Source organism: Macaca mulatta, chromosome 6 (genome assembly GCF_049350105.2).
Source record: "Macaca mulatta isolate MMU2019108-1 chromosome 6, T2T-MMU8v2.0, whole genome shotgun sequence".
In the NCBI taxonomy this organism is placed as follows: Eukaryota; Metazoa; Chordata; class Mammalia; order Primates; family Cercopithecidae; genus Macaca; species Macaca mulatta.
Genome location: NC_133411.1, coordinates 33,723,839 through 33,861,009, shown reverse-complemented (window position 1 = coordinate 33,861,009; position 137,171 = coordinate 33,723,839). Strand labels below are relative to the sequence as shown.

General features: G+C 40.5%; 1 protein-coding gene, 1 long non-coding RNA gene and 1 other non-coding gene across 8 annotated transcripts; 2 read left to right on the top strand and 1 right to left on the bottom strand.

The window, feature by feature from the left end:
- Positions 1 to 26,830: 26,830 nt before the first annotated feature.
- Positions 26,831 to 32,298, bottom strand: LOC114678764 (uncharacterized). The gene is made up of 2 exons (XR_003730273.2): positions 32,168 to 32,298; positions 26,831 to 26,964 (listed from the first exon to the last, which is right to left on the bottom strand). It is a non-coding gene; the product is annotated as an uncharacterized LOC114678764 (long non-coding RNA).
- A 5,925-nt stretch (positions 32,299 to 38,223) lies between these two features.
- Positions 38,224 to 125,815, top strand: ZFR (zinc finger RNA binding protein). 6 transcript variants are annotated; one of them, XM_078004641.1, is made up of 21 exons: positions 38,224 to 38,287; positions 38,579 to 38,678; positions 61,225 to 61,248; positions 62,744 to 63,026; positions 65,071 to 65,215; positions 67,269 to 67,487; positions 74,956 to 75,203; positions 77,887 to 78,078; positions 78,590 to 78,881; positions 81,829 to 82,025; positions 84,364 to 84,483; positions 86,369 to 86,514; positions 91,628 to 91,790; positions 93,380 to 93,585; positions 94,355 to 94,505; positions 96,385 to 96,526; positions 101,888 to 101,985; positions 102,845 to 102,940; positions 116,279 to 116,390; positions 116,508 to 116,605; positions 124,217 to 125,815. In XM_078004641.1, exons 1-21 carry the CDS (start codon positions 38,251 to 38,253, stop codon positions 124,394 to 124,396), a joined length of 3,249 nt encoding a protein of 1,082 aa, XP_077860767.1. In that variant the 5' UTR covers positions 38,224 to 38,250; the 3' UTR covers positions 124,397 to 125,815. The 6 variants fall into 6 exon arrangements, 4 of the variants coding, with proteins under 4 accessions (XP_077860767.1, XP_014995279.1, XP_077860768.1 ...); XR_013418292.1 differs by lacking the exon at positions 101,888 to 101,985; XM_015139793.3 differs by lacking the exon at positions 61,225 to 61,248.
- Positions 87,207 to 87,304, top strand: MIR579 (microRNA mir-579). The gene has a single exon (NR_032624.1). It is a non-coding gene; the product is annotated as a microRNA mir-579 (primary transcript).
- Positions 125,816 to 137,171: the final 11,356 nt, after the last annotated feature.

The following is a 137,171-nucleotide window of genomic DNA, read 5'->3' as shown; positions in this document are numbered from 1 at the left end:
GGCTCACTCCAGCCTCAACTCTCTGAACTCAGGTGATCCTCCCACTTCAGCCTCACGAGTAGCGGGGACTACCGGTGCACGCCACCATATTCAGCTAATTTTTTGTAGTTTTTATAGAGGCGTGTTTTTGCCATGTTCCCCAGGCTGGTCTCTAACTCCTGAGCTCAAGTGATCCACCCACTTTGGCCTCCCAAAGCGCTGGGATTACAGGCCTCAGTCACCATGTCTGGCCTTGTATGCACATGTGTATAGCAACATTATTTGCAATAGCCAAAAGGTGGAAACAATGCTAATGTTCATTGATAGATAATGAATAAACAAAATGAAGTTTATGCATACAATGGAATGCTTTTTTTTTTTTTTTTTTTTTGAGATGGAGTGTTGCTCTGTCGCCCAGGCTGGAGTGCAGTGGAGCGATCTTGGCTCACTGAAACCTCCGCCTCTTGGGTTCAAGCAATTCTCGTAGCTCAACCTTCTAAGTAGCTGGGATTACAGGCACACACCACCATGCCTGGCTAATTTTTGTATTTTTAGTAGAAACAGGGTTTCCTCATGTTGGCCAGGCTGGTCTCGAACTCCTGGCCTCAAGTGATCCGAACACCTCAGCCTCCCAAAGTGCTGGGATTACAGGCATGATCCACCACACCCAGCTGTTAGTATTCCTTAATCCAGTCAAGTTGACACCTCAAATTGAGCATCACAATGATACATGTCCTAAATAAATAAATACAAAATAAAATAAAGACTCCAAAGAATAAATAGGATTCACAAGATTGTCATAGTACCAGTCCCTTACCTACCATATTTGGAAACTCAGGCAATCCTAAATGCTACCCCCACACACACACCATGATGGTTCTATATATATATAACTTAATCTAGAAACATATGATTACCAAAGATCAAGACCGTGGCATCTGAAAGAAGGAGACTAGGTAGAGAAATCCTTTTATTTCCAGCCCTACAAGAAAGTTGGTTATTCCATGTCAGCTATCTGGAGATCATAACCTGAAAACAAACTACACTGGGAAGAACTCCCACCAACAGGTGAATTTGAGAACCAGACATGTGATATATCTAGAAGAAAAATGGCTTCTCCTTTGGAGGGTGGCATTTGAGACATTCCTGCCTTGTTGCAAAGTCACTGTTTATTTAGGTCAGGCACAGTAGGCTCACACCTGTAATCTCAGCACTTTGGGAGGCCAAGGTAGGCAGATCACTCGAGGTCAGAGGTTCAAGACCAACCTGGCCAACACGATGAAACCCTGTCTCTATTAAAAATACAAAACTTAGCTGGGCGTGGCGACATGTGCCTGTAGTCCCAGCTACTTGGGAAGCTGAGACAAGAGAAATCGCTTGAACCTGGGAAGTGGAGGTTGCAGTGAGCCGAAATTGTGCCACTGCACTCTAGCCTGGGTGACAGTGTGAGACACTGTCTCGAAAAAAAAAAAAAGTCGCTATGTTTATTTGATGTTCTGTTCTTCTCCATTCAGCTGATTTCAAACTCTTTTTTTTTTTTTTTTTTTTTTTTTTTGCTTTTTGAAACGGAGTCTCCCTCTGTCGTCCAGGCTGGAGAGCGGTGGTGCGCTCTCAGCTCACTGCAATCTCTGCCTCCTGGGTTGAAGTGATTCTCCTGCCTCAGCCTTCCCGGTATCTGTGATTATAGGCACCTGCCACCACGCCAAGCTAATTATTGTATTTTTAGTAGAGATGGGGTTTCACCACGTTGGTCAGCCTGATCTCGAACTCCTGACCTCAGGTGATCTGCCTGCCTCAGCCTCCCAAGGTGCTGGGATTACAGCTGTGAGCCACCACCCCTGGCCAAACTTCTAAATTTCACTTTCCCCTTGTGTTCCTGGCCACTCAGTTCTCTGCCTAGTGACATAGCCTCCACACTCTCTCCTAAGCAGACACTTTTAGCCCTGAGCTCCTCTTGCAGCGGAATTGTTTGGGCCTGCGCAAGGCTGAGATTTCACGGAATTGCCCCAAGAAAGCCATTTTCACCACCAATGTTCATTGGAAACCACCCCGGGCCTGTAAAAAATCTGCCTGTTTCCCCCCAATTTGTTTCAGCTGGAATCACTCCCAGCCGACTGTGAACTGAAGCATCTCTCGTGATCCTGGAGCCCCACGGAGGACATGCATCTCTGCCATCTGTTCTTCCTCAAATCCTAGGCTTTCTTCCATTTTTCACATTTTTCAGTCCCCATATTTGAATTTCAGGTCTTGAATTACTTTCTTCTGCCATGTATTTTTCTGCATAGTGGAATGATGTGCCTTTGGGGCTCCCAATTCTCCTGTGGCTCCCATGTCCCTCCGGGAAGATTTTAGGCAGTTTTGCCAGCTACTTATGTTGATTCACTCTCTTCTCTAACTGGTTCACCAGATCTGAGTGCTTTCACCTCCACCCACTTTTGCTTTCTGGCTCAGATGTTTATTTTTCTAAAATAATCCTCTGCGATTTATTTTGTGGGATCCCAGAGAGAGAGACATCAGTGAGTTCTGGTTTTCTGAAAGTGTCCATTTTCAAACAAACTACAAACAAATAAATTCTAACATGTTCCTGCATCAAGTAATTCCATTCTGGGGGTAGGTATTCTCAATTCAAAATATTTAACAAAGCCTAACATGACTTATTATTGCTCCCTCTGGCTCACCTTTAATGTCTCATCTTCCCTAGGCCTCCTCTAAATTCTGTGTATATTTCAGGCATGTTCCCTCAGGGCCAGACAATACCTGTTTTCCACCTATAGCCAACAATATTCCCCCAATAATGTTCTGGTTATGTGGAGGTTTATTTTTCTGATTTTTTTATTAGTGAAAAATACATATAAAAATTAATATTTTAACCATTTTTAAGTGTACAGTTCTGTGGCATTAAGTACATTCATATGGTTTTTGGTTTTTGAGAAAGGGTCTTGCTCTCTCCCCCAGGTTGGAGTGCAGGGCCACAATCACAGCTCATTGCAGCCTGGACCTCCTGAGCCCAAGCAATCCTCTCACCTAAGCCCTCCTGAGTAGCTTGTGCTACAGTCACACCAGCATGCTGGACTAAGTTTTGTATTTCTTTGTAGAAATAGGGTCTCACCATGTTGTCCGGGCTGGTCTCAAACTCCTGGGCTCAAGGAATCTTCCTTCTTGGTCTCCCAAAGTGCTGGGATTAGAGGTATGAGCTATCACGCCCGACCCATTCATATTGTTGTGCAACCGTCACCACCATCCATCTTCAAAACTTTTCAATCATCCCAAACAAACTCTGTACACATTAAACGACAACTCCTCATCTCCCCATCCCTCCGCTGCAGCCTCTGTCAACCACCATGTTACTCTCTGTCTTTTTTTTTTCTTTTTTTCTTGAGATGGAGTTTTTGCTCTCTTGCCCAGGCTAGAGTGCAGTGGCACGATCTCGGCTCACTGCAACCTCTGCCTCTTGGGTTCAAGCGATTCTCCTACCTCAGCCTCCCAAGTAGATGGGATTATAGGCACCCACCACCATACCTGGCTAGTTTTTGTATTTTTAGTAGAGACAGGGTTTCACCATGTTGGCCAGGCTGGTCTCAAACTCTTGACCTCAAGGGATCTGCTCGCCTCAGCCTCCCAAAGTGCTGGGATTACAGGCGTGAGCCACTGCACCTGGCCTACTCTCTGTCTCTATGACCTTGACTACTCTAGGTACCCCATATAAGTGAAATCATACAGTATCTGTCCTTTTGTGTCTGGCTTAATATATTTAGCATAATGTCTTCAAAGTTCATCTGTGTAGTAGCATGTGTCAGAATTTCCTTCCTTTTAAAGGCTTAATAATACTCCATCCTGGCTGGGGGTGGTGGCTCATGCCTGTAATCCCAGCATTTTGGGAGGCCAAGGCAGGAGGATTGCTTGAGCCCAGGAGTTCGAGACCAGCCTAAGCAACATAGTGAGACCCTGTTTCTAAAAAACAAAAAACAACAACAAAAAAAACACACACGGGCCAGGCACGGTGGCTCAAGCCTGTAATCCCAGCACTTTGGGAAGCCAAGACGGGCGGATCACGAGGTCAGGAGATCGAGACCATCCTGGCTAACACAGTGAAACCCTGTCTCTACTAAAAAAAATACAAAAAACTAGCCGGGCGAGGTGGCGGGCGCCTGTAGTCCCAGCTACTTGGGAGGCTGAGGCAGGAGAATGGCGTAAACCCGGGAGGCGGAGCTTGCAGTGAGCTGAAATCCGGCCACTGCACTCCAGCCTGGGCGACAGAGCAAGACTCCGTCTCAAAAAAAAAAAAAAAAAAAAAGACACGCGCACACAAATTATCTGGGTGTAGGGGCACAGGCCTATAGTCTTAGCTACTGGGGAGGCTGAGGCAGGAGGGTCACTTGAGCCCAGGAGTTTGAGGCTGCAGTGAGCTACGATTGTCCCAGTGCACTCCACCCTGGGCAACAGAGCCAGACAGACCCTGTCTCTCTAAAAAAAAGAAAAACAAATACTCCATCCTGATCTTCTAAATCTATCCCAGTGTTCATATGTGATTCCCCAGTTGTTCATTATGGAGTCTCTATCTAAAGATTAAAGACCACCATTCTCAATAGTTTCCCGGAACTGACTCCTTCTGGGGAATCCCTTTAATCTGCTGAGATTGTATCTTTCTAAATCTGATTAGATTTCCCTGAGTCCAGGGTAATCTTCCTGATCTGGTAATAACAAGATGATTCCCTTTTCTAATCTCTTCCTTAAAGACTCTTTTTAAAGGACTGATAGCAAAGAACACTCACAAACAGGAAAGGAGAAACTATTGTGTTGCATAAGAGTAGACATAGGTAAATATTCTGAGTCTTTTAGAAAAGATTAAATTACATCCAAGATTCTTTGATTTTTTTCCCCTCAAGGCAGAGTCTCTCTCTGTTACCCAGGCTGGAGTGTAGTAGCACAATCTCAGCTCACTACAACCTCTGCCCCTGAGGTTCAAGTGATTCTCCAGCCTCAGCCTCCCGAATAGCTGGGATTATAGGTGCTGGCCACCACACCCAGCTGTTTATCTACTTTTAGTAGAGATCAGGTTTCACCATGTTGGCCAGGCTGGTCTCGAACTCTTGACCTCAGGTGATCCGCCAGCCTTGACCTCCCAAAGTGCTGGGATTACAGGCATGAGCCACCATACTCAGTTGACCCTTTGATTTTGAAGACAGGTAATAAATTACATATTTTAGAACAATTTTGATTTTTTTTTTTTTTTTTTTTTGAGACAGAGTTTCGCTGTTGTTGCCCAGGCTGGAGTGGAATGGTGCAATCTCGGGTCACTGCAACCTCCGCCTCCTGGGTTCAAGCGATTCTCCTGCCTCAGCCTCCTGAGTAGCTGGGATTACAGGTGTGCACCACCCACCCAGATACTTTTGTATTTTTAGTGGACACCAGGTTTCACTATGTTGGTCAGGCTGGTCTCAAACTCCTGACCTCAAGTGATCCATCCGCCTCGGCCTCCCAAGTGCTGGGATTACAGGCATGAGCCACTGCACCCAGCCTAATTTTGATTTTTTTTTAAGTGGTTAAAATAAAAACACTGCTGTGCCACTCGAAGGGGCAAATTTCCATTCAGAGGAAGTATCAGTTATGTGTAATCCTCATTCCCCACAATGTTGGATAAACTAAGTGTTACCCAAATTCTTAGACAAGAAAAGAAGTCACCACAGAACCAAGCTCAAAAATGCAGAGCAAGGAAGATCTAATCTTATCTGCAATTTTAAAAAATAGACACGGGGTCTCACCTGTTGCCCAGGCTGGCCTGGAACTCTTGGGTTCAAGAGATCCTCCTGCCTTGGCCTCTCAGAAGTTCTGGGATTACAGGCATGACCCACCGTGTCAGGCCTTATCTGAAATTTTAAACAAACCCTAAAAAGACAAGTGCCTTGTCTTTTCATGCCAGGCCCAGGTGCTGCATTTCACTGTACAGGTGTGTGGCCCTACAGGTTACAAGCTCTCTGTGCTTGAGTTCTCAGCCTTGATGCTTCCTGCCAGGGAGAGATGTTCATCGTCCTGCAATTTGAGCTTCCAAAGGCTCAAATTTAGCCTGAAGGTAAAAATCAAGGAGGCTCAAATTTTAGCCTGGAAGGTACAAATCAAGGAATATGTATCAAAATAACAGGAACAAAGGAACAATCTTCTGCTTCTTGCCCTTACCATTGAGTTTCTCCCTTTTCATTCAAGATGTCGCCATGGTAACTCACATGTGCCTCCAAACAGCCGTGATGGGCCCGGTTGGAGACTGGATTATTACTCTCAATTTTTCACTCCCTCCCTGTAATAGAATTCAGCATCCACAGCCTTTGCCCCAGACTTTGCAGAGTCCCCCACTAGAGTCCACAGAGCACATTTTCATGACCCACTGATGCTGTTCTTGACTATGTGATTTGTTTGCCAATGGAATTTTGGTTTTTTGGCAAAGTCTCTGTCATCCAGGCTAGAGTACAGTGGAATGATCTCGGCTCACTGCAACCTCTGACTCCTGGGTTCAAGCAATTCTCTTGCCTCAGCATCCCAAGTAGCTGGGACTACAGGCACCCACAACCACACTCAGCTAATTTTTGTATCTTTTAGTAGAGATGGGTTTTCGCCATGTTGGCCAGGCTGGTCTTGAACTCGTGACCTCAGGTGATCTGCCCTCAGCCTCCCAAAGTGCTGGGATTACAGGTGTGAGCCGCTGCGCTGCACCTTGCCAATGGAATATTAAAGGATGTCACCTGAGCAGAGGTTTTCAATGCGTTTGCATGGTTTGGCTTGCCTTCTCAAACCTCTGCTAGCTGCCAAGAGAAGCTGCTGGTCCCAGCATGAGAGCCATGTGGGGCAGACATGATCTGGATCCACAACCTGAAGCAGAACCACCACAGCCGACCTGAACACCTATAGGTGAGATACATAAATGTGGTGTTGATGTTGTTGTAAGTCGCTGAAACTCAGTGTGTTTTTCAAGTAGAATCATTGCAGTAAAACCTGACTGATCCAACCTCCTTCTTTGGCGGGTCCCCAGTGCTTACCATGCAGCTCCATGTCACTCCAATGGTCACTCCTCACCAGACAGTAACTGTGACTCTTGCTGCCCAAGTTTCCACCCTCCTTGCTGTGGCCGGTGCCCTGTCGGTCACCCGTGTGACATGTCCCATTTCTCTGGAGTCAGAGGCAAGGTACAGCTCCCCTTTGTTGCTGCTGGAGTGACACGCCTTTTTCCAATCTGGGTTAAACTCTTTGAGGCCATAAAACAGCTCCCTGTGCTGTTATCTACAGCTCTCAAGCTTGACTGATTCGTTTTTCACTTCAGTAAATGATCCTTCTCCCCAGGAGACTGACATAAGACAATTGGGCCAAAGATTATTTGAGACACTCCTCAGGACTACATTCAAACCATATCCCCTACCGACCCAGGAGAGAAAGTACTCTTGCTGCAGTGAGTTGCTTTCCTTCTAGAATACCGTCAGGAGGGGTAAGGTAAATGTGGGTTATATTCCTCCAGGCCAGCTGACCAGCCTGTGCACCAGGCATCAGGCTCTTTTGAGAAAAGAATCCCAGGTGGCCCAAGTGGAAATTCACATGAGCTCCATGGCATAAGCCTACACTCTGGGACTCAACCTAAGGTAAGTGGCTGGTAAGTGACACGTTCACCTTTCCTTTCTCTAGAGAAGATAGGTCTGTATCAGGTGAGTCCCGGAATAGTCATTATCCACTCATCCAACAAATATTCAAATATGGTGCTAAGCACCAGAGACACAAAAGTGAAAGAGGCAAAGTCTTTGCCCTCATGAAGTTTATGTTCCTTGGAGGAGGGCAAGGAAACAGTACACAAAGAGACAGACATATAAAGACATCATTTTCAGTAGTGATAAGAGTTATTTTAAAATGAAAGGTAGCTGGGCGCAGTGGCTCACACCGGTAATCCCAGCACTTTGGGAGGCCTAGGCGGGAGGATCACGAGGTCAGGAGGTCAAGACCATGCTGGCCAACATGGTGAAACCCTGTCTCTACTAAAAATACAAGAATTAGCCAGGTGTGGTGGTGGGTGCCTGTAATCCCAGCTACTCAGGAGGCTGAGGCAGAAGAATCACTCGAAACCAGAAGACGGAGGTTGCAGTGACCCCAGATTGCACACTCCAGCCTGGATGAAAGAGCAAAACTCCATCTCAAAAAAAAAAAAAAAAAACAAGGAAAACAGTGGGGAAAAGGACTCTTTTACACACAGCAGGAGGAGAATGTTTCTGAGAACCTACGTAGAACCCTAAGTAGACACCTGAATCCAAGGACCCCCCATCCCCCCGATTAAGGGACGGAACACACCATAAGAAGTATGAAGGAAGAACAAACACAAGGATCCTGAGACTGGAGTAAAATTCACAGACTGTCATGAAGGCCAGTGACTAGAGGAGAAGGAGCCAAGAAGGAAGCAGTGGGTGGCCAGGGGCCAGTTCATGTAGGGGCCTGTCCACTATGTAAGGAATTTGAGTTTGTTTTGTTTTTATTTTATTTTATGAGACAGAGTGTCACTCTGTTACCCAGGCTGGAGTGCAGTGGTGTGATCTCGGCTCACTGCAACCTCCGCCTCCCAGCTTTAAACAACCCTCCCACCTCAGTCTCCCACATAGCTGGGATTACAGATGTGCGCCACCAAGCCTGGCTAATTTTTGTATTTTTAGTAAAGACAGGGTTTCACCATGTTGGCCAGGCTGGTCTTGAACTCCTGGCCTCAAGCAATCCGCCAGTCTCGACCTCCCAAAGTGCTGGGATTACGGCTGTGAGCTGCTGCTCCTGGACTTGTTTTGTTTTTCTTCTTTCTTTCTTTCTTTCTTTCTTTCTTTCTTTCTTTCTCTTGCTTGCTTGCTTTTTTTTTTTTTGAAATAGAGTCTCACTCTATCACACCCAGGCTAGAGTGCAGTGGTGCCGTCACAGCTCACTGCAGCCTCCAAATACTAAGCTCAAGTAATTCTCTCACCTTGGCCTCCCAAGTAGCTGGGATTACAGGTATGTGCCACCACAGCCAGATAATTTTTCTGTTGAGACAAGATCTCTTTTTTTTTTTTTTTCTGGAGACAAAGTCTCAGTCTGTCACCCAGGCTGGAGTACAGTGGCATGATCAAGCATCAAGGCTCACTGCAACCTCGACCTTCCAGGCTCAAGCAATCCTCCCATCTCAGCTTCTTGAGTAGCTGGGACTACAGTCACACACTGCCACACCTGGATAATTTTTGTTTTTTGTTTTTTTTGTTTTTTGTTTTTAGAGACAGGGTTTCATTATGTTGTCTAGGCTGGTCTTGAACTCCTGGCCTCAAGCAATCCTCCTACCTCATCCTCTCAAGTAGCTAAGATTACAGGCAGGAGCCACTGTGCCTGGCAGGAATTTGAGTTTTCTTAGGAGAGGCTTGTGATCTGATGAATATATTTAAAATCTAATTTACACTGATACAGGGGATGAAGGAGGAAGCAGCAAGACCAGTTAGAAGGTTACTGCAATAGCTCAGATGGGAGATACCAGTGGTTTGGATGAAGTGGTGGTGGTAGAGGTGGTAAGACATAGTCAGATTTGGGGTATAGTTTGAAGGTAGAGTCAACAGCACTTGCTGAGCAATTGGAGGTGATGAGTGAAGAAAAGAATCAAGAATAACTTCCTGGGATGGGCAGACTAAGGTGGGAGTGGCTCTGGCAATGATTCCCCCCCCTCCCAACCCAGCCTGTTTCACATGGTAACACAGATTCCCTACTGTCATTTATGTAAGAATGTTGTGAGGACAGCTGGATATGCCAATCAGTGGCAGTCAAGGGACAGTCCAGGCTGGCAGTATAAACCTGGGAATCATCAGCTTTTAGATCAATTTGAAGCTGTGAGCCAGGATGAATTCTCAAGGAAGAAAATGTAGCATGAGAAGAGGAGCTGAGAACAGAGTCTGAGGCATTCCGGTGTGTTTAGAATCCTCCATCTAGAAGATGCCTTCAGACATGTGGGTGCTTCTCCCTTTGAAAGTAACAGGGGACTCATGTTCTTGGGAACAGAGGCCTCCAGGGTCTTGGTGACCCCTCCAGTTTTTGCCTGGGCCCTGGGGTCTGGCCCCTGTTTCTGCAAAAAGGAGTCTCAACTGAGGCTTCAGCTCTAAAGGAACACAGCCAAGCCAAGGCTGAGTTACAGCCAGAGACTCCAAGTAAACTGACAATTTGCTTTGTGTTGTACACGGTTTCACACAAGTTCTGTGGCCAGGATGTCACTTCTGTTGTGTGGGAAGAGCAAAATTGGGATGAAGATTTGTTAGCATTTAAAGTTTTCAACTTATCTTTTCAGCGAACTACTAAGTTTTTAAATGAAGTCTTTCACAGTTGCTAGGGTAGAAATGGTCACTTGCAAATCAAATTGTGCTGCCATATCTTAATTTTTAAAATCTTTCCAATTATAGGGAATGTATAACTTACACAAAAGTAGACCAAATGGTGCAATAAGTCCCCCGCACCATATTCATTATCTAACCTGCAAGACCATCAATCCATCAATCCATCAATCCATGGGACAATCCTGCCCCAACCAAACCCTCACCCACTTCTTCTCCTCCCAAACTATTTTGAAGTAAATTTCAGACATGGCATCACTTCATCCATGAATATGTGAGTATGTTTCTCTAAAAGACTAGGTATTTTTGGTTTTATTCGTTTGTTTTTAGAAGACCTGGCTATATTGTCCTGGCAGGTCTTGAACTCCTGGGCTCAAACAATCCTCCTGCCTCAGCTCCCAAGTAGCTGGGACTACAGGCATGCGCCACCATGCCTGGCTAAGATTAGTTTTTAAAATGTAACCACATACAGGCCTCCCCTGGCCTCAATTCCACCACTTTTAACCCTTGTTTTGAACAGTAAAGAGTATATGCAGGCTGGGCATGGTGGCTCATGCCCATAATCCCAGCATCTTGGGAGGCTGAGACGGGTGGATCATTTGAGGTCAGGAGTTCAACACCAGCTTGACCTAAGTGGCAAAAACCCATCTCTACTAAAAATATAAAAATTAGCCAGGCATGGTGGTGCACACCTGTAATCTCAGCTGCTCAGGAGGCTGAGGCATGAGAATCGCTTGAACCTGGGGGCGGAGGCTGCAGGGAGCAGTGATCGTGCCACTGCAGTCCAGCCTGGGTGACAGAGTGAGACTCTGTCTCAAAAAACAAGCAAACAAACAAACATATAATGGATTATTATTTAGCCTTTAAAAAAAAGTATAAAATCCTACAACATGTTACAATATGAATGAAACTTGAGGATATTATGCTAAGTGAAATAAGTCAGTCAGAGAAGGACAAATACTGCATGATTCCACTGCAGTGGTATTTTTAAATAGTCAAATTCATAGAATCAAAGAGTGGAATGGTGGTTGCCAAGGGCTGGGAGAAGGGAAATAAGGAGTTGCTAATCAACGAACAGAAAGTTTCAGCTAAGCAAGGTAAATAAGTTCTACAGATCTGCTATACAATTTTTTCCTTATAGTTAATTGCACCGTACATTTAAATATTTGTTAAAGAGAGTAGATCTCATGTTGTGTTCTTACCACAATAAAATCAAATTTTTTAAGAAGGATTTGCTGGGCCAGGTGCGATGGCTCACGCCTGTAATCCCAGTACTTCAGGAGGCCAAGACGGGTGGATCACCTGAGGTCAGGAGTTTGAGACTAGCCTGGCCAACATGGTGAAACCACATCTCTACTAAAAATATAAAAATTAGCTAAGCATGGTGGCGGGAGGCTGTAATCCCAGCTACTTGGGAGGCTGAGGCAGGAGAATAGCTTGAACCCAGAAGATGGAGGTTGCAGTGTGCTGAGATCATGCCATTGCACTCCAGCCTGGGCAACAAGAGCAAGACTCCGTCTCAAAAAAAAAGAAGAAGAAGGATTTGTTTTTTTGTTTTTTTGTTTTTTTTTGAGACGGAGCCTTGCTCTGTTACCCAGGCTGGAGTGCAGTGGCCGGATCTCAGCTCACTGCAAGCTCCACCTTCCGGGTTCACGCCATTCTCCTGCCTCAGCCTCCCAAGTAGCTGGGACTACAGACGCCCGCCACCTCGCCCGGCTAGTTTTTTTGTATTTTTAGTAGAGACGGGGTTTCACCATGTTAGCCAGGATGGTCTCGATCTCCTGACCTCGTGATCCGCCCGTCTCAGCCTCCCAAAGTGCTGGGATTACAGGCTTGAGCCACCGCCCCCGGCCAAGAAGAAGGATTTGTTGTACAAGTTCATTGCGGGATTCTGAAGGAGTCTATGATTCTCATTATCAACCTGGTGTTAGAAGTCCTACATGACACCTCCAAAAGGAAAGCTGAAGATAAATGAAGGCTATACAAAATCACGTCTCCACGTAATCATGTGCTCACACCCTGACTCTTTGACATGCCCTCCTACTCTCCACCCGTACAATGTGCCTGTATCTGTCTCTTTGACTTCTGTTGCCTTTTTGATTGTGAGCCTTCGCTCAAAGAGTCTGCTTCAGGGTCTGTGTTTATCTGTCTGGCTTATATGAGAGGTAATGCCAATATTTAAATTGCCAACATTTAAATACCTGCTCTGTCTCTTTAAATTGCTGTGTTACCTGGGGCAAGTGCCTTAAACTTTCTGCGCGTTAGCTTCCTCATCTGTAAAATGAGATAGTAACTCCCATAATGGAGTTATTAGGAGGATTAAATAAGATGGCACATGTAAAGTGATTAGAACAGGCTTGGCACAACAGTAGTTGTTGTTTTTTTATTAAAATATATACAAAGGAAAAGACTTTGTTTCCACTGCTCTATACTCTGTGGAGCTGTTGCAGTCATCAGTGGCCCTGAATTGCAGCCTCTTGGTCTTGTGGCTGTGCATTGCACATTTTCAGGTAGCTTCCCTTGGAGGACTGGATTTCCACACTGCTAAGTCCCCGGGCTGGTTCCTTATCCATTACACCCAGTTAGTTGGGCACCTTCACTGGGAGAAGAGATGCATGAACGCTTGCCTGTTCCCTGCTCAGCTGTGGGCCCTGAGGTCCTTTCTTAGCAGGCTAAGCTGACCTTGACCAAGAAGGGAGGTGCAATAGGCACACCTGAGGCACCACAGTGGGGATCTGGAATCAGTCAGGTTGCTGGGGGCGTAATGTCTGCTATGCTTGAACTTCTCAAAACCCTGAGCCACAGGAACGTGCCACCCTCCAAACCTCTAGGTTCTACCTCTGTTTCCCATTGCTGGTCTGGGCCAGGAGTCCTCCGGTCCACAGGCCTGGTTTGTGTTTGTCATCTTGCCCTGCTCTCTCTGGCCCAAAGGGTCTCTGCTCAGTCTTCCTCTAAAGGCTTTATTGGTTTTTCCTTTCACATTTAAATCTGTAATCTACCTGAAATTGATCATGTCTCTAGTTTGAATATTCTGCAGAGAATTGAAGTGACAATGGTTGGCATTCGTTCATTAGGCAATGGTGTCTGTCCAGACTGTTCCTCCAGGTCCTGCTTTCTTACCCTGAAGAGCTGACTTTGTTCCTGCCCAATTCCAAGCCTGATCCCCCAGCATTCCCACTAAGTCTAGGCTCTCTATGTTCTCCCCTATAATCTCCTGTTTATAACATCAGCCAGAATTGGTTTCCATTCCTTGCAACCAAAGATCCCTAATTTTTATACCCCCAGAAAAGTGGATGGCTCAGCTCTAGCTGTCTTGGGTGAAGGTGCTGGAAAGAAAGACCTATTGGGATATCAAAGGAGTAAGTACATAAATTACTATTGGTAAAACTTAATTTGTCATATTTACTTCCTTTATGCAGGAGACTAGAAACATCCATCCTCAGGCTTTGCTTAGAAATTGGACAACATGGGTAGCCATGAAGTCATTCATGCTGGAGACACTGGGCATAGGCAGACAAAGGTTGCATGCATGGGGTATTCAGGAATCTGCCAGTAGGCTCTTATATATCTTCACAGATTCTAGATTATTTGAAATAAATCAAGTCTTGTTATGACAGAAGCAATGCCCTACCCATGCTCAGCCTGCCCCATAATGTCTGAGATGATCAAGGGCACCATTTGTGGACAGAGTCCATTAATCAGGAATCTCAAGCTCTGGAAATCTCTGAGGGAGAATGTGGGGGGGACCTTCTGGCTCTCAGGTCTGGGTGACTAGTGACATGTAATTTCACCATTACTAAGATTATCATAAGCATATCTTTTGTGTCCCTTGCAACCAACATAATTCCCAGGTTGCTACCCAAGCTGAGACTACCCAATCACCCCACAAAGAAATGGCAGATGTTGTTTTATTGGCTACTTGGCAACTGTTATGGACTGAATGTTTGTGTCCACTACAATTCATATATTGAAGGCCTAATCCCAGATATGATGATAATTACAGATGGAGCCTTTTAGATGTAAATAAGGATCCAGAGCCTTAACCAAAATTTGAACCCTGCCAGACCTTGATCTTGAACTTTTCAACCTCTAGAACTGTGAGAAAATAAATGCCTGTTGTTTAAGCCACTCCGTCTACGGGGCTTTGTTATGGCCAGCCCAAGCTAAGGCGCAGCCATCCCCTTTCTTTCCTAACAGCATCCTAATTTGGTAATGGTTGAAACCCCTGGCAACAGAACCCCAGGGAGAAATAGTGATTTGTCTAAGGCAATCATCATATTACCTCCTATTCCCCTTTTTCAGCAACAGGTTTAGGAGGAGGCATGTCAACCAGTCATAGTCAATGGAACCCAAAAGAAAGTTGGCTAGGGATAAAAAGCCATTAAAAGTCCTTTTTCCTCTGCTCCTTGCTCCTTCGTTTCTCTTGTGCAATTGGACTGCAGCAGCCATCTCATGGCAAGGAAGTAACACATGAGAAGAAAAGCTAATATCCTGATGATGGTGAGGCCGAGAGTGCTTAACAACATTAGTGACCCATTCAACCAACCTTGGGGCTGCACATTGAATATGCAATAAATGTTCTTATTGTTCAGACTTGCTAGTCAGCTTTCTATTGCAACCTCACTGATAAAGGAATGCACCAGACTTCTCCTAGGCAGGCTGAATACCAAAAGGCCTTTATCCAATGTAAGGCTATACCATTTCTCTAGGCCCAAGATACAGCTTCTTGGCAAGTGTTTCCTTCTACATTGGAGGCAGAATCCCCTAATGGTTAAAAACTACAGTTTTGGAATCAGATGCCTGGGTTCAAATCCTGGCTCTTTAGCTTATCAACTATGTGACCCTGATAATATTAGTTAACTGCTCTGTGCCTCAGTATCTTCATGAAAACCTTTCCCCCTGCCCCCACCAAGACAGAGTTTCCCTTTTGTCACCCAGGCTGGAGCGCAGTGGCACGATCTCGGCTCACTGCAACCTCCACGTCCCAGGTTCAAGCGATTCTCTTGCCTCAGCTTCCCCAGTAGCTGGGATTACAGGAGCCCACCACCACACCTGGCTAATTTTTTGTATTTTTAGTAGAGATGGGGTTTCGCCATGTTGGCCAGGCTGGTCTCGAACTCCTGACCTCAGGTGATCCACCTACCTCGGCCTCCCGAAGTGCTGGAATTACAGGCGTAAGCCATCGCACCTGGCCAAACCCTTATAAACATCAAACGTGTGTTTATCATGGTCTGAGCCTAGAATCCAAGTCAGCATTGACATACAAACACAAAGTCTATTTGCCAAGTTTTAAGAATAATAATAGTATCTACCTTGTAAGGTTGTTCTGAGAATTAAATAACTCCTGTAAAATGCATAGCACTGGGTTGGTATATAGCCTAGCATATAATAATCACTCAAATGTTAGCTATATCCCATGACAGAAGATGAGGTACAAGGTCTCCAGTATTTAGTGGACAATAATGTCCAGCATGGATTCCAACCCTTGATTGTACAAATTGAGAAATCAATGGAGCCTTCTGCTCTAGTACATCTTTTTTTTTTTCTTTTTGAGATGGAGTTTCATTTTTGTTGCCCAGGCTGGAGTGCAACGGCGCAATCTCGGCTCACCGCAACCTCCGTCTCCTGGGTTCAAGTGATTCTCCTGCCTCAGCCTCCCAAGTGCGAGGATTACAGGCATAAGCCGCCGCGCCAGGCCACTTTTTTTTTTTTTTTTTTTTTTAAGATGGAATCTAACTCACCTAGGCTGGAGTGCAGTAGTGCAATCTCAGCTCACTGCAACCTCCGCCTCCTGGGTTTATGTGATTCTCCTGCCTCAGCCCCACTAGTAGCTGAGATTACAAGCATGCACCACCACGCCCAGGTAGTTTTTGTATTTTTAATAGAGATGGGGTTTCTCCAGTCTGGTCTCGAACTCCTGAGATCCTCCCACCTTGGCCTCCCAAAGTGCTGGGATTACAGGTGTGAGCCACTGTGCTTGGACCTGCTCTCAAACATCTGAGGAGTCTTATTTACAAAGGAAGTGAAAGCTCAAGGTAAAGATAGGAATATAGTTTGAAACATTCAGGCATAATTTCCACCTGTTTGTCCAGGAACATTACCCACCTCTTCTGATAGGTCAGTCACCAACCACAAATGTTCATTAAGCTGAGACTCTGGGGAGCCTAATTTGGAACAGATCTACAGTACAATGAGTAGAGAGGCCTTGAAGACCTGAGAGAGTTGGCTCAAATTATCAGGCCCATCAAATTACCTTGATGGCCATGGATCATCTAGGGTTTCATGAATGCAAACATAAATGGCTTATAGCCTGGAAGTTATCCTCTATATTGATGGTTCTTGACCAAAGTGACAGCACCTCCTAGAGGAATGTTGGAAATTTGTGGTGTTATTTTTGGTTGTCACAGTGACACTATTAGCATTTGATGGTCAGGGGCCATGAGTGTTAGACATCCTACAATGCACAGGACAGTCTTGCAAGACAACGGATTGTCCTATATCCCCCACGACTTTATAATATCAAAATGGACATTCATGTATAAGTAAGATATGTTTTTAACAATCTGAGCCTAGAATCTAAGTCTGCTTTGACATATAAACACAAAGTATTTTTACCCAGTTTTAACATACTCTAGATTTAAAAGGGATGTCATTATTGTATAAATGGAAGGGTGATTGTACTGTACTCTGTTTACCACTTTTAGCACATATTGTTTTACCACTTCAAAAAAATCACATCATCACTATCACTATGTAATTAAGAGCCTTCAGCCGGGTGCAGTGGCTCACACCTGTAATCCCAGCACTTAGGGAGGCCAAGGCGGGCAGATCACCTGAGGTCAGAAGTTCGAGACCAGCCTAACCAACATGGAGAAACCCTGTCTCTACTAAAAACACAAAATTAGCCGGCGTGGTGGCTCATGCCTGTAATTCCAGCTACCCAGGAGGCCAAGGCAGGAGAATCACTTGACCCTGGGAGGCAGAGGTTGCGGTGAGCTGAGATCGCGCCATTGCACTCCAGCCTGGACAAGAGTGAAACTCTGTCTCTGTCAAAAAAAGAGACAGAGTTTTGAGATGGAGTCTCACTCTGTCTCTCTGTCTCCCAGGCTGGAGTGCGGTGGCGCAATCTTGGCTCACCACAACCTCTACCTCCCAGATTCAAGCAATTCTCCTGACTCAGCCTCCCAAGTAGCTGGGATTACAGATGCCCGCCACCATGCCTGGCTAATTTTTATATTTTTAGTAGAGATGTGGGTTTCACCATATTGGCCAGGCTGGTCTTGAACTCCTAACCTCAGGTGATCCACCCACCTCAGGCTCCCAAAGTGCTGGGATTACAGGCATAAGCCACCATGGCCGGCCAAGGCTGTTTCTTTTTAAGTAAGCTTTAGGATGAAGTAAACACACATACAGAGAAATACACAAATCATGAGTGACTATTTAATGAATTTCTATAAATTACCCATTTCTTACCCAATTTAGGCATTTATAAATTAAATGTTATAAGTTACCCATCTCCTCGGTTGGACCCTAATATTATCATCCCCTTTCCAGCCACTTCCCACCCACTATCCTGACTTAAAACAACAGAGATTAATTTTGCTTAACTTTAGAACTTCATGTAAATAACCATCCATAATCTTTACTTATGTCTGGCTTATTTTTTTTTTTTTGGGGTGAACATTATATTTGCAAGAATCATCCATGCTGTTGCATGTAACAGTAATTCATTCATTTTCGTTGCCGATAATATTCTATTTTATGAAGAGAATAGCTTATTCATTTGACTATTGATGAATGTGTTAAGCTGTTTTCACATTGCTGTAAAGATACTACCTGAGGCCAGGCACAGTGGCTCATGCCTGTAATCTCAGCACTTTGGGAGGCCAAAGCTGGCGGGTCACTTGAGGTCAGAAATTCGAGACCAGCCTGGCCAACGTGGTGAAACCCTGTCTCTGATAAAAATACAAAAATTAGCCGGGTGTGGTGGTGCACACCTGTAATCCCAGCTGCTCGGAGGCTGAGGCACGAGAATTGCGTAAATCTGGGAAGTGGAGGTGGAGGTTGCAGTGAGCCAAGATCGTGCCACTGCACTCCAGCCTGGGCAACAGAGAGAGACTCCATCTCAAAAAAAAAAAAAAAAAAAAAAAAAAAAGACTACCTGAGACTGGGTAATTCATAAACAAAAGAGGTTTAATTGACTTACAGTTCCACATGGCTGGGGAAGTCTCAGGAAACTTACAATTATGGCAGAAGGCAACAGGAAATAAGCACCTTCTTTACAAGGTGGCAGGAGAGAGAGTGCGCTCAGGGGGAAACTGCCACATTTAAAACCATCAGATCTGGTGAGAACTCCCTCACTCTCACAAGAATGGCATGGGGGAAACCACCCCATGATCCAATCACCTCCCACCAGGCAGCTCCCTCGACACATGGGGATTACAATTTGAGATGAGATTTGGTTGGGGACACCGAGCCAAACCGTGTCAATGAACATTTTGGTAGTTTCCAATTTTGAACTGATAGGAAGAGTTGCTCCCATGAATGTTTGTGTACTTATCCTTTGGTAAACATATATACACATTTCTGAGATAGACCCGAGAGTAGAATTGCTGGATCGTAAGTATGCACTGCTGAGCTTTAATGGACTCTGCCAAAGAGTTTTCCAGTGGTTGAAACAATTGGCACTCCCACCCCAGTAATAACTTGTTCCACACTTTTGTATTTAGACATTTAAATGTTTTTTTTTTTCTAACACCATGTCATAAAGAATATTGTCTAAGTAACTTTGAGATGTTGCTATGTGAAACTACGAAGGTGGGAGTATGGCCACCCCAGCATAGAGTTCCTGTTCCACATCATGTATGAACGTACTCAAGGTTGGGTGCCACTTAGTGGAATTGGTGGCAAGTTCTAGGAGAAAGGCCTTGGCTGAGTCACAGCCAAGCCCAGCAGTCAGCTCTGGGGCTCTGTCTCATACAGAGGATGATTCACTCCATGCCCCTCCTGGTAGAAGGAGAGGTTGTTCAAGTGCTCCTTGCCTTCAGCCCAGTCAAGGCAGCTGGAGTAAGGCAGGGCTGAGTGTGCACAAGTGGAGGAGTCTGGAGTAGGCAGAGGAAAGGGAAATGAGGGGGCTGTCTGACAGCTAGAAAGCAGATTCAAGGTAGGTGGGAGTGGGGGAAGCTAGGGTACAATGACTATATTTCTAAGATGTATGCAAACCACACGTACTCAGAACTAGGTTTTTATTGAAAACTTGTTCATCATACAGGGAAAACGTTTCCCTAACCATCACAAAAGGGCACATAATGAAAAAATAAAGTCTTTTTTACCTCTTAGATTCACAGTTCTCCAGGCTGTTTCCCCTAAGACAGGCACAGTCCCTCCAGAAGCAGTCTGTATTTACACAAGTGTAAACACAGGTATCTTCAATAAGTTATTCAATTTCTTTAGGTGTCTTAGTCCCTTTTGTACTGTTATAACATAATATCACAAACTGGCTAATTTATTATAATGAGCAGAAATGTATTGGCTCACAGTTCTGAAGGCTGGGAAGTCCAAGATCAAGGTGCTGGCATCTGGGCTTCTTGCTGCGCCATCAAATGGTGGAAGGCAGTGTACAAAGAGAAACTGTGTCTTCACATGGTAGAAATGTGGAAGAGAGAGAATCCACTCCCACAGGCTTTTTTTTATAGTGGCATTAATCTATTTATGAGGGTGGAGCCCTCAGGTGGGCTTAAACACCTCCAATTAGTCCCTACCTCCCTATACTGTTGCCTTGGGGATTAAGTTTCCAACACATGAGTTTTAGAAGGGACAAAAACTGGGCTTCAGCATCCTTATCCTTAGAATGATGAGGCTGGGCAGGACATTTCCCAAACTTACTTCCTGGTACGAATCACTTGGGAGGACTTGTTTAACATGTGATTTTTCCAACCAAAAGCCCTGGGATTCTGATTTAGTGAAAATGCAGTGGGATTTAGGAATTTGTATAATTGGAAGAATCTCTAGGTGATTATTATTATTAGGAATTTGGAGAAACACTGGATTTAGAGAGTCTCTAACAGTTAAAAATTTTCAAAAGCCTGTAATATTCTGCCCTTTAGAAATCCTAATGTGATATTATGTTGTAGAAATCAGAACTAATGAAGAAAGAAGAAAGGTGCCTTTATGGGAACATAGTAAAATGACTGAAAGCCATCATGTGGGCCCTTTTCCTATAACAGTGGGGAATGTTGGCCCCTCTCCTTGGTCTTGTTGCTTTTGCATGCATGGAAGTTTGTAATGGTGATTTAGTTTGCTCTGATGACATGGACTCAAGGAAAGGAGCATCTTTTCCGGGCAATTCAGTGAAGATTAGAGAGACTGGATCAGTCCAGAGAGGAATGTACGGGACTTCTTCTATAAAAGCTGGGAAGTAAATGGAGATGGCTACAGACAACACAAGGCAGTTAAAGCCTTCCCCAGGGTTTGACTGGGTTTTAATCCAAATCTCAGCTTGAATGGATAACGTGACCCAAACACTTGGAACTTAGGACTAGAAATGTAGCCCACTACAAAAGGACTTCTTACAGCTGAAAAATCTCTCAAGTAGTGCAAACAATCTCTCACGTAGATGCATTCATTTCCCTACATGGACTGTACCTTTTGTAGGGCCTTCCCTGGCTTGAGTGTGTTTGTGGGCACAGGAACACATGTGTGCATGTGCACATCTGCATGCATGTGTATGCAGGCTGTGTTAGGCCATTCTTATGTTGCGATAAAGAAATACCTAAGCCTAGGTTATTTACAAAGAAAAGAGGTTTAACTGGCTGATGCTTCTGCAGGCTGTACAAGAAGTGTGGTGCTGGCACCTGCTTCTTGTAAGGCCCTCAGGAAGCTTTCAATCATGGTGGAAGGCAAAGGGGGAGCAGGCATGTCATATGGCGAGGGCAGGAGCAAGAGAGGGAGCAGGGAGGTGCCACACACTTTTAAACAACCAGATTTCGTGATAACTCCCCATCGTCAGGATAGCACCAAGCCACTCATGAAGGATCTGTCCCCATGACCCAAACACCTCCCACCAGGCTCCACCTCTGATATGGTTTGACTCTATGTCCCCACCCAAACCTCATCTTGAATTGTAATCCCTATGTGTCAGGGGAACCTGGTGGGAGGTGATTAAATCATGGGGCAGTTTCTCCCATGATGTTCTCCTGATAGTGAGGGAGTTATCATGAGATCTGATGGTTTAAAAGTAGTTTCCCCTGCTTTTTCTCTCTGTCCTGCTTCCATGTAAGACGTGCCTTGCTTCCCCTTCACCTTCCGCCATGATTTTAAGTTTTCTGAGGCCTCTCCAGCCATGTGGAACTGTGAGTCAATTAAACCTCTTTCCTTTATAAATTACCCACTCTCAGACAGTTCTTTATAGCAGTATGAAAATGAACTAATACAGAAAATTGGTACTGGGATAGTGGGGTACTGCTATAAGGATAACCTGAAAATGTCGAAGTGACTTTGGAACTGGGTAAGAAAGAGGCAGAGGTTGGAACAGTTTGGAGGGCTTGGAAGAAGATAGGAAGATGCAGGAAAGTTTGGAATGTCCTAGAGACTTGTTGAATGGTTTTGACCAAAATACTGATAGTGATATGGAAGTCCAGGCTGAGGTTGTCTCAGATAGAGATGAGAAATTTATTGGGAACTGGAGCAAAGGTCACTCTTGCCATGCTTTAGCAAAAAGACTGGTGGTATTTTGCCACTTCCCTAGAGATCTGTGGAACATTGTTTTTTGTTTGTTTGTTTTGTTTTGAGACAAAGTCTTGCCCTGTCACCCAGGCTGGAGCACAGTGGCCCAATCTCAGCAAACTGCACCCTCTGCTTCCCAGTTTCAAGCTATTCTCCTGCCTCAGTCTCCTGCATAGCTAGGATTACAGGCGTGCACCACCACACCTGGCTAATTTTTTGTATTTTTAGTAGAGACAGGGTTTTGCCATATTGGTCAGCTGCTCTCAAACTCCCAGCCTCAAGTGATCCACCTGCCTAAGCCTCCCAAATTGCTGGGTTTACAGGCATGAGCCACCATGCCCAGTCAAGATCTGTGAAACTTTGAACTTAAGAGAGATGATTTAGGGTATCTGGCAGAAGAAATTTTTTTTTCTTTTTCTTTTTTTTTTTTTTTTGAGACAGAGTTTCGCTCTTGTTGCCCAGGCTGAAGTGCAATGGTGTGATCTCAGCTCACTGCAACCTCTGCCTCCCGGGTTCAATCAATTCTCCTGTCTCAGCCTCCTGAGTAGCTGGAATTATAGGCGCCCACCACTCCACCCAGCTAATTTTTTGTATTTTTAGCAGAGACAGGGTTTCACCACGTTGGCCAGGCTGGTCTTGAACTCCTGACCTCAGGTGATCTGCCCACTTCAACCTCTCAAAGTGCTGGGATTACAGGCATAACCCACCACTCCTGGCCAATTTAGGGTATCTGGCAGAAGAATTTCTAAGCAGCAAAGCATTCAAGAGATAACCTGGCTGATTCTGAAAGCATTCAGTCATATGTGTTCACAGAGAGTTTATCTGAAACTGAAACTTATGTTTAAAAGGGAAGCAGAGCATAAATGTTTGGAAAATTTGCAGCCTGACCATGTGGTAGAAAAGAAAAACACATTTTTCTGGGAAGAAATTCAAGCTGGCTGCAGAAATTTGCATAAGCAAGGAGGAGTCGAATGTTAATAGCCAAGACAATGGGGAAAATGTCTCCAGGGCATGTCAGAGACCTTCACAACAGCCCCACCCACATGCCTGGAAGCTTAGGAGGGAAAAATGGTTTCCTGGGCCACGGCTTGGCCCTGCTGCTCTGGGCAGACTCAGGACTTGGTACCCTGGGTCCTAGCTGCTCTAGCTCCAGCAGTGGCTAAAAGGGATCAAGGTACAGTTTGGGCTGTTGCTTCAGAGGGTACAAGCCCCAAGCCTTGGCAGCTTCCACATGGTATTGGGCCTGCAGGTGTGCAGATATCAAGAGCTGAGGCTTGGCAGCCTCTGCCTAGATTTCAGAGGATTTATGGAAATGCCTGGATGTCCAGGCAGAAGTCTGCTGCAGGGTCAAAGCCTTCATGGAGGACCTCTACTAGTGCAATGCAGAGGGAAAATGTGGGATTGGAACCCCCACATAGAGTCCCCAGTGGGGCACTGCCTACTAGAGCTGTGAGAAGAGAGCTGCCGTCCTGCAGACCCCAGACTGGTAGATCCACCAAAGCTTGCACTGTGGGCCTGGAAAAGCTGTGGGCACACAATGCCAGCCCATGAAAGCAGCCACAGGAGCTATACCCTGCAGAGTCACAGGGGTGAAGCTGCCCAAGGCCTTGGGGACCCACCCCTTGCATTGGGTGCCCTGGATGTGAGACATGAAGCCAAAGGAGATCATTTCAGAGCTTTAAGATTTTGTGACTGCCCCATCAGGTTTCAGAATTGTATGGGGCCTGTGGCCCCTTTGTTTCGGCCAATTTCTCTCATTTGGAACAGGAACATTTACCCAATGCCTGTGGCCCCCATTGTATCTAGGAAGTAACTAACTTGTTTTTTGTTTTACCGGCTCATAGTGGAAAGGGCTTGCCTTGTCTCAGATGAGACTTTGGACTTTGACTTTTGGGTTAATGCTGGAATAAGTTAAGACTCTGGGGGACTGTTGGGAAGGTATGACTGGTTTTGAAATGTGAAAAGGACATGAGATTTGAGAGAGACCACAGGTGGAATGATATGGTTTGGCTCTGTATCCCCACTCAAACCTCATCTGCAGTTGTAATCCCCACATGTTGTGCGTGTTGAGGGAGGGACCTGGTGGAAGGTGATTGGTTTTCCCCATGCCATTCTCATGATAGTGAGGGAGTTCTCAGAAGATCTGGTGGTTTAAAAGTGGCAGTTTCTCCTGCTGTCTCTCTCCTGTCACCATGTAAGATGTGCCTTGCTTCCCCTTCGCTTTCCACCATGATTGTAAGTTTCCTGAAGCCTCCCCAGCCATGCAGAACTGTGATTCAATTAAACCTCTTTCCTGTATAAATTACCCAGTCTCAGGCAGTTCTTCATAACAGTGTGAAAACAGACTAATACAACCTCCAACATTGGGGATTACATTTCCACATGAGAATTTTTTTTTTTTTTAAGATGGAGTCAGCCTGTCCCAGGCTGGAGTGCAGTGGCACGATCTCAACTCACTGCAAGCTCCACCTCCTGGGTTCACGCCATTCTCCTGCCTCAGCCTCCCGAGTAACTGGGACTACAGGCGCCCGCCACCACACCCGGCCAATTTTTTTGTATTTTTAGTAGAGACAGGGTTTCACTGTGTTGACCAGGATGGTCTCGATCTCCTGACCTCGTGATCTGCCTGCCTCGACCTCCCAAAGTGCTGGGATTACAGGTGTTAGCCAACACACCCAGCCCCATGAGATTTTGAGGAGACAAACATCCAAACTGTTTCACAAGCTAATTTCCACAATCATTACTGAAAGATTCTTGTATTTTTACTTAGTTTTGGTGGTGTTGGGGGAAGGCAGGGTGCAGGCTCTAAAGAACCAGCATCTATTTTTTCTGTTATTCCTGACATAAAGAGGAAGAAGGGCACTTAATTTAAGTTTATTTTGCCAAGTTGGGAGTTGTTATTACTCACACTGATCATCAATAATAAATATATATGATGAAATGAAATGGCTTTGGACTGGAAATCAGATATGTCTTGATGTGGCACTGCCACTAAGGAGTTATGTGACCTTAAGCAAGTAACTTACATCTCTAGACCTGATTCCTTGTGTAAATAATGAAAGTGTAGATTAGGTGGTACCTGATTTTGCTTATTCTAAGGTGTACTTTTTTCACATTTTAATATTTCTAAACTTGGGATGCATCTTATAATCAATGGGTGTCTCACAACAATTATTGGCAGACTTTTCTTCTTGGCTGCCTTTACAATCTACAGCATATTAGATTCAATTAAATACTCTACTTAGCTCTCTGAGTAGCTACATAATAAAGCCTTACGTTTGCGCATTAATATAATACTCAGCCGTCTTCCAGTTATGTTCTAAATACTCATTCATGTATTTCTAGAGGACCCCAGATTGGTGGTTTTCAACTTTGGCTTCCCAGAGAAAAGGTGAGCTGATTCTTAGAAAGGAAGTGTCACTTACCTGGCAGGCAGAAAGGAATGAACAGAAGAGGCAAAAGGAGGAAATATGCGGGAAGTCACAAAGATGTAGAAAAACAAGGCACATTTGGAAAATGTCAAGTGTCTTGTATGGCTGGACAACAGAGTACACATTGCTAGCTAGCAGATGAGGCTTTAGGAGGACATAGGAACCAGATTGCAAGGGTGCTGGGTAACATCCTAAAAAGTTTGGATTTTTATCCTCAGGGTTAAGGGTGCTGAAGGTTTATAAACAACGAGGAAATCTATCTGGATTCACATTTGAAGTTCAGGAAAATCACTCTGGTGGTATGGTAGATTGTCATTTAAAAGGGTGAGGGAGGCCAGGCGCGGTGGCTCACGCTTGCAATCCCAGCACTTTGGGAGGCCGAGGCGGGTGGATCACAAGGTCCGGAGATTGAGACCATCCTGGCTAACATGGTGAAACCCCGTCTCTACTAAAAATACTAAAAAATTAGCCGGGCAGGGTGGTGGGTGCCTGTAGTACCAGCTACTTAGGAGGCTGAAGCAGGAGAATGGTGTGAACCCGGGAGGCGGAGCTTGCAGTGAGCCGAGATCGCGCCACTGCACTCCAGCCTGAACAACAGAGCGAGACTCCGTCTCAAAAGAAAAAAAAAAAAATGGTGAGGGAAATAAGATGAGTTAAGAGGTTATTGACATATTCAGATGAGAAATGATGACAGCTTTAACTGCCAACTGGTAGGAAAATGAAGGAGAAGAAATGAAGCTGAAAGATATTCATAGAATGTTGACCAAAGAGATGCAGAATATGAGGGAGGGATCAAGGATGATTTCCAAGGCCAAGCATGGGGGCTCACGCCTGTAATCCCATCACTTTGGGAGGTTGAGGTAGGAGGATCACTTGAGCCCAGGAGTTTCAGACCAGCCTGGACAACCTAGGGAGACCCTGTCTCTGCAAAAAAATTAAAAAATTAGCCGAGCATGGTGGCTGCACCTGTGGTCCCAGCTACTTGGGAGACTGAGATGGGAGGATGGCTTGACTCTGGGAAGTCAAGGCTGCAGGAAGTCCTGTTCACACCATTGCACTGCACTCTACTCCAGCCTAAGTGACAAAGACGGACCCTGTCTCCACCAAAAAAAAAAAAAAAAAGGAAAAAAGAAGTATAATTCCCGGGTTTCTGGACTAGCTGCCTAAATGAACAACAGTGCCATATAAAGTTGGGGCCTTGAGAAGAGGGTTTGAAAGGCCAGAGGAGTTGTGTTTTGCTTATGTTGATTTCGGGGTGCCTGAGAGAAATATGCAATTGAAGATGTTCACAAAATAAGTGAAAAATAAGTCTAGGTCTCAAACAAGTTTAACTCTTACGACATCTTTAGGTAAAAATACTTCTATTTATTTGCTCCTCAAAATCCACTTTTCACCATTCTCCACCCTTCTCTGTGTCCTGGGAGGCTGAATTGTATGGATTACAGAGGCTTCTTGTTAAGGTTGGCCAATCTGGAGCCCTGGCAGATCAGAGAGAGAGAGAAAGAGAGAGGAGAGTCAGCTTGAGGTATTTATTGTCTCCTGTCTCCCTCCCTCCCAGGTCAACAGCTCCTGTCTGGTGGCCTTCTCCACACAGCTCTCTCTCAAGAGTTCCTCAACTTATCCCTTCCCTTGATCGTTTAGGCCAAATTGCCCAATTTGAATATACTTTCTGTTTCCTTTTGGGGTCCTGGTTAGTACAGTATAATGTATCAGAAGCGGCTAAGGAAGAAGAAATGGAAAAATAAATTGGTTTGCACACATATTTAAGAAGTGCATGGCACTTCACCTTACCCAGGGGAACAGGAACATGAATAGTGCCAGGCATTCAATGGTATCACAGTTTCTCACATATGACTGGTGGGTGATATGAGATGAAGTGAAGGGGTAGGACAAGGCATTGGGAAATCAACTGACTCCAACTGAGAAAATACGTTGTCATTCAGAAATCTTCAATGGCAGTTTTGACGAAGTCCCCCATCTCCTATGAGGTCACAGGGAAAGAATGGCTGAAGATCAACTTTAGGGCCTAACGGTTAATGGTAAGAGTTGCAGAGTTTCAGCACTAATTAAAAGCTGAATGTTGACAAGTGTTTAACTAAGTCTAGGACACCAGTGGGGAAAGAGTGGAACCTTGAGACATGGGATGGGATGGGCCCTATGGGAAGAGATAATCAAGGCTAAGAATTCTGAACCCCAAGTCCCCCACACCACCCTTGGTTTCAGAGCCAGCCTTCCCTGCACAAAAGCCCTTTAATGCTATATTTTGGGACTGCTGCCTTATGAGCCAATGCCTCTTCTGAGGACCCACATCCACACACCTTATTGCTTCAAGGCACAGGGCTTGGTGGACATGTTTGGATTTTTAAAAAATCCTTCGGCCAGGCACAGTGGCTCATGCCTGTAATCCTAGCACTTTGGGAGGCTGAGGCTGGTGGATCATCTGAGGTCAGGAATTTGAGACCAGCCTGTCAACATGGCAAAACTTCATCTCTACCAAAACTACAAAAATGAGCTAGGCATGGTGGCACATGTCTGTAATCCGAGCTACTTGGGAGGCTGAGGCTGAGGCAGGAGAATAGTTTGAACCTGGGAGACGGGGGTTGCAGTGAGCTGAAATCGCACCATTATACTCCAGCCTGGGCAACAAGAGCGAAACTCCATCTTAAAAAAAAAAAAAAATTTTTGTCTCTCCCCTCCCTCTGATCTTTGGATTTTTGATGTAATATGGACCATATTTGGGCATGCTGCTCTAATGCACTTAGTGGGCAACTCATAAGGCTACAGATTTTGAGTGTAGTCAGTTAAACAAAGACTCTGAAGCAAGTCCAGGCTATCATCCCAGCTTCCCTGTCACTGGGCTTTATAACCCAAGGATACAGTGGTCCTGGAAATTTCTGTGTCAGCCAAAAATGCTATACGTAGCCCCTAGCATGCCCCAACAGGAAAATCAAACACAAATCCCTAAGGTTTTGGAATTGGAGGACCATGTCTGCCAATGAATATTCTTCCACTTGAAAAGTAGCTTTTAAGAGGGTCCTGAGCCCTTGTAGAGACTTAACACCTGAATCTGGGACCCCATGTGCCTATGAAAACTGCCCATCATGAACTGAATATTCATGATGGGTAGTTAACTCACGTCCATCAAATCATATAATTAAACATGTACAGTAGCATTCCAAATAGAAGTGATCATGTATGAGACCAGACTGGAACAGTCCAGAAGGCACCATAAACTATCACAAGCAGGTGGCCCAGAAGCCCATGGTAGCTGTTCCTTGTACCTTCCTCCAGCCATCCTTACACCCTCATGGGGAGTTCCCTGTGGCCAGTTAATGAAAGAGGCAGACAAGGAAGAATCAAGAGCCTCCATCATTGATCAATCTGCATGGCATGTTGGTATGAGCTGAAATTAGACAACGGCTACCTTACTGCTCCACTCAAGGGGGCCCTGAAATATAGTGGTAAACGACAGGGTTGGGGGAGGACACTTTATTATCTACTTCATGTGTAAATAAAGACAGGCTGAGTACAGATCTGTACTTACAAATGGGGACTGGCTGGTGGGTTGTTTACTGATCAGTACCTGGGAAAGAATTAGGCTAGAAAATTGTGACAATAAGATCTGGAGGGTAGAAATACATGAATGGACCTTTCAGAATGGTCACAGAATGTGGAGCTATGTCTTATATATCTTAGGCCCTCAAACCTAAGAATATGTCATCTTACATGGCAGAAGGAACTTCGCAGATGTGACTAAGGATTTGAGATGGGAAGAGTATCCTAGATTATCCAGGTAGACCCAATGCAATCACAAGGATCCTTTTTTTTTTTTTTTTTTTTTTTTTTCCAAGACACAGTCTCCCTCTGTCATCCAGGCAGGAGTGCAGTTGATGCAATCATAGCTCACTGCAGTCTCAAACTCCCAGGCTCAAGCAATCCTCCCACCTCAGTCTCCCATGTAGCTGGGACCACAGGCACATGCCACCATGCCAGGCTAGTTTTTTACTTTTTGTAGAGGCAAGATCTCACTATGTTGCTCTGGCTGGTCTTGAACTCCTGGGTTTAAGTGATCCTCCCGCCTCCGCCTCCCAAAGTGCTAGGATTACAGGCATGAGCCACTGTGCCTGGCCACAAGGATCCTTATAAGAAGAAGACAGGATTGTCAGAATCAGAGAGAGATTTGAAGATGCTATACTGCTAGCTTTAAAGAAAGGTTCATGGCTGAGCGCACTGGCTCACACCTGTAATCCCAGCACTTTGGGAGGCCAAGGCAGGTGGATCACCTGAGGTCAGGAGTTCAAGACCAGTCTGACCAACATGGTGAAACCCTGTCTCTACTAAAAATACAAAAAATTAGCCGGGCTTGGTGGCAGGCACCTGTAATCCCAGCTACTCAGGAGGCAGAGGTAGGAGAATTGCTTGAACCTGGGAGACGGAAGTTGCAGTGAGTGGAGATTGCGCCACTGCACTCCAACCTGGGCAACAGAGCAATAGTCCATCTCAAAAATAAATAAGTAAATAAATAAATAAATAAATAAGAGTTCATGAGCCAAAGAAGGTAGGCGATCTCTATAAGCTAGAAAAAACAAACAGACAAACATGCATCCCTGGGAGCAATTTGTTTGTTTGTTTGTTTTCCTGTTTTTTGAGATGGAGTCTCACTGTGTTGCCCAGGCTAGAGTGCAGTGGCACAGTCTCGGCTCACTGCAGCCTCCACTTCTCAGGTTCGAGCAATTCTCCTTGCCTCAGCCTCCTGAGTAGCTGGGATTACAGGCACCCACCACCACACCTGGCTAATTTTTGTATTTTTAGTAGAGAGGGGGTTTCTTCATGTTGGGCAGGGCTGGTCTTCAACTCTTGACCTCAAGTGATCCACGCCCCCCGCCCCTCAGCTTCCCAAAGTGCTGGGATTACAGTGAGTCACCGTGCCCAGCCCCTGTTGCCAATTTGATTTTAGCCCAGTGAGGCTTCTAAACTACAAAATTGTAAGATAATAAATGTGTGCAGTTTCAAGCCAGGAATTCCATGGTGATCTTTCACAGCAGCGATACGAAACTCATATGCCATGTAAATGCCCAACAGAGAGTGTTCCCAGTGGAGGGGGCACTCCATCAATCAGGTGGGCAGACGATTTGTTTTACAGATGGCAGTCAGCCTTCATTTTTTTCTCAATTAGCAATAATCGCTCCTCCGATAAACCCCATTGTCTATGATACTGCCACTGCATAAAGCTAGCCTTTTTTATTTTTTATTTTTATTTTTTTGAGACAGAGTCTCATTCTGTTGCCCGGGCTGGAGTGTAGTGGTATAATCTCTGCTCATTGCAATCTCTGCCTCCTGGGTTCAAGCAATTCTCATGCCTCAGCCTCCCAAGTAGCTGGAATTACAGGCATGCACCACCATGCCTGGCAGATTTTTAGTATTTTTTGTAGAGATGGGGTTTCACCATATTGGTCAGGTTGGTCTCAAACTCCTGGCCTCAAGTGATCTGCCCACCTTGGCCTCGCAAAGTGAGGTAGGATTACAGGTGTGAGCCACCACGCCTGGCTGCAGTCAGCCTTTTAAAAACAATTTTATTTTAAATAGAGACAGGGTCTCACTCTGTTGGCCAGGCTGGTCTTGAACTCCTCGGCTCAAGTGATCCACCCTCCTTGGCCTCCCGAAGCATTGGGATTACAGCTGAGCCACCATGCCTAGCAACAATCAGCCTTTTTCCCCAGCCACCTTGGTGCTAGCCTGATGGGTTCATGTACAAAATATGTATTTAGTTTTTAATCCTCTTGTCAAATTATGAAGTTAGTACTATTATTATTTTTCCTGTTTTGTAGATGAGACCAGGGCATGAGAAGGTTAAGTAAATTGGCCAAAGTCATATTGTCAGTAAGTAGTAAAACCAGGATTTGAACATAGGTCATCTGACTCTAGTACTATATTATCCAATATGGTAGCTGCTAGCCATGTATGGGTTTTTAAAATTAAATTGAATTAAAATTTAGTTGCTGTCACACTAGCCCCATTTCAAGTGTTCAATAGCTACATATGGCCAGTGGTTACCACATTGCACAGCGCAGAGAGAACATTTCTATCTTTGAAGAAAGTTCTATCGGATAGTGTTGATCTAGAGTGTGGGCTTTAAACCAATATGTTCTTCAGCATCTCCCATTGATAATCATATCAAACTCTAAATCAGGTCACAGTGTGGCTGAGACTCTTCTCCAAGCTACTAAACAGCTACTCCTATGGCTGCTTTGAGTCCTGTAGGTTCTTCAGGTTCCTATGAATATGTTACTGACACAAAGAAACCCTTATAACATTGGTGTTGGGGGTTCAAGCTTGGCAGCAAATAGCATGTGCTAGAATGTCAAGGGAGCTCCAAGGACTAAAATAGGTTGGCATCTGCATTTGTGCCTGGTACCATGTCAGATGGTACTTGGGGGAGGCAGAAGAAAGATATTAAAGACCTATATCATAAAACCGTTGCCCTCAAAATGTGGACACAAGACTAACTTCATTCATCCCCAAAATATTTATTAAGTGCACACTGTGTTCTAGGAATGGTTCTCTCTTTTTAATATTTTATTTTTTGACACAGCATCTCACCCTGTCACTCAGGCTGGAGTGCAGTGGCATGATCTTGGCTCACTCCAACCTCCACCTCCCAGGTTCAGGGGATCCTCTCACCTCAGCCTCCTGTAGCTGGGACTACAGGTGTGTGCCATCATGATCAGCTAGTCTTTGTATTTTCTGTAGAGACAGGGTTTCACTATGTTGTCCAGGCTGGTCTCAAACTCCTGAGCTCAAGTGATCTGCCCATCTCGGCTTCCCAAAGTGCTGAGATTACAGGCATGAGCCACCATGCCCAGCCAGAATGGTTCTCGGCATTGGAAATTCACTGGCAGATAAAACAGACGTGGTTCCTGACTCTGTGGAGTTTATGTCCTTTCCTGGGGGAAGAGAGATATTGAGTAAGAAATGACCAGTCTGATGAGTGTTACAAAATGGGAACTATAGGATGCCTTGGAATGAAATAATTAAAGAGCCAATAATGTAAGTGCTCTAGGAGTTCATAAATGAAAAATAGCCATGTGCACTAAAACTGGAAACACAAAGGTGACTCCAGTGACCCACCAGTAATAGGACATGTTCTTACTTTAGGCAAGTGTGAATCTTCACAAGATTTTTAGCAGGGTAATGACATGTTCAGAAGTGTTTCAGGGAAGCAGTATGTCGCAAAGGTCAGGCATTCTGGAAACAGGTAGGTATAGTTTAAATCCTACATTTGCCACTTATTACCCTTGTGAACTCACTTTCACTATCTCTAAATGGGATAATCATAATAGTACCTACCTTGTAGGTTTTTGTAAAGAATAAATGAGACAATGCATTATAATGTACACTGTTATTACTACTACTTTTTTTGTTGTTGTTGTTACAGAGTCTCACTCTGTCGCCCAGGTTGGAGTACAGTGGCACAATCTTGGCTCACTGCAACCTCTGCCTCCTGGGTTGGAGCAATTCTCCTGCCTCAGCTTCCTGAGTAGCTGGGATTACAGGTGTGCGCCACCATGCCAGGCTAATTTTTGTATTTTTAGTAGAGATGGGGTTTCACCATGTTGGCCAGGCTGGTCTTGAACTCCTGACCTCAGGTGATCCACCCTCTTCAGCCTCACAGAGCACTGCGATTACGGGCATGAGCCACCGTGCCCAGCCTTATTTATTTATTTTTTTAATCTTAGATCCTTGATCATTGTGTAGAGGATAGATTTGAGAGGATTAGATTCTTGGGAAGAGAGACCAATTAGTGGGCTGTTGAAGTAGACTTTGGCAAGAGATGAACTAGAGTGGTGGTTGTAGAGAGGAAAAGAATGTCAGATATTCAGAGAGTTTGGGGGAAAAAGGTATACCAGCAATTCCACTCCTAGGGATATACTCATGAGGACTGAAAACATCTGTCCACACAAAAACTTGTGTATCAATGTTCATAGTAACGTTATTCATAATAGCCCAATAATGGAAGCATCCCAAACATCCACCAACTTATGAATGAATAAATAAAATGTGGTATATCCAAACAATGGACAATGAAATTTGAAAACACTGAAAGAAGCCAGACACAAAAGGCCACATTATTGTATGATTCCATTTATATGTCCAGGATAGACAAATCCATAGAGAGACAAAGTAATTTTGCGGTTGTTAAGCATTGGGAAGAGGTAGAAATGGGGAGTGAGGGCTAACGGGTACAGGATTTATTATGAGATGATGAAAATGTGCTTACAATGAGCCAGGCTCTGATCTAAGAGCTTTACATCTAGGAAGTCTTTAACCCCTACCAACGATCCCCTGATGAAGATACTACTTTTACATCTCTATTTACAGAGGAAGAAGAAAAATGAAACAGAGAGATTGTGGCTGAGGTCACAGAGCAGAAAGTCACAGAGTGTGGATTTGAAGTCAGGTGTGTCCAGCTTTAGAGTCCTTGCTCTTATTCACCTCACTATACTCCTCTTGGTATAGAGTAGCTAGTATCATATCCTTTCTGGCTAATTTATCTGTATTTTATCAAGGTATTTCAGAATACCACACCTTGACTCAAAGGTGTGACAGAAGACAACTATTACAGATGTATTTTTGGTGAGTTTAGGGGCTGGCTTTCTCAGGCTAGCTCTACCTTGTGGCTAATTGACTGCCAATGACATTTCCTAGTTTACCTTCAGATCCTAATTGAGGTTCATAATTATGACTCTGAGGCACTACAGGTTCTTGAACTACCTTCTGAATCGTGAAAGAAAGATTAAACTATGCGCAGCATGGTTCATTCATTCCATAAGTACTTACTGGGTGCCTACCACCAGGCACCCAATATTGGCAACCTGCCCTCATGAAGCTTATAGTTTGATGAGAGAGAGAAATATATATTAATCATATAATCACACAGTAAGTATAAGATTGCAACTGTGACAAGGACAACTAAGAAGAGATGTCTGCTGCTCTGAGAGCATAACAAGGGTTTGACCCATCAAGGTCACAAGGGGTTGACTGAGTTGTGATCCCCAAGAATGAGGGTAAACCAGGTAAAGGGAAGAAGGGAGAACATTGTAGGCAGGGAGAACATGCAAAGCCCCCTGGTGGGATGGAGCATGGTGAACAGGAGGCCAAGGTAGCTGCGATAGAGTGAACAAGGAGGAAGATGCTGAAAACACAGGTGAGCCAGGCCACAGGGTCTTGTGGGCCACATGGAAGAATTTGCTTTATCCTGGGAGATGAAAGCACAGAGGATTTGATCAGATTTGCATACCGAATCAGTTCTGGACATGAAGGATGACAATCCCTATTATAATCGGTTGCCTCTGGTCAAGTATTTCATCTTTAATTGTTGACCCAGAAGACTATATACAGCCATGTTGCCTACACCAGGAACTCTAGAACATAAACTCTTCCAGGGCAGAGCCACCTACTTTTGACTTGTAGGTGTGGCTTGCACAGGGCATTCACTTACTAGAAGGCTGATTTTAAAAGACTGACAATTGGCCTGGCATGGTGGCTCACACCTGTACTCCCAGCACTTTGGGAGGCCAAGGTGGGCAGATCACTTGAGGTCAGGAGTTTGAGAACAGCCTGGCCAACATGATGAAACCCTTCTCTACTAAAAATACAAAAATTAACTGGGTGTGGTGGCGCATGCCTGTAGTCCCAGCTACTTGGGAGGCTGAGGCAGGAGAACTGCTTGATCTTGAGAGGGGGAGTTTGTAGAAAGCTGAGATCGTGCCATTGCACTTCAGCCTGGGTGACAAAGCAAGACTCTATCTCAAATAAATAAATAAATAAATAAATAAATAAAGGACTGACAATCATCTAGCCTAGTTCTTTTTACATCAAAAAGCTAGGTGTTAGGCCAGGCATGGTGGCTCACTCTTACCAGTAATCCCAGCACATTGGGAGGCCGAGGTAAGCAGATCGCCTGAGCTCAGAAGCTGGAGACCAGCCTGGGCAATGTGGCGAAACTCCATCTCTACAAAAAATACAAAAATTAGCTGGGCATGGTGGCGTGTGCCTGTAGTCCCAGCTACTTGGGAGGCTGAGGTGGGAGGATTGCTTGAACCCAGGAGGTTGAGGCTGCATTGAGCTGAGATCGCAACACTGCACTCACCCTGGGCGACAGAGTAAAATCCTATCTCAAAACAAAAAAGCTAGATGTCTTACATAAACGCTGCCTCATTTAAACCCCACCAGAGTCCCGTCAGGAAGATGTTATTGTTATTCTTGCCGTATGGGTTTAGATAGGTTAAATAACATGTTCAGGTTATTCCACTACTAGATGCCCAGGAAAAATATTCAAGACCCCTCCAAAACTCCTTCCTTAAAGAAGCCCAAGTCAGGGGCAAGTAGGCACTGTACTGAAAGGCTGTTTCTACCGGCTGCATCTTTGAGAGTGCTATTGTAAATAATTTTCACTACTGCCACACCTACTTTGACCCCTAAGAACCAGGAGAGAGGCCCCATCTTCCTCTTTCTAGTTATGTGCTTGCTCACTGGGGTGTGCCAGCAGCACGCCGGCCTCCAAAGGCCTGCCAAGCAACCAAGCATAAAACTGGCCTACACAGACTCTTTTTAGGCAAGTAATTAACACCTGTCTTTTCTCCTCCAGTTTTATTCAAATAGCCTAGTAATAGAGCCGGTTCATCAAAGCAGTTACAGTCAGTGTCTTGAAGCTTGACTGCTCAACGAAGTTCAACGCAAAGTACCTTTAAAATACAGTTCTAATGTCCTACGTGTAGGAGATATTTCTTCCTAGCAACATCCCTGGAGCACAAATAACTTTTGCCTGGGAAAATATCAGTATTCTCAAAAATAATGGCACTGACTTTTCTCCAAGGTTCTACATTTTCTCTTTTTGAAATGAATAACAGGACAAATCAGACAGGTTCTGAGAGCCTGTACTTTTGTAGGAGGCGTGGGGAGCAAGGTTGGCACAAGAAAGAATTGAGGCATTGTTTCTGCTCTGGCACAAGAAAGTAGGACAAAGCCCTGAATTTCATGGGTAGGTTCTGATTCACCCTTTGCATTTCTTTTTCTTTTTTTTTTTTTCTTTTCCTTCTTTTTTGGTTTTGGTTTTTTTTGTTGTTGTTTTGTTTTGTTTTGTTTTTTTGAGACGGAATCTCACTCTGTCGCCCAGGATGGAGTGCAGTGGTGCAATCTCAGCTTACTGTAATCTCCACCTCCCGGGTTCAAGCGATTCTCCTGCCTCAGCCTTCTGAGTAGCTGGGGACTACAGGCGCGACGTTTTTTTTGTTGTTTTTTGTTTTTTTTCTTTTCTGAAACCGAGTTTCACCATGTTGGCCACTGACCTCACCTCGTGATCCACCCACTTCGGCCTCCCAAAGTGCTGGGATTACAGGTGTGAGCCACAGCGCCCGGCCAGCATTTATTTTTAACGTTCATATCCAACAATGAGGAGAGATGAGGAGCAGGGAGTCGGGGGGATGGGCATGGAGAAGGTAAGGAAGAGGTGAAATGCAGGCAGTGGGTATGCATTGATGGAAGACACGAAACAGAGAAGGCCAGAGAAACTAAACCATCAGAAGAGGAACTGGAAGAGGAAAGAGAATGGTTGAAAATGAACTGAGAAACTAAAGGAAAAACAGCGAGAAAACAGGGAAAGAAGAAATGCTTACATGGGAGCAAGTACTGTTATGTCCTTACCATGAAAGATCTGGCACGTGATCTGGTCTCGCTCTCACTTGACTCCAGCCAGACTGATCTCACTCTTGAACATTCCTGCATCTGGACCCTTCCAGTTGCCGCTCTTCCTGCAGGCATCTCCCAGGCCTGTCCTTCTTCCTTCAAGTGGTCTCCTTAACCACACTCTACATGAAATAGCACCTCCCTTATCCTTATTTTCCTTACTCTGCTTTATTTATGCTTGAAGCTCCAGTCACCATCAGACAGACTTTCTGTGTTTTGGCTACTGGCTGTTGTCTGACATATACCCGCTCCTAGAACGTAAACTCCACGGGAACAGGGACTTTGTTTTATTCCCTGCGGTATCTCCAGCACCTACAACAGTGAATGACACCCTGTTGGGTGACCGATATACGCCGGATGGCTCAGGGCGTGGGTGCAGGTCGGGGAAAGGGTATAGCAAGAGGTGTGTCCGGGAGGGATGTTTGGGGTGTGCTTTTAGTCCAACAAAAAAGCACTTTCCATCCTTTTTCTATTTCTCTCCTCTCCTTCTCCCTCCCTCCGCACTTCAGAGGTTGGAGAAAAGCTGCGGGAAAGCAGGAAATAAGGAAAAATCCTAAATTGTCCAGCTCGAATTCCAATGAAAAATTCATGAGCGAGGAAGACAGGGAGACAGAGAATAAATGCACACGCAAAACTGAAGGAAACCAGTGGAAAGTAAGGAAAAAGGCGACAGACGTCACTCTCTCTGGTCACGCTCCCCGACTCCCCCGAGGCCGGGCGAGGCGCTCCTGGCACGCGCCCCAGGCGCCCGGCGGCCGCGCGGCGTCAGCACCACTTCAGAGAGGGCCAGGCCCCTCTTCCCCCGCGGGCTTACCCGCACCCGCACCGCCGAGGCCCCAGCAGCACGCGCCCAGGGCAGCCGCGAAGTCGGCGGGGACTACAGCTCCCATGATGCCGAGCACGGGCGCGCCTGCGCAGTGCGGCCGGAGGCGGCGGTCTGTTCTCCGCTGAGGAGGAGCGGGGCAGAGGAGGGAGGCAGCGGGTGAGAGTTCAGAGTTCAGCAGCAGCAGCCCGAGCCCATGATTCCCATATGCCCTGTAGTTTCTTTTACCTATGGTGAGTCTAATGTGGCCCGCGAGGCCTCTGCCCGGCCCCCTCCCTGGCCCCGGGCAGCGGGGAGGCGCGGGGGTTGGGGCAGGCTCCGGGGAGGAGGCGGCGGCCGCCACCCGGGCGTGCGAGTGAGTGAGGGAGTGCGAGGCGGGAGGGGGAGGCGGCGCGGCCGCGGCCCAGGCCCCGCCAGGGCTGCTCTCACGGCGCCTCTCTCTCTCTCCCTGCGCTCCCTCGGCGTCTCGGCTTCTCTGCGTCTCTCCTCCCGCCATGGGACCCGACTCTCTGTGCCCGCCGCAGTGCCCAGCCGGCTGGGGGAAGATGCCAAAATGGCGACCGGCAACTACTTTGGATTCACCCACAGCGGGGCGGCGGCGGCGGCGGCTGCGGCCCAATATAGGTAACGGCACCCTGCCTTCTCCCTGCTCGCCCCTTGCTCGCCCCTCGGCCCGGATCCGGTCGACGCGACGCCCCCGCGTCCGCCCCCGGCCAGCCCAGAGCCCCGGCCCGCTGCAGGCCTGGCCCGGCCCAGCCCCGCGGCCTCTCCCGCCCAGCCCCGCCTTGCCTGGCCCGGCCCGCGGCGGGGAGCGGCCCCCAGTAGGGGGGAGGTAGAGACGGCGGAGGTGTAGGGACGTGGAGGCCGCGGGGCCCTTCGGCGGCCCCTTAACTAAAATGGCCTCCTGCGGCCGCCGAGCGGAGCCGCCACCGCCGCCCGGCAGGCCCCCCCGGTCCCCGCCTCCGCGCGTCCAGCCCCCACCTCCCATCTTCTTCCCACTTGGAGAATGGAGAGGGTGGCCGTAGGGACCTCACGGGGAGTGCCGTGTCGCAGGTCCGCTGGCTTCTCCTGCGACGCTTCTCTGCGTCGTCGCCTGGTGCTTCAACCCCCGGAGCCCAGATAACGTGTCGTTGTTTCGGGTACCTTCTCCTCCGTCTTGGGGCTTCTTCCCCAGACGCTCCATTGCTAGCGAGTCCTGCTGACAAACTGCGGGTGTCACTGCTTTCATCGGGTTCCTTTAGTTTTTCCTGCAACGAGAGAGGTTCACATACCAACCACCTGTACATTGTGTAGTTCTTAGACTGGAAAAGATGTGCGAAGTTTCTAGTGCTGGTAAATGAGTGCACAGCCTTGTTTGAGCTATGGAGTTTAGGCCCCAGGTGGGCCTGTCATTCTCCTTGCGGGGGTCTTTCCCCTGCGGGGAATGATGGGGAGGGAAGAAGATGAAAGTGAGATTGTACTGAGTCATTGTAATGCACCGGATGAAATCCCTACCTTAAGGGAAGCTCTCATTTCTGAAGTCTGTAGTTCATTATACATCTTATCAAAGACAAACATATACACAACGCTGGATTTTTAAATTGTTACTTTTGAGTCAGTCTGAGACTTTTGGTTCAGGCCATAAGCGCACACGGCTCCTGCGTGATGTGCTTTTTATGTATATTAGATGTTGGTTAAACCCAGGCAGTTTTTTTCATCTGATTTTCTTCAGGAGGCACATTGTTTAATGGAAAGGGCATCACTGGGAGCCAGAAGACCCGAGTTCAGTCTCTTTTGCTCTTGATTTTTTTTTGTTGTTGTTGTTGAATAAATAATTTTTCTTACAGAGAAAGGGTATATCTCGAACTCTTGGGCTCAAGTCCTGCCTCAGTCTCCCAAAGTGCTAGGATTATAGGCAAGAGCCACCACACCTGGCCTCTTTTGTTCTTGATTTTATGACGTTGGGAACATCATATAGTTGGGTTTTCATTTTCATCATCTGTAAAACGAGATGCTGGGCAAACTATCTTTTTGGGCTGAAACTTGTGGTTTTGAGAAACCAAGTTACTGTATTCCATGGCATCCTAAGATGCCATTTGTTGTAAAAGGTACCATTATTGTATGTTATGTAGTACTAAAAAAAAAAATGCTGCCACTTAAGACACTGCTTGAGACTCCATTAAGAGATGTCAAAATGTATAAATGTGCATCATATTGGTGAAACTAGCTTTTACTAATTGTTTAATGCTATGTGGCATTTTACAAGTGTTTTTTCATGAGGCCTGCATTCCAGAAAAAGCACCGAGATGACAAATTATAGCAAAATCTTGGAGCATTTCAAGTATTTGCAAATCTTTTGCTTATAGTTTTTGATAATTAAACAACTGAAAAAGTTTCAGCTACTTTGATGAAACTTTTTAGGGCTTTTAAAAAATTCAACAGCTTTTGGGGTACAAGTGGTTTTTGGTTACATGGATGAATTATATAGTGGTGAATTCTGAGATTTTAGTAGGGCTAATAATTTTCAAGGAGAGAAAAAAACTATCTTTTTCTGAGAAGAGATAGCTAATCAGCATCTGTGCCATAAATCTGCTGGCAAGTACTAGTGTTCCACCTAGAAAATATTGTATTTAACCACTAAAATTTTACTTGTTTTACTCAGGTTTTTTCTGTTTTCCTAATATGGGCTGAGTGATAAGATTTGTTGGATTACTAACTTTATTTACTGTAAAGTGGTGGGTTCTTTGTGGCACTTCTGAAATATTTTTTTTCCTAAATGTAGACCTACAGATAGAAATGAAGGAAGGGAATGCTGATTTAAAGATAATAATTTTTTGATAAAGTATGTGATTGTTTTATCCCAATATAGGGAACGGTGACAGAATTTGTTTCTAATAATTTTTTTTTTTTGGCCTTGAAACTCAAAAGTTTAACAACAGTCCAGGTTACTAAATAGATTAAATGTACATCTGATGAGAAAAGACTAGTCTTTTGACATTACTTATATTGCTAAAACTTAGACACTCTTGTACATAAGGACTTCTGTATAAACATAGTACATGAAAATATCGTTTGCATTTAATGGCAAGAAACCAGGCCCAATAATACTGGGAATTTTGGCAAGGAAGATGAATAAATAACATTAATAACAAAAGCACATGCACAAAGTATGGTGGTGATGCTAATATTTCTTCCTGGCTGGAAATAATTATAATGGAACTTTTAGAGATGGAAGACTGAGGTCTGCTGTACTAATATTTTTTCAAATTTGAAGGATCTCAAACTCAGGAAAACCTTAAGTACAATTCACGCCTGAAAACATATGAAGATTTTTTTTTTTCCCAGTCAAATTTGGATAGAAAATAGAGTATTCATGAAGGGCCAACTTTTTGTATTCGCAGGTTCCACAGGGCCTACTGTGGGACTTTATGTATGGAGTTTTGTATACATAGCGGTCCTGGAACCAATGCCCCGCTTATATTGAGGGATGACTGTATTTATGTGTGAATGATGTGATTTAATTGCTTCACCTATCACTGAATACAGATAAAGTAAACATCCTACACCTAAATGTAATTCCAGAGGCCAGGCGCAGTGGCTCACGCTCATAATCCCAGCACATTGGGAGGCTAAGGCAGGTGGATCACCAAAGGTCAGGAGTACGAGACCAGCCTGACCAACATGGCGAAACCTGGTCTCTACTACTAAAAATACGAAAGTTAGCTGGGTATGGTGGCAGATGCCTGTAATCCCAGCTACTCCAGAGGTGGAGGCAGGAGAATCGCTTGAACCCAGGAGGTGGAGGTTGCAGTGAGCCGAGATTGCTGCCATTACACTCTGGCTGGGTGACAGAGACAGACTCCATCTCAAAATAAAATAAAGTAAAAGTAATTCCAGCTCTTAGTTTTCTTGATTACAGCTCTGTAAGGTATTTGATTAAATTTGTTTTAGATTTAGACTTTTTAGCTTGTTAATATTTGAAATTCATAATGGCACACTAAAGATCAGGTTCTTGAAGATGTTATAAAGAACTGTAATAGTGAATTTGTCAAGTATGGCTACTGGTAACTTGTAGATTAGTTACCATGTTTTTCATTTGTGTTAATGCACATTAGACAATTTTGTGGTAAGCATTTCTCAGTCTTTGTGTTCTAAGTCCCATAAACTATGGAATGTTTTTTTTTCCCTATTCTGTATTTTTTGGTTTTTTTGTTTTTGTTTTTGAGACAGAGCCTCGCTCTGTCACCCAGGCTGGAGTGCAATGGCGCAATCTTGGCTCACTGCAACCTCTGCCTCTCAGATTCAAGTGATTCTCCTGCCTCAGCCTCCTGAGTAGCTGGGATTACAGGCATGCGCCACCAAGCCTCACTAGTTTGTGTATTTTTAGTAGAGACAGAGTTTCACCATGTTGGCCAGGCTGGTCTCAAACTCCCAACCTCAGGTGCTCTGCCTGCCTCGGCCTCCCAAAGTGCTGGTATTACAGGCATGAGCCACCGTGCCTAGCCTTGTTTTGTATTTTTTTAAGTCAAGTAAATACTCCAGTTAAGTATTTTTATGTGTTTACATGTGTACGTTTCTGATAGTGTATTAATTTGAGGGTGCACAGGAGAAAGCAGATTTCAGACGTGGTGAAAATGTAAGGATGGCTTCATGGCCAGAAGGGTTAGGTAAATAACCTGTTAGAGTAGAGTACCTTTTTTGTTTGAGGAAATGTACTTACATAAATCTAGTTTTATTTTAAAATAAATCTTGGGGAAAGAACTATTATGACAGTTCTAAGGACTTTAGGGTAGCAAAGAATATGAGGAAAGATAATTCTCAGCAGAAAAAACTTCCTAATAATTTCATAGGATCAAAAATCATTTTTTCAAGTTCTTCATTGACAATGATAGAGAAGTTCTGATAGGAATTCTTCAGTTTTTGAGGAGAATTTGTAGCATATACATTTATAAAAGCGTATGTAATAAACATTATAAAATAATCCCATTATATCCCACAATTAATGGGACATTAACCCATTTCTTTTTTTTTTTTTTTTTTTAAGACATGGTCTTGCTCTCTCACCTAGGCTGCAGTGTAGTGGTGATAATAGCTCACTGCAGCTTGGAACCCCTGAGCTCAAATGATCCTCCTGCGATGGGCTTCTAAGGTGCTGGAATTACAGGTGTGAGCCACTATGCCCAGCCTCGTTGAGAGTTGTAAACAGCCACTTTTTCTTTACTTATACTTTAGAAAAACCTTGGACATAGCAGTAAGTAGATTTTGACTATTGCTGGACCTTAAGCATCTGCCAGTCAAAAGAAGGCATCTCATCTAAGGATTTTGAGATGTCTTAGGGACTTCTGTTCCTAAAGGATGTGATAACTTGGGTAGGCTAACAGTAGCTTGGATAGGCTGATAAGCTAATGAGTTTTCCTTTTTTCCTTTTTCTTTTTTCCTTTTTATTTGAATGTAGTGTTAAGAATATTGTGTCTTGAATTTAGGAAAGAGTAAAAGTAACACTAGTAAGGCAGAAAAGGATTAAACACTGAGAAAGTTAAAAAACCAGGTGAACAGGTTTTTGAAACCAACCTCGGTGATGGAAATTTACTGGCTTTACAAAAAAAAGAAATACTGCAACGGCTAATAACATCAATCCTTCCATTGTTGAATCAGAGACCTTAGGATGTATACTGCATGGATAAGCTAGAAATAAGATAATTTTCTTTCCAAAAGGATTGTTACTATTACACTGATGATATAATGGCTATTACTCTTAATAGAGTAGGGTGAGCCAGAATATTGGTGTATAGAATAGGTATCTGCTTGAGTATGCTTTTGTAAACTGCCTTGTAGTACACTATGAACAAAAGGACATAACTTTGGAACTAGATAGTTCGAATCCCCAGCTCCATCCCTTCAGGCACCCTCAACTTCTCTAAGACTTGGTTTCCTCACCTAACTTGACTTAAGTTTAAATATAAAATTTTCTAGCCTAGTGCCTGATTATCAGTAGGCATTCCTACCAATACTGTTTCTGGTACAGATTTAAGTAATAATAATTTAAGGGTTTTAGAAGGATTCCTTGGTTAATATCTATCATATATTTATATAGAGAGTTTCATAATCTCACAGTAAAATGTTTTAAAAGTAAAACATTTGGGCCGGGCGTGGTGGCTCATCCCTGTAATCCCAGCACTTTGGGAGGCGAGGCGGGTAGATCACAAGGTCAGGAGGTTGAGACCATCCTGGCTAACACGGTGAAAACCCATCTCTACTAAAAATACAAAAAAATTAGCCAGATGTCATGGTGGGTGCCTGTAGTACCAGCTCCTGGGGAGGCTGAGGCAGGAGAATGGCATGAACCCAGGAGGCGGAGCTTGCAGTGAGCCGAGATCACGCCACTGCACTCCAGCCTGGGCAACAGAGCGAGACTCCGTCTCAAAAAAAAAAAAAAAAAAAAAGGTAAAACATTTGGAGTCCTCATTACTAATAGAAAAAGAAGGAAAGTTTCTATTTACAGGTAACATGATTTTTACGCTTGTCAGGCAAAAATGTGAGAACTAGTAAGAGTACAGCAAATTTTCTGGATCTATGATCAGGCAAAGGCCAGGTGCGGTGGATCACTCCTGTAATCCCAGCACTTTGGGAGGCCGAGGTGGGCGGATCACCTGAGGTCGGGAGTTTAAGACCAGCCTGACCAACATGGAGAAACCCTGTTTCTACTAAAACCACAAAATTAGGCAGGCGTGGTGGTGCATGCCTGTAATCCCAGCTTCTCGGGAGGCTGAGGCAGGAGGCTGAGGCAGGAGAATCGCTTGAGAGCCAAGATCGCACTATTGCACTCCAGCCTGGGCGACAAGAGTGAAACTCCGTCTCAAAAGAAAAAAAAAAAGAAAGAAAGAGGTAAAGTCAGTAGCATTCTTGTTTCATCAATATTGAATTAGATTATTAAATTTCAAATAAGTCCTGTTAATGTATAGCCACCAAACCTATTCGGTAAGCAGGAATAAAACAAATGAGATATTCAAAACACAGAGGAGAAAATGCAATAGGATAAAAAAGTCATAAAAGATGACAAAGATGGACTGTGTTCATGAGTGAAAAACCAATGCCATCACATTATTATCTCCTAATCTCTGTATATTTAGTGTTACTCCAATAAAAATCTCATAGGATTTTTGCTATAACTCGATAAAGGGATTTTAATGTATATAGTGAGGAGAGTGATCAGCTAAAAATATCATGAAGGTCTTGCAAAAATAAGGAAGGACTTGTAATATCAGATACCAAAATATTATTAATAGAAAAATGTGATATTGGTACAGGGATAGACAAATAGATCATTGAATTAAAGTAGACATCCCAGAGATAGACATGCTTATATAGGTAGTTGGATTAGAATATATATCTAATATATATCTGTTTAAATAGATGTGTATATTAAAAAAAAAATCAGCTGCATTATTACTCAGAGACATAGATCATCAGGTTAATCAAAAGACCATTCAGGCTTTTAAATGTTGTAATTGATGAAGTATATTAGAATTATTTGGGTGGATCTTTAGTCTGCTTATTAAAGGTACTTGTCTATTAATTGTCCATGACACCACTCTGTCAGAATACAGGATTAGAGTGATTGTTCTGAGTGTATCATTTCTTAGTATTTCATGAAAGCCAGTACAGTACAGCTTTTATTCATACAGAGATAAAATGAATGAAATAAACTTTGGGCTTTTTTGTTTTATTTGAATATTAGTCTTGTATATTAAAGTGCATTTGTAGGGAGTAATTCACTTATTTAATATTTTATGAGCATCTACAATATGCATAGTCCCTGCTCTCAGGGAGTTTATACTTCTGGGGTATGAGGGTGGAGACAGATGAATCTACAAATAACTACGCCATTATAATAAAGTTTAATGAAATACTAAAATGGGAAATTGGAGGATTTTGACTATGGAGTTTGAGGTAGACTTCGTGTTCTTTCATTCTGAAAATCAAGGGAATGTCATTTTAGACAAAGGAAAAGTATTGAGCCAAGACAAATATCTGGATTGCATGATATACTAGAGACTGGTTTGGCTCTGAAGTCAGACTACCTGAGCTGAATCTAGCTCCTCCTATTACCTGCCATGTGACCTTGGGCAAACAGTCTCTTGTTAGTTTTTTGTCTATAAATTGAAGATAATAAATTTTCTTTGCCTCATAGGAAAACTGCACATGTAAGAGGATAGTTCAATGAAATGTCGTAAACCCAATGTACCTGTGTAACTTGCACTTAAAAACAAAAACAGAACATTATCAGTATCCCAGTAGGTTTTTACATTCTCCATTGTATTGTTTTGAGGATTCAGTATTATTTGTAAAGTGGACCTGGCAGTGACTCACACCTGTAACCCTAGCACTTTGGTTGGCCTAGGCGGGAGGATTTTAATCCCAGGAGTTTGAGACTAGTGTAAACAGCAAAGCGAGACTCCGTCTCTATTATTAATAAAAGAAAGAAGAGAAGAAAACATTATTTTTGAAGTGTTCAGAACAGTATCTGGCATATATTATATCCCCACCATTATTCAGTAGGTGGCTGGTGAATATGGATGAAACCAGAGAAAGTACAGTGCCTGGCATATATCAAGCATTCAGTAGACATGTTTTGAATTATTTATAGAAAAATAATACAACTGTGGGGCCGGGCACGGTGGTTCACACCTGTAATACCAGCACTTTGGGAGGCTGAGGCAGGCGGATCACGAGGTCAGAAGATCGAGACCATCCTGGCTGACACGGTGAAACCATGTCTCTACTAAAAATACAAAAAAAAAAAAAATTAGGCAGGTGTGGTGGCGGGCTCCTGTAGTCCCAGCTACTCCGGAGGCTGAGGCAGGAGAATGGTATGAACCGGGGAGGTGGAGCTTGCAATGAGCCAAGATCGCACCACTGCACTCCAGCCTGGGCGACAGAGCGAGACTCCGTCTCAAAAAAAAAAAAAAAAAAAAAAGGAATTCAACTGTGGTTACCAGCTTTAAGGTAGGACCAGGGAAGGAAAGAAATACTTGGTGAACAGAGAGCCAGGAAAATTGAGGGTCATGAAAACCAAAAGATGATAGCGAGGTCATCAGCTTTAGAGATGCTGGATTAGGGATTTAGTACAGTTACCAAATTACTGGTGTAATTTTAATGAGTAGCCTTTATAGGGAAACTAGAATCTCATCACTTGGAGCTACAGAAAAAATAGCATAAAATTTTACTTAAAATAAGTTTGTAGTCTAGTGCACATAGATACTTAAGAATTCCAGAGGTCACATGGGCTTAAAGTATTGGGAAGCACTGTGATTGAAATCAATCAAATGAAAATAAATTTTTGGAATTCATATTTCTGGGAAAAGCTATAGTATAAAATACACTACTAGTACGGTAGTCAGCATTAAATGGGCAAGGCATGTGTTTGAAAATAGATTTGAAGAAATATGACACTTTTTTATGGGAAAAACAATAAAACTGTTCAAACAATAACCATGTAGATGAAAGCAAAGAGTGCTGTGATTTATGAAAGTGGCTTTATAGCTTCTCTTACTTCCCCAATCCTGCCCATTCCCAGACCGTTTTATGCTATAAGCATAATGGTCTCTATGAAATGTAAATTTAATGATAACACTCTTCTGTTTAAGTTACTATCAGAATATCTGGTTATCCTAGTTTTATAATTAGAAGTCTGTAATGCTTCACCCACATTTATGAAATTCACACACATCTGAAAATATTCGTAGTAAGCTTTTAAAATCTTGACAGTAAAAACTAAATTGACAGGTTAGCTTTTTTCCCATCTCACTCAGTGTGAATATTCATACCTTTCCTTGAAGAAATGTTAATACTTTTGAGAAATGATGAAGGATTTGTTTTTCGTGAGTATAAAAAGTTAAAGAGGTTGGATGTGGTGGTTCATGCCTGTAATCCCAGCATTTTGGGAGGCTGATGTGGGTGGATTGCTTGAGCCCAGGAATTCAAGACCAGCCTGACCTCAAGCAATCCACCCGCCTTTCCAAAAGTTAGCCCCTTATCATGGTATACGCTTGTGGTCCCTGCTACTCAGAGGCTGAGGCAGAGCATCACTGGAGCCTGGGGAGGTCGAGGCTGCAGTGAGCCTTGATCAAGCCACTGCACTCCAGCCTGGGTGACAGAGTGAAACCCTATCTTTAAAAAAGAAAGAAGGAAAGTTATAGAGCACTTCATTTTAATTAATTTATAGTATCCGTCAGGGTTTATTGTACCCAATCAATAGTTAGTTTCTTTTTTGAGTAGTTCTAGTTACAAGAATTGACATTCCATGACCTTTATTCTTTCTTAGAGGCCTTCCAAAGAGCAAAGAAAACATTCCCCTTCTTTTTCAAAATGGAATAAAATTCATCCTATCTAGCAAGATTTACATCATGGGATCTTAAACATTTTGCTGTTTTATCATTCTATGAATTATTTCCTCTATCACGTATTCCCAACTATGTTAAAGACAAATATAATTGGAAAATGAAAGAATGTTGGAATCACCTACAAGGGTGGTACAGTAGTGAAATAACTGGATGATACTGCATTGCCCAAGTATCATATCTTCTTTCAAGAAGCTAAGAAGAAAGTAGAGATACTAATTTCATAGTTGGCTTTTAGTTTTCCTTCAACACAGTTGAGAATGCAGAATTGTTCATTCTCTGCCCATACCAGCAAAGGAGAAGAAAGTTGACACAGGAAGATGTTTCCCAGTTATCAGATATCATAAGATGAATGCCAAAAGCACCACTCTAGACTAATGATAATGTTGAAATTGTGTAAGCAAAAAATCTCGGTCTGCAAGTCTTCAGCTGATAATGTCCTACATGAATTTTTCAAACTCAATCAATAAATAATATATTTCTAAGGAATAAAAAAGAAATATGCCATTCTCATTCAGTTCATCATTCACTAGAAGGGACTTCGTTATATAATATAATTGTGACAAGAACCAGAACATCCTATTTTGCTAAGCAGATACTTGGCAGAATTCTTTCATCTTTTTGTTGTTGTTTTGAGACAAGGATCTCGAACTCTAGCCCACGCTGGAGTGCAGTGGCACAATCTTGGCTCACTGCAGACCTCTGCTTCCCAGGCGCAAGTGATCCTCCCTCCTCAGCCTCCAAGCATGTGCCACCATGCCCAGCTTATTTTTGTAGAGATGGGGTTTTTGCCGTGTTGCCCAGGTTGGTCTCAAGCTCTTGGATTTAAGCAATCCGCCTGCCTTGGCCTCCCAAAGTGCTGGGATTACAGGCCTGAACCACCATGCCTGGTGAATTCTTTCATCTTTTGTGAAGTTTGTGGAGTAAAATATACTTGATATGGTTCATTAGTGGACAAGTGCTGAAAACAGATGCTTTATACAAAAGTGATTGGAAAAAAGTAGTTGGTGTAGAAATGAGTTATTAGATTAAACATTCCAAATCTAAAATTGAAAATGTTTTGCAGTTATGGAGTAAAGAAGATGGCCATCTCTTTAACAAAATATGAGCCATCAGACGTTTCAGAAAAAAATTTTTATGTATTGTATTTTGACCCTGCAAGTGCAGGAAGAAGAACCAGAGGTAATGATGAACTGCAATAGAACATGTTAGAGATACATTTCAAATCTGGAGTCAGCATTTGTGAGATGGGCGTGTTCCAAGTTTGTGCATCAAAATTGAGCATTTAGCTGTGTTTAGAGAACATGGTCCATATACCTTTGAAATCAGGGCAATATGGAATAAAAATTTGGGCTTACTATAATTTTTTAACTACTGTAATTCTTATTTATAAAAGTTTCTAATTTTCATTATGCTTTATTTTAATGGAAATTATTTGTTAAATGACTGTAATTAAAATAACTTGAAAGATCCAGTAGACGCAGATGGGAAATGGTGATAGCTGTCTCTCCTGGTGAGTTAAAGATTACAAGAAAATTAAGAACTTTCATACGACATTTAACCACCTCCCTCTCTTGTGGTCTACCATTCTCGTGAGTTGGTAGGAATTATAGGATAAGCTATCTTATTCTAGTTTTTAAGAAGAAAGCAAGCGACAGGGCACAGTGGTTCATGTCTGTAATCCCAGGACTTTGGGAGGCTGAGATGAGAAGATTACTTGAAGCTCGGGAGTTTGAGACCAGCCTCGGCAGCATAGCGAGACCTCATCTCTACAAAAAAAAAAAAAAAAAATTAGCCAGGCATGGTGGAGTGCACCTGTGGTCCCAGCTACTTAGAAGGCTGAGTTAGGAGGATCACTTGAGCTGGGGATGTTGAGGGTGCAGTGAGCTGTGATTGCACCACTGCACTCCTTCCTGGGCAACAGAGTGAAAAAATAAAATGAAGAAATGGAGCCTAAATTTAAATTTCTTCTAAAATTCTATGGTAATAAAATTATTATTATTATAACGTTGTAAAGATAATGGGAGCATGACATTACAACATCAAGAATAAGGAATAGCCAGGTGCTGTGGCTCACACCTGTAATCCCAACACTTTGGGAGACTGAAGGGAGAGGATTACTTGAGCTCAGGAGTTTGAGACCAGCAATATATAAAGAACTCTGAAAACTCAGCAAAAGTCAAATAACCCAGTTTAAAAATTGGCAAAAGACTTAAATAGAAACTTTACCAAAAATGACATACAGATGACCAAAAGGCATATGAAAAGACGCTCAACATCACTAATTATCAGAGAAATGCAAATCAAAATCACAATGAGCCATCACCTCACATTTGGTGAGCTATCACCTACATTATAGTAAACCCAAATTTGTATTCCGTATTGCCCTGAAGGATAAATGAACCATGTTCTCTAAATACAACTAACTGCTCAACTTTGATGCACAAACTTGCAGTGGCGCAATCACAGCTCACTGCACTCTCAACATCCCCAGCTCAACATAGCGAGACCCCCATCTCTACAAAAAATTACCCGGGTTTGATAGCAGGTGCCTGTGGTCCCAGCTACTCAGGAGGCTGAGGTGGGTGGATCGCTTGAACCTGGGAGGTTGAGGCTGCAGTGAGCCACTTTTATACCACTGCCCTCTAGCCTGGGTGACAAAGTGAGACCCTGTGTCAAAAAAAAAAAAAAAAATTGCTGGGCATGGTGGCACACATGTGTAATCCCAGCTACTACTCGGGAGGCTGAGGTGGGAAGATCACCTGAGTCCAGTCTGCAGTGAGCCATGATCTTGCCGCTGCAGTTACTGGGTAACAGTAAACCCTGTTGCATTAAAAACAAACAAAAAAAGGAATAATTAAAATTGCTTTGTCTTTGGGGTGATTCTGTGAGGAAGTTTGTCTTTTTTTTTTTTTCAATGTTACACCAAATTTAAAGACATTTAAATGTCAGTAATTTCGTAGATACGTAAAATGTCACAATTTGACCTAGAAAAGTCCAACACTGTTGAGCATTAAACTTGGACTAAAGGGAAGGTCAGATTATGTTTTGTGTGCCATGAAAAAGAAAGAAATGTTTTATCAGTTACTTTGCTGTTTTACCCAAAATTGAAACATGCACACACACAGTATGTTTTCTAAGGTACGAAAAGCACATCTAATATGAGTAACAGAAGCTGTCTGTGTTTTCTTCAGATTTTTCCCACTTCATTCTTTATAACTGCAGAAATGCAGTATTCTGTTTCTGCCTGGTAGTGGTTCCTCTAGAAATTTAACATGACTGTTTCACTTAGTCTAAAGTTAGTCATTAGTTTTATTCCCCTAACCAATAGACTTAAAATGCCTTAAACTTGATCAGTTCTCCTGATTTTGTGCTCTTGTTATATGATAGCTCAGATTTTTTTTTAACCCCATGACCAATTACTGTTGGACACAATTATTTGTTTTATATAGTGATTATTTGTTTTTTCCGTGATTATTTAAGTTTACCTTCATATTTACCACTCTTTTTGCTCAACATTCATTCATTCTGAAATCATTTTTATTCTTAATTAAATCTTTGAGAATTTCCATTAGCGTGAATCTAAAAAACAGGTTTTTCTCTTTTTATCTTTTTTTGAGACAAGGTCTCACTGTGTTGCCCAGGCTGGAGTACAATGGTGCAATTTCAGCTCACTGCAGCTTCAACCTCCCGGACTTAAGCAATTCTCCCACCTCAGACCCCTGAGTAGCTAGGATGACAGGCAAGCCACCATGCCTGGCTAATTTTTGTATTTTTTAGTAGACAGAGTGTCACTGTGATGCCCAGGCTGGTCTCAAACTCTTGGACTCAAGAGATCTGCCTGCAATAGCCTCCCAAAGTACTGGATTACAGGTGTGAGACACCACAACCAGCCTGAGATTTTTTTTCTTAATCTTAAAATATCTTTGATTCTCCCTCCTTGAATAGTCATCACTTAATCTCTGTAGGCAGTTTTTTCCCTCTGGCTGCTTATAAGAGTGTTTCTTTATCTTTCATGTTTATGGTTTCATTTAGATATATCTTAGTGTGAATTCTCGTTTGCTAGGGTTTCTTGGGGCTCCTGAATCTGAACATTGTTATCTTTCATTAATTTTAGGGAATCTCTGGCATTCTTTTTCTATATTCTCTCCTAGTCTTTCTCTCCATTTGTAATTCCAATTAGATGTAAGTTACCACTTTTTATTTTATCTTGCAAGTATTTTAACCTCTTCAATATTTTTCATCTCTTCCTCTCTCTGTGTGCATTCTGGGTAATTTTTACAGATAATTTTCTCATTCACCAGTTTATTGCCAGCCATGTCTAATTAGTTATGCAATAACCTTTCTGAGTTCCTGACTATAATTTGTCAGTTGATTTAGTTTTAGAAGTTCATTTGGTTGTTTTTGACCCATCCATCTTGTTCCTTAGTCTGAGTTTTGACAATCTCTTTTACTTCAAGTGTGCTTACATTTTGTATCCAGTAATTCTAATGCCTGTGGTCTTAAAAATTTTTTTTTAATTCTGTAAATTTTTGCTTATAGTAGTGTATTTCGCTTGGGTTTTATCGTGATTTTTTTTTTTTTTTTTTGAAATAGGGTCTCGTTCTGTCACCTAGGCTACATCCCAGTCAGCATCACCCAGGCTACACCACCCATGATTGCAGTGGTGCAGTCGTGGCTCACTGCAGCCTCAACCTCCTGGGCTCAAGCAGTTCTCCTGCCTCAGCCTTCAGGACCCCACCATACCTGGCTGATTAAGACAAAAAATTTTTTTTTTAAAGGCAGGGCCTCCCTTTATTGACTAGCCTAGTGTCAAACTCCTGGCCTCAAGCGATTCTCCCCCTTTGACCTCCCAAAATGCCAGGGTTACAAGCATGAGCTACTGCGCCCGGCCTCTTAGGATTTTTTTGATTGAGGTTTCCTGTTTGTTGGGATGTTATTTGCAGCATTTGCAGAAGAATATGTATTTTGTGCCACCTGGAAGCACTGTTAGCCTAGAGTTACACAGGTTGAGTATTTTCGGGTTAGACTTGCTCAGCGGGTAAGTGTAATGCAAATATTCCAAAATCAGAAACGTCTGGTCCCATGCATTTCAGATAGTAGATAGTCAGTCTGAATTAAACTAACTTCTTGGTTGGGAATTTGCCTGGTCAGATAATGTAAATTCTAGAGCCCAAACCTAGGGGAAGACTGTCTTGTACCTAAGAACTGTCAGGGAAGTCTTTTCTCTTCTTTACCCATGCCTGGCTAATTTTCGTATTTTTTAGTAGAGACAGGGTTTTACCGTGTCTTGTGCCTAAGAACTGTCAGGAAAGTCTTTTCTGTTCTTTACCCCGATCCAAGACTGAGCTAGGAAAAAGTTTCCTTACAGTTCTCTCTTAAAGATGGAAGAAGAGCACAATGGCTCAAGCCTGTAATCCCAGCACTTTGGGAGGCCGAAGCAGGCGGATCACGAGGTCAGGAGATCGAGACAGTCCTGGCTAACACGGTGAAACCCCATGTCTACTAAAAATACAAAAAAATTAGCTGGGCGTGGTGGAGGGTCCCAGCTACTCAGGAGGCTGAGGCAGGAGAATGGCGTGAACCCGGGAGGCGGAGCTTGCAGTGAGCTGAGATTGTGACACTGGACTCCAGCCTGGGTGACAGAGCAAGACTTTGTCTCAAAAAAAAAAAAAGATGGAAGAAGACTTTTTTCTAATTCACTTACTGTGGTGGTTCGTTTGGGAGCCCCGAAGTTCTAAACTGTTGCTTCCCAATTCTTCCATGTCTCTGCTGACACAGAAAGTGATATTTGTACGGTAGCTTGCTGTACAAACTGAGAGATTGGAGCCTTGGATAAGGGATATTGCAGCTGCAGGCAACAGAATCGGGGCCTCCCTCAGGTCACTCATGCACTGTGCATTCTCCCTGAGAACTAACACCAACATCTGGTGGGAATCTTTGCTTTTGTACTACTCAGAGTGTGGTAGGCAGAGTGATGCTGCTCTGTGACTTCTCTTGTTACTGCCTCATAAAAGGTATTTGTAGGATAATGTAAGTCAACCAATTGCTAAACATACTGTAATTGTTTGTTTTGAGACAGAGTCTCCCTCTTCACTCAGGTTGAAGTGTAGTGGTGCAGTCACAGCTCACTGAAGTCTCGAACTCCTCCTAGGCTCAAGTGATCCTCCTGTCTCAGCCTGTTGAGTAGCTGGGACTATAGGCATGTACCTACATGGTAGGCTAATTTCTTTTTTTTGAGACAGAATCTCACTCTGTCGCCCAGGCTGGAGTGCAGTGGCGCGATCTTGGCTCACTGCAACCTTTGCCTCCTGGGTTCAAGCGATTCTCCTGCCTCAGCACCCCGAGTAGCCGGGACTACAGGCATGTGCTACCATGCCTGGCTAATTTTTGTATTTTTAGTGGAGACAGGGTTTCACCATGTTGGCCAGGCTGGTCTCGAACTCCTGACTTCTGGTGATCAGCCCACCTTGGCCTCCCACAGTGCTGGGATTATAGGTATGAACCACTGCACTTGGCCACACAGAGGTTTTTAATTTTGATGTAGTCTCATTTGTCTATTTTTAATTTTTTGCCTGTGCTTTTGGTGTCACATCCAATAAATCATTGCCAAATTTAATGTCATGAAACTTTTTCCCCTGTGTTTTCTACTGAGTTGTATTGTATAGTTTTAGCTGTTACATTTAGATCTTTCATCCATTTTGAGTTAATTTTTGTGTATTTTGTGAGGTGAATCTCCAGCTTTTTTCCTTTTCATGTGGATATCCAGTTTTCCTAACACCATTTGTTGAGAAGACAACTCATTGAATGGTCTTGGCATCCTTGTCAAAAATTATTTGACTGTATATGCAAGGCTGTATATCTGGGTCCTCTGTTGTATTTCATTGGTCTATATGTCTGTATGCCAGTACCACACTGTTTTGATTATTATAGTTTGAAATTAGCAAGTGTGAGACTTCCAACTTTGTTCTAATATTTTAAGGTTGTTTTGGCTATTAGGGGTCTCCTGAGATTCCACAGGAATTTTAGGATAGATTTCTTTTCTGGCAAAAAAAAAATCACTGGGATTTTTATAGGAATTGCATTGAATCTTTAGATCACTTTGGGTAGTATTAACATCTTAACAGTAGTTTGCCTTCTAATCCATAAACATGGGATGTCTTTCCATTTATTTGTGTCTTTAAATCTTTCAGCAGTGTTTTGTAGTTTTTAATATACACATTTTTCAACTCCTTGGCTAGGTTTATTCATAAGGTTTTTTGTTTTGTTTTGTTTTTTTCGTTTTTCTTTTCTTTTCCTTGTTTTGTTTTGTTTTGTTTTGGTTTTTTGGTTTTTTTTTTTTTTTTTTTTTTTTTTTTTGGTTTTTGAGACAGAGTCTTGCTGTGTTGCCCAGACTGGCATGATCACAGCCAGCTGCAGCCCTGACCTCCTGGGCTCAAGTAATCCTCCCATCTCAGCCACCCAAGTAGCTGGGACTACATGCACGTGTCGTCATGCCCTACTAATTTTTTTTTGTATTTTTTGTACAGATGAGGTCTCACTATATTGTCCTCCCACCGTAGCCTCCGAAAGTGCTAGGATTACAGGCATGAGCCAGCCACAGTGCCTGGCCCAAGTTTTTTATTCTTTTTGATGCTATTGTAAGTGGAATTGTTTTCTTAATTGCCTGTGTATTGTTAACGTATAGGAATGCAACTGATTTTTGTATCCTATAACTTTGCTTATTTCATTTATTAGTTCTAACAGTTTTTTGTGGAGTGTTTAGTGTTGTCCATGTATAAAATGATGTCGTTTGTGAACAAATGGCTTGATCTTTTCAATTAGGATGCCCTTTTTTTTTTTTGAAAGAGTGTTTCTTTGTTGTCCAAGCTGGAGTGCAGTGGCACAATCTCAGCTCACTGCAACCTCTGCCCCCTCGGTTTTTAAGCAGTTCTCATGCTTCAGCCTCCCAAGTAGCTGGGACTACAGGTACATGCCAGCATATGTGGCTAATTTATTGTATTTTTATTAGAGACGGGGTTTCATTGAGTTGGCCAGGCTGGTCTCGAACTCCTGGACTGAAGTGATCCACCTGCCTTGGCCTCCCAAAGTGCTGTGATTACAGGCATGAGCCACCAGCACCTGGCCTAATTTGGATGCCTTTTGTTTTTCCTGCCTTATTGTTTTGGCTGGAACTTAAGTACTATGTTGAATAGAAGCAGTAAAAGCATGCAGCTTTGTCTTCTTCCTGATCTTAGAGGAAAAGCTTTCAGTGTGTCATCACTGAGTGTGAGGTTAGCTATGGGCTTTTCATAGTTTTTATTATATTGAGGTTACTTCCTTCAGTTCCTAGTTGGTTGAAGTTTTTTTTGTTTGTTTGTTTTTAATCGTTAAAGGATGTTGACTCTTGTCAAATGCTATTGAGATGATACTTGGGTTTTGTCCTTCATTTTATTAATGTGTACTACATTGATTTATATGTTGAACTTGTCACCATATTTTAAACTGTTTAAGAAAACAAGTGTTGTAGGGAGTGGACGTGATGGATAAGAGCACATACACACTGGGGCCACACTGCTTAGGTTCTGGCTTTTGCTCTGCCACTTACTAGTGATTTCATGATATCTTGGGTTTAGATTAAATAATTTTCTGCTAGGTTTCTATTAATTATAAACCTTACTTTGCTGTAATTAGTAGTTTTTATCAATGAATTAAGCAATTTCATTTTCCTGTTGCATGATAGAAACTTTTTGTGTAAAGGGATAATAGAGACCAAGAAAATGAATGGTGAATAACCATTATAGACTCCAGGTTAATGGTCTGCATCATGGAATGAAGATTCTCAAACTTTTGGGTTTCAGGATTCCTATAGCACTTCTAATTATTCAGAACCCCAGAGTTTTTGTTTATTTGGGTTATATTGATATTTACTATATTAGAATTAGGCTTGGCGCAGTGGCTCACGCCTGTAATCCCAGCACTTTGGGAAGCCGAGGCGGGTGGATCACCTGAGGTCAGGAATTTGAGACCAGCCTGGCCAACGTGATGAAATCTGTCTCTACTAAAAATACAAAAATTAGCCAGAAGGTGGCAGCTGCCTGTAATCCCAGTTACTCAGGTGGCTGAGGCAGGGAGCACTGCTTGAACCCAGGAGGCGAAGGTTGCAGTGAGCTGAGATTGTGCCACTGCACTCCAGCCTGGGCAACAGAGTGAGACTCTGACTCAAAAAGAAAGAATAAAACTATTATACATTAAACAAAAATATGCTTATGAAAAATTAGTTTCAAAAACAGATGAGAGGCATTGTTTTACATTTTTACAAATCTTTTTAATGTGTTAAATTAAGAATATTGATTCTAAAAATTTGCTTTTGCATTCAGACTGTTGCAGTAAATTATATACGAAGGCAGCGTCGCTTCACACCAGTGTATAATTAAAAAGAGAACAACCTTGTGTGGACCTCCTGAAAGAGTCTCAGGAACCCTTAGGGGGGGGTCCCTGGATCACATTGAAAACCACTGTTGTATACAAGTTAAAAACTCTGACTTTCAAAGCATTCTGGTTTTATTTCTTTTGGTACTAACCTCCACATCACTGAATAGTATTCCTCTTTTGCTATTTTGTAATTTATCAACTTTATGCATATATTTTTATTTCCTACAATCACAGTTTAGGACTACATTGCATATGCTCTCTTCTCATTTCTTCTCTTCCCAAATTCAGACTATGTCTGTTAATTTAGACAGTATACTCCATTTCTAGTTCCATCAAAGCTAGACAGTATATCAGTACTCTGTACTTTTTAAGAATTCTTGAAACTCTTGTGCTTCACTTCTCTTTCCCTACTTCACTCCTCAACTTAATGTATACTCTTATTTGTGATAACGTTTACATTATGTTCTATAATCATAGTTTATCTTCTCTAATTTAGATTGATTCTAAAACTTTACAGCAAAAACTTTTATCAGTAGTAGTTATTGTGGAGCCTGGTACCATTCTATGATTATGATTTCTAATGTGTTCCATTTTACAATCCTATACCGCTTATTAGAAAATCTTCCTAGGCTCAAGTTCAAATGGATTTTTTCCTTTTTTTCATACCATACTGATTACTTAACTATAAAGGCTTTTATTGGGATCATGCCTTTCTTGAGCAGTTTACATTTCCTGAATTCATTCATTACCTTTTTTTTCTTAATCATGTTGTCATTTATTAAAATTTGTCTAGGCTCCCTGTCTACTGGCTCTGTGCCCAGTCCCCTGTTTTTCTGGATATCTTTCTCTGAGAGGCTTCTGTCATTCCTCTAATTCCAGTCTATACTCACTGCTCTCTGGGCCTGCTGCCACAGCTGCTGACCTAGGCTTTCATCTTTTTGCAGGATCCCGTGTTTTCTTGGTTTACTTTTTGTTTTAGATGGGATACATCTTCAGGTAGCTTGCTAAGAAAAGATGTTATAGTAGGTAAACTCCTTCCATCCTTGAATGGTTAAAAAAATCTTTATTCTGCCTCCATAGTTTGGCTGGGTACAAAATTCTACATTAGTAATCATTTTCCCTTGAATTTTGAAGATAATACCTTGTCTTCTAGCTCTAGTGTTACCAGTAAGAAGTCTAATTTTCATTTAGTTGCTGGTGCCCAGTTTTTCCCTCTCTGGAGACAGGATATTTTTGTCTTGAAAAGTAAAATACTATGTCTCTAGGTTTAGTTTTTTCACTCTGTTTTGCTCTCTGTGAGCTTTTTGAATTTGAAAACATGGTTCCCCTCAGGAGTGGGAAATTTTATTTAATTTTTTTGATCTGTTTTTTTCTTTTCTATCATTCCTTCAGGCTGGACATTGGGCCTCCTAGACTTATCCTTTCTTTTACATTTTTCATATATTTATCTTGTCAATTTCCCAACTTTATCTTCTCTTCTAGGTAGTATAACGTTCTTGTTTTATAGATACAAATTTGAGTTTTCGAAAATTCTCATCTGTTGCCTTCATGTGTTCATTTCCCACATGGTCATTGTTGCTTGTTTTGGCAGTTTATAATAGGCTTTCTTCAGATATGTGGTGATTTGTGTTGTCTGTTGATTTTTAAAAACTTTTTTTAAATTTAAAAAAATTTTTTTGAGACAGGGGTCTCACTCTGTTGTCCAGGCTGGAGTGCAGTGGTGTGATCTCAGCTCACTGCAACCTCTGCCTCCTGGGCTTAAGTGATCCTCCTGCCTCAGCCACCCAAATACCTGGGACTACAGATGCATGCCACCACACGCAGCTGATTTTTGTATTTTTTGTAGAGATGGAGTCTCAAACTGTGTTGCCAAGTCTGGTCTCAAACTCTAGATCCACCCTTTTTGGCCTCCCAGAGTGCTGGGATTACAGGTATTCCGTGGCCAACTTGACTGTTATTTTTTTAAGCAATAAGATTGCCTGGAAGTCTTGGAAGTCTTATTTTTTGTAGTGAGTCCCTGGCTCACTGTTTTTGTTTGTTTGTTTGTTTGTTTGTTTGTAAATAGGTAAGGAGCTGGCCATTTCTTGAGTAAGAATGTAGGGTGTGTGTACTCTGTAATAATTGCTTTACATACTTTGTTTTCCTGTTTCTCCTCAGGGAAAGTACTCTTCCATTTATATCTGACACTTGAAGTGTTTCTTGGCTTCTTTTTCTTTTTCTTTTTCTTTTTCTTTTTTTTTTTTTTTTGAGACAGGTTGTACTCTGTCATCCAGGCTGGAGTGCAGAGGCACAATCATGGTTTACTGCAGCCTCCACCTCCTCTGCTCAAGTGATCCTCCCACCTCAGCCTTCTGACTAGCTAGGACTACGGGCACACATTACCATGTGTGGCTAATTTGTAAAAAATTTTCTGTAGAGATGGGGTCTTTCTACATTGCCCAGGCTGGTCTCAAACTCCTGACTTCAAGCAGTCCTCCTGCCTTGGCCTCCCAAAGTGCTGGGATTACAGGTGTCAGCTACCGTGCTCAGCCTTTCTCATGCTTTTGGTAGAAGATAAGGTTCCAATCCAGATAATGAGTAGGGACCTGGCTATACAGAGCAGAGTTAGACAATGCCAGAGATGTGTAAATAGCAATTGCTAAATCCACTGGCATCTTTTTCATATGGTTCCTGGGACTGGTGACTGTATAATTTATTGTTCAAACTGAGACACATAGGAGAGTGAAAAGTGCTAAAAGTAATAATTCCACCAGCAGTAGGCATTAACCAGAACATACAGTCATTCCTTCTTGAGTCTATGGACATTTAGGGTGAGGATCAGAGGCAGTATAAGAAATTGCCTGCCTGCCTAGTTGACTCAACATTCGCGTCCTATTCCCACCTGCTTTTTGTCTAATAGGACATGTTTTGGGGACAGATACTAAATAAGGAGCAGTGGGATGAATAGAAAGTCTTTTATATAACCAAAATTACTCTTGAGTGGTATAGTCTGGATATATTTAATCTTATCCTATTAGTAAATGTTAAATACACGTTTCACAGACCTGTTGTATTTTAAAAATTTTTTTTTCAGTTCTAGGAATTTGAAAAAGTGTGACATGTTACTGTCATTTTCATACGGATATGGAGTTGTTCCTAGAAAATGTTATTCCCAAACAAGTTTTTCACTGTTTTAATGTAAACTTTTCTTTTCCTGTCATATTGGCATATATGTAGAAAGTGTTAGTTTTATATCAAAATATGGAAACCTCATCCAGATAGAAATTATACGAGTTTCTTTGGACTCTGTTCTAAGTTTTTTTGTTTTTTGTTTTTTGTTTTCTTTTTCATATTGGACTGAAATCTGCCACCCTGTAACTTCCAACTATTGGTTCTAGTTCTGTTCTCTGGAGCAGCATGGAGTAAGTGTCTTCTATTAGAAGGCATCTATCACCTTTTCTAGACTGAATTTCTCCAGGTGTCCTCCCCTTTTTATATGAAGTTAAAACCCATATTTCTGACCTTCACATTGATTCCCTTTGGAATCTTCTAATCTAATATAAACATCCTAGTTTATCAGTGTTTTCCATAATACAGTTAAAATATAGCCCCAAATTTTAATTGTATACTGTATTTCTATGACACTATGCACACCAGTGCAGAATACCTTGCACTGTAGCCCGTCAATCAGAGACTAAGTTAATTAGTGTAGCTTCAACATTTTTTTTTCTTTTTCTTAGCTATTCTCAGTTGTCGGCTCATGCTAAAATGTGGTCAGCTAAAACCTACCAGCTAAATAACTGTTGGGGCTGTCCTTTTTCTAGTAGGTGTTTCTGCCTTAGTAATATAGCTTTATCAAGTGGAATTGAGTGTATTATTCAGAAAACCTAGAACAAGAAATACACTTTTATATGTTAACATCTGTAGGCCTTTGGTTTTAGTGATACAGGCTTTCAATTTAAAAGTTAAAATAAACATATTGCTCTAAGAACTTTAGCTAGAAATTCATTTGATTGCTGTTTTGGAAAATGTTTTTGTCTTTGAGGTTTAAATGGTTTTAATTGCAAAGCATCTGACTTATGTCTTCTTTTACAAAGCATGCTATTATATTTTTAGAAGTAACTTTGTATAATGAAATGCTCCCTGTAAGCTGGAACATGTATCTAAAATAATAGATATTCCATTGTAGGTTTTGTACCCTAGAACAGGACTTCTCAACCCTCAACACTATTGACATACTTTAAATAACTCTTTGTTAGGCACGGCTGTCCTGTGCATTGTAGGATGTGTAACAGTATCCCTGGCCTCTATCCACTAGATGCCAGTAGCTCACATATCACCACCACCTCTGCAGTTTGATCATCCAAAATATATGCAGATATGGCCATATGTCCCCTGGGGGAAACATTCCCCCAGTTGAATACCACTGTCCTAAAGCAACAGAAGTATTTTTTTAAACAGCTAGTCAGTAGTTTCTACCTTAAATTTCTTCTGTAATTGGGCTAGAATAGAATAGTTTTCTTACAGTTTCTTTGTAGAGATTTGTAAAACTACAACATAATAAAGAACTTTACATGTAACGAACTCCGAAGTTCCTAATTTGGTCAGTTTTTTCTTTTCTTCCTATTACTGTTTTTTATTCTAGTTTTTAATTCCTATTAATGTGATACAATCTATGATCTGAAATGTGTGACTATATAATGTATTGAGATTAAAGAATGAAAATTACAGAACAGTAATAAATATGATATTGAATAGGAAGTTTATTGAGTTCAAATACTTGACCTTTTGTGGTCCAAGATTAAATTACTTAAAAATGTGCTTTTTATTTCAGTTGATAAATAGCTTTTAATTGAAGTTGATTAACTCCTGGATATTAAAATTGTATTATATTTATTCTTGTACTCCACAATGTAGCCAGCAGCCAGCTTCGGGTGTAGCCTATTCTCATCCAACTACAGTTGCTAGCTACACTGTCCATCAGGCTCCAGTAGCTGCTCACACAGTTACTGCCGCCTATGCACCAGCAGCCGCCACAGTTGCAGTTGCCAGGCCTGCTCCAGTAGCTGTTGCAGCTGCTGCAACAGCTGCTGCTTATGGAGGCTACCCCACTGCACACACAGCAACTGACTACGGTTATACTCAGAGACAACAAGAAGCACCACCACCACCACCCCCAGCTACTACACAAAACTACCAGGTAAGAAAACTACTAGTTTTGGTAGCCTTATCGTGCGGGTTTCTTTGTCCTCAGTGTATAATGTAATGCCCTAGCCATTGCTTCTCAAACTCGGGTTTTCCAAAATACGCATGTACTGATAGAGAAAAGTAAATGAGTATTCCTTGGTAGTTTGGGGACATACCAACCATTAAGATTCGTTGCTGACCTGGCGCGGTGGCTCACACCTATAATCCCAGTACTTTGGGAGGCTGAGGCGGGCGGATCATCTGAGGTGAAGAGTTCAAGATCATCTGAGGTGAAGAGTTCAAGACCAGCGTGTCCAACATGACAAAACCCCATCTCTACTAAAAATACAAAAATTAGCCAGGTGCAGTGGTGCACACCTATAGTCCCAGCTACTCGGGAGACCGCAGCACGAGAATCACTTGAATCCAGGAGGCAGAGGATACAGTGAGCCAAGATCATGCCATTGTATTCCAGCCTGGGCGACAGAGCAAGACCCTGTCTCAAGAAAAAAATATATATATTCCTGGCAATGAGCTTTGTATTAATAATCCTTCTTCCCACCCCCCGTCTATTTGACTCTATTATTTATAGCTGTCTGTTAAAAACTTTTACATTAATTGCTAATTAAATATTTCATAGTTTACCCCACGTTTGTTTGTTTGTTACTGTTTTAACTGAAGACATAGAAAAGACTTCCCTTGTTTGTGTTAGGGCATTATTCATCTGGAACACAGGTATGTCTCCTATTTTGAGAATATTTTGAGAACAGGACAAACATATTACATATTGTCTTCTTGAAACTTAGCAAAGGTGGAAATTCTGTCCCCTTTACATTTATCCTGTAAAGATGTTCTTTTTTAATACACATTATAACAAAAATTGATCATGCTCTTATTCATCCAGTTGCCTCTTATTCAGTCTTATAGGAATTCTACATTCTCTTTATTATGTTTGAAAACAGTACTAGATTACTACTTGCTTTAATCTGTTTTTTTGCTTGTTTGCTTTCAGGATCTGTTTTTTAAACTTTGGTCTTTCTGAACTTTCCCTGGTTTTGCTATATTCTTTCTAAAGCATAGGAATTTATGCAGTAAAAAAAAAATTGAAATGTAAATCAACAATATTAGTATTTGCTGTTAATTTTAGGCAGGTTACTAAATGAAATTCCTTTTGAGGTGTGATTGTTTATGCTCAGAGACAGAATATAATAAATTTTGTTGTTTTTAATAGTGTCTGTGAAACCCAGTGTTTTCTGGGCCCTGCCTGCTTCTTCAGCCATTTCACCTACGTACCTTTCTACCCCTCTTTACTTCATGAACTGCCAGAATTCACTCAGCTCACCTTGATCTTTCTTGAAAAAGAAATACTGAAAAGAAAGCTGGAGCAATTACAAAGCTTAGTAATGCAAGTGTTCTTTTGTAGTATTGTGGGATCCATCTTTAAGGCAAAACTGCCATACATTTTTTAATAAAATTAATTTTTTCTTAAGTATTATTTTGAAATGTTTTGGTGATTGTTCTGATTGTAAAAGTTAAATGTGCTGCTTGAAATGCTTTTGATATTATTTTTTTTTTTTTTCTTTTTTTTTGAGACAGAATCTTCCTCTGTTGCCCAGGCTGGAGTGCAGTGGCGTGATCTCAGCCCATTGCAAGCTCCATCTCCCGGGTTCCTGCCATTCTCCTACCTCAGCCTCCCAAGCAGCTAGGACTACAGGCGCCTGCCACCACGCCCTGCTAATTTTTTGTATTTTTAGTAGAGACGGGGTTTCACTGTGTTAGTCTGGATGGTCTTGATCTGCTGACCTTGTGATCTGCCTGCTTTGGCCTCCCAAAGTGCTGGGATTACAGGCTTGACCCACCGCGCCCGGCCTTGATATTATTTTAATGAAGTACAAAATGAATCTTCTGTGTATTTAATTTGATTATTTTATGTTTAGGTCTGTCATGAAACTACGTATTTAGTGTTTTGTTTTCCTTTATTGCACTTTTATACAGTAAGTATATTTTTTCCTTCCTCTTGTCTCATAGCAAGATTTTCTTTCATTCCTTTTCTTTAGGATTCATACTCATATGTAAGGTCCACAGCTCCTGCTGTAGCTTATGATAGTAAGCAATACTACCAACAACCAACAGCAACTGCTGCTGCAGTAGCTGCCGCTGCCCAACCTCAGCCTTCTGTTGCTGAAACTTACTATCAGACAGGTGGGTTTTCTTAACTACATAGTTTCTTTGTAAACTATTGAAGTATATGACTTACTGTATTTTTTAATGAAGATAAGCTTTTGAGTGCATCTAAATTCGTATCACATCATCTTAGGAGGCAGGTTCTAGACATGTCCTACTAAATGCCTTAGAGTCACAATTCATAATCATGCCTTTCTCTCCTGGAAATGTACTCCATTTCTGGACTTTCAGCCCACAATTCCATTCCTGCTGAAATAAGGTGTACAAAAGAAGCTGTGATAACTTCTGAACACATTTTTATCTTTGCCAGAAATGCCCAGAATATATGATATTGCCAACAAACAGCCTTAGTAACCAGTGGAGACTCTTTAATGGGCCCATATTTTTAATTAGTCTTCCTCTGATCTCTAATGACGGTTGGTTCTGTTATCAGCCACCAATCATGTTAAATACAGTATCTAGAATGGTTCAAATCTAGGAAGCGTTTTGTTTGCAAAGAAACCTGCGTATTTATAGATGTTAAAAGATGGATTTTTTTGAGAGAGAGATTTGATAATTTTTAAAACAAAGCTTTTGAAAAGCAGGCAATTCCTTCAATTTTTTTTTTCCAAAGCTGTGAGGGTGTGGGTGGAGCCTTGGCTTGGAAGAGTAGAATTGGCTTCCAGTACTGGCTTTACTGCTAATGTGGGCAAGTGATTTTTTTCACCTCTTATATCTCTGTTATCTGTAAATTTTAACATGTTTTGAATTATAGTGACTCTCTGACTATTCCTGCGGTCTCTCTCTTTTTTTTTTTTTTTTTTTTTGAGGTGGAGTTTTACTCTTGTCGCCTAGGCTGGAGTGCAATGGTGCGATCTTGGTTCACCGCAACCTCGGCCTTCTGGGCTCACATAGTTCTCCTGCCTCAGCCTCCCGAGTAGCTGGGATTACAGGCCTGAGCCACCGTGCCCGGCCTTGTGGTCTCTTCTCTATTGATTTCTGTGTATAATAATCTATAGTAAACTCCCTGTTGAATTACCAAGCTTAAGTTGTGCTTGAGTGCTGAATTATCTAAGAGAAGATCTTGATTTAGTCTAACTCTGGTATTGACTGTGACTTTTGTAAGTTATTTAGCTCTTGGATATTAGTGTCATCTCTATAAAGTATTATCTTTTTGTGTTATGTGGATCAAATTTCATAAGCAGGTAAGTTCTGCTTGAGATAAAAATTCTACTTCGGAGGCTGAGGTGGGAGGATTGCTTGAGTCCAGGAGTTTGAAGTTGCAGTGAGCCATGATCACACCATCATAGTTCAGCCTGGGCAACAGAGTGGGACCCTGTCTCAAAAAAAAAAAAAAAGTTCTAAGGTACCTTTACTTAACTGAACATAAAATGAGCTTAGCCCCTTGATTTTGGGCCTTTTTCATAAATAACATTTATGTCTAGTGATCATTTACAAGTGATTATTAATTTAGTGATAAGCCTTCTAAGACTCTTTCAGAATATACATTGTTTTGAGTATGTCAGGCAGCAAAGAAGTTCGACAGACATCAGTGGCAGCCATTTAGGAATAGCTGCATTCAAGTTACTGACATTTGAAAAATTATATAGTTCCTTATTAGATTGTAGTTCACTATGGAAAAATCAGTAAAAATGCAGTGAATGGTATATGAACAAATTTCATATGATTAAACATTGAAGTTTTCACTGTGAATTGAAATATGTACATTGTAACTCATTCTATCCTGTTTCCAGTGTTAAACCTAACTGAAGTAGACTGACTAGCGCGCGCACACACATGCCTTTTCAGAAAACCTTGTTTACTGGTAACACTGCTATTTCAGTTGTACATTTTGCCAAAATAATCATTTTGGAAATACATAGAAAGCATTTGGCAGAAGATAGTATATTAATTTATATATTCTGTTCATATTGGTAATAAGAGTTTTATACCTTTTGCTAAGGAGAAATTGCTGGCATAAAATTTATAGTTAATGATGGTTGTACCTATTCTTTCCAGCTTTTAAGGATACTGGTACAGTAAATATAGTGGCTTGCTCTTCTAATTTTCTGGTGTCTCTTTCCCACTTCAGCCCCTAAAGCAGGTTATAGCCAAGGTGCAACTCAGTATACTCAAGCCCAGCAAACTCGACAAGTGACAGCCATAAAACCAGCCACACCAAGTCCAGCTACTACTACTTTCTCCATCTATCCTGTATCCTCCACCGTACAGCCAGTAGCAGCTGCGGCTACTGTGGTGCCATCCTATACTCAGAGTGCTACTTACAGTACCACCGCAGTTACTTATTCTGGTAAGACTGATAAACTGTGTTTAAATGAGTAAACAAATTAGGAAGAGACTTAGAAGAAACTCTCTTGTCTATGAAATTACCTTACTCCCAATAATAGAAATTAAATTAATTGATAGACATAAATATAGGTACATAATGTGACTGTACTGTAAATTGTATGCTTTTTGGGGGGGTGGGGGTAAGAGAAGATCTTAGAATAATATAAATTGTTCTTGGGGAGTTTAAAGCTCATTATGAGTATGAGTCTTGGGCTTAGCATTGCAATTAAAGGAAGTAACACCCAGTGTTCTACAGGATTGTTTCCTGCTTTTCCAAATGAAATTGAAAACTCAAGGTTAATACCCAGAGAATACCACAGACAAATTATTTGTTTATTTTGGCCCTCGAAGAGCTATTTCTTTATTATCAGAAATAATTCATCATGGAAATGTTGGGTAGCCCTTTCTAAACATCCATAAGATGGTGGTTATGTAACACACCTCTCTTGGAAGAACAGAGTAGCTTTATTTTTCTTCAATAATTATATATTTCTCCCAGAGAGGTACAATGGCTAAAACCTTATTGTGTCCACTGCTGTTGCCAATTTCTAGCTGAGGAAGTTTGCATTATCACAGTGATTAAGATCACACATTGCCTTTTTTGTAGACACTCAGCTTTTGTATTCCTCCTAGAAGATATGCTGTGAATGACTTTTTTATTTCTCAGGGATTTTTTATCTTACTCTAGGGTGCTAGGGATACAATGATGAATTAGGCATGCATGGAGTGTTTGGGAACTGCAGTTCATTGTGGCTGGAATACAGGATATACATGGGGTAAATGTCAGTAGATGAGGTTAGAAGTGTCAGTATGTAAAGCCATGTGTGCTCTGTTATGGTGTGTGTCTTTATCTTGTGGGCAGAAAGCAGAGGCTATATTAAGAAATGGAGCGGTGTGAGCAGATTTGTAAGTTAACCAGACAACCACGTGGAAATGAATTGAATGAGGAGACATTATCATCTGAGAACTCTGGCTGGAGTGGTGAATGATGAGCATCATCATTCACCAGTATGACTGATGGTAGAAAGACATTTTATAATCTATTAAAGGCATAGTAGAGGAGATTCCTTATTTAGGAAAGAAATCTTTTGTTAAGATCTCAAGAAAATACTGAATTTATTATTCCTAGATCTGTCATTTAAGATTTCTCGGCCGGGCACGGTGGCTCACGCCTATAATCCCAGCACTTTGGGAGGCTGAGATGGGTGGATCATGAGGTCAGGAGATCGAGACCATCCTGGCTAACACAGTGAAACCCCATCTCTACTAAAAAAAAAAAAAAATAGAAAAAATTAGCCGGATGTGGTGGCGGGCGCCTGTAATCCCAGCTACTCGGGAAGCTGAGGCAGGAGAATGGCGTGAACCCAGGAGGTGGAGCTTGCAGTGAGCCAAGGCTGCGCCACTGCACTCCAGCCTAGGCAACAGAGCAAGACTGTGTCTCAAAAAAAAAAAAAAAAGATTTCTCAGATACGACTTATCTGTCTCTCCCTTTTTGGTTCACTAGTTATAATTGTAACTAGGATTATATTATTACAATGAAATCTGATTCGACACTTTTTTTTTTAAATGTCCACATTAGCTTCAACAAAATGGGAAGTTCCAGAGTAGCCTTTCCTATTCATTGTTTCTCTCTCACATGTGCTTCCTTTCCTTTCTCTTTTCTCTCTCTGGTTGCTTATACAGTATGAAGATAGTTTTTATTTACATAAGTAGTATATTATTATTTAAAAATTAGAAACTATATTTTTTTAGAAAGAGAAAAAATGTTAAACCACTAGATTTCTACTTCTAGACACTAATTGTCATTAACGTTTTAGTGCGTATCTCTGTCTACTTTCCTTCCATGGAATATACATGTATAAATAACGGTTTATAAAAATGCATTTTTCTTATACGTGCTATTCTGTAAACTGCTTTATTGTTACTGTGATTGCCTTTCATGTCACTAAGTATAGATATATACCTTTAATTAATGTTTTTTTCCCAACTTTTTATATCAGGTTTTTATTTTTATTTTTTTATTTTATTTTATTATTATTATTTTTTTGAGGTAGAGTCTCACTCTGTCGCCTAGGCTGGAGTGCAGTGGCGCAAGCTCAGCTCACTGCAACCTCCGCCTCTCGGATTTAAGTGATTCTTCTGCCTCAGCCTCCCAAGTAGCTGGGACTATAGGCGTGCGCCACCATGCCTGGCTAATTTTTGTATTTTTAGTAGAGACAGGGTTTCACCATGTTGGCCAGGCTGGTCTGGAACTCCTAACCTCAAGTGATCCACCCTTCTCGGCCTCACAAAGTGCTGGGATTACAGTACAGTCATGAGCCACCATGCCCGCCCCAGAAAATTTTAATTCTGCAGAAAAGTGGGAAAAAAAAGTTCCAATAACTACTCTTTATGCCATTCACCTAGGTTCACCAATTAATAATTTTTCAAATTTGCTTTATCTCTTCTTTCCCTTAAAGGCTATTTTCAAATGGCTCAGCAATATGTTTTATAAGCAATATGCTTTATAAGTTGTAGATGACATGGTACTTTGCCCTGAACTCTTCAGAAGGTATTTCTCAAGAATAAGGACATTCTTTTTATGTAGCCACAATGGCAACGTTATGAAAAGGAATTGAACGTGGATACTATACTGTTTAATACATAAATTTATCCAGTTGTCCAAAAATGTATTTTATGGCTGGGCTTTGTATGTATTTGGTGTATGTATGTTTGTGCTTGTGCTTTATTTTGAAATTTAGAATCCAGTCAAGGATCATGGATTGTATTTGGTTGCCATTCTTTGTTAGTTTGCTTTAATGTAGAACAGTTCATTATTTTTATCTTGTCTCTCATGGTGGTGACATTTTTGAAGTGTTCAGGCCAGTTGTCTTGTAGAATGTCCCGTATCTGGATTTATCTGATGATTTATGTTTAGATTCAGGTAACTTTTTAGACAAGAAAATTACTTGACCAGCCTTCCATTTCATCACATCAGAAGCATGTAATAAGTAATGTTCATTTATTCCTTATTGATGCTGGCTTTACTGGTTAAAGCTGTGCCTATCAGATCTCTCCGTTACAAAGATACCTTTTTCCTTTGTAATGAACAAGTAATCTGTGGGCCTGTTGCTCTTTCACCCTGTGGTGGTAGATCCTTTGAAAACTGAACAAGTTTCTACAGTGGTAGTTGCAAAACCCTTTCACATTGATTCTTAGGCATTCTTCTCTAGAGTCCCCTCCTTCTACTTCTTTTGTTGTTGTTGCTATGAACTTGCTCATTTTTATTCAATGTACAGTCGTTCTTTATATCGATGGGAGATTGGTTCCAGAGCCCCGATTAATACCAGAATTTGTGGATGCCTTTCAAGTCCCATATATAAAATGACATAATATTTATCTCTAACATACATCCTCTTAAATATGTTAAATTATCTCTAGATTACTTACAATACCTAATACCATGTAAGTGCTATATAAATGGTTGTTAAGCTATACTGAGTTTAAGTAGCTGGGATTACAGGCATGTACCACCATACCTGACTCATTTTTGTATTTTTAGTAGAGATAGGGTTTTGCCGTGGTGGCCAGACTGGTCTCAAACTCCTGACTTCAGGTGATCCACCTACCTCGGCCTCTCAAAAGTGCCAGGATTACAGGGATGAGCCACCGTACCAGCCTCCAGATATTTTCGGTTCATGGTTGATTGAATCCATGATCGCTGAACCGATGGATACAGAGAGCAACTATATTATAATCTGTTACTCTCATTTCTCTCTTTGAGGCTCACACAGTTTTAAAGTGGGATCCGCTCAAACCAGCTCCTGAGTCTTTTTGACATATTCTCATTCTTCTTTGAGCACATCTTTTCTTTTTGCCACTGAGGGTTATTACAGATACACTTTGAGCTTTCCCTGCCCTAGAGTCACAGTCAGCCATGTCACAAAGGAGCCATGACTTCTTGTAAATGCCAGGAGTATTTAGAAACGATTCTAATGGTCACAAAGTATTTTATTGTATGGATGTAATATATTTTAAAGTGTGTATTTGAGGACATTTAGTTGTATATGAGACAGAAACTGGAAACAGCACTAGGTAGAACATCCTTACGTGTAAAGATTTGTACATTTGCCCACTTGTTTCCCTAGGATAAATTTCTAGTTGTGGAACTGTTAAAGAGTATCTGCTTTTTAAAGACTATGTGATACACAGTCCAGAGTTGCCAAATCAGAGAAATCATTGTTAAGGCTTCTGAGTTCTATATCTGCAATTTTTGGCAGCTACAATTTTGGTCAGCTATTCTCTTTATCTTAATAAAATGAGTTCTAGAATATTGCTACCTACTAAATGATGCCTTGTAGCATGATGAATTTACTACTGAAATGTTGTTTTTTGTTTGTTTGTTTCTGGTATCATACATTTAGAAGCTATATGCCAGCTATTCTAATATCATAGCTTACTAATGGATTTTTTTTTTTTGAGACTAGGTCTCATTCCATTACCCAGGCTAGAGTGCAGTGGCACCATCCAGCTCACTGCAACCTCCACCTCAAGCAATCCTCCCACCTCAGCCTCCCAGATAGCTGGGACTGCAGACATGAGCCACCATGCCTGGTTAATTTTTTATTTTTGTATTTTTTGTAAAGATGGAGTTTTGCCATGTTGTCCAGGCTGGTCTTGAACTCCTGAGCTCAAACAGTCTGCCCACCTCAACCTCTCAAAGTGTTGGGATTACAGGTGTGAGCCACCACACCTGGCCTTGATAAACATTTTTAATGAAAGTACTTTTTTTTTTTTTTGGAGACAGTGTCTTGCTCTGTCATCCAGGCTTGGAGTAGAGTGGCACAATCGCAGCTCACTGCAACCTCCACCCTCTGCGCTCAAATGATCCATCCCGCCTCAGTGCACGCCACCACACCGGGCTAATTTTTTGTATTTTTAGTTGAGATGGGGTTTCACCACACTGCCTAGACTGGTCTTGAACTCCTGGGCTCAAGTGATCCACAAGCCTGGCCTAGTAAAAGTACTTTTTAAATGACACTATTTTAGTTTTCAAAAATTGTGCTTTTACTTAATTTATAGACACAGATTTCTTTTTTTTTTTCTTTGAGACAGGGTCTCATTCTGTCACCCAGGCTGGAGTGCAGTGGCACTATCATGGTTTACCGCAGCCTCAACCTCCTACCTCAGCCACCTGAGTAGCTGAGACTACAGATGCACAACCGCGCTTGGCTAATTTTTGTATTTCTTTGTGGAGACGGGGTTTCGCCATGTTGCCCAGGCCAGACACAGCCTTATATTTGTTTTCCTACAATGCTTTTTACAGGAAACGTACATTTGTTTGCCAATAGTTGTAGGAGAATTTAAGATGCCCTTTAACAGAGTTCCAGAATCTTTAGCCCACCTTTCAGTGCATGCTTTGATTTATTTTTTACAGCCAAGTAGTAAGTTACAATTAAACTTGACTTTTATTAGTTTTAAACTATCTATGTGCAAGTGGAGATTATTTTATGAATATTAAGCTTAACTTGGTGATTTTTATGGTTAAGTTAGCTCAGTGTTTAAAGGATCCTCCAATTTCTAAACCCGACTTTTCTCATATTTAAGGATAGTGATACTTGCCTTATAGATCTGTTCTAAAAACTACATTGTGTCTGGCACACTGCTTCCTGTATTGTGAACTCTTGATTTAAAAAAAAAAAAAAAAACTAGAAGACCTGTTCTTTCAGCACTGTTGGCCTCTATTGTCCTTATTCTGCTTCATGTTTTCTTAATACATAATTCATAAAGTTACATTTCTGTGGCATTTGTGTAGTTTCTATATAGAAGAACTGAAGTCATTTGGAAAATGTCTGTTATAAAGATTTTATGTAAAAATCATGATCTTACTTGGTAATAAACCTAAAAACATCTTTATTATTTGTAATTGGACAATTTTGTGGTATTTCTCTATAGTAAAATTTAAACTATACATGTTTTTGCCTGTAAGTTTGAAAACATTTGGCTGTGAGCTTATGTTCTTTTATCACATTCGTAAGTAACAGAGGACATTTGTAGGACTGCCCAGTAGAGTTTATTGGTTTATAGAAATTTTCCTTTAAGCAATTATGTCAATTGCTTTCTCAGTTTTGTCTGATCATGTATATGCTTTATCATTGATAGCTACCTGTTTCTATTTTCATTTCAGATGTTTTCTTGTCTATTATCACACTTTCTGTCTTAAAACTTTATATACTGCAATTCTGGTTTTCCATGCATTTTAGCTCCTACCATTCCAATTTATTTTTCCTTCCCTATGTGTATAGACATACTGGAGTTAGGGAGTCCTAAGTCTTTCAGTATTGCAGTCTGCATTTGAGAGACCAAAAAGTTTAGTTCTCTGTAAGCAGTTCTTCTGTGCTATTCTGTCAACTAGGGATCTCTCTCAAGCTTTATATCACTCTTTGCCCATCCATTACACTTAAAGGAATAAGGAAACTTAACTGAAATATGGTGAATAGGCAGTCTACCAAATTTCCAGAGATCTTAGTTTAGAAATGGTCAGTTTACCAGTTTTCAGGATAGGCTTATAATGTAAAATCCACAGCTTTCAAATTTAAAACGTTCACAGATTTAAAAATCTGTAAATCACTGAACATAAACAACATGTATGCATTATATAAATAGCTTGCATAATGTACTTATTCAGTAGAGTCTCTGAACAATGGAAATGGGTAGAATTCATACATTTAACCAGAAAACACAGTGCTTTTTCATCTTTTGGAAGATGAGAACCATTGTGTTGGTCCCTAATTCCTAAATCTTTTAACAGTTGTTCTATATTTTCATCTGAACTTCAGTTCCACATCACAAACTTCTGCTAAACTTTATTTACCTTGCCTCCCCAGACTAGCGTCTGTCAGCTTCTTGGTTCTAGCAGTTGCACAACCCATCAGTTGATCTCTGGGGCTCCAGATTTTAGTGTCATATTTGTATGTTTTCCTCTTCTTTTATCTCGTTTGTTCTCTTAGCTACCAAGCATGTCGAATCTTACTTTGATGAGTTTTTGTTTTTCCTATCTAGTATCCTACTTCAGATTCTTCCTCAAATCCAACACTTCCTAAATTTTGTTCACAGGATTTTATTCGGGGACATATTACCAGATTCTGTAAACAGACAAGTTTGTGAAACACACTATCACATCTCTCCTATTAAACTATAAGCTTCTTCAAGGCAGGGACCAAATTTGACACTGTCTTTATACCTCTATAACACCTGGCATGTGTTGAGTAAATACTAGTTGATAACTTTCTTAGAAGGAAAATAAGCTTTTTTCTGGTTCTGTGAGATATACGTTTGTTAATATGCGCATGTAAATCTATCTTTATTGGCAGGATTAATTTAAATTTGTACATTTTAACTTGTCCTCCTATAAGTATGTAACATAATTTTTGTTTGATTTCATTTGTAAGGTACATCTTATTCAGGTTATGAAGCAGCAGTGTATTCAGCTGCATCCTCCTACTATCAACAGCAGCAGCAGCAACAGAAGCAGGCAGCAGCAGCAGCTGCTGCTGCTGCTGCAACAGCTGCCTGGACAGGGACCACCTTTACTAAAAAAGCACCATTCCAAAATAAACAACTGAAACCAAAACAGCCTCCCAAACCACCACAGATTCACTACTGTGATGTTTGTAAGATCAGCTGTGCTGGACCACAGGTACTTATGTTGTATGTTTTACCTTGAGTCTTCAGGGGTTATTAAGTGTAGTTGGTATTTTAACTCCTGAGCCTACAAAGAGGTTTACATTTTTTCTTGTTAGCTTTTAGCCAATGCATCTTTTAAAAGTTACTTGTATTGTGGCATGAGAATTTTCAGGAAAAAAAAAAAAAACTGTAAAGATGATTGTGAATGTAAATGATAAATAGGCAAATTGAGCTTTTTTTCCGGAAGGAGACTTTGCTCTTTAAAATTTAAATTTAGTTTAAAAGTTTTGTAGTCAGATTGCGACTTGGGTAAGATTGAATTTTTATTTCATTTCATTTTTAGCATCTATAACTTACTTGCCAGAGCTTTTATTCAAAATTCTTCAACTTAATATAACGGGTTACTGATAATCTATAATTTTCAGTATTGCATTTCTAATGAGACTGACTTTGATACATACTTTATGGCATGTTACTTTTTTCTGTAATCTCTTTCATAAGGAGAGTAGGAACTTCGGGAACAAGGAAGGTGTAAGGAAGCGTGTTTTTCAAAAATACCAACTAATGAGGCATGTAAATGTAAAACCCTTATTCCTTTTTCGGTATTGTATTGTTTCTGGTTGCTAAACGTTAAAATGGATGATTATGACATGATTCTATTTATTAAGATTAATGGATTCAACTCCCAGCCTTATTATTATGCTTAAGAGTGTTATTTTTATATTAAAATTTGGTAAACAGCTTGGCAGATAAAAGGCATGTTATTTGGAAACAACTAATTTTGACTCTCTACTAGTTTCTCCCAAGTTATATCCTTCTCTCATTTGCCCTACCTATGTAACATGTTTTTAACTTTACTGGATTAATTTTCTCTACTTCTGAATTTTGGGGAGTATTTTCAGTTACTAACATTCCCTGTGTTATACCAAATTACAGAACATTTTAATATATGTGGCTAGATATATAAAACCCTCTTTTCCCCTGTTTTGAGTATGGCAGGAAATAGTTTTGTTGTGGATTACATGGTTGGCAGGAGGTGATGGGAGGCAGGTGTGGCACAGGTGGGAAATGTTTGCAGGGACCTGTAAACATGAAAGGGAACAAGAATGGTGGGCGATCTTAGTATTTAAGGAGCATTTCCTACTCTGTGTTGACTGTTCAGAGGGGTTAGTGTCATGAGTGCCAGACTTGGACATAAGAAATTTATTACCTGGCTTATATGAAAGTATACAACGTGACACTTGGGTGATAGGTTAACAGCAGCAGGTGGAATTAGTGTATATGAGGCTGGCTGTTTTTGCTGTGCTGGGTGGTTACAAAAAGAACAGGCCACAGGTATTTCTGCAAGTCATCAGTGCCTTAAGGGGGTGGTTAATGAACCTTAGCGAAAAATGTCATTGAGATTGAATTAGAGTTCTAGATGTATACATAAGAAGGAAAAGAATAAGTTGATTCAGCTTTTGGGGGCCAAGATTGCAGTCCTGGCTCTGCCACTAAGTTTGTAACCTTGGGCAATTTAGAGACCTGAACTTCTTTGGGCTTTTATTTCCTCGCTTTTCTGTAACAAGGACTTGCCTAAATAATTGAGGCTTAGACTGCTTGGTGGAGCTATTTCAGGCCACCGCAGATAATGAAAGGAAAGTCCCATCCAGCTCTGAAATTGTATGATGAACATATAATTTTATGCTAATTATTTGTCAGTTTACAACTGTCTTTTAAGAGGCAGTTTTAAAAAAGAGAGTTTGAGACCAGCCTGGGCAACATGGCAAAATCCCATCTTGACCAAAAATATGAAAAATGAGCTAGGCATGGTGGCAGGCACCTGTGGTCCCAGCTACTCAGGAGTCTAAGGTGGGAGGATCACATAAGCCTGGGAGGCAGAGATTGCAGTGACCCAAGATTGTGCCACTGCACTCAAGCCTGTGTAACAGAGTGAGACACATCTCAAAAATAAATAAATAAATGTATGAGAGAGGAACCATTTGGTCCTACTCACGAAATGTCTAGTTGTTCTTACTAATTTCCTCTCGTTTTAATTAACTGCCTTCCTCAATCATCCGCATTCACAATGATTTTTAATATATAATTTCAGTATTTTATTGGCTAATATTACTATAATACTATTTTTGCTTGCAAGTGTGTACAATATTGGCCCTTATGTATTTTAAATAAGCTTTCTTTTAGGGGTCATGGATTCTAATACAGATTCTATGTCAAAACGTATTCTGAATTAGAAAAGTCAGTTTTATAAACATAGCTGTTTGTAAAGAATCTTGTTACCATACAGTAACTTTTCCTTTCTTCTAATGATACAGGCACATCTCCCCCGCCTCATCTTAACCCTGTGACTAAATATAATTTCTTTATGAAATGATCACCGTGTATTATCATTCTCTGTCCAACATTTATATAAGCAACAAAAGATAAATTTTTAAAACTGAAAACCGTTGCCTTATATTATGGCTATGTATGAAGGTACTTTGTAACTCAGTGTTAGATAATATTCTTGATAAACAAGATACAGAGAACCATAAATATGTCACATATACAAGGAATGCCACATGCCCTTTTTCAATTTAAATTTGTTTTGGTCTCATTTTTAAACGAGTATTAGAGATTTCTTGAGAATTGAATAATCTTAAATTATGTATAAAGAAAATTAGTGAAGCAAAATGTTTGCTTTTTATTTGAAACAGACTTATAAAGAACATTTAGAAGGACAGAAACATAAAAAAAAAGAAGCTGCATTGAAAGCCTCACAAAATACCAGCAGCAGCAACAATTCTACTCGTGGGACTCAAAATCAGCTACGTTGTGAGCTCTGCGATGTGTCTTGTACAGGAGCAGATGCATATGCTGCCCACATTCGTGGTGCTAAGCATCAGAAAGTAGGTGTTTTTTTCCCACACACCCTTATGTCTTGATTCTGTTATCTTTTACTTTTTCAAAGGGAGTTAGGTAAAGGTAACTTCAAATTTTGAAAACTTTTAAGTGCATTATAAGCCTTGCTTATGTGCTAATAATACCTAAAGGTGACATCAAATAATCATTGCTAAAAGAGGGAAAGACTGGAGACCTTTCTTTAAATTGAACTAAACCATTTATTTCACTAACTGGGAATTGTCATGTGATTATTTTTAATGTAGCCAAGTCTGTTCATCTTTCTCTGCCTCCGTTTCCTCACCTAATAGTAGATGGAATATGTATCCATATTTGCTTCACAGAGATTACCTTGAAAGTAATGAGTTTTGTATATGTGTGTATATACAAAAACATATAGCAGAAAAAATACAACAAAGAAAAGCATGGTTTAGATTTTCATTTTATAATGTTCCAGGCAGACTTTTCAAAATCTACTATTTGAGTTTCCTGACAAATAAGTGTGCTTTTGTTTTATAGGTGGTTAAGTTACACACAAAACTTGGTAAACCCATTCCGTCAACAGAACCAAACGTTGTTAGCCAAGCTGCTTCTTCAACAGCTGTATCTGCTTCAAAGCCGACTGCCTCTCCTTCAAGCATTGCAGCAAACAATTGTACTGTGAATACATCATCAATTGCAACATCTTCAATGAAGGGTCTTACGACTACAGGAAACTCGTCTCTTAATAGCACATCTAACACTAAAGTATCAGCAGTGCCTACGAATATGGCTGCCAAGAAAACATCTACCCCCAAAATAAATTTTGTTGGCAAGTACTGATATTCTCTGTCCCTGCTGACTCTGTCAAAGTGGTGTTTCTCTATTGCAGCACTAACGCTTCTGCCTGTGTTCTTGGACCTGTCTCCTCCCTTCTCTCTGGGACCTTGTTTCTTCATATATCTGCCTCGTGTGTGTGTATTTTTAATATTTAGTCTATCGTCTACTGGTTTCTTCCCTTCAGTCATACAGATACATCTGTGTCTTAATCTAGTCATTTAAAAAAAAAAAGATCTGCACACACAAAGACCCTTTCCCATTTCTGTAATCTTAAAGTAACCTGATTGATTTTTTTGTTTGTTTGTTTGTTTAATTTTTGAGACAGAGCCCCCACTCTGTCACCAAGGCTGGAGTGCAGTAGCATGATCTTGGCTCACTGCAGCCTCAATCTCCAGGGCTCAAGTGATCCGCCCACCTCAGCCTCGTGAGTAGCTGTGACTATAGGCGTGCACCACCACACACAGCCATTTTTTTTTTTTTTTTGGTAGAGATGAGGTTTCACTATGTAGCCCAGACTGATCTCGAATTCTCCTGAGCTCAAGTGAGCTGCCCGCCTCAACTTCCAAAGTGCTTGGGTTATAAGCATGTACCACAACCCATGGCCCTGATTCTTTGTCTGCTTCTGTACTTCCTGCCCAATCCTCAGTCTGCTGTAGTGTTTCTACTCTACCTTTTTCTGAAGGTGCTTTCAGTAGTCACCAAAAACCTAATTGCCAATCCAGTGGCCAGTTTTCAGTTTCATCCTAGTGTCTCTCCTAATACTTGACACAGTTGACTGCTGTACCTTTAGGCTTAAGATACATCTCTGTCTCTCAATTATATGTCCACCCACCCCTTTCTCAGTTTTTGTTATTGATTCTCCTGCCTATGTGTTCATTAAATGGTAGTGTTACTAAGATTATAACCCTGGCCCGCGTCTCACTGTTTGCCAGTCTTAATGGGTGATCTCATTCATTCCCATGTGGGCAGTGACTTTTAAATCTTTCCGGTGAATTCAAAACCCCCACCTGAGTTGGACAGCCACATTTTAAATATTCCCTGGTCATCTTCTGTATGGCTGTGTAGATGCCTCCCGGTGTGTCTCATTCTAACCCATTAATTCATGAGAAGAGTACCATGAAATAATGTCATAAAATTGTCGATTTCTCAAGTGGAAAATTCACTAACATTATTTCTTCGTATTTATTGCCTCCTCCAGCTGTTTACCTAGTCGTCTTGTTTCTATCTCTATAGTATTTCTACAAAACCTGTCTTTTTCATTGCCATTACCTTGTTTTTTAGGCCTTAAAAGTCTCCTTGGAGCTTTATTTCTTACTGTACCCAATCTCAACATATTCTCCACACTCTTGTTATTTTATTAAAATACGTGTCTATTGTGTTAGTCTTCAGCTCAGCAGCCTTCCACTGTGATAGGATAAAATCTGTAGTCCTTATTTGTCATATAAGGCCCATCATTACCTGACCCGTGCCTACCTTTCCAGCCTCATAACTCATCCCTTCTACCTATGTAGTAATTCATATTGAATTACTGGCTCTTCCTTGAGTTTAGCGTAGCCTTTTTCACACCATGTTGCTGTGCTTTTATGTACATGCTATTTTTTTCTTTTTAAACATCGTTCTTTTCTTTCTGACCAGTTCATATTCATTCTTCTTTCAAATCCCAGTTCAAATATCACACCCTTTGTGAAACCTTTCCTTACTGGATCATGTAAAAGGGCGGTGGCTCCTTTCTTCTAAATTTCCACAGTATTCAGTCCATACTTATTGTAGTGCTTATCACATTGTATTATCGTTATTTGTATTGTCCCGTAAATTGGGCACTTGAAAGGCAGCTACATTGTCTTCTCTTTGCTATATTACCAGAACTTAGTGCAGTATCCAGATTGTCATAGATACTTAAGAATATTTTTGAAAGAAAAGTTTAAAAGTAGGAGATTCACAATTAACATGGTATTCTCTTAGACAGTTACTTGAAGTGTTAAGTTTAATTGATGATAAAAATGAAAACTATCATTTATAGTCACTTCTGCATCAGTTTCTGAGGTTCTTCATACTTTCAGTTTAGAACAATAATAGAAAATCTTTTGTAAATAACTCAGTGTAAATTCATGTCTCATTTCAGTAGACAGTAAGTTAGAGGAAATAAACAATGATAAAACCTAAATTGGTTCTATTTCCTTCCCTAGTGGGAAACTTTATTTGGACTAAGTTTGCAAAGAGATCTAATCATTGAACTTACCTTTTTTTAATTTTTCTAAATTATAGGGCATGACCTAGACATTACCCCCGACTTTTTTTGGAGACAGGGTCTGTCCAGGTCTGGAGTGCAGTAATGCGATCTCAGCTCACTGCAACCTCTGCCTCTTAGGCTCAAGCAGTCCTCCCACCTCAGCCCCACAAGTAGCTAGGACTACAGGCGTGCACCATTGCGTCCAGCTAATTTTTGTAGTGACCAGGTTTTCCTTGTTGCCCAGGCTGGTCTCAAACTTCTGGGCTCAAACTCCTGGGCTCAAGTGATCCTCCTACCTCTGCCTCCCACAGTGCTGGGATTATAGGGCATAAGTCACCACACCCAACTGGAAGTTAGCATTTTTTAAAGGAATAAATACTACTCATTTCAGTCACTTGCCAAGAAACTTGGGCTACAAACATGAATTAGGCTTAGTCCTTACCATTTCAGGTACTTGCTATTCATTTTGAGGGGGGATGAGGAAGGTGTTGGGTGTTCCAAGATGGAAAAGAGAAAAATTCAGAAATGTATTTCACTAATAGGGTAAAAAAAGCCAAGTAGTTTATGTAGTTCTTAAATTCTCATCTGTTGTATGTCATATAGGAGTTTTGACTATTAGCAGAAAAGAACTTTATCTGAAGTTTTCGTCTTATCAGGTTTATGTTTATACGAAATTAAAATTTGTTATAACTTTTTGATGCTTTTCTAGGTGGTAATAAGCTGCAGTCAACAGGAAATAAAACAGAAGACATAAAAGGAACTGAATGTGTTAAAAGTACTCCTGTCACTTCTGCTGTGCAGATTCCTGAAGTAAAGCAAGACACAGTGTCAGAACCAGTCACACCTGCATCTCTTGCTGCCTTACAGAGTGATGTGCAGCCAGTGGGCCATGATTATGTGGAGGAGGTAATTGATTTGAGAATACCATTGCTGTGAAATTGGATAAAGGGAAGAAGTGCGTTACAAGTGTGTGTTACACGTAAAAGTGAATATACTTTATTTTAGATTTAGCTTACTTAATGAAAGGATATTAAAGGAATCTTTGTTACAAGAAAGTATGTCCTTTAAGCCTGGCTAAGTGACATCACAATGATTTTTTTTGCTAACTTTTGTATTATTTTCCCTGTATATTGTCACTGTGGTGTGTAAAGTAACTTTCTATTTACTAGCAAGCATTCTTGTAATACATCCTTCAACTATCATAAAAGTTTAAAAGTTCTGAGAAGCAAAAATGTTGATGAAGAGAACCAATACATTTATTTTTGAATAGTCAGTTTTGTGATAAAATTAAGTTTGCTGATTTAACAGAATATATTCATTTGGTTTCTCAAGTGGAGTAGAAGACTGTTGCTGTTTTACAGTTAAAGTAAACTCAGTAAAATAAAGGAGTGAAGGGATATCAGAGCAGACTGGATAAATACCTGCTGTTAGCAGAAAGACATACAGTGGCATATGACTACTATTTACTTTGACTTTAGAGCATATATATCTTTTGAGCTTCAGTGTCGATATCTATAAAATTGGAATATTCCTTAACAAAGTTGTGAAGAGTAGATGCCATGGTATCTGGCATCTAGGAGGGGTTTTGTTTTTGTTTTTGTTTTTTGTTTGTTTGTTTTGAGACTTGTCGCTCAGGCTGGAGTGCAGTGACACAGTCATGGCTCACTGCGCCTCTACCTCCTGGGTTCAAGCAACTCTCCTGCCTCAGCCTCCCAAGTAGCTGGGATTACAGGTGCATGCCACCACCCCCAGCTGATTTTTGTGTTTTTTTTTTAGTTGGTGGGGTTTCACTATGTTGGCCAGGCTGGTCTTGAACTCCTGACCTCATGATCCACCCTCCCCAGCCTCCCAAAGTGCTGTGATTACAGGCGTGAGCCGCTGCACCTGGCCTAGTAGGTTTTAAATAAATATTTGTTCTTGCATCCTTTTTCCTATCAAGAAAAATTATATATTGATGGCCAGGCACTATGGCTCACACCTGTAATTGTTGCACTTTGGGAGGCCAAGGTGGGTGGATCACTTGAGGCCAGGAGTTCAAGGCCAGTGGTTGTGCACTCCTGTAATCCTAACTACTCAGGAGGCTGAGGCACAAGAATCACTTGAACCTGGGAGATGGAGGTTGCAGTGAGCCGAGATCACACAACTGTACTCCAACCTGGGCGACAGAGTGAGACTCTGTATCACAAAAAAGAAAAGAAAACAAGAAAAAGAAAAATTGTATATTGAATTGTTTACAAGGTGGACAGCTGGGTTATGGAATTTATAAGTAGTTCAGAAATAATTCTGACTTTTAAGTTTCATCTCTTACAGGAGTAAGATTTGGTTATCTCAAAAAAGCTCTCAACCAAAACACCTTAATTTTTTATGATACTGTTTAATCCTAAACTTCAGAGAATTACACTCAGAACATTTCTTAAAGCTTGCACAATTTGAACTTAATATTCATAATAGAGTTCATAGTAAGACTCAAGTTTACTTGTCCTCCTATAACTGTTCAGTTAGAAAAAAATTCATGTTAATTTTCCATAAAGTTACATACTATAAAACCTTGGGCTTTGAGAAATTTTGTATACCAAAATAATGCTATTAATCATCTTTATCTTCATTTTCAAGAACAGTACTTGGCCAGCAGCAATTATTCAGTAACTATTAGAAAATTTAAGGCATCTGGCTACATTTAAATGTGAATGCTTACATATAGACAAAAATATTAAATTGAAAGATAGTTATAAGAGCCAATATATGCTACCACATCTTGCATACTAAAATTCCAACTTTTCATTCCCATTTCTACAGTTTCTATGCTTTTAAAAAGTAATAGGCCAGGCGCGGTGGCTCATGCCTGTAATCCCAGCACTTTGGGAGGCCAAGGTGAGCCGATCACGAGGTCAGGAGTTTGAGACCAGCCTGGCCAACATAGTGAAACCCTGTCTCTACTAAAAATAAAAAAAAAATTAGCTGGGCATGGTGGTGCATGCCTGTAATCCCAGCTACTCGGGTGGCTGAGGCGGGAGAATCGCTTGAACCCAGGAGGCTGAGGTTGCAGTGAGCTGAGATCAAACCACTGCACTCCAGCATGGGTGACAGAGCAAGACTCCGTCTTGCGGAAAAAAAAGTAGTAGACATTGCCACTTCTTTCTAACTGTGTACAGCTTCATCAAATAATATGTGGGGGTTTATGAATGATATCATCTTCAACTATGACATTCCTGTTTTGATTCTTGAATTTTTTTTCCATGCCAAGGTACGAAACGATGAAGGAAAAGTAATTCGCTTCCATTGTAAATTATGTGAGTGCAGCTTTAATGATCCCAATGCTAAGGAGATGCACTTAAAAGGGCGAAGACACAGACTTCAATATAAAGTGAGTAAAATTTAAGCTATTACCTTCTTTAAAAAAAGAAAAAAAAAAGAGCATTTTATATGCAAAATAAAGCATCTAAACACAACTTGCCAAGTCCATGATGTCCCATTCTAAGATTAGCATGTCATGTTGACAGACTCAGATGGATGTTTGGTTTTTATTTATCCATTTTTATACTTAAATAAGCATAACATTCTCATCAGTTTTAGTAATTGTGGCAAAACTGAAGCATTGCCTGGACCAAGCAATCATATAAAGATAATTAATTCACATAAAATGTTTGAAAAAGTCTCAACACTTTATCTACCTTCTTCATCTTGGTAGAATTCCCATCAAAATGAACTTCGAGATGAGTTGATATGTTGGAAAATCCCTTCACTTATCTTAGCATAGGAATTCTTCATTGAATACACTTCAGATGTTAAGATAAATCAGATACTGTATTTGAAGTTTTTTTTTTTATTTTGAGACGGAGTCTCGCTCTGTAGCCAAGGCTGGAGTGCAGTGGCATGATCTCGGCTCACTGCAGCCTCTGCCTCCTGGGTCCCTGTTCAGGCAATTCTTCTGCTTCAGCCTCCCGAGTAGCTGGGATTTACAGGCATGTGCCCCCAGGCCCAGCTAATTTTTGTATTTTTAGTAGAGATGGGGTTTCGCCATGTTGGCCAGTTTAGCTTGAACTCCTGACCTCATGATCCACCCTCCTTGGCCTCCCAAAGTGCTGGGATTACATGCGTGAGCCACTGTGCCCGGCCTGTATTTGAAGTTTTTAACTAGGCTGGATTAATGTACTAGATCCATGTTTTCTGTTTTAAACACAGAGGAGGTGAAAATTAAAACATTGTAAAAGGGTAGTGCTTAAATATGAAAAGAAACTTTTTAACCCCAACATAGACATTTAGAGTCATCTGTTTATAAACAGTTACAGTTGACCCTTGAACAACATGGAGGGCAGGGACCCCTCATGCAGTCATAAATTTGCCTATAACTTTTTTTTTTTTTTTTGAGATGGGGCCTTGCTCTGATGCCCAGGCTGGAGTACAGTGACATGAACATGGCTTACTGCAACCTCCCGGGCTCCAGGGATCCTCCCACCGCAGCCTCCCAAGTAGCTGGGACTACAGGCACGTGCCACCATGCCTGGCTAACTTTTGTATTTTTCTAGAGAGGAGGTTTCACAATGTTGGCCAGGCTAGTCTCAAACTCCTGGCCTCAAGTGATCTGCCTGCCTTGGCCTCCCAAAGTGCTGGGATTCCAGGCTGCTTATAACTTTTGACTCCCTAAAAACTTCTAAAAACCTACTGTTGACCAGAAGCCTTACTGATAAAGTTATTGTTATATTAATACATATTTGGTATGTCATGTGTATCTCATGTGTACTGTATTCTTAAAGTAAGCTAGAGAAAAGAAAATGTTATTAAGAAAATCAGTGAAAAAATATATTTACTATTCATTAACTGGAAGTGGGTCATCATATAAAGGTCTTCATCCTCATCATCATCAAGTTGAGTAGGCTGAGGAAGAAGAGGGTTGGTCTTACTCTCTCAGGGGAGGCAGAGGCAGAAGAAACTCAGCAGCATAGATGTAAGTGTACTCATACACTTCAAACCCTTGTTGTTCAAGTGTTAAATGTAAAGTAAAATTAAATATCCATTAGTCTTTCTAAGGATTTCATGACTTTTTGTTTGTCAGCACTAAGTTATATGATTTTTATTAATGTATTTTGAATCTTTGATTCACCTTAATTATATTGATTTTACTCTGTAGTGAAACTAAAACTGAAACTAAAAGCCTCCATGATTAAAGAATATGTGTAATTGTATGATTAAAAATACACATAGATTGTTTCGGGGCTGCTATTTTTTTAATGTCTTATTTGTATTAATAGAAAAAAGTAAATCCAGATTTGCAAGTAGAAGTAAAGCCTAGTATTCGAGCAAGAAAGATTCAAGAAGAGAAAATGAGGAAGCAAATGCAGAAGGAGGAGTACTGGCGAAGGCGAGAAGAAGAGGAGCGTTGGAGAATGGAAATGAGGTAATACGTTTAACTTTTGATAGCCTCGTAAGTGGTTCAACCTTTCTTAAAAACTTAGCCATTCTGGGGATATGACTCCCATTCAAAGCAATCCAGATTTATTTACTTTCAATTTTCACTCAAGAAAGATCCTAGGTCTGGGAAAGACATACATTAAAATTGTTACTGGCTATACTAATATTTTACTGTGACCTTGGTATTAGAGTTACATGTTTAATTGGCATCTTTTATAAATTAAACATATGAAGAAATATTTCATTTTATAAGTAAGTGCCTCGGTTTCAAACAAGCAAAACAGACATACGTTACCTGATAGAAATATAAGATTTGATAGATTCTACACATTAATAATGTCCATTAAGAAACTTTAGTGGCTATAGGGAAGGAGAATTGAGAAAACATATTTCAAATATTTGTTTTTATATATATATACACATATTAAAAGATATAAAATAAATGTTAAGTTTTATTGAAATATATCTTCTAAACTTATACAGTTACAGAGTTGTGCAACAATCACCACAATCAATTTAAGACAGTTCATCACCCTCAAAAGAAATCACAAACCCATTAACAATAATTCTCCATGTGTCCCCCATACCTAGTATCTCCCCCAGCCCCAGCCCTAGACAACCTCTACCCTTTCTGTCTCTGTAGATTTGCCTATTCTGGAGATTTCATATAAATGGAGTCATATTAGGTTAATGCAAAAGTAATCGCGGTTTGTGCCAAATGGCGATTTGAATTAATAAATTCATTTGGTACAAACCGCGATTACTTTTGCATCAGCTTAATGCAGTCTTTTGTGTCTGGCATCGTTCACTTAGCATAATGTTTTCATGGTTCATCCAGATCGTGGCATGTATCAGTATTCCATTTTCTTTTATGACTAAGTGATGCTGAATAATACATCCTTATGTACCACATTTTGTGTTTTTGTTCATTAGTTGATGGACATGCAACTTGTTTCCACATTTTGGCTATTATGAATATTGCCACTGTGAATATTTTTGTACAACTTTTAAAATACAGTTTTAGCAGAAACATACCGTATACATATTTTCATAATCCACTTTTTTCATTTACGTATCTTCAACTTTAAATTTGGATTTTGTTTTTCATGAGGACATAGTATTTTTTGTGCATATGTAAAATTTTCTTTATAACCAATCCTTGTTGTTATTGTTTAGATATTTAGGTAGTTTCCAGTATTTCCTTATTATAATTATTAATATATTGACCCTCCTTGAGGCAGTTTTTTGTTTCTTTCACCAAGTATGTGAACCTATTGAGGCGATATCAGTGCATACATTATTGTTAGTTGCTGCTGATAATAGAATATTGGAAATAGAAATGTTTGAAGGATACTCACCTGTCTGCCTATACTGGATAGCATAACTCAGTGGTTCTCAAACTTTTTGGTCTCAGGATCCTTTATCCTCAGTTATCAAGGACTCCAAAGAGTCCTTATGTGGGTTGTATCTGTCAAGACTTACTGTATTAAAAATTAAAACTGGCTGGGCACAGTTACTCATGCCTGTAATCCCAGCATTTTGGGAGGGTGAAGCGGGTGGGTCACCTGAGGTCGGGAGTTCAAGACCAGCCTGACCAACATGGAGAAATTCCCGTCTCTACTAAAAATACAAAATTAGCCAGCCGTGGTGGTGCATGCCTGTAATCCCAGCTACTCAGGAAGCTGAGGCAGGAGACTCGCTTGAACCCAGGAGGAGGAGGTTGTGGTGAGGCGAGATCACGCCATTGTACTCCAGCCTGGGCAACAAGAGCGAAACTCCGTCTCAAAAAAACAAAATTAAAAACTAAGAAATTTAAATATTTATTAATTCATTTTAAAATGACGTTTTATTTTTTGAAATATGGTTACATGTATATTTGTTTAAATATTACATGAAATATATTAAATCAAGAAAATACAGTAAAAAAATTAATAACTATTTCTTCCACAGAAAAGTAGAAAGAGTTACGCTGTTTTCCATTTTTATACATCTCTTTAATGTCTAGTTTTAGAGAAGGCAGCAAGATTCTCATGTTTGCTTTTGTGTTCATATGTGGTGAATAACACATGTTGCCTCTGGATAATTTCACTGTACACTTTGAGAATGAAAAAGCAAATACGTGTCTTAGTATTTATTATGAAAATATGAAAATAATTTTTTTTTAAAAAAACAGAGTCTCACTCTTGCCCAGGCTGGAGTGCAATGGCACGATCTTGGCTCACTGCACCCTCTACCTCCTGGGTTTAAGTGATTCTCTTGCCTCAGCCTCTCAAGTAGTTGGGATTACAGGCACCTGCCACCACACCTGGCTGATTTTTTGCATTTTTAGTAGGGATGGGGTTTCACCAGGTTGACCAGGCTGGTCTCAAACTCCTAGCCTCAAGTGATCTGCCCGCCTCGGTCTCCCAAAGTGCTGGAATTACGTGTATGAGCCACCACGCCTGGCCTTATTGTAAAAATAATTTCAACCCCATGGATCTCCTGAAAGGGTCTCAGGGACCACTGGAGCCCTGGATCGCACCTAGAGAACCCCTGCTACAGCTTAATAAAATCTCTACCAATTAAATGTGATAGCCGTTTTGTTTCACTTTGAATTGTTTTCATGCTTGGCTGTTTATACTTCTTTTGTGGTAAATTGCTTGTTTTTTTTCTTACCTGTTGATTTGTACAGACATTTCTTACATTGTTATTAATCCTTTTTTATGGGTTACCTTTAAATAGTTTTTACTATTATGTATGTGTTGGTTTTGATTTTTATACATTTATCAGTTTTGTCCTTTATGAAGTTTCTGCCTTTGTAACATATTGGAAATTCTCCTCTATAGCTAGATTATACAGTGCTTTCCTCTTTCACCGATAATATCAACTATTTATTAAGCATCCACAATGTGCCAGGAACTGTATTAGGTAGTAAGCACAAATTGGTAAACAATGGATAAAGGTCCCTGCCCTCATTTGACTTAAACGTTGTTAGCAACAACAGTAAACTATTAGAAACTGGAATGCATAGGATTTTCCAGAACCTTTAAGCTATTTTATTCATTTTTTCCTCAAAACCTAAATAGCATAGATAGAAGAATGGTTTCTGTCAGTCCATAGTTGGTTGATCCTAAAAAGCACTGCTGGCTGGGCACGGTGGCTCACTGCCTGTAATCCCAGCACTTCGGGAGGCCAAGGCAGGCAATCACTTGAGCCCAGGAGTTTGAGACCAGCCTAGGCAACATGCAAGACCCCATCTCTACAAAAAATAGGAAAATTAGCCAGGCATGGTGGTGCACGCCTGTATTCCTATCTGCTTGGGAGGCTGAGGTGGGAGGATCACCTAATCGTGGGAGGTCAAGGCTGTAGAGACCGGTGATCATGCCAGTCACTGCACTGGGCAACAGAGTGGGACTCTGCCAATTTAAGAAAGAAAAAAAAAAGCACTGCTTATTCCCAACCTGAGGAAATTGGTAGTTTCTTTAATGGTAGTCAGGAAGCACACTTGTTTCTTTTGTTTTAACGGATTACTTTGTAGTCAAACCTTAACCTAATTGTTAACAGAATTTGCTGTAGACACATGGTTTCCCTTGGGAATTATTGGTATCCTAGTTTGAAGTTGAAAGTGAGGAAAGAACTGGAAGGGCAGAGGGGAGGAGATTGTAAAAAAAAAAAAAAAAAAAAAAAAAAAGAATAGATTCTACAAATGTTGGTCAGTAAAGAAGAGGCTATACACTAGCTCCTCACATTCTGAGTTCAGCTCAGAGGTGTTACATTTAGTATGCATAGTATTTTGTAATCTGAACCAGCAATCATGAAGTTTCACAAAAATCCTGGTGACCTCAGCAATACAGCCTGTACAGCAGTCCCCCCTTGTCCAAGGGGGTTACGTTCCAAGACCTCCAGTGGATACCGAAAATCACACGTTGTACCAAACCCTGAATATACTGTATGTTTTCCATCTGATAACAGTGATAGCGGCCGGGCGCGGTGGCTCAAGCCTGTAATCCCAGCACTTTGGGAGGCCGAGACGGGTGGATCACGAGGTCAGGAGATCGAGACCATCCTGGCTAACACAGTGAAACCCCGTCTCTACTAAAAAATACAAAAAAACTAGCCGGGCGAGGTGGCGGGCGCCTGTAGTCCCAGCTACTCGGGAGGCTGAGGCAGGAGAATGGCCTGAACTCGGGAGGCGGAGCTTGCAGTGAGCTGAGATCCGGCCACTGCACTCCAGCAAGGGGGACAGAGTGAGACTCCGTCTCAAAAAAAAAAAAAAAAAAAAAAACAGTGATAGCTACTAAAGAACTCATAAGCTAGTAGGGTGTATACTGTGTGGATATGCTGGACAAAGGGATGATTCACAGGTGGGATGGAGCCGGACAACACAAGATTTCATCACACTGCTCAAAATGGCACAAGATTTAAAACCTATGAATCGTTTTTTTCTGGAGCGTTCTGTTCAATATTTGTATGCCGTGGTTGACCATAGGTAACTGAAACCACAGCGATGAGGATGGTGGGGACTATTGTATTCCCTTATGGCAACAATTAATAGGAGCTGAGTTGCAACAGCTATTATCTCTAGCCAGAACATGCTCTTTCTATTTTACTATAATTCCGAACACCCTTAATGTGTCCCCAACAATGAGACTGACTATGATTTGCCATTTATTACTGCCTTGCACTGTTTTTCTTCATAGTAGAGACATAGGAAAGAGCATGTTTCTTTGAGGACATGAAGAAAATTCCCAAATGTGATATGTGCACTTCAGGGCATTTACTCACAGTGTTGGCCTGCCTCCTTTAGGTGGCATTGGGTTTCCAGTTCATACTTAAAGCAGGAGAGAGACTATAAGAAACTGAGGTTTCTGATGCCTGTTCTTTTTACTTTTTCTTCAGGCTGAAATTTTCTTCGGCTTTTCTCTTTGTTCTCTCATGCTGTCTTTTCTCTTTCATTTACTTTGCAATGAAAGCAAACATGGAAAATTAGATACATTTGGGAAGAAATTTTAGCTAGGCTGATGTGGGTGGGGTTTTTTATTGCTTTTTATTGTCACTGTTGATGCAAGTTCTTGGGCTGTATTTTTCCTCATATGCTTATAATGTCATTTATGTTTCAGACGTTATGAAGAGGACATGTACTGGAGAAGAATGGAGGAAGAACAGCATCATTGGGATGATCGCCGCCGAATGCCTGATGGAGGTTATCCTCATGGTCCTCCAGGCCCATTAGGCCTTCTGGGAGTCCGACCAGGCATGCCTCCTCAGCCTCAGGGGCCTGCAGTGAGTATCCACATTGGTGATATAAGGGGTGAAAGTTTGACTGGTTCAGCATTAGAAGAAAACAATTTTGGAGGGGCTAATTTTTAGACTTAATAATCTTGTAATCTTGACAGTTTTTTTGAGACAGAGTCTTGCTCTGTCGCCCAGGCTGGAGTGCAATGGTGTGATCTCGGCTCACTGCATGCAACCTGCACTTCCCAGGTTCAAGCAATTCTCCTGCCTCAACCTCCCAAGTAACTGGGATTACAGGCGCTGACCACCACACCTGGCTAATTTTTGTATTTTTAGTGGAGACAGTTTCGCCATGTTGGCCAGGCTGGTCTTGAACTCCTGAGCTCAGGAGATCCATCCACCTGGGCCTCCCAAAATTCTGGGATTACAGGCATGAGCCACTGCACCCAGCTTGATACAAGTTTTTAATGTGATTTAGGATCTTTCCTCCATTTTTTACAGGAAGGAAATATATGTTTCCTGTGTCTTCTGTATAAGGACCTCATAGAATTTCTGGGAATCTTTCTTATTTTCAGTATATGCTAAATGGGAACAGAGCTTTTTATGCCAACTGTTCTTTCACATGAGACTCTTGCCTTTGGTTTTCCTTACATTAGCAGGAACAACTAATTTTTTTTCTTGTTTCTTTTCTTATTTTTCCTCTGGAGTGCAGTGGCATGATCATAGCTCACCGCAGCCTCAGCTTCCCGAGTAGCTGGGACACAGGCATGAGTTGCTATACCTGTCAGGAACAACTGATGTCAAAGGCAACTGCTTTGTCTTTAGAGTTATTCTTACTGGTCTGGGTGCAGTGGCTCATGCCTATAACCCCAGTCTACTTTGGGAAGACCAAGGTGAAAGGATGGCTTGATGCCAGAAGTTCAAGACTAGCCTGGGCAACATGGTGAGACCCAGCGTCTATTTTTAATAAAAAGAAATGTATTCTTATTTTTCCATTACCAGTGGCTTAGAATCTTTTTTTCCTTCTTCCAGTTTTGACCATCTAAAACCTACTACTTCTAAATTGAGTGAAAGATAAGGGATAGATAAAATGGTTTAAGATAAGCCCCAGAGTTGATGTTATTAAGACTATAGGAAAAATCTGCATCTTGAGAGTTTGTGTTGTACAGAAGCTGGGTAAAAGGGACATCTTGTGTAAGTTCAGTCTACCAAAAACAAGATTTGTTTCTCTGTAGAGCAGTTACAAGAAAAAAGTAGACTTCTCTTTAACCTATTCTCATTTATCTTTGCTCAGAGGGTTGACAGTTGTAAGACTTGAACTACTAAAAGCAAAGTTTCAGAATCACTGGTTTTTAAAGTTGTGTAAAGAGCATTTTCATAGCTTTAGGTTTATATGTATTATAATGTTACTTGTTTTGAGGCAAAGGCAAAGTGGGTATACATGCATGCATGCATACATACATATGGTCTTGATGGTATAACTTTCCATAGTTTGCATTTTCGTTTTTACTGAAATGGAGAAAGAAGATAAAACCTTTCTTATTGAGAAGATACAACAAATATGTATAGCTGAAAAATACCATTTGCTTTTGCTCAGGAAACATTTTTTTAAATTGAGCAACTTTGTTTCTCTGCAGCCCTTACGTCGTCCTGACTCATCTGACGACCGTTATGTAATGACAAAACATGCCACCATTTATCCAACTGAAGAAGAGTTACAGGCAGTTCAGAAAATTGTTTCTATTACTGAACGTGCTTTAAAACTGGTTTCAGACAGTTTGTCTGAACATGAGAAGAACAAGAACAAAGAGGGAGATGATAAGAAAGAGGGAGGTAAAGACAGGTGTGTTTTGAAAGTTACTTACCATGTCTATAATTTTGTTTTTTCTTATGTGGACTTCTTACATTTGAAATACAGCTTATGACTGATAACTCTGGTGTGAGTTCTATGTATTTTAAACATGCCTGTGTTAGATATTTCGTGTATTCAGCTGCTGCTTGCAAAAATAGAAATACACAGTTCCACGAACACATGTGGTCTCTGACCTTGTAATTGTACTCATTTTAAGTTTATATAAACTATTTTGAGTATTTCAAAGCAGCCATTATAGTTTTACAGTTGTATTCAGCTGCGATTTTTCTGTTTTGATTTATTTGTTGCTTCTGCCCCACACTCAGTCTTTGTTTTAATAACTATTCCCTTAAAGCACTGACTGTAAAGCATGAGTAAGCCTAAGCTTTAGCAATGTCTGTATATCAAGTTTGCATTATTAGCTGTAGCTTTTTATTTTCCTTTTACCATTTGAAAATATTTTTGTATTACATTAAACATGGCTCTTACTATTCTGACTTGTGAAATAAGAAACAGAAGTGTTAATGTCCATTGCTTTGCAGTTATCTTTCTGTAAAGAACTTAGCTCTTTTTTTTTTTTTTTTTTAAATCCACATTGCTTAAATGAAGTATAGTTCTAAAAATGCTGGATGTCTTTCTACTGCAGTTGATGGAAATTTTAATGGTATAAAAGTTATTTCACTTACTATTGTATGTTTACAGAATATTATGCTTCTGGTTAAGCAGAGAAATATCATAATATAATTTTATTTTACTGCAGAGCTTTGAAAGGAGTTTTGCGAGTGGGAGTATTGGCAAAAGGATTACTTCTCCGAGGAGATAGAAATGTCAACCTTGTTTTGCTGTGCTCAGAGAAACCTTCAAAGACATTATTAAGCCGTATTGCAGAAAACCTACCCAAACAGCTTGCTGTAAGTATTATGGAAATGTTAATTTTTACCCCTTGTCTGGTTCAGAAGTTTTTGGCAGGACTGACTGTGCTTCAGTTTAAACCTAAGCCAGCCTTTAAAATTTTGGCTTGACTTTCTGTATTGAGTTTTTTTGTTTGATTGTGCAAACTGATGAAACTATTTTCTACTTCATCTTTTTTAGGTTTTATAGTGATTGTATTTGGCATGAAGCCATCTTGCTGATGTATTTAAAAATGTAAAATTGCAGCAAATGCCTTCCTTTTCTTGTTCTTTTTCCAAGACTTGAATCACAAGAAGGCAGTTGTTAGGACAAAGTGATTTTAAAAATAAAATCCCATGTGTAGCAAGGTTAAATTTTTTAAATTCATGAACCTCTTGTCTATTTGAATGCTTTTAATATAGTAACTAAAGTAGTCTTTCTGATTTGAATTTCCCCAGTTATATTGTGAATATTTTCAGTTTTCTGCATGTTTATAATGGTAGGAAATACTTCTCTTGTCTCCATCCAGCAAAACATGGCAATGCAAAACTAATAGAATATTTTATTTGGGTCCTACAAAAGCAAACTTTTTGTTAAGCTTAAATTTACAAAAATTTTACATATTAGCCTTGTCAGAATGAGATTTAAAGTAGTGATTCCTTTAATAATTAAGGGTATGAAACTTGGAATTTAATGAAGCATTCTAAATTCAAGGAATCAAATTTCATTGGTAATGTGTGTTCTGCAGTAGTGAATTAGAACAGTACCTTACTGTAGCAGAGCAGCCTATGACAAAAGGGACAGTGAAGCACACTATTAAACTTAAAACTCTGACAACTCTGGCACTTGCTGTTGCTTGTTTTATATTACTATTATTCCAGATGGGAAATTTTTTATTGTAGATGAGTCTTTTTTTAAATTATCAGGAGCCAGCAGAATTGGCTTTGTTGTGTGTTACTTCGTACTCCTGTTGAGGCTGCTAGGGCAATGAAGGGGGAAAAGAAAAGGTTTGGAGGCCTTGGAAGAATCATAGAATTTGCGATAAACATCTTGATCCTAATTGTGGTGCTTAGTAAAATTGCAAACCAGGGAATATATCATAACTAAATAACTAACAGCCAGTTAAGCTAGAAGTGAAATACTCTTCAAGTGGATAAGCAAGTGAACTAAAATTAATTTATAGTTAATACTTACATAATACTATATTAAGTGCTTTATATAGTTGATTCATTTAATCTTCCAGCCACCCTATAGGTTAGGTACAATTATTTTCTCCATCTTACAGAAATAGATGCAGGGTAGTTAAATAATTTGTCTGTCATCGCATCACTGGTAAACTATTAGAACTAGGATTTAAACCTAGATACTATACTGTAAATACTGTATGTAGTTTTTGTAGAGTCTTCATTTGTTCATATAAAATGGAGCTTATGTGTCTACCAAATTACAGCAAATCCTGGTTTTTCTGGATATTGACTGAGACTTTCTGCTCCCTGATAAAATGAGGATTTCACAGAAAAGGTACAATATGGCAATAGTTAAATTGTAGCTCCTTTTAAGGTCAGGTAGCTATTTTAGCTTCATTCAAATTATGCAAATATGTTATAAATATGACAGTGTTGCTTTTATCCAAGAATTTATCATCTAAGACATACGTATGTACAAATAACTCACAATACAAACAATGGTAAATATTCAACACAGCATTCTGAAAGTTGAAAGTAAGACTAATAATACTGGCATGTATGGCAGGGCTTCCTAGAAGGAGCAGTATATGATCTAGTCCTCATATAGAATGGTTAGGCTAGTGAGAGAGTGAAAGAGCCATAATGAAACTGCTTTTGTTTGTTAATACAACAGATCCAATCCAATTTGTTTCTTATAATCTTCATTACACAGGTTATAAGCCCTGAGAAGTATGACATAAAATGTGCTGTATCTGAAGCGGCAATAATTTTGAATTCATGTGTGGAACCCAAAATGCAAGTCACTATCACCCTGACATCTCCAATTATTCGAGAAGAGAACATGAGGGAAGGAGGTTGGAAAGCCATTAAACTTTTTACTTTCTATTAACTTTTTTTTTAATTTATCTACTCTTTAAGATGGTATTAAGCCCTAGAAGGCAACATGCTGGCATTACATGTGAATTTGATAGATTTGACTTATTTAGCAACCGGTTTTGCCTAAGTTAATTTCCCACAGAGTAAATGCTCTATTTAGTGATGTATTTTTATATAAAACACTATGGTATGATTGATTTTCTTGATTTCTTTCTTTTCTTGCTAACCTCAGATTTCTGGAAAAAAACTTCAAAATTATTTTTACTGGCATAGTCAATGCATGAAAAAATGGTTTTAAAATGTTGCTAGTGACTAGGGGGACACAACTTTAACTTGGCATTAAGAAGTTTTTGCTCTTGCCTTGCCTTACAAAAAAGACAAGAGTTTTCACAAACAAAATTGGCTAAGTATTCATAACACATGTTTTTAAGAGGCATTTTTAGATATGTGATAGTGGATTTGGCTTGTCCTGTGGTAAATATTTCTAGTTCTCTGAGGTTGCTCTTTGGCGTGGAGCACTTTCATAAATGCAGAACATCCTAATGCAGGAGGATTTGGACATTTGACCCTAATATCACACTTGAGATACTGAAAAATAAACTGTAAATGTAGATAGTGAGTCACAGCACAATTCAAGGTTTTTAAACTTAATTTACAACTATAGAATATGAAATCTTGCTGGTGCCAGCAATGTTGCTTTAGGGACTATTCTGTAACATTTTCAGAGCTTCAAAAGCTTTTAAGCTGAAAAGCATGATCAGTGTCTGCAGTATGTTGGTTCTGTTGTTTTATGGGTCAGATAAAATTTACTTTGTTTCCTTTCATGTTTTTATACATCTTGTTGAGTATGGAGTAACAGTCTACACTAATATTTCTTTGTGATACAGGTTGAGGAGGAAGAGGGTACTACATACTTAATATTAAAATTAATTTGTATAAAATAGCATCAGTAGTCTCTCAATTACTGTTTCTTTAAATTTGTTTTCTTAGAGCAATTTTTTTAAGACACTGGGCTTTTCACAACCCAGGAAAAGAACATTTTACCAAAAATGCCATTGGGAGATGTCTAATTTTACATACTTTGCATGTATACCATAATCAGATGATATTTATATCTTAAGCTTTGCATCTTAAATGAGTTTTGTGTAAAGGATTTTCTTATGTGAACATGAGTTTCTACTCAAGGTCTGGCCATGGGTGTCGCTGGAGAGACAGTTCCTGAGTCAATCTGGTCAGGTCATATACAGCATATGGGATTTGATAAAACTAATATGACATATTATAAATGTTGCTATATTTAGTGTAAAATTATAACCATTTAACTTTATTTCAGAATACATTTTGTTCAGTTATATTTATACTTAATTAAATTTGTACAGTATCAAGCCATTTTATGTTGTAAAAGTCTAAAGTGAATAGTATCATATTTGCAGTAAATTATTTGATAACCTATCCCTTCTAAAGGAAACAAAATTATATTTTTGTCTGACCCAGACTTGAGTTAGAATTATTGTTCTGAATTTCGTAAATATGACGAGGAAAATGGTCAGTCCAAAATGGAGAGATTTTGCTTCAAGACACTGAGCTGAAAAGTTGGATGTGTCAAAGTGTAGAAACATTGATAGTGTTCCTTGCTGCAGATAACTGCAGTAAACCATGTCTTTAGCTTCATTATGAAGATTGCTTCTTTCTTGCTGCAGAATAACGGTATGTATTCTCTCTCACTGCAGCTCCCAATGCTCTGTGTCTTAAAATCATTTAAAGCCTATAGCTTGCTTTGGGGAGTTAGTACAGGGGTTAAGGAAGGCTTTGCCGGAAGAACAATTGTGAATCGTGAGAGTTACTACTTGCGCATTGTGTGGTAGCTTCTTTAATGCATAATGGTCCTTTTTAATACCAAAAATTATTTAATAAAGGAAATGATTACATTGTCCAAATAACTGTTAAACGCATGACAGATCTGTTTTATGATACTGTGTTTGACAGTTAAACATTAAGTAAACATTTAATTGACTTTAAGCTTGAAATGTTCAGAATGCTCTAACCCTTGCTACAGAATCTTTTCTGCAGCAAGTTAAGTATTGTGTGTGTTTTTTCCCACCTGTAGCTTATCAGGCCCGGTCCAAAGCCTTCTAACAGAGGGGATTGATCCTGTCAGGGGTTGCTGCCAAGACATCGGAAGGATTTTTGACCAAGGTTTTCAAAAGCTCAGTGTCACATCTGCCATTTGATAAAGGAGGGATTTTGGATGCAGAGCCTGGCATTTATTGTCCTTTGTGTGACTGTTTTGTTTGTTTTGTCTTCGTCTCTTCTAGAATTGAGCAGTGTTCACACTAGTTTTTAAATGGTTGAGTGGGTTATATATTTTACATGACCATGTTAATTTGAATTAATATATTCCCATTAACGTTTAATCATAAAATAGTGTGGACACAGCATGTCTTCTAATTGGTGATTAACCCCTTAAAATCTGTGAAATACATTCGTGTAGAACAAGAATTAGCATTTTGTTTTTATAAATTAACTGGTTTTTGTTTTGCTTTGTTAACTGGGTGTTAGGCAACAAATATGATTTTAGCAGAATATATCTAAGGGGTTAATCTACTTGAAATAGAAAATGGGTACAAAAATCCACACTAAATTTAACAAAAATTTTCTACTTATAGCTGTAATTCGTTTTTAAATTGCAATAGGTATTAGCTGGGCGTGGTGGCAGGCGCCTGTAATCCCAGCTACTAGGGAGGCTGAGGCAGGAGAATTGCTTGAACCCGGGAGGTGTAGGTTGCAGTGAGCCGAGATCATGCCATTGCACTCTGGCCTGGGCGACAAGAGTGAAACTCCATCTCAAAGAAAAAAAATTGCAATAGGTGTCTTGGCATCTTTGAATTTATATCATGGATTAAAATTTCCAAAGTTATGAATGCTTATGTGCAAAACAAAATTTTCTTGCATATTGGAGGAAATAAAATTGTGAATTAACATTAGAAATTTAGAAACATTTTAGAAAGAGATTGCACATTGTCACCTATTTGTATTCTAGCTTTAGCAAATGTAAGTAAATAAGGGACATAGAAAGAGGTCCTTTAGCATGTTATGCTACTGCTTTGGGGAAGTCAGCTTTTTCTTTTTTGTGTGTGAGGGATTTTGTTTTGTTTTGCTTTGTTTTGTTTTGTTTCTGAGACAGTTGCTCTGTCACCCAGGCTGGAGTGCAGCAGCACAATCTCAGCTCACTGCAACCTCCACCTCCCAGGTTCAAGCAATTCTCATGCCTCAGCCTCCCAAGTAGCTGAATAGCTGGGACCACAGGCACATGCCATCACGCCCAGCTAATTTTTATATTTTTGAGTAGAGATGGAGTTTCACCATGTTGGCCAGACTAGTCTCGAACTCCTGACCTCAGATGATCCACTTGCCTCAGCCTCCTAAAGTGCTAGGATTACAGGTGTGAGCCACTGCGCCTGGCCTTTTTTTCTTTTTTAAAACTTCATAGTTAGCTGTGCTTTCTTGTGTCCCTTTTCCTTATCTATTCCTAACAGAATAGTTCATTTCTTATGTTCAGGTTATTTCTAGGTTCAATAGTTGGTCTTACAAGTTTTGAAAGTACTAATATTTTTGTCTTGATAGCTTCTTTTTAGCACCAAATTCCTCTTTTAGTGTTTATTCTCAAAATGCCACACAGTTTTCCTTGATTATCTGTAAGTCTTTCCTCTAAATATATCTTCTGAAAAATCTGTGGACACAGATTTTCATCTGATTACTTGAGGAGTAAAAAACTAAGAAAAAGAAACTTTAGAGAATGGAATTCTGTCAGTTTCAAAATATGTTTTTTATATGTCATCTACTCAAAATAAGAACAAGTTATCTTTTAAGATACCTGAATGCTTATAATGAGGTATGAGTAACTTGACCAGAACTGCAACTAGTACTCTTAAGATAATTCACTTTTTCTTACTTTTGTCATGCATTTTTTCTTTTGTCCATATTCATTTTATATACTCAATTATTAAACTGTATTCTAAACGCCTCATAATTTCCAAAGGACTATTATATTTAATAGATAATATAATTTTTCTATACTGAGAAAATATTCATACTATTTAAATCACTGAGAGCTGTGAGTTAGATTGGAATAATTGCCATTTGCTTATTAATAGCTTGATTAGCAGATTTGCTGTTAATATACACATTTTACAGATGTTTAGATGGATATAAAGATAGCCCTTTGTCTACTTTTATGAATGACTTATTAATGTAAAGTTAACTTCTTGTCCTGGTTTAGTTTCATATATTCTCAAGTTTTGTGTAGCTCATTTATGTTTTAATTAGCTTAAAGACCCTACACATCTATCATCACAGGATGCTGTTTGTTGCATCTTTTCCACTCTTAATTCTGTTTAACCATGCTAGTTCCTATTCCCTGTTCTGCTTGCCTATTGTTTCTCTTCTATCATTTTTTGAAATACTTTATGGGAACTTTAAATTTTAAAGGGCATTTCATACTCTGATAACTAAAATTTTCCTGTGGAAGGGAGAGCGTTAAACTTTTAGAAATGCCTGTTTTGGGCCGGGTGCAGTGGCTCACGCCTGTAATCCTAGCACTTTGGGAGGCCGAGGCGGGCGGATCACTTGAGGTCAGGAGTTAAAAAACAGCCTGGCCAACATAGTGAAACCTCGTCTCTATTAAAAATACAAAAAATTAGCCAGGTGTGGTGGTGCACACCTGTAATCCCAGCTACTTGGGAGGCTGAGACAGGAGAATCGCTTGAACCCAGGAGGCAGAGATTGCAATGATCTGAGATCGTGCACTCCAGCCTGGGCAACAGAGCGACAATCTGTTTCAAAAAAAAAAAAGAAATGCCTGTTTTGGGTTCTTCATTTTTTTCTGTAACTACAACTATTAAGCATTCTATATTTATCATCAGTTCTTTGTTATATTAGCTCCAGAATAACTTAGGACCATTTAGAGTACTGAACAAACTCAGTAGTTTATTGTACATTCTCATTTATTAAGGTGGATTTTTGTGTTCCCTCTTGTCTTCTTGTCTTTGTGCTAGTGCACTGTGTCCAGTAATCTTCCCTTCAGATTTCGTTTTGGTGGGTAGGGTTTATATTTCCAGAAATTGTTTATTATATTACTAAATTAAGAGTTTACGTTAACCTTTCTTTTGTTCCTCATATTGGATTATGTAAATTTGTTGAAAATATCTCCGTGGGTATATTAAAGTGCTGACAAGCTCTCAAATGGCTCATGTGACACTGATGCTACCTTAAGGAAGTGTCTTGCTCACCTGGTCAAACACCCATTCCTCACTGCATTTTGCCAATTCAATCCATTTTAGATGTAACCTCGGGTATGGTGAAAGACCCACCGGACGTCTTGGACAGGCAAAAATGCCTTGACGCTCTGGCTGCTCTACGCCACGCTAAGTGGTTCCAGGTTCGGAACATCATTTTACTTTTTTCTTGTAGCCTTATGAGAGAGTAGTTCAGTACAACATGTTTAACTGTGCTTAAACATTTCAAAAGACTGCCCAAGCGATACTATTTTAAATACCAGAAAATATGTTAACATAGAAAGCTGGGTATGATGATCTGCATATTGCAGTTATTATTAATTTGACAATGAACCTAGGTTTGGGGAATGTTTTGTAGTTGGGGTTTTTTTATTTTTTATTTTTAGTGGCTATATTTAAAGTTGACTTGTTTAGGAACATCACATGTTTGTGTATATATATTATATTCCATAAGGCTGCAGATTAACTTTGCTTTAAATAATGGAATATGTGTTTAAAGCTTTGTGTATAGTTTTAAGATTTTTTTCCCCCTCTTTCTCTAAGTTAATAAGTGTAGGGAGTGAAAGGTGAGGAAGCAGCTGTTTGGTTTAGTGACTTTGCAGTCATGCAAAGGCACAGAAGGGAAACCAAACAGATTTCCTTAACCTTTCAGTCCCTAGACAAACTTTTTAGCTCTTTACTTTTTCTTTTATTTCTCATGTAGGCAGACTTTTTTTTTTTTAAGTTTACTGTTTTAAATGAACACAGGTCAAGGTTCACAGGGGATCAAGAAATATTATTCTTGTATAATCTGTTTACTTTGACCTAAATACCAGCTTTTAAATACTAACCCTGGCATAAAATACTGCTGTAAATGGCAGCTCATTGAACCCAATTTTAAGTGTGATTGTTTTTCTTTTTATCTGAGCTTCCATTGAACGGTGGTATTTTAACTTTTTTTCATCAAGGGATATATTCAGTATTTCTAAGATTAATTCAATTGGTTTTTGTGTTGCTCTCAAGGCTAGAGCTAATGGTCTGCAGTCCTGTGTGATTATCATACGCATTCTTCGAGACCTCTGTCAGCGAGTTCCAACTTGGTCTGATTTTCCAAGCTGGGTAAGTAGTATGTAACTGTATAGTATAAAAACATAGGAAATAATTCTGCAGTTTTTATCCTCTCAGTTTACATATGATTATCAGCCTTATTTGCATTTACTAAATATAGTTTTTCTCTTCGGATGAAAAGTCCTGGGGGAGTCTTAGAATGTTTAATTTTCCCAAATGTGATAAAGATTTTCATTGATGCTTCTTTTTGTGTTTTTTTTTTCTTTTTGCTGTTTTCACAGTATTTTTTTAAAATATTACAGCATTTATTAGTTGGTTTTTACATATAATACACAAATGTATAAAGAAGACTGAGGCCGGGCGCGGTGGCTCAAGCCTGTAATCCCAGCACTTTGGGAGGCCGAGGCGGGCGGATCACAAGGTCAGGAGATCGAGACCACAGTGAAACCCCGTCTCTACTGAAAATACAAAAAATTAGCCGGGCGCGGTGGCGGGCGCCTGTAGTCCCAGCTACTCAGGAGGCTGAGGCAGGAGAATGGCGGGAACCCGGGAGGCGGAGCTTGCAGTGAGCCGAGATCGCGCCACTGCACTCCAGCCTGGGCAACAGCGTGAGACTCCGTCTCAAAAAAAAAAAAAAAAAGACTGAAAAACTTAATCATCTTATGCAGGGACATTTTTTAAAATAGTTTATGTGGTTGGGAACTGTAAAAATTCAGAAATATATATAATTCAAAAATAATACAAAAAAATAGGAAATTCAGTAACACAGAAAGCTACAAAATAACCAAAAACCTTATTTAAAGGCAGATTATCTTAATCTCCTGTGATTTCTTCTAGGAGAAAAAAATTATACCTATTACAGTATATATTTCTGTCCTTATGTACACTACCTTTAGAAACTCTGATTCCTGAAGAGCAAGAATTCAGATAGGGATTAATTTAAAAAAAAAAAAAAAAAAAAACCTATTGACTCCATAGTTGAATTAATGAGAGTGAATAGGCAAGATTACCCTTAGTTCTCTCTCTTTTTTTTTTTTAATCTCTTTTAACACAAGCATGGCCTTGCTATCACAGTTTAAAACTGTAGTTTAAAACTTTTAACAAAGCTCATCTTAGAGTTCTTTGAAAAGGCAGTCACATCTACTACATTCTTTCTATGGACATGCCATACTCTATGGACATGCCATATTTTATTTAACTTATATTCATTTGATAGACATTTGGGTTTACAATCTTTTGCTATTAAATCCTTATTATACCTCATTGTATATATTGTCAAGCTTTTGAGGGCAAAATAAATTGCTAGGGCTGAAATTTCAAGGTCAAAGAACATGTACTAATTCTTCACCAGAAGGTTGGGTCATTGAAAATTTCAAAAAACTATTAGACTGATTATATTCTTTACACTCTCATAGGTCTGGGATATTATCACACTTCTTAGTTAACAATATGATAGGCAAAATATGGTGTTCACCAAGCACAGTGGCACACGCCTGTAATCCCAACACTTTGGGAGGCCGAGTCGGGTGGATCACTGAGGTCAGGAGTTCAAGACTAGCCTGACCAACATAGTGAAACCCCATCTCTACTAATAATACAATTAGCTGGGCATGGTGGCGGGTGCCTGTAATCCCAGCTACTCGGGAGGCTGAGGCAAGAGAATTGCTTGAACTCAAAGGGCAGAGGTTGCAGTGAGCCGAGGTCGCACCACTGCACTCCAGCCTGGGAGACAGAGTGAGACTCTGTCTCAAAAAAAAAAACTAATTTAAAAACTATGGATAGATAGATCAAAGATCAACCAGTTGTGGTCTAGTGGCTCATGCTTGTAATCCCATTATTTGAGAGGCCTGAGGCAGGAGGATCACTTGAGTCCAGGAGTTGGAGACCAGCCTGGACAACAGGGTAAAACCCTTTCTCTAGAAAAGATGCAGAAATTAGCCAGGCATGGTGGCATGTGCTTGTGGTTTCAGCTACTGGAGAGACTGAAGTGGGAAGATCTGTTGAGCCCAGGTCAAGTCTACAGTGAGCCGTGACTGTGTGAGGGCACTCCAGCCTGGGTGACAGAATGAGACCTTATCTCTTTTTTTTTTTTCTTTGAGACATATCTACAAATGATATTTTGCCTTTCCAATACTTTTTTTTCTATTTTAATTAAAAAATAATTCTAGAGTAACAAATACGGAATAAAAGAAATACTGCTTGACATGTATGGTATGTTCCTGATTGTACTGAAAATGTTCTGGTCTATAAAGTATATTAAGCATAACGGTATATAGCCTTTTATTTGAGATATTTACTTGTCATGTTGAATTATCAGTCTTTTTCCAGTTTAAGTAAGTTTTGAATCAGTAAAGGAAGTTGAACTTTTATCACACAATTTTTTAAGTCTTATTAACATGAATGTATAGTTTTTCTCCTTCAACCTGTTAATACTGTGTAAATAGATTTCTTCATATTGAGCTACCTTTGCATTCTGGGAATGAGTCTTCATACATACGAGAAAAGTGTTTTAGTTTGTTTAGGAATTTCTCAGTGACATGAAATAAATATTTTAGGTTTTGTCTCTGTGCTCTTTGTCAAATTTAGAAGCAGTGATCATTAACTCTGTAAAAATAATTTAGAAGCTTTTCTTTAAACCCTGAAGCAGTTTTAGTAGCATCAAAACTTTGTTTCTTGAAAGTTTATAAAAATTGATATGACATCATCACTTCCCAATTCCTTTTAAGGGAATAGTGTTTTCTCAATTTATTCTATTGTAATTAGTCTCTCTCTTGTGGTTAATTTTGGCAATTTATATTTCCCTTTAAAAAATCAACCCATTCAATAGAGTTACACTATTTTAGGATTTTTTTAAATGTTTTTGCATCTTTATTCTTTCTCTCTCTCTCTCTCTCTCTCTGGTTTGTTTTTGTTTTTTTGTTTGTTTTTTGCTTGTTTGCTTTTAATTCTTCTTTGTGTCATTGATTAGACTAGCCAGTAAAGCATTTGCCAGATGGGAGCAAAATTACAATGTGGGTGTTTTAGTATTTAGGTGTTTTGGCCGGGCGCGGTGGCTCAAGCCTGTAATCCCAGCACTTTGGGAGGCCGAGACGGGCGGATCACGAGGTCAGGAGATCGAGACCATCCTGGCTAACACAGTGAAACCCCGTCTCTACTAAAAATACAAAAAAAACTTAGCCGGGCAAGGTGGCAGGCGCCTGTAGTCCCAGCTACTCGGGAGGCTGAGGCAGGAGAATGGCGTGAACCCGGGAGGCGGAGCTTGCAGTGAGCTGAGATCCGGCCACTGCACTCCAGCCTGGGTGACAGAGCTAGACTCCGTCTCAAAAAAAAAAAAAAAAAGTATTTAGGTGTTTGGAATTTATTCGATTCTTAATAGATTTTAAATACAGTAATTTGTAGGCATTGTATAGCTTCAATTTTATTTATTTATTTATTTATTTTATTTATTTTTGAAATGGAGTCTCTCGCTCTGTACCCCAGCCTGGAGTACAGCGGTGCTTTCTTGGCTCAATGCAACCTCCACCTCCTGGGTTCAAGCGATTCTCCTGCCTCAGCCTCCCACATAGCTGGGATTACAGGCATGCACCACCACGCCTGGCTGATGGTATTTTTAGTAGAGACGAGGTTTCACCATGTTGGCCAGGGTAGTCTAGAACTCCTGACCTCGAGTGATCCGCCCGCCTCAGCCTCCCAAGGTGCTGGGATTACAGGCGTGAGCCACCGCGCCTGTCCCAAATTTTAAAAATGTATGGAAATACAAGCATTGTACGTCATCATCCTGCTTCCTGCTTTCTTAGACTTTGGTTCCCTCTACCCACCCAGGGTGGTCCTTGAAGCTATCTCTGTTGTTGTAAGTCCACGTTTTGTTACTTGTATGAATAGACTCTCAAGACCACTGCGTCTGGGCCACTCTTGCAGTCTGGATTTTCAGCACTGCAGATTGGTCCTACCCAGGCCTTCTTTGAGTCACCCATGCACTTCACGAGGTGTTTTCTTCTTTGAGGGTGGAAAGCCATAAGAACTGAGAAGAAAAGAGAATGCACAGGTCAAAGGAATTGAAGGAGCATTGACCATGGCAGGGGAAATGATTGTGAAGAAAGTCAAAAGTGAAAAAAGCTGCTGGCTGATCTTTGAAATCATTTACATATAACAACAAATACATTAGTATTTTGGTACTTTTTAAAAACACCAAAATGTCAGTATTTTGACATTTAAAATTCGCTCCTCGTATTATATTCTTTAGGCAGTGAGTGCTTTATCTGTTTTACTGCTTTTTTGTCTCCTCAAAATCAGCTCTATTGTAATCCTCATTAATAATTTATTACTTTATGAGTTTATCTTTCTATATTTATTTTCCTCAGGATTTTCTGTTTTTATTTTACAAACTTCTTGAGTTGGATGCTTGATTCACTGATGTGTTCTGTAGTTATAGAGGTTTTAAAGCTGCAATTTAAAGATGAACACAAAGTTTTGGCTGTATAGGTAATGCTTTGTAATTTGTTTTCATACTATCTTTAAGCCAACAGTAGTTTTGAGGGAATTTTATTTTCCCACCCTCTCCCTGAGACAGAGTATTGCTCTGTCTCCCATGCTGGAGTGCAGTGGCTCGACCTCAGCTCACTGCAGCCTCCACTTGCTGGGTTCAAACAATTCTCCTGTCTTAGCATCCTGAGTAGCTGGGATTACAGGCATGCGCCACCACACCCGGCTAATTTTTGTATTTTTTAAGTAGAGACGGGGTTTCACCATGTTGGCCAGGCTGGTCTTGAACTCCTCACTGCATGATCTGCCTGCCTCAGCCTCCCAAAGTGCTGGGATTACAGGCGTGAGCCACGGCGCCCAGCCCAGGGAATTTTTATATTCTGCTTGGTTGAAGGAGGTTTGCTTTTGTTTTTGTAAATAATATCTAGTTTTTATGGCATTGTGATTCAAGAAATGTAGTCTGCTATTTGCAATTTTTTTAATTTAACGTGTTTTTTTGTTGCCTAATATATGTTCAATTTTTATAAACTATGGTTATTTAAGAGATCTGCTCTCAACAAGGTATAATGTATACCTCTTAATTTTTGAACTTCTTCAGTCATTTTGTTCCTTTTTTTTTTTTTTTTTTTTTTTTTTTGAGACCGAGTCTCACTGTGTCACCCAGACTAGAGTACAGTGGTACGATCTCAACTCACTGCAACCTCCATCTCCTGGGTTCAAGCGATTTTCCTGCCTCAGCCTTTCGAGTAGCTGGGATTACAAGGGCGCACCACCATGTCTAGATAATTTTTGTATTTTTAGTAGAGACGGGGTTTCACCATGTTGGCCAGGTTGGTCTCAAACTCTTGACTTCAAGTGATCTGCTCCCCTCAGCCTCCCAAAGTGCTTGGATTATAGGTGTGAGCCACTGTGCCCAGCCCTCAACTTCTTACTGAGTAAGCTGAGGGTGAGGAAGGAAGGTTGTTGTTGCTGTCTCCAGTGGCAGAGATGGAAGATAACACCCGTGTAAGTGGATCTGTGCAGTTCAAACTCAAGGGTCACCAAATAGAGTCCCACATATCTCCTGCCGTCACACATAACAACAGCCTCCCCGACACTAAAGTAGTATGTTTGTTACAATTAATGAACCTACATTGACCTGTGACTATCACCCAGAGTCCCTACAGAATAGATTTTTATCTCTAGTTTTCATGCTACGTTCCACACAAGTACAAAGATGTCATGCAAATCTGTTCTCACCTTTTTTGATAACTCTTCTTTTCCTTCCCCTGTGAGAGATGATTGGATGATGGCTTATGAAAAGGAGTAGGATTTGGCTACCCGCAGCCTTGTTAGTAAATGTAGGCTGTACTCTCCTGTGTCTTTATCAGATAATACTGTGGCACTCCAAATGTGATGGATTTTATTGCCACCCCTTCAGTTTCAAGTTTCAACCCAAGAATGGACTCCTAGAGCTTTTGTCTTTGCAGGATTTGCTCCATTTGTTTCCTGAACCTATTTTACCATTTCCTTTCACTAACAATTTATATTCCCCGGAACCAAGAGAGCATTTGGGTGTGTGAAGTTAATTTGAGGTTCTATGAAGTTGTTTTTTTTTTCCTACCTCTTACTCCTTTGGAAGATCTTACCTTTATTTTTTCTTTAATCTGCATTTAGCCAAACGCATTTATTATTGGAAATAATTAGATGTGAATAATTACCATTTTTCTGCTCTTTCCTGATTTCTTCTGTTCTTTCCTGGTTTTCAACGTCTTCAGGATAGCAAATTCTAGTGTTTTTCTTTTCTCTGCTGAGAGAGAAGATGGTCAGATGGAGTTTTTACTTTTAGGAAAATTTCTTCTGGAACTGCTTATAATGTGATTCATTTTACCTTTCTCCAAATTGAAAGTGATTGGTGAAATTTTGGGGATTTGTTGAATCAGCTGTCATCCCCACCCTCATCTCTCTGGAGAGCCAAGTTAGAGAGTTGCCTAAGCAGGGTAAACACTCTGTTCTTCAGGAATGTTCTCTGTCACTGGCCTTTTCCTCTGTTTGATTCAAGCTATTACGTTTTTTCTTGAAAGGCAGTAGTATGTATATTGTATCATTTGTTTTTGAGACAGGGTCCCACTCTGTCACCTAAACTGGAGTGCAGTGGAGCAACCCTGGCTCACTGCAACTTTGAACTCCTGGGCTTAAGCATTCCTTCTGCCTGAACATTCCTAGTGCCTGTGACGACAGGCACATGCCACCACACCTGACTAATGTCTTTATTTTTAGTAGAGATGAGATCTCACTATGTTGCCCCATCTGGTCTTGAACTCCCGGGCTCAAGCAATCTTCTCACCACGGTCTTCCAAAGTGCTGGGATTATAGGCATGAGCCACCATGCCTGGCCCTAATATATTTCTTTTTTTTTTTTTTTTTTTTTGAGACGGAGTCTCGCTCTGTCGCCCAGGCTGGAGTGCAGTGGCCAGGTCTCAGCTCACTGCAAGCTCCGCCTCCTGGGTTTACGCCATTCTCCTGCCTCAGCCTCCCGAGTAGCTGGGACTACAGGCACCCGCCACCTTGCCTGGCTAGTTTTTTGTATTTTTTTTAGTAGAGACGGGGTTTCACTGTGTTAGCCAGGATGGTCTCGATCTCCTGACCTCGTGATCCGCCCATCTCGGCCTCCCAAAGTGCTGGGATTACAGGCTTGAGCCACCGCGCCCGGCCTCCTAATATATTTCTTAATCATGTTTTGAAGGCAAGAGATCTTCAGGTTGGGTCTGTGCTATTGCCATAAACAGTAGTAACTTTTTTTCTTTTATCAAATAAATTTGAAATTCTTATGAACTGTATTGTGTTTAATTTTATTTAGCATTCAGATTACTTACTTTGAACAAATCCTTAAGTAACAATACCTGCTTTTGTGGCCTTTCCTTTACCACTGCAATGAGGATTGAAAATGGTGTTCTGCCTTCAAATTAGTTGTTCTTTTGTCATGAATCCATGGTGATAAAATAAAGAAAATATAGGTAGAGTTCTGTTGTAATGTTGCTCTGACATCAGAATTGCCGTGTGCTATCTAAACCTTTACAATAGTATAATTGCAGTAACTTACAAAAGGCATGTAATTTTTAAAAGGTTTATTACAGGCCTAGCACAATGGCTCCTACCTGTAATCCCAGCACTTTAGGAAGCTGAGGTGGGAAGGTCACTTGAGGCCAGGAGTTCAAAACCAGCCTTATTTGTATAGCAAGACCCTATGTCTACAAAAGACAAACTTAAAAATTAGCCGGATGAGATGGCGCATACCTGTAGTCCCAGCTACTCAGGAGACTGAGGTCAGAGAATCACTTGAGCCCAGGAGTTTGAGGCTGCAGTGAACTATGATTGCACCACTGCACTTCAGCCTGGGTGGGAGGGCAAAACCATGTTTGTGTGTCTGTCTGTCTGTCTCTTTCTCTCTCTCTCTCTCTCCCTCCCACCCCCCTCTGCCCCCCACCCCCTCTCCCTCCTCCCTCCCTCTCTCTTACACACAACACACACACACACACAATGTTTATTATATATTTTATTTCTAAACAGTGTCTTATGATGAGTGTTTCAGCAAAAAAATCTGTTATTGAGGTGGGCACAGTGGCCCATGCCTGTAGTTCCAGGTACTCAAGAGACTGAGGCAAGAGGATCTTTTGAGGCCAGCCTGGGCACATAGCGAGACCCTATCTCAAAAAAAAACCAAATCTGCCACAGTATTGATGAACGTTGAAAACAGTATGCTAAGTGCAAGAATCCAGGCACACAAAAGGTCCCATGTTGCGTGATTCCATGTATATGAAATATCAAGAATATATAAATCCATAGAGACAAGTTGCTTAATGGGTAAGGGGGTTTACTTTGGGGTAATGGAAATGTTTTGGAACTTGATATGCACAACATAGTATAATAATGCTGCTGAATTATTCACTTTAAAATGTTTAATGTTATCTTTTTTGAGACAGGGTTTCACTCTGTCACTCGGGCTGGAGTGCAGTGGCATGATCACGACTAACTGCACCCTCGACTTCCCAGGCTTAAGTGATCCTCCTAACTCAGCCTCCCACGTGCATAGGACTATAGGTGCATGCTACCATGCCTGGTTAGATTTTTTTTTAAATTTTTTGTAGAGGTAAGGTCTCACTATGTTGCCCAGCCTGGTCTGAAACCCCTGGATCCAAGGGATCCTCCCAACTTGGCCTCCAGAAGTGTTGGGTTTATAGGTGTAAGCCACCATGCTTGACCAGTTTTTTTGTTTTTTGTTTTAAGAATGATATATCAAATGTAAAGGAATCATTCTCAAAGAAAGGTGGAGAAAACTGCTGTAATTATTCTTCCTGCCCAAATACCAGTTGAAATACATTAACATTTTTTTCACATATTTTACTGGCTTTCAGAGGTATTTGTAAGTAATACAGATTTTAGTGGTGGTGGTTTGTACTAATAGTTCTCCTGGCTGTTGCTGATAGAACCAACAAAGAGTTCTAAAATGATAGGACACTGACATCGCAGGACAAAGAACAAACAGTCTCAGCTTACAAAAAAATCCGCAAACGGCACATGAACTAACTCAGCCTTTAGATAACCCCTAACAAAAATCATCTATTTAACCGTATGCACACCCCCAAATCACTAAAAGCTGTAAGTAAACCTTTTCCCTGTAAGACGTGACCATTTTTATTAAGACTTTCATATATTTCACCATATAAAATAAAGTGCTGTGAGTAAATATATTACAAAAATGCAACAACCTGCAGATGGGCTTACAAATCAAAGTCTGTTGTGCATATATCAATAGTGATCCATGTCAACTGGACTATGTAAGTGGCTTTTGTATATACAATTGCCTATTGTTATGGTATTCATAAAATCCTATTTTAAGAGCATAAACATCTTAATTTGTACAATGGGAATGATAGTCATATCTACCTTCAGAATGTGATAATAATGATTAGAATTGGTTAATATTTGTGAAGACTTAGAGCATCACTTAGCGAGGATAAGCACTCAGTAAGTGGTAGCTATAATGAAGAGGATAACTGCTACTACTATTATTCAGCCAGAACTCCTAGTGCTAGTGATTGTTTCTAGTTTGTTACAAATTAAGAGCTGGGCAGAATATTTTTTTGTGCTTTCGTTATGTAGTAGTAGCCCTATTGTAAATCTTAGTACTGCCATTGCTGGGCTAATTAATGTGTATCTTTGAAAATTTTGTGGCCAGGTGCAGTGGCTCACACCTGTAATCTTAGCACTTGGGGAGACTGAGGTGGGCAGATGACCTGAGGTCGAGAGTTTGAGACCAGCCTGACCAACATGGAGAAACTCCTATGTCTACTAAAAATACAAAATTAGCCGGGCGTGTGGTGGCTTATTCCTGTAATCCCAGCTACTTGGGAGGTGGAGGCAGGAGAATCGCTTGAACCGGGGAGGTGGAGGTTGCCGTGAGCTGAGATTGCGCCATTGCAGCCTGGACAACAAGAGTGAAACTCCGTCTCTTGTTGGGGGAAAAAAAAGTTTTGGTACAGTTTGTCACTTGCGCTTTAAAGGAAAATTTTACTGGTTTACACTCCCACCAATGAAAGTGCCTGTGTTACTGAAATCTCATCAAGTGGCTTTTTTGTGTTTTTAGTAGGGACAGGGTTTTGCCATGTTGGGCAGGCTGGTCTCAAACTCCTGACCCCAGGTGATCTGCCCACCTTGACCTCCCAGAGTGCTGGGATTACAGGCGTGAGCCACCACACGCAGCCGGCTGCAGTGAATTATAATCACACCACTGCATTCCAGTCTAGGAAACAGAGTAAGACCCTGTCTCTCAAAAAATAAATAAAAAGCAAATATTACAGTGGAGTGCAGTGGCGTTCACTTGTAGTCTCAGCTACTGGGGAAACCGAGGTAGGATTACTTGAGCCCAGGAGTTCACGCTCAGCTGCAGTGTGCTATGATCGTGCCTGCGAATAACTACTGCACTCCATCCTGGGCAACGTAGCAAGAATGTGTCTGTAAAAAAAAAATTAAAAAATTTTTTAAAGCAAATATTATAATCCTTGATTTTTTGAATCATTTAATATGGGGATCTTTTTCTATCTCCAGTTATAATAAATCTTAATAAGTTACTATCTTATATAATTATAGCTACCAAGACCCTTTACATTACAACCTGAAGTGTTGTAATCCTTAATTTGATTCTATTTATTTCTGATATTATCTTTTTACTTTTGAATTATATTCTTCCATTTTCATTGCTCTTTTAACTATAGATATCTGCTTGGAGAACAGCTATGTTCTTTAGAAAATTAATATGTTTTAATTGCTTACTTCACAGCAAATGGTGTCAGAGACAGGTAGTTTACTTAGTTTTATTGTGTGTGTTTAAGTATATTGACTTTTGTGTTCCATGAATAATTCATTTCTTGACTTTTAATTAATTTCTGCTTTTACCTGCTGATATAAATCAGAAATGCCTCATTCTTAAAAGTCAGTCAATAAACAGATTTTGAAAAAGCTTTGAGTCACTTGAAACACATTTTTATGTCTTGACATACCTGAACTGTAGCTGATTATTTAATCTTCACTTTTCTCATAACATTTGCTAAAAGTACTCAGTAAAAATTTGAAGCATTTATCGAAAGTTGCGTATTTTATGACTTCAATTTTGTGTTTTAATCACAACATCAGTATTTTGCTAATTATTACTCTTGGTTTATCACTGAATTGTCAGGATTAATTCTCATATTCTTTCCAAAATCATTCCATGTCATAATCATTTACTAAGTATTTACAAAATTCTGGCTACTTGTACTAGGCAGGTGGATTCAAGATGAGTAACACTGACCTTATCCTCAAGGGTCACAGTCCTTTTGCATCTTAAAATATTCCATACATAGGCCGGGCGCGGTGGCTCATGCGTGTAATCCCAGCACTTTGGGAGTCCAAAGCGGGTGGATCACGAGGTCAGGAGATTGAGACCGTCCTGGCTAACACGGTGAAACCCTGTCTCTACTGAAAATACAAAAAAATTAGCCGGGCGTGGTGGCGGGCTCCTGTAGTCCCAGCTACTTGGGAGGCTGAGGCAGGAGAATGGCTTGAACCTGGGAGGCGGAGCTTACAGTGAGCCAAGATGGCGCCACTGCACTCCAGCCTGGGCGACAGAGCGAGACTCCCTCTCAAAAAAAATATTGCATACACATGCACATTCCATACATATACATAGAGTTTTCTACATGACTGAAGCTTGTCCCTTAAAATATTAAAACTTCACCTTAAAATGAAAATCCATAAAAAATGAAAAATGTCTTGAGGGTCTGTGTGCTGTGATGCCTGTAATCCCAAGGCTTTGGGAGGCCAAGGCAGTTGGTTTACATGAGTCCAGGAATCCAAAACCAGTCTGGACAGCATTGTGAGACTCCATCTCTGCATAAATTAGGCATGGTGGCTGCACCTATTGTCCCAGTCGTACAGTGGCACGACAACAGCTCACTGCAGCCTCAAGCTCTTGGGCTCAAGAGATCCTGAGTTGAGGTGGGAGGATCACTTGAACCCAAGAGCTTGAGGCTGCAGTGAGCCATGGTCCTGTCACTTCATTCTAGCCTGGGTGACAGAACAAGACCCTTTCTCAAAACAAAAAAGAATCTTGAACATCTTCCTGCTTTCTTCAATGGAATAAACTGAGCTGTCTTAACTTTTTAAATTGTGACTTACATTTATCATTATTAATATCCATTATTTTCAGGTTTTTTCCAGTCATGCTGGAAGCTATCATTTATTTTTCATAACTGTTAATGTGTACTGTTTCTTCACATTGTCATCTCTTGAAAGGTAAAGAGTCTAAGAAATGGCCTTGGAGTGAATAGGTTGACATAGTTTTTGCCTCTGATAAGTCCATGAGCTTTTTTCGTGTGTAGCCAAAAGTATGGATTCTCATTCTCACTAATGTCTTTTCAGCTTTCATTATCATCTTAAGGATTTCATAGTGGTTCCAAACTAGTTTCTTTGAATTACTGTTAGTAGTCTTATTTAAACTTTAAGTAAAAGCTACAACATGGATAAACCTTAAATATTATGCTAAGTGAGAGAAGTCAAACACAAAGCCACGTATTACATGGTTCCACTTGTATAAAACGTCCAGAGTAGGCAAATCTGTATAAACTGGAAGCGATTTAGGGGTTGCCAAGGGCTAGAAGAAAGGGAGAATGGAGAATGACTACTAGTGGGTATGTGGTTTCTTTTGGAGATCATGAAAATGTTCTGGGATTAGGTAATGGTGATTATTGAACAACTTTGTGAATATGCTGAAAACTACTGAACTGTACAGTTTAAAAGGGTGAATCTTATATGTGAATTATATCTCAATTTTAAAAAATCTAAATACAAATGTTTCCCATGAGACCCTTCAAAACACCACTCCCTGCATTGGGTTTTTGTTTTGTTTTTGTGTGTGTGAAGAGAGATGGTCTCACTCCATCACTCAGGCTGCTAGAGTGCAATGGCGCAATGTCAGCTTACTGCAGCCTCAACCTCCCAGGCTCAAGCGATCCTCCTGCCTCAGTCCCCCAAGTAGCTGGGGCCACCAGCACGTGCCACCACATCCAGCTAATTTTTGGGGTTTTTTGTTTTTGTTTTTTTTTTTTTTGTAGAGATGAGGTTTTGCCATCTTGCCCAGGCTGGTCTTTAACTCCTGAGCTCAGGCAATCTGCCTCCCAAAGTGTTGGGATTACAGATACGAGCCACTGTGCCCTGCCTATTCCTTAATTTTGAATGTTTTTACGTTATATGTGATATTTATTTTCTGTTTTTGTGACTTGTTCTATGTAGCTTTTTCAATCTTTAAAACTTTAGTTTGTCATTCTAGTGTTTGAAAATGAGTAATTCCTTTGGTAAGCTGTTAAACACATTTTTATGTTGTATTTTTAGGCTATGGAGTTGTTAGTAGAGAAAGCAATCAGCAGTGCTTCTAGCCCTCAGAGCCCTGGGGATGCACTGAGAAGAGTTTTTGAGTGCATTTCTTCAGGGATTATCCTTAAAGGTAACTTTTACTTTGTTTCTAATGAAGTAAAATGAAGTTTACTCATTTGCTGGTTGAGTAATTTTTTTATAAGTGGACAATGCAGATGATTTCCTCTCCCTGTGATGATTGCTATAGGTAGTCCTGGACTTCTGGATCCTTGTGAAAAGGATCCCTTTGATACCTTGGCAACAATGACTGACCAGCAGCGTGAAGACATCACGTCCAGTGCACAGGTACTAGTATTCCTAAATCCAGAGCCCTATTGAGTTACTCCATTAAGGTTTTATTTTTCTGTTATTGTCTTAATGAATATTATAAGTCACTATATAATATTCATTCTTCTTCTTCTGTAGTAAGCAAGCCCTTAGGATATTAAAATAGCTTGCCCAAAACTAGATTTCACTAATAGAATTTAAAATTTTATTATTTAATTCTGTGGGCATTTCTAAGTGTATTATACAAATACAGCAATATTTTCAGTGTCTCATTAAATCTGGGTAATAGATTATCAAAATCAACAGAAATTCTTATGTCCTCTGGTTGTACAAAAGTAATTTGCTGTGGTGTTTATGGTCATTATTGTTATAATTTAACCTTTCCTGCCGCTGTCAAAGTAAATAAAAATGTTGGCTCTGGAGACAGACTCCCTGGATTTGATTACCAGCTCTGCCATCTCATCTATAATATGGATATAAAAGCAATATATGTCTCAGACAGGATTGTTGAGGAGATTAAATGAGTTAATATGTGTAACCATCTTAGCACCTGGTATATGGAAGGATATTAAATGTTAGCTAGTATTATCATCATCTTATTAACCCTATTGAATAATTATGAAAAGGAAAAAAACATTGACCCCAATGAATGAATGGAAAAAAATTTTCCTTTGTTGATTCCAGAAATGTGCTGAGTAGGGGAAAAAAACATACTAGCTATGAACAGTAATCCACTCTAAGATGCTTGGGAGTTGTTGGATTTAAGATCTTCATTGGTTATCTTGAATAATTTGGAATTTGAAAGATGTCAGGATCAAAGTAAATTGTTATGCCAGAAATGGTATTGGGGGAGAGAGATTAGTAATAGAACATTATGAATATCTTACAGACTCACAACATGACCAAATTCTTATGCATTCGATGTTTTTATTTCTTTCATTTTATATTCTAGGGAAGAAGATAGTTGCCTTAAGTGTCTGTTCTTTTTCCCTTTAATACTTAAAGGAATTAGTTATAAATTTAAGGGAAAAGAAATTCAGGAGGAAGCACACGAAAACTAACAAAATTCATCATTAAGAAGAATGCTTACTTTTCTAAAAATGTGACCTTAAAGAAAGTGGTCTGGTTTTAGGAGGACGTTTAGGAGAACATTTAGAAATGTTCTTACTAAAAGTGAAGGAGTTACATAACATGTAATGCATTTATGTAGCACTCATGACAGAATAGTTGCATGAGAAGGAAAACAGTGTTTCCAACGAGTTAAGGATAGGAAGAAGGAATGGCATGGCTCTAAAGGGGGTCTTGTGGCAACAGAACAGTTAACCATCTTGATTGTGATGGTAGTTACATAAGGCGGCACGTGTGATAAAATTGCATCGAGCTATTATGCATGTACACATAAATTAGTGCATATATAACTGGTGAAATCTGAAGTACCAATGTCAATTTCAGTTTGTTTTTGGGGGGCCTGTAGTGCCCATGTTAATGTCCCTCTTCCTTCCTTTGTCTCTGGAATGATTCCATATTTCCTTCCACAATGTCTACCTTTATTCTTGTATGCCACTATATGTCTTTTCTCCAGTGATCCTTTTCAAGTTGCTTCTCCCAGATACAGCCTTTGTCATTTATTAAAATTCCTTCCTATAGGTAGGTATACATAGTTTAACATACCTTTAAAAGGGCAAAATTTATAGGGTTAATCATCCTTTCCCAAGAAGGAAATGGATTATAAAATAAACCTTTAATCCTCGATGATGATTAAAATTCCAAAATGTCTTTGTATGGGAATAATTTGTATCAATCTTCAAATTTAGTTTGATGCTAAATAATTGCTAGTAATATGGTAGAATTTTCTCTTTGTCAGACTTTAGAAATACCTACAAACTACACGCAGAACAAGAGATTGTAAGGTGCTCACTCAAACCTCAAATGCTATGTTGGTTTTACTTACTGGAGTATTCCTTCATTTAGAAACTCATAATATATTAGCATAGGCTGGGCTGGGTGCAGTGGCTTACGCCTGTAATCCCAGCACTTAAAGAGGTTGTGGCGGGCGAGCCACCTGAGGTCGGGAGTTCAAGACCAACGTGGCAAAACCCTGTCTCTACTAAAAATACAAGAATTAGCCGGGCGTGGTGGCATGAGTGCCTGTAGTCCCAGCTACTTGGAAGGCTAAGGCACGAGAATCGCTTGAACCCAGGAGACACAGGTTGCAGTGAGCTGAAATCGCACCATTGCACTCCAGGCTGGGCAACAGAGTGAGACTCCATCTCAAAACTAATAATAGTTTTATTATATATTATTATATATAATATAATAATATATATTATTATAAACAATAATAGGCTGATGCTTAGTAAGAATATCTCTGGTAAAAATATATAAATATTCATTATTATAGATGAGTTATCTTTAGATAATTTCTATTAATGTAGAAGAAAACCCTATTCTGTTATCTTTAGGAAGGACCTTTCATAAGTCTCTCTCAATAAAGAATTAGTATATTATGATAAATAATAGTAAATTATGACGATAAATATTCGTAGTTCTCACTTAAGTAGAGAAACACTCAGTACTGGCAAAAGTCCCTAGTAATTGTAGACTAAGTAGAATGCTGTATCGAGTCCTGACTGCAGATGACTTTGAGACTTTCAGGATTTTCCAAGCAGGGGTATGAGCCAGAATTCTTAGGAACTAGAATTATCTAACTTAGGGGAAAAGTTTTGGAGCAATAAATTCCCATGTGGATGACTACAACCAGTAACTATCCTTTATCTCAAAATCAGAGCAGGGATTTAAAATAGTGTGAACAACAGTCACTTTGAAAAACAGGTTAGGACCAGGCACAGTGGCTCACGCCTGTAATCTCAACACGTTGGGAGGCTGAGGCAAGAGGATCGGTTGAGCCCATGAGTTCAAGAAAGACCTGGCAACATAGCATAACCATATATCTATAAAAAAATGTTTAATTAGCTCTGGGCATGGTGGCATGCACCTGTGATCCCAGCTACTTAGGAGGCTTGAGGTGGGAGGATCACTTAAGCCCAGGAAGTTGAAGGTTCAGTGAGCAACGGCTCATGCCTGTAATCCGAACACTTTGCAAGGCCGAGGTGGGAGGATCTCTTGAGCCCAGGAGTGCATTACCAGCCTGAGCAACATAGCAAGACCTCATCACTTAAAAAAAGGAAAAGGAAAACAGGTTAGCAGCTCCTCAGTAAGTTAAACATGGATTGCTATATGCCTCAGCAACTCTTTGATACCTGGATATATACTCAACTGAAAAAAATATGTCCCCGCAAAAACTCGTACACAAATGTTCAAAACAGCATTATGTGTGATAGTCAAAAAGTAGCAACAACCTAAATGTGCATCAATTGATGAATGGGTAAATAAACAAATACAGTCACACATTAGAGTATTATTCAGCCAGCCATTAAAAGAAATAAAGTACTGACACATGCTATGATGTGAATGAACCTTAAAAAGTTTATCCTCATTATCTCATTTATATGAAATACTCATAATAGGCAATGGTAGTTCTTAGGACCTGAGGATAGAGGGGTTGAGGAGTAACTGCTGTTGGGCTTGGGGTTTCCATTTAGGGTAATGAAAATGTTCTAGGATAAGATAATAGTGATAGTTGAGTAACTTTGTAAGTATTCTGAAAACTTCTGAATTTTACATTTTTAAGGCATACATTTTAAAGGTATGTGAATTTTACCAGAAAAAAAGTCTAGTTACATTGAAGGCTATAACTATGTAGAGAAAGTTGCTGTTTAATCAAGTGACTGTAACATTTCCTTGAATTAGGTTAAGTGGGTATATCCCTAGAAATGGAGGGATAGATTAAATCATGTCTCTGAAGTCCTCCTAGTTTCAAGATTTTAAGAAATCTTTTGAAATTGGTGCCAAAGATATTCTTACATAGACATGGTCATGTAGTGAAAAATTATTTTTATTCATGAAGTAACAAGGAATTTCTTTTCTTTTTTTTTTTTTTTTCCTTGAGACGGAGTCTCGCTCTGTCACCCAGGCTGGAGTGCAATGGCGCGATCTCAGCTCACCTCCGCTTCTTGAGTTCAAGTGGTTTTCCTGCCTCAGCCTCCTGAGTAGCTGGGATTACAGGCACGCGCCACCACCCCCCGGCTAATTTTTGTATTTTTAGTAGAGACCGGATTTCACCATGTTGGCCGGGCTGGTGTCGAGCTCCTGACCTCGTGATCACCTTGGTCTCCCAAAGTGCTGGAATTACAGGCGTGAGCCACCGCACCCAGTCAAGGATTTTCTTTACTGATCATAGTGATTTCAGTCATACACAATGTTTCTGTACTGATGCAAATATTTTTTTGTGTTCTAAGGAAGGAATCTTTTGGCATTGGCTACTATTAGGGAGCAACTTACACTCATTGAAAACCAGCTGCAGTATCAGTACATTTTTAAGATTGCATAGTGAATGGCACATTCTTCTGGCTGAAAGTAAACAACCCATTAAATAGATGTTAGCATGTCTTTAAACTTTAGGGCAGGGGTATCCAGTCTTTTGGCTTCCCTGGGCCACATTGTAGGAAGAATTGTCTTGGGCCATGCATAAAATACACTAACACTAGTAATAGCTGATGGGCTAAAAAGAAAAAAAAATCTCATAATGTTTTTAAAAAGTTTATGAATTTGTGTTGAGCCACATTCAACGCTGAGGGCCACAGATTGGACAAACTTGCTTTAGGGGTTTTTTGGTTTTGTTTGTGCTGTTTATTGAGACAGTCTCACTCTGTCACACAGGCTGTAGTGCAGTGGCACCATCTGGGCCCACTGCAGCCTCAACCTCCCTGTCTCACACCATCCTGCCTCAGCCTTGCAAGTAGTTGGAATCACAGGTGTGTGACACCATGCCCAGCTAATTATTTGTAGAGACAGGGTCTCCCTGTGTTTCCCAGGCTGGGCTCAAGTGATCTTCCCCCCTCCACCTCCCGAAGTGCTTAGCCACCATGCCTGGCTAAGCTTTAGAATTTTAATAAATTTATTTTAATAAATTTTAATAAAAGAAAAAAGTAAAAACACAAGATAAGATGATATGATTCAGTGCCAAAGTTTGCCTTCTCTTCCCTTATCTTGGAAAACAATAGGCTCTTTTTGGCTCTCAGTTCTGCTGATAGTTCAATATGCCCTTCAGCCAAGAGCATTAATTAACATTTGATCTGAACTTTCCCATCTCCCTTTTTTTTTTTAATTTAAAAAATGTTAATTAAAATTTCAGAGGGAGAAGAGGATAGAACTTTAAAAATTGATTAAAATTTTCTTTTTTTTTTTTTTCTTTTTCTTTCTGTTTTGTTTTTTTGAGGTGGAGTCTCGCTCTGTCCACTCAGGCTGGAGTGCAACCGCCTCCCAAGTAGCTGGGACTACAGGCACCCGCCACCACGCCTGGCGAATTTTTTGTATTTTTAGTAGAGACAGGGTTTCACCGTGTTAGCCAGGATGGTCTGGATCTCCTGACCGCGTGAGCCACCACGCCCGGCCTTAAATTTTCCTTTTTTTATTTTTTGAGACAGAGTCTCTCTCTGTCACCCAGGCTAGATTGCAGTGGCACAATTTTGACTCTCACTGCAACCTCTGCCTCCCAGGTTCAAGCAATACTCCTGCCTCAGCCTCACGAGTAGCTGGGACTACAGGTGCACGCCACCATACCCGACTAATGTTTGTGTTTTTAGTAGAGATGGGGTTACACCATGTTGGCCAGGCTGGTCTCAAACTCCTGACTTAAGTGATCCGCCCACCGTGGCCTCCCAAAGTGCTGAGATTACAGGCATGAGCCTCCACACTCAGCCGTTTTAATTTTCATTTGGAATTGGAAATACAAGAGAATTGCTAAGAAAAGTTCAACTCTACCAGATAGCAAAACATCCTAGAAAGCAACAGAAATTTAAACAATGTAGTTATGGCACAGAAGTAGACAGATAAACCTTTGGAATGGAAGAGCCTTGAAGTAGACCATTAGATATAAGGGAATTAATGTATGACAGACCTGATGCTTCAAATCATTGGGAAAAGATGAATCATCAGCAAAGTGGTTTTGAGATAACTGGCTAATCATCTAAGGAAAACACTGAACTATACATATATACAAGTAAATACCAAATGACTTAAGGAGCCACACATAAATTATCAAAGTATTAAGAAAAATAATTTTCACATAGGCAAGATCTTTTTAAGAAGTCTGTAAATACAGGAAGCCATGAAGGATATTATTGGAAATTTCATGTGCTATCTTTAAGCTTAAGCAAATGAGCCAGTAAAAATATGCTGCACCTCACTGATTGATTAAAAAATATAACTTGGCTGGCCCTGGTGGCTCACACCTGTAATCCCAGCACTTTGGGAGGCCGAGGCAGGCAGATCTCCTGAAGTCAGGAGTTCAAGACCAGCATGGTCAACATGGTGAAACCCCATCTCTACTAAAAATACAAAAGTTAGCCTGGAGTGGTGGCACACGCCTGTAATCCCAGCTACTTTGGAGGATGAGGCAGGAGAATCGCTTGAACCCGAGAGGTGGAGGTTGCAGTGAGCCGAGATAGCGCCACTGCACTCCAACCTGGGCAACAGAGCAAGACTCTATCTCAAAAATAAATAAAAAAATAAATACAAGGTATAGCCAGGCGTGAAGGCATATGCCTGTAATGTTGGCAGGTGCGCAGAGTTTGAGACCAGCCTGGGCAACATGGCGAAAATACCCCATCTCTGTGGAAAATACAAAAATGAGCCAGATGTGTTGGTGTGAGCCTGTGTTCCTGGCTACTTGGGAGGCTGAGTGAGATCTGAGCCCAGGGAGGTCGAGGTTGCAGTGAGCTGTGATGGCACCACTGCACTCCAGCCTGGGCGACAGAGTGAGACCCTGTCTCAAAACTGTTGTAAATAACAATTAGATACTGTTTTGCCCATCATACTTGTGAGAATATTTTTCCGTTTATAGTATCCAGAAGGGGGAAGCAGACTTGCATACATATTACTAGTGGATATATTAATCAGTATAAACTTGGGGGAGCTTCATTTGTTAGTATTCACCACTTTTACATGTTTAGCGGTCCCACTGATTAATAAAAGTTCTTTCTCCAGGACTTGTCACGTAAGTGCACAGAAACATCTTAAAACAGGCATTCATTGTAATACAGTAATGAAAATACTGAAACCAGCCTAGGGTTTACCAGTAGAAAATTAGGTAAATAAGTTTGGTACATCCACATGAGTATAATTACAGTTCTTAAATTGTATGCTGTCTACCAAATGCCTAGGAAGGCCATCAGCAACCATTCTGTTAAAGCAGGTAGCTGCCATTTTTCTTTGTTTTCAACATCCTGCTTGTTTCTTTGATGTCACTTCTCATAATTTTTGTAATTTCGTGTGTGTTAAAGATTTTTTTACTTAATGTTTAAGAAAACAAAATGGCATGCACACAGAAAAGCTAGGAAATAAAAACATGAGAACATACCGATTATTTCAGTTGTATAAGTAATTCCTTTAAATGTCTCTTTCATTACACATGCTTTTTTATGTTGCATTTGGAGGGAGGTAAATGTAGTAAGTATTGCTACTTGGGGTTTTTCAGTTAACTCAAAATTCTGACTCTTTTTGTTGCAGTTTGCATTGAGACTCCTTGCATTCCGCCAGATACACAAAGTTCTAGGCATGGATCCATTACCGCAAATGAGCCAACGTTTTAACATCCACAACAACAGGAAACGAAGAAGGGATAGTGATGGAGTTGATGGATTTGAAGCTGAGGGGAAAAAAGACAAAAAAGATTATGATAACTTTTAAAAAGTGTCTGTAAATCTTCAGTGTTAAAAAAACAGGTGCCCATTCGTTGGCTCTTTTTCATGCATAATAATGTCTACATTGAAAAATTTATCAAGAATTTAAAGGATTTCATGGAAGAACCAAGTTTTTCTATGACATTAAAAAATGTACGGTGTTAGGTATTATTTGAATGGAAAGACACCCAAAAAAAAAAAAAAAAGTGCTCCGACTAGGGGGAAAACAGTAGTTCTGATTTTTTTCCCATTATTTTGATTTTGTTTTCTGGTTGCCCTAGCTTCCCCCCCTATTTTTGTGTCTTTTATTAACTAGTGCGTTGTCTTATTAAATCTTCACTGTATTTAATGCAGGATTTGTGCTTCAGTTGCTCTGTGTATTTTGATATTTTTATTTAGAGGTTTTGTTTGCTTTTTGACACTAGTTGTAAGTTACTTTGTGTTATAGATGATATCCTTTACCCCATCTTAATATTTTACAGCAGTACGTTTTTTTGTAACGTGAGACTGCAGAGTTTGTTTTTCTATATGTGAAGGATTACAACACAAAAAGTTACCCTGCCATTCGAGTGCTCAGAACTGAATGTTTCTGCAGATCTTGTGGCATTTGTCTCTAGTGTGATATATAAAGGTGTAATTAAGACAGATTTCTGTTAATCTAATCAAGTTGGCTGTTAGTTGTGCATTAGCAGTATAAAAGCTAATATATACTATATGGTCTTGCAACAGTTTTAAAGCTTCTGCATAATAAAAATGCATGACATTTTTGTTTTTAATAGACTTTTAAAATTATAATTTTAGGTTTAACACGTAGATCTTTGTACAGTTGACTTTTTGACATAGCAAGGCCAAAAATAACTTTCTGAATATTTTTTTCTTGTGTGTAAGTGGAAAGGGCATTTTTCACATATAAGTGGGCTAACCAATATTTTCAAAAGAACTTTATCATTGTGCAACTAACAACAGTAACTAGCCCTTAATTATGGTGACAGTTCCTTATTGGTGTGTGTGAGATTACTCTAGCAACTATTTACAGTATAACACAGATGATCTTCTCCACACATCCCATCACCCAGATAATTTACAGTTCTGTTAACAGTGAGGTTGATAAAGTATTACTGATAAAAAATTAAAATTAAGATTAAGGAAAAAAACAGAAAATTATTTGGTGTGGCCATCTTACATGCTTATGTCTCCTACACAAAGCTAAATATTCTAGCAGTGATGTAATGAAAAATTACATCTTACTGTTGATGTATGTATGCTCTGGTACACAGATGTCATTTTGTTGTCACAGCACTACAGTGAAATACACAAAAAATGAAATTCATATAATGACTTAAATGTATTATATGTTAGAACTGACAACATAAACTACTTTTGCTTTGAAATGATGTATGCTTCAGTAAAATCATATTCAAATTTATTGAGTACTACATCTTGTTATTCCTGACAAATGTTTGTTGCCTAAGCACATAATTTTCAGAAAATTTTGTAATTCAATACTATATTGGCTTAATTTCTTTCTAGGGTCAGAATCTTCCCCCAAAGTCTTGAGAGGGCCAGGAAACCATTGGAGACCACAAGGGAAACAGAACAGGAGACTCAGCCTTTTCTCCCGGATTCATAACATATAGATTATCTAATCTAAAAATCTGAAAAGATCAAAATCTGAAACTTTTTGAGGGCCTACATGACATTCAAAGGAAATACTCATTGGACCATTTCCGATTTTCAGATTAGGGATACTCAACTGATATAAATATTCCAAAATCCAAAACAGTTCTGGTCCCAAGCATTTCAGCTAAGATATACTCAACCTGTACTGTCTGTTTAACTTGGACAAAACTTTTTTTCCCGTTTTAAATTTTTCTGGGTCTCATTTTACTCTTCTTTAGAGTTTTGTTTCTCACAGTTCTCTTGGAAGAATGCTGACCTGGCACGATGGCTCACGCCTGTAATCCTAACACTTTTGGAAGCCGAGGCAGGCAGATCTGCTTGAGCTCGAGAGTTTGAGACCAGCCTGGGCAACATGACAAAACCGCGCCTCTACTGAAAGTACAAAAATACTGGCTGAGCGTGGTGGCACATGCCTGTAGTCTCAGCTGCTCGGGAGGCTGAGACAGAAGGATTGCTTGAGCCTGGGAGGTCAAGGCTGCAGTGAGATCACGCCACTGCACTCCAGCCTGAGGGACAGAGTGAGATCCTGTCTTGAAAAAAAAAAAGAATGGGAACTGACCTTTACTACATGTTGATTCTAGACCTTTACTACACATTGATTCTAGGCACCATGCTAGGTTTTTTTTATGTATTTTCGCATTTAAATCCCATTTAAAACTATCATAAATAAATTGTAGGCAGTATACATCGTAAGTTTTTAGATGAGGAAACAAGCCCAGAATGGCTAAGTGAACATTATACACCTTACGTCACTGTTTAAGTGACAGTTTCAAAGTTCATGGTCAGCACTTTGCCAGGCTGCTTCCTTCACCCTGCAATTACGTACTAAAGATGTTTTCGGCCCATCTGGGACCAAAATTTTGCGTTTGGTTTGAGTGTCTTCATCCAAAAATACAATTGGTACCATTTAAATTTTTTACTAAAATAATTATTTCTGTGTTTTTTACATAGCTTGTTTTCATAGCTGTTGCTAGACCCACATTAGTTATATGAAAGAGTAACTTGGATTGAATATTCCTTAGTATCCTCTGCTTTGACAGTTCTTTTGTTTTATTGTTTTGTTTTTTGAGACAGGGTCACGCTGTGTCCCCCAGGCTGGAATGCAGTAGCACGATCGTAGTTCACAGCAGCCTCGAACTCCTGGGCTCAAGCAATTCTCCTGCTTAAGGCCTCCCAAGTAGCTAGGACTACAGGTGTGCGCCACTACACCCAGCTTTTTTTTTGTAGAAATGGAGGCCTTGCTATATTGCCCAGGCTGGTCTTGAACTTGTAGTCTTAAGCAGTCCTTACCCACCTTGGCCTCCCAAAGCACTGGGATTACAGGCATGAGCCACCACACCTGGCCTGATTTTTTTGTTGTTGTTTGAGACAGTTTCACTCTTGTCACCCAGGTTGGAGTTGAGTGGCGCTATCGTGGCTCACTGCAACCTCCGCCTTTCAGGTTCAAGTGATTCTCATGCCTCAGCCTCCCAAGTAGCTGATATTACAGATGTGCACCACCACACCTGGCTAATTTTTGTATTTTTTGTAGTGACAGGGTTTTGCCATGTTGGGCAGGCTGGTCTTGTGAACTCCTGGCCTCAAGTGATCCACCTGCCTTGTTCTTCCAAAGTGCTGGGATTATAGGCTGGCCTGATTTTTTTTAAGTCAACAGTATTGTAAATTTTCTGCTTCCTGAAAAAAGCAGAAGTCTTGTTTTTGCATGGTCATTACATTATTATGTGTTACGAATTTATAAGCAGTTCCTTTAGAGGAGCCACCATTTTTTGAATTTGACAAAGCTATTTTATTTAAAAAAATTTCCCAATAAAGGACAAATACTGGCTGGGCGCGGTGGCTCATTCCTGTAATCTCAGCACTCTAGGAGGCCAAGGTGGGCGGATCACCTGAGGTCAGGAGTTCAGTGCCAGCCTGGCCATGGTGAAACCCTGTCTCTACTAAAAATACAAAAATTAGACGGGCGTGGTGGTGTGCACCTGTAATCCCAGCTACTCGGGAGGCTGAGGCAGGAGAATTGCTTGAACCCGGGAGGCGGAGGTTGCAGTGAGCCGAGATCATGCCACTGCACTCCAGCCTGGGCAACAAGAGTAAAATTCCGTCTCAAAAAAAAAAAAAGCACAAAGGACAGATACACAAAGATGATGATGTTCATAGCAGTGGGCTGAAACTTGATTGTTCATGAGTCATCTGAGGAACATTCTAAAAGTTAAGATTTCTAGCCAGGCATGCCTGTAATCCTAACAGTTTGGGAGGCCAAGGCAGGCAGATTGCTTGAGCCCAAGAGTTCAAGACTAGCCTGGAAAACGTGCAAAACCCTGTTCTAAAAAGTTAAGAGTTCTAAACCCCAACTGCAGAGATTCTTACCGAGACAGGCCAGAAAAGCCTGAGAATCTGTCGTTTAAGATGACTTTATATTAGGTAATTTCTTTGAATGGGTGGTTCATACACATGATACTTAAAAAGTTGACAGGTGGCCGGGCGCGGTGGCTCAAGCCTGTAATCCCAGCACTTTGGGAGGCCGAGACCGGCGGATCACGAGGTCAGGAGATCGAGACCATCCTGGCTAACACGGTGAAACCCCGTCTCTACTAAAAAATACAAAAAACTAGCCAGGCGAGGTGGTGGGCGCCTGTAGTCCCAGCTACTCGGGAGGCTGAGGCAGGAGAATGGCGTAAACCCAGGAGGCGGAGCTTGCAGTGAGCTGAGATCCGGCCACTGCACTCCAGCCTGGGAGACAGAGCGAGACTCCGTCTCAAAAAAAAAAAAAAAAAAAAAAAGTTGACAGGTATAAAGTGGTACATAGCATAAAGCAAGTAGTTTCGTTTACCTTACCTTCCAATTATGTTATTTCCCTTCCAAGAGGGAGTGTTGGCTCTTTGTGTGTCCTTCCACAGATGATCACTGTATGTGTTAGCATTAATGGATGCATCGTGTTTGTTGTTTACAAAAATGATAGCATACTGTGTATGATCTACACCTTGCTGCTTTTTATTTAATGTATCTAGGAGTCTTGGAGGTTATTATGTATCAGTACACATAGAGAAACTGCATTTTTAACAATTACTATAGGATTGTTCCAAATTAGATTTTTTTTTTTTTCCTTAAATTTTATGTGGGAGACCACGCCATTGCACTCCAGCCTGGGCGACAAGAGCAAATAATCCATCACAAAAAGAAAAAAAGAAAAGCCGGGCACGGTGGCTCACGTCTATAATCTCAGCACTTTGGGAGGCTGAGGCGGGTGGATCTCCTGAGGTCAGGAGTTTGAGACCAGTCTGGCCGATATGGTGAAACCCCATCTCTACTAAAGATACAAAAATTAGCCGGACGTGGTGGCAGGCACCTGTAATCCCAGCTACTCAGGAGGCTGAGGCAGGAAAATGGCGTGAACCCAGGAAGCGGAGCTTGCAGTGAACCAAGATCGTGCCACTGCACTCCAGCCTGGGTGACAGAGCAAGACTCCGTCTCAAAAAAAAAAAAAAAAAAAAAGCCAGGCCACGGTGGCTCACACCTGAAATCTCAACACTTTGGGAGGCTGAGGCGGGCAGATCACAAGGTCAGGAGTTCGAGACCAGCCTGACCAACATGGTGAAACCCTGTCTCTACTAAAGATACAAAAATTAGCCAGCTGTGGTGGCACACACCACTAATCCCAGCTACTCGGAAGGCTGAGACAGGAGAAAGCTTGAACCCAGGAGATGGAGGTTGCAGTGAGCTGAGATCGCACCACTGCACTCCAGCCTGGGCAACAGGGTGAGACTCCATCTAAAAAAAATTTTTTTAAATGTACATGGTTCTGATACAAATTGTGGATCATGCTTTAATAAATGCTGTATAGCAATGACCATAATGTACTCTACAGTGCAAAACTAAACTATATTTTAAATTTAGTATTAAGGGTATTTTGTTATCAGCCAAATCGTGTATATGTAGTTATCAATATGTTAATTGGAACATTAAGCAAATCGTAATATCCCCATTCCCTAAGGAATTTTATTGATTACCTGTAGTCTAGGTAATTTTAGTCTTCCTTTATCTTGCTTAGTGTAATAATATTGGGTGTAAAATAAAATCTGGACATATGAAACAGTTATATTACTAACTTAAAGTCTGAATTTTTTTTTTTTTTTTTTTTTTTTTTGAGAGAGTTTTGCTGTGTCCCCCAAGCTGGAGTGCAGTGGTGCAATCATGGCTCACTGCAACCTCCACTTCCCAGGTTCAAGCCATTCTCCTGCTTCAGCCTCCCAAGTAGCTGGAGTTACAGGCAGGTGCCACCACGCCTGGCTGATTTTTGTATTTTTAGTAGAGACAGAGTTTCACCATGTTGTCCAGGCTGGTCTCCAGCTTCTGACCTCAAGTGATCTGCCGGCCTTGGCCTCCCAAAGTGCTGGGATTACAGGTGTGAACCATGGTGCCTGGCCTGAAACATATTTTTTAACATTAATTAAGCTGATTCTATGTTAAATACAAAGCTAATATATTCACCTCATTCTAATATAATCCCAAGTGAGACATGCTACTTAATATTAAAGAAATTGGGTCTTTAGTTTGGAAAGGACTATCCAGTTTAGCAACAAACCTAATGTGAAAGCCTTTTTCTAAAAAAAGGAAGCAACCTATTGAATAAAAGTATGAAAAGGTGATTAAATTGATTGTAGGAACTGATTAATCTAAAAATACATGAAGATTAAGAGTTCAGGCTGAGTACACTGGCTCATGCCTGTAATCTCAACACTTTGGGAGGCCCAGCCGGGCAGATCACCTGAGGTCAGGAGTTCGAGAACAGCCTGGCCACCATGACAAAACCTTGTCTCTACTAAAAATACTAAAATTAGCCAGCGTGGTCGTGCATGCCTGTAGGCCCAGCTACTCGGGACGCTGAGGGAAGAGAATCTCTTTTTTTCTTTTTTTTTTTTTTTTTTTTTTTTTTTGAGACAGAGTCTCGCTCTGTCGCCCAGGCTGGAGTGCAGTGGCGCAATCTCGGCTCACTGCAAGCTCCGCCTCCCGGGTTCATGCCATTCTCCTGCCTCAGCCTCCTGAGTAGCTGGGACTACAGGCGCCCGCCACCGCGCCCGGCTAATTTTTTGTATTTTTAGTAGAAACAGGGTTTCACCGTGGTCTCGATCTCCTGACCTTGTGATCCGCCCGCCTCGGCCTCCCAAAGTGCTGGGATTACAGGCGTGAGCCACCGCGCCCGGCGGGAAGAGAATCTCTTTAACCAAGGGGGTGGAGGTTGCAGTGAGCCAAGATCATGCCATTGCACTCCAGCCTGGGCAACAGAGCAAGACTCCATCTCAAAAAAAGAAAAATAAAATGAGAAAACTTGATGACACAGGGCTTGTGTTTCTACATGGTAACAATTAGCTAAAGCTGAGAGTAGGAGCCACTCCCTTTAGAAGATAAATTTTAGACAAAACCTGTTCTGAACAGTTTACCACAGCCTCCATCATTTCCTATTTGTCTACCAGGCTAACCCTGTTGGCATTTTATTTTATTATATCTCAGACCCCAGACATTTTACCTATGTGTTCTTCCAATTTAAACATGGAACCATATCTGTTAAGCTTGGGAACAATCTCTAGTTATTTTCAGTTCTAAATTTTTAAATTGTGTAATCAGGTATTTCCTATACATTAGGATATTTAATGCTCCTCCACTTAATGTAACAGCCACAGAGAAACACTTGATGCACTTTCTTCACTGATTTTTTTCAAAAGAAATATCAGGAAGGCCTGAAATTTAAGCAAGCTACAACCTTAAGGAAATCCATCCTTTCATTGGAGAGACCAAATCCATTTACCTTTTGAAAATCTCAGTCACATTGGAGTAGCCTGCCTTTCATCCTGTCTGCTCTCTGGACTAAGAGAAAGAGGTAGAAGAAAGGGCACTGGGAGTTGAAGAAAAAGAAAACATGGATGAACTAAAAGGAAAATAAGATGTTTCTAGATGACAACATTTTTATTGTACTGTTACTGAAAAGGGGTCCCAATTTCTTGAATCTCACGCAAGAAAGAATTCGGGGCAAGTCCATAGAGTAAGGTAAAAACAAGTTTATTAGGAAAGTAAAGGAATAAAGAATGGCTACTCCATAGGCAGAGCAGCAACCTGGGCTGTTCAACTGCTTACACTTATTGTTACTTCTTGATTATATGCTAAACAAAGGGTAGATTATTCATGAGTCTTCTGGGAAAGGGGTGAGCAATTCCTGGAACTGAGAGTTTCTTCCCTTTTTAGACCATGTAGTGTAACTTCCTGACATTGCCATGGCATTTGTAAACTGTCATGGTGCTGGTAGGAGTGCCTTTTAGCATGCTAAGGCATTATAATTGACGTATAATGAGCAGTGAGGATGACCAAAGGTCACCTTCATCACCATCTTGGTTTTGGCAGGATTTGGCCGCTTCTTTACTGCATGCTGTTTTATCAGCAAGGTCTTTGTTACCTGTATCTTGTGCCAACCTCCTGTCTCTTCCTGTGACTACAAATACCTAACCTCCTGAAAATGCAGGCCCAGAGGTCTCAGCCTTATTTTACCCAGCTTCTATTCAAGATGGAGTTGCTCTAGTTTGAATGCCTCTGACATATTTCCCCTCTCCCTTTTATAAGAAAACCCTTAATCTTGAGTTCTAGAGGGACAAAGCTCCATCTTCTGTAACTTCTTCAGGGTGAATAAGGGCAATGATATTCCTGCCTAACAAATTAGGATCTCTTGTATTTGTGGTAGAGAGGCACTCAGTCAGAAAGCATCAGTGTGGTGAGGGCCATTCATAAATTTGAGTTCCAACAAAAGGTGATATCTAGAAGATTAATAAGTGTTCAATTTAAGAAACCATTCAGTAAGCTTATCCTGCACTCCTACACAAAGAATACAACAGCAATATATTCCACAACAGTAAAGCAAAATAAGTAAAATTATCCCAAGTAAACTAAATAGAAGGCTTTCCATGAACTGGGCAACTGTTGGAACCAAGCTGATACAGGGTCGCCAACTGATTCCAATATGTGCCTAGAATTGGAATACTTATCCAGACTTTTTTATGGTACCCATCCATCTCTCTTGTTTCTTCTAAGCTGTAGCCAAAGATCACTGGTTGGTTCACAGGAATAAGCAGTCGGTCTAAATTGCAGAAAAATAAAAAACTTAAAAACTACTAGAATCTAATCACAGGTGTACCATAGTTCTTGAAACATAATTTTTTCACTTTCCAGTCTCCCATTTTTACTAAAGACAAATCATACTAAGACGGGTTTGCTTGCAAAAATAAGCTTTTTTTGAAAAGATAAATCAGGTAGAGAGAAAACAAATATACTCCAAATTTTGTTCACGGGAATATACTTTACTCAATTGTTAAAAGCTGTAAATAGTTCAAAAGAAAAGTTGCCTTGACTCTGGAAAAACAAAACAAAGGGTTACCAACATTTTAAGCAAAAGGTTTAAAAAAAAAAAAGATTACTTCCGTCTTCTATTAGTTCAGTACATGTAGTTAACTCCTGTTGATACTCATGAACATTTCAACTCTCCATGAGAGTCCTATTTTTCCTCTATTCTAATGTCACAATCTTCAAAGTTGTCAGAAACCTGCATTCAACTTTTTGAAGAGGATTAAAACAAAACAACAATAGTCTGTGGATGACAAAAACTCTTAGAACAGTCATAATTTAAGCCACAGTGGATTAGGAATTTTGGTTACCTCTGTGGCACACAATAATTTTACATAACAATTATGATTATTAATAACATACACTAAGTCATATCAGAATTTTAGGAGTTTCCCATAATTTTGGAATGCATACCAATAATGTATTTATACAAATATAGTTCAAAGAAAGCTACCATTTCATATTTGGCAATGCTTCCTATTTTTATACCAAATAAGTCAGTTTCACCTTTGCATTAATGTACTGTTAATGTTAAGCCCAATTCTATTTTTTTTTTTTTTTTTGAGATGGAGTCTTGCTCTGTTCCCCAGGCTGGAGTGCTGGAGTGCTGGAGTGCAGTGATGCGATCTCGGCTCACTGCAAGCTCCGCCTCCCAGGTTCACGCCATTCTCCTGCCTCAGCCTCCCGAGTAGCTGGGACTACAGGGGCCCGCCACTATGCCCAGCTAATTTTTTGTATTTTTTAGTAGAGACGGGGTTTCACCATGTTAGCCAGGATGGTCTCGATCTCCTGACCTCGTGATCCACCCACCTGGGCCTCCCAGAGGGCTGGGATTACAGGCATGAGCCACCGCGCCCAGCCAGGCCCAATTCTTAATAAAACCTTGGCTGGGCACGGTGGCTCATGCATGTAATCCCAGCACTTTGGGAGGGATGCTGGCTAACATGGTGAAACCCCATCTCCACTAAAAATACAAAAAATTAGCCGGGCATGGTGGTGGATGCCTGTAGTCCCAGCTACTCAGGAGGCTGAGGCAGGAGAATGACATGAACCCAGGAGGCAGAGCTTGCAGTGAGCAGAGATCACACCACTGCACTTCAGCCTGGGCCTGGGTGACAAAGCAAGACTCCATCTCAAAAAATATGTGTATGTATATATATACATATATATACACACACACACACACATATATATATATATATATATTTTTTTTTTACCAAAACCACATTTCACTATTCTTATACACCTTGCATGTAAAACTGTTTTTACTTCCCGAAAATTACTTAAGTCATGTGAACTAAAAGACATAACACTTTTTACTTTTCTGACAAAATATTTTAATTCAGCTCTCATTTTACAAGCCAATTAATCAGAGCTCTTTCATATATAAACATCACACACAACACATATAAATAAGCAGACAGAAGAAGACCCAGTAGTTGTAAGATTTTTGATTTGCAAGTTTCTTTTTTTCCTTTTTTTTTTTTTTTTTTTTTTTGAGACAGAGTCTTGCTCTGTCACCAGGCTGGAATGCAATGGCACAATCTTGGCTCACTGCAGCCTCCACCTCCCGGGTTCAAGCGATTCTCCTGCCTCAGCCTCTCAAGTAGCTGGGATTACAGGCACACACCAACACGCCCAGCTAATTCTTGTATTTTTAGTAGAGATGGGTTTCACCATGTTGGCCAGGATGGTCTTGATCTTTTGACCTCATGATCTGACCACCTTGGTCACCCAAAGTGCTGGGATTATAGGTGTAAGCCACTGTGCTCGACCTTTTTTTTGAGACAGAGCCTCGCTCTGTTCCCAGGCTGGAGTGCAGTGGCACCATCTCAGCTCACTGCAACCTTTACCTCCCAACTTCAAGCGATTCTCATGCCCCAGCCTCCTGAGTAGCTGGAATTACAGGTACGCGCCACCATGCCTGGCTAATTTTTTTTTTTTCTTTGAGACAGAGTTCTGCTCTGTTGCCAGGCTGGAGAGCAGTAGTGCAATCTCAGCTCACTGCAACCTCCACCTCCCGGGTTCAAGCAATTCTCCAGCCTTAGCCTCCCAAGCAGCTAGGACTACAGGCATGTGCCACTACTCCCAGCTAATTTTTGTATTTTTAGTAGAGACATGGTTTCATCATGTTGGCCAGGCTGGTCTCAATCTCCTGACCTCATGATCTGCCTGCCTCAGCCTGCCAAAGTGCTGGGATTACAGGCATGAGCCACCGCACCTGGCCAATTTTTTGTATTTTTAGTAGAGACAAGGTTTCACCATGTTGGCCAGGCTGGTCTCAAACTCCTGGCCTTAAATGATCTACCTGCCTTGGCCTCCCAAAGTGCTAGGATTACTGGTATAAGCCACCTCGCCCAGCCTGATTTGCCAGTTTCTTAATTGGATTATGGGCTTCAGGGTAGAGCCCTTGGAGGGGAAGTCCAGGAAAGCATACAGTTTCTATGACATGCACAGCTGGAAGACAAAAGCATATCCCCAAAATGAAGGGTCCCATTTTTATACTGAATCCTGGATCCCCAAAAGAGAAACGCAACAGAACAAGACAGTGCAAAGATTTTAGCATGCATTTCTTTGAGTCTCACTCTGTCGCCCAGGCTGGATTGCAGTAGCATGACTTCAGCTCACTGCAACCTCCACCTCCCAGGTTCAAGCAATTCTCATGCCTTAGTAACTGAGATTACAGGCGTGCACCACCATGCCTGGCTAATTTTTGTATTTTTAGTAGAGATAGCATTTTACCGTGTTGGCCAGGCTGGTCTCCAACTCTTGACCTCAAGCAATCTGCCTGCCTTGGCTTCCCAAAGTGCTACAATTAGCAGGTGTGAGCCACCACACTTGGCAACTTACATTTCATTGCAAAACAATCCAAAGCCAATTAGCCCATTCCCCATGGGAGTCTTATCTCTCAGTGTTGGGGTTGGGATATTGCCCTACCTTCCAGGTGGCCAAGAGCATGCTTCTCTAATCCAAATGTACAAAGAGCTGAGTATCCTCCCATAACTGCCATTAGCCATTCCCAAAGTAAATGTCCTACCTAGCTATTACACAGCAAAGCACCCTCATAAAATAATTTCTGATACCCCCAAAAATAAAAAACGACAGATAATACAATGCAAAGCAGAACAGAGCCTTAGATTTTGAAAAGGATCTATTCACTTCTAATTCCTGCAATCTCATGAGGAAAACACATGTTTTTCCCAAAGCAGGGTCCGTAGTGCCTCCTCTGTTTTTCCCAAGGAGTCCCAGACTGTTACAGCTTGAATAAGCTGACTTTTATCCATAGAGCTCTTAAAAAAAAAGAGAGAAAGAGAGAGAAAAAGTCCTTTTAAATATCTTACTGCCCAAATTTAGCCAGACCAACCTGCCAATATTTCTGGCTTTTGAATTTTACCAAAAGTAACCTCACAGGTTACAGCATTGGGCAGTTTCCATTAATCTTTCCAGAAGGGGCTTAGAGCAATCAATTTTGAGCTTGCAATGGCTTTTAACTGCTCAAGATAATTTTTAGAGCTTACTATGACATGAATTCCAAATCTGTGGTCTACTGAATGGCAGAGACCAAAAGAAAGTACTGCCACGTGGTTACAAACTCAAGCCACTCAGCGTGGGGTGGAATGATCCTCTGACCAGGAATTTCAACATGTGGCTGTGGGTAAGATCAAAGAGTGGACAGCTGCCCTGAGTAATAGAAAAAATAGAGAAAGGGAAAAAAGCATTTC

Coding starts and splice junctions, on each gene's coding strand:
- ZFR (XM_078004641.1), top strand. CDS start 38,251: ATGATTCCCATATGCCCTGTAGTTTCTTTTACCTATG. Junction 82,026..84,363: donor GCCATGATTATGTGGAGGAG/GTAATTGATTTG, acceptor TTCCATGCCAAG/GTACGAAACGATGAAGGAAA. Junction 102,941..116,278: donor GGTCTGATTTTCCAAGCTGG/GTAAGTAGTATG, acceptor TTGTATTTTTAG/GCTATGGAGTTGTTAGTAGA.